We start from the raw sequence: 144,179 nt of genomic DNA on the forward strand, positions 1-144,179 counted from the left end.
GGTCTATGACGGTGTATAGTGTTGGCCAGAACACCTTTTAAGTGTGACACCACATGAAAATTGTACATGTGTGTACCAGAACAGACACGATTATTAATGTTTCAACTGAGCTTTGAAATATGTGGAAACCCTTATACTTGCAGCAAGGCTTAGATAAAAACTCCGATTTATCCATATTTCAATAGAAACATGTCGAAAATAAAAAAAGCCAAAAATAGCTAAAAGGGTCATGAAAAAAGCCAGAAAAAAAGCTAAAAGCTAAATGCATTTTTTTCCGCTAAACGTCTTCAAAAAAAGCCAAATCTAGCGGGAAAAAAGCTAAATTGGCAACGCTGGCAAATACTGAAATAAACTTTTAAAATAAAATAATACATTTCTTTCGAAGAAAACTTTTTTTCATACTAGCCTTAACAACTTAATCAAAATATATATTATTTTAATTTGGTAGATTTTTGGTAAAATTTTCTTCAAATTTTGGTATATTATTTTTAGCACGAGTGGCAACAGTGCTTGTGGACCGCCATGTAAAAATAGTGAATGTTGAAAGCTTCCACTGACCAAAAAGTTTAAGACTGTAGACAATTGTAATGCCCACCTTGCATATACAAGGTCGTGGGTTCGTTTCCTGCTTCGACCGAACACCAAAATGTTTTCAGCGGTAATGCTGGTGACATTTCTGATTGTTTCAAAGCTTCCCTAAATGGTTTCACTGCAAGGAGGTCTCTTATCATTGGGCTTAACATGGAATCCGGCAGCACTCAGTAATAAGAGGGAAGTTCACCACTGTGGTATCACAATGGACTTAATAGTCTAAGTGAGCCTGATATATCGGGCTGCCACTTAACCTAACCTAATATCGATGGAATTGACCTTGACATTGAACGCTTACTTCGTCAGTCGAAACCGTTTGCAAGGCATGTACTTTCTCCAAATTAGACGACTTCCTTTACTCCTATCCTATCCTTTCTTTGTCCCCGTATTATTTTATATTTATCTCATTCTCCAATTCGGAAGAAGATGAATTTAAAAAAGAGGTATGAGTCCAATCCATGTACGCAATCCATGATGGATGGTGCATAAGATTCGATCTGGCCGTTACTTGTTTTCGTGTCTTTGGTTACAACTATTATACAATTTCACGAAAATTTGTGTTTCTAAATTTTGATAATAAAAATTAAGACTTGTGCAGTGTACTTTTTTTTATTCATTCCTTTTCTGAAAACAAAGAGAACAATTGAAAATCGATATTACTTTGTTCTAAAGTACAATGGGGTAATATATATATGATATATGTATGCGTGTTGTAGAATAAAAATAAAGTTAATTTAAAACAAACAAAAAAAAGTTATAATAATAAAAATAATTCTTTAGAGAATATTACCTATGAAATAATAATATATAGATCATTTTTAAAGAAATTGCCTTAGGAGAGTGCGTGTTAAATAGAAAAACACGCACATACATGCTAAATATATGTAGCAACAAATTTTCATAAATATTGGTTGGGAAAATGAACAACCAAACGAAAAAAAAAACTTCGAATACAACTAATGATAATTGGGTATCGATACAGAAATTAGAATATTTTCTGTTTGTTTTCCCCTCGTGCATAAATGTTAAAGAACACAATAACATTTTTTCTTTATTCTTTTATGTTATTTAAATAAACTTTAAGTTTATAATATTTTCCTTTTCCAAAATCTTTTGTTCCATTCACTTATTAAAAAAAATAGTCCTTAATTGTACATTATTTAAATATTATTGTTTTCTGTTTTTGTTGTTGTTGTAGTTGCTGCTGCTGGTGTCACTTTTGTGTTGTTTGCTGTTGCTATTGTTGTGTTTGTTGTTGTAGTCGTGTCATATTGTAGTATCGCAGTATTAACTAATTGTTAAAATCTGGAACGCACAAAAACAGCACTGGAATCGTGTTCACTGTAGCCGAGACGTTTGGTGTGTTTGAACACTTCATTTGTTATTGATGTTACCGGCATCGATTGATCTAAATTCTCGGCCATACTTAGAGCTAAACGCAAATCCTTTTGCATGTGACTGAGCGGCTGCTGGGGATTGAAGTCGCCTTTGGCCATTTCTAAAAAAAAAAAGAATAAAAAAAAAACACAAGCACATTAAAATAATTAATTTTATAGTAATCACATTATCGTCTATGGCCGTAATTTGAAATCTAGCTTGTCAGGTTATAGTGGTAACCCTGTACCTTCAGGCTCGTTTAAAATTGGATACCACATTATCTGTAAATTTTGTAGGGATCACAAATTAGTAATGATAGGATGGAAAACAGATGGCATAGTTTGGGACATGTCATAACATCATTCCATAGCTTTCTTTTTCAGTAGATGTAATTAGCCCTGAGTTTAAACCGCATAGTTTTTTTGGCTCTCAATATGACACGTTTCGTGCCCAGAAGCCATTTCACACCATTTGAAAGTATTGAGAATGATTCAAAAGCAAGGAACTTGGGTATCGCATACGAGTTGAAGGCGATTTCCCATTTGCGAACAGCTGCTCCAAAGGCTAGCTTTTTGCATCGCAACATTACTGAAAAATATCACATTGTCACCCTGGTCATGGCTATATATGGCAAAGCCAAATATCCTGGGAAATAAGCTTATGTTTTGTATTTGGTGGGACCAGCGGGATGTGGTGTACTATGAGCTGCTGCAACAGAGTGGAATGATCACAAGAGCTTCGTATCGCACTCAATTGGCGCGTTTGAGACGAGTATTGTGTGATAAATGGCCGCAATATTGGGAAAGGCGCGACAAGACGATTTTGCAGCATTAAAGCACTCGGTCACATGTAATAAAACCCGTAAAAACCTATTTGGAAACATTTAAACCGGAAGTCCTACTCCACTCGGCATATAGGTCACACATTATTTCTTCTGATTCAAGTGTTCCCAGTATTGGGAATTTTTCCCCAAATTGGGGATATTTTCTCAGGGATGCGGACGTAATTTTTAAGTTGGGGACTTTTTCTACATTATTAAAAAACTAGCACAGCGAATGGTCTAAATTTAAAAAAAAATGCTCCTCTTTATTCCACGGCATATAGTAGGGTACAAATGGAGCATTTGAGCTAGAAGCGGATACAGGACTTTATATTGGGGGTCCAAGCACTAATTTATAATTTTACTCAAATTGACTAAGACATTTTTCTACAAAGGTGAAATCAGCACTCATCAGTGTTCCTCAAGTATATGGACAATATATGATATATGGGCCACTTTCATGTTCATAAAGACGGGTCACTTTATGTTGATCTACCATCCAATTGTATTACTTGCGTATTTGGAAATACATTTTCGTTCACAAATACATGGTGATAGAATTTCCATTTTTATTTCACGAGCATTTGGAAGACGATCACCGCTCTCCTGGTTTTGTGTTTCGAAATCTTGATTTTATTGCAGGTGGTAAAGTTTTATATTTTTATACTATTATTAATTTTTTTCATTTTTTTTTTAAATTACTATTATTAGTTTTCTATAGCAGATCTTTTTTTTATTAAAAATTTGTCAAAATTGTATTGGAGATTTTTTGTGAGGAATTTTAATTGGGAGTTTTTGGGTAGGAAAGTGTCCCAATTTAGGAAAAAAAAACAGAACAAGTATATACGGCCGTAAGTTCGGCCAGGCCGAAGCTTATGTACCCTCCATCATGGATTGCGTAGAAACTTCTTCTATACACTGCCATCCAGAATCGAATTACTTAAGTTGCGGTAACGCTTGCCGATGGCAAGGTATCTTAAACCTCCTAACACCATCTTCTAAATTGTATGTAAGTCCATACGTGGTATATATTAAATCAAAAAAGATCGATCCAATACGTATATAATTCAGTTTGACAAAGTAGACATAAAATTTTGACAAAATTTTCTACATAAATAAAATTTTAACAAAATTTTCTATAGAAATAAAATTTTCACAAAATTTTCTATAGAAATAAACTTTTGACAAAATTTTCTATAGAAATAAAATCTTGGTAGATTATTTTTGGCTCGAGTGGCAACCATGATTATGAACCGAATAAAATTTGAACAAAATTTTCTATAGAAATAAAATTTTGACAATGATGAAAATTTTATTATGAACCGAATAAAATTTTAACAAAATTTTCTCTAGAAATAAAATTTCGGTAGACTATTTTTGGCTCTAGTGGCAACCATGCTAATGAACCGATATGGACCAATTTTTGTGTGATTGGACCAATTTTGGTATTGTTGTTAGCGACCATATACTAACACCACGTTCCTAATTTGAACCGGATCGGATGAATTTTGCTCCTCCAAGAGGCTCCGGAGGTCAAATCTGGAGAACGTTTTATATGGGAGCTATATATAATTATCTGTGTATCTGTTCATATGGGGGCTTTATATAATTATGAACCGATGTGGACCAATTTTTGCATGGTTGTTAGAGACCATATACCAATATCATGTACCAAATTTCAGGCGGATCGGATGAAATTTGCTTCTCTTTGAGGCTCCGGAACCCAAATCTGGGAATCGGTTTATATGGGCGCCATATATAATTATGGACCGATGTGGACCAATTTTTGCACGGTTATTAGAAACCATATACCAACACCATGTACCAAATTTCAGCCGGATCGGATGCAATTGGCTTCTCTCTGAGGCTTCGCAAGCCAAATCTGGAGATCGGTTTATATGGGGTCCATATATAATTATGGACCGATGTGGACCAATTTTTGCATGGTTGTTAGAGACCATATACCAACATCATGTACCGAATTTCAGCCGGATCGGATAAAATTTGCTTCTCTTTGAGGCTCCGCAAGCCAAATCTGGGGATCGGTTTATATGGGGGCTATACATAATTATGGACCGATGTGGACCAATTTTTGCATGATTGTTAGAGACCATATACCAACACCATGTACCAAATTTCAGCCGGATCGGATGAAATATGCTTCTCTTTTAGGCTCCGCAAGCCAAATCTGGGGATCGGTTTATATGGGAGCTATATATAATTATGGACCGATGTGGACCAATTTTTGCATGGTTGTTAGAGACCATATACCAACACCATGTACCAAATTTCAGCCGGATCGGATGAAATATGCTTCTGTTAGAGGCTCCACAAGCCAAATCTGAGGGTCCCTTTATATGGGGGCTATACGTAAAAGTGGACCGATATGGCCCGACCTACATCGATAACAACTACTTGTGCCAAGTTTCAAGTCGATAGCTTGTTTCGTTCGGAAGTTAGCGTGATTTCAACAGACGGACGGACGGACATGCTTAGATCGACTCAGAATTTCACCACGACCCAGAATATATATACTTTATGGGGTCTTAGAGCAATATTTCGATGTGTTACAAACGGAATGACAAAGTTAATATACCCGCATCCTATGATGGAGGGTATAAAAATACTGGTAATACTGATTATTTGTTCCGATCGATGACGCATGATTTGGCTGATCAATGTTTTCTCTCTTATAAGGAAGCCAAAAATTGGGTCGATTTGCAGCCACTACTTTTTCTCATGTTTAATTGCCAGAAAAAGTAGAGGCAAGCGATGGACAATACTTCGATTGATTAGTCTGATACAATAAATTTTAACACATCCTACATGTTTAATTTGCGCTCCCAATATTTCCGGTTTTTACCGCAGAACTATCAACCCAGATTGTTTTGTCAGCCTTAACCGCGTAGGTTAGGTTAGGTGGCAGCCCGATGTATCAGGCTCACTTAGACTATTCAGTCCATTGTGATACCACATTGGTGAACTTCTCTCTTATCACTATCCTCCTGTACCTCCTTTTTATAGCCGAGTCCGAACGGCGTTCCACATTGCAGTGAAACCACTTAGAGAAGCTTTGAAACCCTCAGAAATGTCACCAGCATTACTGAGGTGGGATAATCCACCGCTGAATAACTTTTTGGTGTTCGGTCGAAGCAGGAATCGAACCCACGACCTTGTGTATGCAAGGCGGGCATGCTAACCATTGCACCACGGTGGCTCCCTTAACCGCGTAGAAATGTATACTTTAAATAGATACATTTGCAATGCAATGGTCAACATGCCCATACAAAGAGTAATCGTTCTATTCCAGTTTCGACCGAACACCAAAAAGGTGTTCAGAGGTGGGTTGTCCCCTTTCAGTTGTTCTGCAGAAACTTTTGAATGTTTGAAAGCTTCTTTAAGATCTTTCACAGTAATGTGAAACGCCGTTCCGTCTCGGCTATAAAAATTAGGTCCTTTGTCATTGAGATAAGTATAGAATTGGGCATCACACATTGGTCACCGCCTGTGGTACCACAATGGACTGGGCAGTTAAAAATAACGTGCTGCCACTGTACCTAATCTAACCTACTTTTGTTTTATACCAAAGTGTATTTCCTAGTTAACATTCACTATTCCAAACTTACCTCTCCCTTTTGCTAATAATAAATCGGATTTCATTGACGTCAATTGGAAAATATCTAAAATATCCTTTAATGAAATTGAAAAACGGTCAGCTGTAATAGAAATAAAAATATATATAAGAATATTATTTATATATAAAATTAAAATCGAAAGTATTAAGTTTTACTTACCCAATGCTAGGGCCTCCGATAAGCCAACCAAACTTACGCCAAGTATGGTCTGTAGTATCAAATTTACTTTGCACGCATTGCCAACATCTGCTAAAGTATTGATACGGGTAGTAAAACAATAAAAACATAAAAGCAGGAAAGGAATAAAAAAATACAAAAAGAAAAAAAGCAAATTAAGCAAGAAAGAAAAATATTAAGCCAATAAAACAACAAAAGCATTAAAAACATATATGGGTATAATACAAAATTATATTAAAATGGAATCATATACAATTAGTAGTGGGAAGACGAGTGCAAAGAACCAGGAAAAGGGTAAGCAAAATACAATAAGAAAGAAAAAATATGCAACACGTTAAAATTTATTTATAATAAATATTGTGCATTGAAACTAAAACTATAACAATGGCTAGGGGGGAGAGATGGTGGATGTTTAATTCCTTATCAAATTATTTGCGATTGAATGACAGATATAGATTAACAAATTCCCATAGCATTATTATGCATGAAGACAGCAGAAGTTTTAATTATTTTTCAAAGTAATCGAAAATATTGTTATGTTTTAAAATATGATTTAAAGACAGCGGAAATTGTCACAATCCTGAAAACTTTGTGTTAAACATAGATTCGGGCAGCACTCAGTGGTATCACAATGGACTGAATAGCCTAACTTAGCCTAAAATGTAGGGCTGCAATTTTCAATTTTTAGACTTTTGATTAATGAGTCTTTTTTTGACTTTTTCTAAACTTGGAAAAGTCAATTTTTCCTACTTTTGAAAACGCGACTTAATTTGTAAAAGTCAATTTTTCTACTTTTAATTACAGAAAGTCGACTTTTGAAGTCGCGACTTCTTACTTTGCTGAATTTTAAGATTAAGATTAGATTACTTTTTAATTAAAATATAGACTTTTCGCTTAAAGTTTTGGTCACCATAAAGTCGATTAGTTGATGCGACTAGATTAAAAAAAAAAAATAAATAAAATAACAATCAGTCGATAGTTTTGGACAAAAAGTCGATAATCAAAGGTCGATATTCGTCTTTTAAAAATTTGTTATAAATGTATAATATTAGAATGTTTAAAATTGGTTTTTATCAACAATTTACCAAATTTGTTCGAGTTGGAATATTGCAAAAAGTTGAATACGATTTTTAGGGCAAACAATTGAAAGTCAAATTTTGATTGTTATATTTCTCAATTCGACGAATAGTGGTGCTTCGAAGAAGCCGAACATTGTCCCATAGAACGTAAATGCGATGGTTATCGTTTTCTGGGGTTTTCAAAGAGTGGTCAACATCGACTAACTGGAAAAAGGAAAATTATCACAGAGCTGTAAAAAACGGATTTTTTAACGCCCTCGTCTAGGTCTAACGCATGACTTATTTTTATTTCCAAACTTCAGTTTTTTTTTTATGAATCGTATTCTTTTTTCCTTCTCTCTCTCCCGAACCTTTGATTTTTCGTAATTTTTTTTTATATAACATTACTGTAACAAACTTACCTCCTAAGAAAAATGTGTTTTTGGCAATTGTTTTAAAGCAGGATTGACACTCATCGAAAACAGTGCGGTCACCACCAGCCAATATAATAAGCATACCATCTTCTGCTTCTTGGCGGGTGCCATGAATTTGTACTTCCAAATAACGACCATTGCTTTGCGTTATACCTTCGGCAATATCTTGTGAAGTCTCGGGATCTATGGTCGACATTTCAACATAGGCCTTATTACAAAGATCTCCTCGTAGAACACCACAGTTTCCAAATACCAGCTGTATTAAAACAAAAAACAAAATAGCATTTAATTTAAATTTGTTTTTCCTCAAAAGAAATATTGAACATACATCTTTTGAAGCTTTCGGATCTGAAACACAACAGAATATTATGTCAGCCGCATTCACAACATCTTCAGGTGTATCCTTGACATCGGCTCCAGCCTCTCTGAATGGTTCACATTTGGACATTGTACGATTCCATACCACAACTTTATGTCCCGTGCATATCAAACCTTTAACAATTGTCGATCCCATAATTCCCAAACCCAGAAAACCAAATGTCAGATCCGAAGGTACAATATCTCGATCAGCCAATGTTTGAGAACGTGTACTCATATCGATGGTTTGCGTTTCTGGTACTCTGACATGGGGTCGTTCTAGTAAGGCTATCGAATTGTGATTTCGGCGTGGCGGACTCACATGACCACCAATGTGGGCCAAGGCTTCTGTGAAAATTTTACGTCTGGGGGAAGCATGCTCTTCAATGTAGTCATTGTTGATATGTGGCGGTGTGTTATTGTTACGTCTACGCTTTGTGGTTGCCGGTGTTTGGGAGGCTCGACGTTTCGTTGACGATTTCGATATGGTCGATTTGGCTTTGGTACTAGACGTTGAAGAGGCCTTCGCTTTTGGGATTCTTTTAATGGGTGTTTTAGTTACTGTAACTACACCACCAATTGTACCATCGATATCTGAATGAACATCACCATTGTTGTCCAGATTATTTGCGTTTGTGTCAATGGTATTCTCATCTTCAGTATTAAAACCATCGCGTATTTTATCAAAATCAGCCTCTGTTGGCTGACTGCGAATGCCAGTACTTTTGCTAACGATTGCATCAATTTCTGTGGGATCATCTATATGCTTTTTAATATCATCAATAGCTTGTCGAAAGGCTGCTGGTTTGTTCAATTGGGATAATTTGTCTTTCCATGGTCCCTCAAAGGGTTTTAAATTACTACTTTCAATCCAGGCACTTTAAATAAGATAAAATTAAACAATACATAAATAATACTGTGGTCCATGTACCGTAAAAACTACTTACAAATTACGTGATCCAAAAAAGAACACACATTTTGAATTTGTTTTGTGAGCATTTGCCAATAGTTCGATTGGCGGTTCTACGATCTGTAATTAAGAAAATTTTTAATTTTTTAATTAGAATTGTGAAAATGAGCATTTACAAAATAAAAAAAAAAAATAATTTGAAATATATCTAAATTATGGATCACGGAAGGGAAATCCCTGGTTTTACACCCATATGTACTGGTTGCATTAACTTTGATTTAAATAATCCATATAAGCCTTTCTTTCTATCGGGATCCCGGGAAATTTGAACAAATTCCCGATTTCTGGAAAAAGTCCGGGAAAAGATAATCCTAACCAATTTCGCGGTTGCGCCCCAAATATGATACTTGTGCGATAAAGAAATACTGAACAGCTGAAGAAATATTTGAAATTGACATTCTTTTGTACGTTTATGGTATTCTGGGTTCTTTGCCAATCGAACAGCGCCAGAATTGTCAATATAGAGTAACGTAGATTAACTTAAACCAATCAGTAAATTTTTACCTTCGGCGGCTTGACAGCCGACATAAATTTGTCAATTCGGCGGGCAATTATAAAATCATTTTGAAGTTATGCGAATGGTAATGTTGTACAACCAATCTTATAATCAAATTTACATTTTATTTATTTACATTTCATTCATTCAAAGATAAAGTTTTGAACAATTTTTATAAAAACTTTGATTGGTTGAGGGTGGAAGGTTCACAATTTTGGCAAAAAAAAAAAATATATATATAACATTTGTTATTACATTTTTCGAATTTCGATCAATATTTTCAATATTGACGGCTAAATTTGAGTCTAGATGAGTTGACATATTCGGCGTTAGCGTCGACTGGTAAAGAATAATCGGCGGCGGCGAGACTCTGCGGCTTCATTCTGAGATTCCAATCCTCGATTCACTTTAATGTGCCATAGCGATAGGCGAACAGTTGTTTATTTGTATTTTTTATGGGAAGCCCAAAATCCTCGACGGAATGCCGTGACGGCAAGCATGTGTGTGAATATTAATTCGAATTTTGCAGCAAAAACTTGGCCGAGACACAAACCAGCAATTTAAATATTTTTCAAATTCGAATTTAGAAATTGGATTTTTAGTATTTAGCTTATTATCCAAAAACTAAGCCGCGTGAGGTATAGAGACCACGGTTGCCACAGTTGGTAAAATTCTTACAAAAATGTAGATTTTTTACTGTTTGGTAGATTGACAAAATTTTCTATAGAAATAAAATTTTAACAAAATTTTCTATAGAAATAAAACTTTGACAAAATTATCTATAGAAATAAAATTTTGTCAAAATTTTCTATAGAAATAAAATTTTAACAAAATTTTCTATAGAAATAAAACTTTGACAAAATTATCTATAGTAATACCATTTTGACAAAATTTTCTATAGAAATAAAATTTTGACAAAATTTTCTATAGAAATAAAATTTTGTCAAAATTTTCTATAGAAATAAAATTTTAACAAAATTTTCTATAGAAATAAAACTTTGACAAAATTATCTATAGTAATACCATTTTGACAAAATTTTCTATAGAAATAAAATTTTGACAAAATTTTCTATAGAAATAAAATTTTGTCAAAATTTTCTATAGAAATAAAATTTTAACAAAATTTTCTATAGAAAAAAAAATTTTGACAAAATCTTCTATAGAAATAAAATTTTAACAAAATATTCTATAGAAATAAAATTTTAACAAAATTTTCTATAGAAAAAAAAATTTGACAAAATATTCTATAGAAATAAAATTTTAACAAAATTTTCTATAGAAAAAAAATTTTGACAAAATATTCTATAGAAATAGAATTTTTTATTTTTTTTAATTTGGTAGATTTGTGGTAAAATTTCTTTAAATTTTGGTAGATTATTTTTGGCATTAGTGGCAACATAATACCAAAGTTTTTCATTAGAAAAGAATTTGTGAAAAGCTCAAATTTGAAAACACTAATTTTTACAACGGGGCCCACTGGGCCAAAATTTCGCCGAATTTGGAAAATATTTATGGTGCTAGTTTTTATCTCGCACTCTTGACGATTGTCTAGTTCCGGCGACAAATCAGAGTGACATGAATCAGATTCTAAATGACTTACAAAGCAAATTCGAATAAATTTATATACAGTGTGACGAATTGTATCTATTTTTATTTGATTAACTGAGAAAATATAAAAAAGATACAATAAGAACAATCCAAATATAGATATATAGTATATATCATCCATTCACCATTATTATGACACATTTTTCAGTTAGAATAAAATAAATTAAATTACTAATACCAGTAAAGCCTTGTTACTAAGGCATTGTTAATTAATAGAAACTGTATTTATTACATATTTATAATCTTATTAATAAGCATATAATTTTTTTGGTAAATAAAAAGATTCTTAGCTTCACTTGTATTGTTTGTTATATTTTTCTTCTAGTTTTTTCGGTTCATAGCTAACCTTCTTTGCCATCACTTTAACTATGATCACTATTATAATGGCAAATATTGCAGCGCATGTCAGGAAGAGGGCTAAAAGTTTCAGGACATGAATTAGACGCTCTTCGCAATGGAGTTTAGATTGGAAATTAAACAGAGATTTAGTGTAGCCAACGACGCAACCACACTCACCACCATTTGTCATACAGTAGGAATGTTCAGGACACGAAGCATCACATATATTTTTTTGACAAATATGAGATGTTGTATTCATGAAAAAACCATTGAAACATTCACATAATTCGGGACGAACACATGTTCCATTTGTACACCCAAATGTACATATGGGTTCACATGTTAGATTTTTATCAGCATCATCATTAAGAGCTTGATATCCCCTATTGCAAACACATTGATTCGGTCCAACACATTTACTATTGCCTGGGCAGGTATTCAAACACTCGGGCTCACAGGTTTTTCTATCACGACTGTATTTATAACCATTGTCGCATTCGCAAGTTTCTGGCCGTATGCATTTACCAAATCCACAACTTATAGTGCACACGGGTTCACAAATTTTGCTTGGATTCATTTGATATCCTTTATTGCAAACGCAATTATTGGGTGCTTGGCACTCACCATTGTCACAATTAGGTTCACAAATTGGATTACAATTGGTACCATTGAAAAGGTAGTTCTCACAACAAATCTTCTTCATTATGGTGATGTTCATTATCTATAACAAACAACGTAAGATGGGATGAACCTCATGTGTTTTAAAATTGAAATTGGAATTTACCTTGCCACCATCCTCAATATATGAACGTGATCCAAGTTTAGAACACCATTGTGCCATAGATAATTTTGATGCAACATTAAAAAATGTCATTAGAAAAAACATTGTTCTAATATTTATTTTTTCCATGATGAGTTATCTTCCCTCGCCTTGTACATCAACGATTGCCGAACAAATAAAATCGGTTTAGGCATTATTATATAAAAAAGCAACTATAAATGAATTATTAGATTTAAATAAAAACCACAATTTGCATTTTGTGGATTTGTTTGCGAAATTAGACGACAACATAGGGTTCTAATTTAGCTGAAATACACAGTGAGTTATTGGCATTTGTAAACACAGAAAACAATATTACCAAAAAATTTCCAATTAAAATTTATTTGTATTTTGAATAGTATTCAATTAAAAATATAATTGATTAAGTTACAAAAATTGATAGTATCAATTAATTTTTAATTGGATCAATTTGACAATGACTTTTGTGATTGATACTATAATTTCTGTGATTGAAGATATTTCAATTAAAAATTAATTGCATCAATTAATTTCCTGATTGAATCCAAAAAATATTTTTTTCTGTTTACAAATAAAAAGTACCACATTGTCAAAGTTGGTTTCAAAATAAAAATGAGCAAGAAAGTAATGTAACACTAGGGCAACACTTCATCATAGAAACGACCCAGCAAAAAAATTTGGAAGTTCTTCCAAAGGCACAACTTTAAAAGCGCTTCCAGAAGATGTACTCCCAATGATGTTCTTTATTTTAACTATACAGGAAGTTTTTTTCATTCAAATTTTTATAACATGATTTTTTCATATTTTTAATGGGTAATTTTAATTTTGTTTTAATTCAAATTTGTTGAAAAGAGTTTAAGAATTCATAAAATGGTACATAAATTATTTAAATCTTGTCGAAAAAATGCTAAATCCAATCTAAAAATATTGTGAATTTTTGAGAATATTTGACGTCAAACGTTTCAGACAGCCGTAGAATCCATTAAAAATTATAAAAAATTGTAAAAATGATTTACAGAATTTTTTAATTCACATCCAAAACATTGAATTCGGATCACACCAAAAAAAGTAATGCAAATTCAGTGCACCGGCTGTTGAAATTGAGGACTTCCGTCCTATGATCGCTTCTGCGTCACTTGCACCACTTGCGGATCCAAAAAAAAATGTTCATTACTTTTTTGGCGACGCTATTTTTTGGTGGGGGGAAATAGCCCTTAGATAAATTTGGATGTCTCTAAAATTAAAAGGGACAGATATGCCTCATCCCTGTGCGGTTAAAATCACCTGCACAAAAAATTTGTTTTTTCTGATTTAATCATGTAATTAATTAAATTATCCAATTAATATTTTTTCATGAAATGTCTTCAATCACTAAAATTATAGTATTAATCACAGTTTTAATTGGGCACAAAAAATACTTTTTTAAAAAATTAGTTGATTTTGTTTGCAAAATTCAATTATTTTTTTAAATTGATTTAATCAAATAAAATAGTTGATGTTGATTCCAAAACTCAATTTTTTAATTGATTTAATCAAAAATTTAATTGATGTTGATTCTAAATCTCAATTAATTTTAAATTAAAAATGTAACTATTTTCTATCACTTTCTTAACTGAATTAGTGTTGTTAGTTTGATTAAAAAAATCGATTGTTTCAATTAAATTTTTAATTAACAAATTAGTAATTAGAAGTACTCCCAAGAATATCCTCCTAAAGGTTCTCTTTGTTTTAACTACACACATTTTTTTCTGATTCAATCACGAAATTAATTGGCCCATTTAATTTTTTAATTGAAATGTCTTCAATAACAGAAATGATAGTATCAATTAAAAAATTAATTGAAACTCAATTAAAAAATTAATTGATACTATTAATTTGTGTGATTGATTTTTTTTTTTAAATTGTTGAATCAATTAAATTTTTAACTGAATATTTTAAAAAACTCAATAAAGATTTTAATTGGAAAAATTTTCGTGAATTTTTTTCTGTGTACTCAGGAAGTTCTTTTGATTCAATTTTTTTATAACTCGCTTTTTTCATATTTGTAATGGGTAATTTTAACTTTTGTTGTTTCATATAACAGAGTATGGATTAATAAAATGGTACAAATTTTTAATTTCTTCGAAAAAATCCTAAATTTAAAAAAACAATGCGATTTTTTTTGGCGAGGTTTTTTATTTTATAAAAATTTTTTAATTCAATTTCGTTTGGCTCCCCGATAAAAGGGGTACACAAGATATACTGTTATATAGCATTTTTGAAAACTTTGCTAATTTTACATGTCTCATTCGCAACTGGGTTGGCGTGGTCCATAATGTCCATCCAAGTTTTTGTTGCATCAGCAAATTACTAAGTAGTTTTGACAATTTTTAATTAGTATGGAATATGGCTCTAATAAGCCAAAAAGTGAATTTATAAAATTCTTTCTAACTAGCTATGTAACCACTAACCACTTATGTAAGACTTAAGTAGTGGTTTTTCTTCGCTGTCAGTTTCTGCATAAATTTGTGGGGAAGTTAATTATGAGCGTGTACAGATCGTCACGTTTACCACCAACGAGTGTAGGACATAGTAATTTTGGCATAACTCGGAAGACTAAGTCACTTAAAAAATGATGGACATTTTTTAAACTTTTAAATAAAAATTTATTTCAAACAATAAATTTTTTAATCAAACTAAAAACACAAAGTCAGATAAGAAAGTAATTGAAAATAGTCACGTTTTTAATTCAAGAAATTAAATGAGTATTGCAATCAAAACCAATTAAATTTTTAATTGAATTAATTAAAAAATTAATTGAAATTCTCAAATCATATCGATTAATTTTTTAATCAAATATTTTTTTATGACAAATTAAAAATGTGATTTATACTATCATTTTCGTGATTGAAGACATTTCAATTAAAAAATTAATTGGATCAATTAATTTCGTGATGGAATCAGAAAAAAAAATTTGTTGTGTGTAATAAAAACTCTGCCTGATTAAACAATTAATTGATTTTTTCCGGCACCTTTTTATTTTTTTTAATTAAGTTTTTAATTGGTTCAATAAAAAATTTTATTTATTTTGGCCGAAAATGTCAATTAAGTTTTTAATTGAGAATATTAACTATTTATTATGTATTCCATTACATAATATAATGTTCTAGTAATTTTATAAGAGTTTATACTTTCTCATGAATTTTCCGGTTAGATTTTTCTTTTGATTTGAGTTGTTTCGATTGAAACTTTCAATTATTTTTTAATTTGAAATATATATTTTTTATTTAGTTAAAATTTTACTTGGAATAATTAATATTTTAATTAAAAATGTAAAAAATTTCAATCATTTCCTTTTTATAGATTTTAATTAAAAAGTTAATTGTATCAAATAATTTTTTAATTGATTACGTTTTCAACTTTGATTAAAAATATTTTGGTGATGTTTTTTTCTGATTAACCCTCTAATGCCTCATTTTTTCTGACAGCTGATAAAATAAATAAGGCTTAGAGCACAAAAGTAAGAAAATGAACAAGCAAAAAAAAAAAAAAAAAAAAAACAATACGTTAAAATCCCGTATATTCTGCAACACACAAAAAAATTTCACGAAAATTTTTCCAATTAAAATTTTAATTGAGTTTTAAAAAATATTCAATTAAAAATTTAATTGATTCAACAAATTTTTTAATTGAAACAAAAATCAATCACAAAAATAATAGTATCAATTAATTTTTTAATTGGATCAATTAACTTTTTAATTGACCTTCAATTAATTTTTTAATTGATACTATCATTGCTGTGATTGAAGACATTTCAATTAAAAATTAATTGGATCAATTAATTTCGTGATTGAATCAGAAAAAAAAATTTTTGTGTGAAGGTCTCTGGTAGAGTTTTAACAAAGTTTTGTTTTTATTTTACCCATTTTTGTTTTCGTTAGGTGTGTTTTACTAAAAGCTTTCCCTTGTAAGGAAGACCGCTTTAAAGCGGGTTTGGCCGTTAGAGGAGTTTAGCACTCCACCGACAAGTGTGCCCTGCAAACAATTGTTCAGTGCAGCATGACGTCTTTTTTCGGAACAAATATCGAGTTTGCATCGAAAAATATACAAAAACTCCTTTGTTTTCCATTAAATATCAAAACTGAAGTTTGAGTACTAAATAGTCAGTATGTTCTAAAAGCATATTATAAGACTTGGCTTTTATTATTATGATACTTGGATTTTTATTATTGTTCTTATGCCTTTGTTCAATAATATACTCGTATGCTAATATTGAAGCAAAAACCTCCAAACTTATTTAATTACAAACTTAGGAAAAATCCTCTTCGGTCTGGTTTGTACCATTCAACAATCGCATCAAGGCTTGCTTTAATTTTTATGTGTGATTTGAGCTTGATATCTTTAGGTGCTGGTCGAAACTAAGTTGTTCCAAAGGAGCAACGTAGTTCTGGCATGAAGAAATTTCCCACCTCTTTTATCACAACGATCAAAGTCTAAACCCGAGAATATTTTGATTTCCTTTGCACTAGAAATAGATCCCCCATTTAAAGTGGGGTAAAGGCTCCGATTCGCCCGTAAAAATAGTATTAACCTACTACTCAAATCAATCATAACAGTTCACAATTATCTTCCGCAATTATTAATATTGATAAGTCTCATTTAATGTGACCTTGTATGGGCTTATATTTATTAATATGATTTAAATATATATTACGTTTCTATTTAAGTATAAAAAAAGTAAAAAAACAACTATTGTTATAAACTAAAATGCATTGTCTTGACCAAATGAATTAATAATAAATTTGGCATTATTTTAATTACTCAAAAACTTATAGTACTATAAAAACAATATACGCCTCCGTCTTCTCTCGGCTAATGTTATCAAATATATCACAACCATCATAGAACCCAGCACACATAAAAATATCACAATAACTTTAGCGGTATAATCAAGCAAAGGTTCACATCCCGAATCTCGGATAATGGATTTTGTCAAACCTTCGGGACATAGACATTCTCCAGTTGGAGTACAATAACCATGGGGACATGGATTTTTGCATTGATTTGGTTGACACGATAATGTTATCATATCCATTGAGAAACCTTTCCAACAAATACAAACATCTGGTGAGGTACAGTTGCCATTAAGACATCCATTGTGGCAGGCAGGTTGACATCTCAAAGAGATGGGATTAAATTCAAAACCATGATCACATTCGTTTTTGTATTGTCCATGTTTATGTAGTCTATTCCAGTGGATGCGTCTTCTACCACCCGAAGCTATAGCACTAGCATAGCTAGACATTTTCATATGGCGAGATTTACATTGATTATTTGTTATATTATCCAAATGAAATCCCTTATTACATTCACATAGATTGGGTAGAATACAATGGCTATTTGCAGGACATTTCTCCGTACACACAGGGTCACATAAGAGTGTTATATTATTCAATTCGTATCCTTGATGACATTGACAATACGAATCAGGTGTCAAACATTCTCCATAACCACACATAGAATTACATGAAACTTGAGGTTCTAGATAGGTTTCATTCATAAGGCCAGGAGAAAAACATTTTTTGAATTTACTACATGTTCTGTAGCAAAAACGTTTACACATGGGTTGAGTAGAATCTTCGGAACATTTGCTTTTACAAAGTGGTTTACAGTCCCCTGATTTATGATCTTGTATAAAGCCAGTCTTGCATTCACTTCTATTGGAAAATACACATATTTTATTTTTCAGGATGTATCCGGGACAGCAATATCTTTCTGGGCTTAAGGTGTTCTAAACAAAGGCACATAGTTAATACCAATCACATGAAAATATATTGGACAATGTTATTACCTTTAGAGCAATTTCGCTAGTAGATGAATTCGAATAATCACCTTTGCCGATACACCATTTACTTGCAACATTTTTCATAGATAAGACGACTAATAACAGCATCACCGGAAGTCTCAGTATATATTGATTAGATTTCATTATGCGTTAGTTACCAATTGAACTTGTAAATATAAACTGAACATTTTGGATCCATTCTAAATAGAATGTTTAATGTGACCACATACACAATATACAATGATGTGATTATGCGACGGCGAAGATTGTATATTAACCGACATGTAATTTTATTTTATTTATGAACATAGAAGACGCGAATTCGTTAGATGACGACTACGAGAAGTCAACGCTTTTTTCCAATTCAATATTCGAAAGAAATGTTTTTTGTTTTCTAAAGACGTTAAATATGTTCATGAGAATTACTCGTGAGTATGAGAAATAACAAAAACAAACAAGAACTGGTTTTGACCAATTATTTTATTCTTTTGCTTTCTTCTTTGTACAGTTCTATTCGAAAATGAATTCTACACCATTGTCAAAAGCCAGCCGCAGATATAAAAAACGTAATTTCAAATATTAGAATGGGTCGTTGCTGTAATAACTCCCCCGCCTCACAAACACATATACAGATGTCACCACAACGATCTATTTAATAAATCAATAGACGTCCACTTAATGACAAATTAACATCAATTTCATCAAAATCATGTGTAGTACTCCATTATGAGAACCATTATCTCTATACATATATATATATAGCCAACGTATGTATTATTTTACTAATCTACTTATCGCCGTCCAGAGAGTTATTTACTTTTTCACACCTTTTCACCGAAAGAGCAAGAGAGCGAGTTAAGATAAAAGCAAAGCAAGAGATGTCATTTTTTGTTTTTTGAAAAAACAAGAGATGCCGTTTTTTGAAAAAACAATAAATGCTTATCATAGCTAAGGTGAACAAAAAATAACCGATATTAGCAAGGGAGCTTTATTTGGTTTTTGTTATAATTTATACGTTGTAGCATATTTTTTTTTGTTTGTTCATACAACAAATAAAAACGTGTTTTATGGTGTTTTCGTTTTGTTTTCATTGTTGTTTATAGCAGTAAATAGGGATTTGCAATATAGATATTAAAATTCGATCTAAAGCTTAGTATACCCAGCAAAGAGTGAATTGATCGATTGCCATAAAATGAAAATGTAAACACAAAACATCGTTTGATTTTCGTTTCCATTCGAAGACATTTCTGTATATATTAAAAAAAATTCATTGCGTCAGCATAAGTAGTAAAAGTATGCCACTATAAAATATCTCGTGTAAGTGTGATTCAATTCAGAGTATCCATATTAAAGTATTCTGTTTTTAGGCAGCATTTTGTGTACACCAAACATTAAGTTTCAATATTTATGTGAACATTATGTGCTAGACCTCGACTTATTTTGACTTTTATTAACCATTATTATGTCCTTAAACATTCTATCCTTAATACTAGAGATGATCTACTCTAAAAACTAAACAGTAAATAAACATACTTTCAAATGAGTGTTAAAAGCATACAAAATTAAAGCGTAAATTGTCGCTATAGTTAGACTATGAACGAGTGAATCACAATATATAAATGTAAAAGTTACGTTAAAAATGCCCCAAAAAGATGGACTAGCTAAAAAAGGGCTATGCTAGACCTCGACCGAACACAATCGTCTTCGACATTCTGCCAAATATTGATAATCGAATTGGTCTTTGGAGTCATGAGAGGCCGATCAAAATTGTTTAGTAACTTTACTTTGTTCCAAAATTTCGGCTATTTTTAAGAGAAGTTTAATTCTAAATATGTTATTTGGTGCGCAGCAAATTAGTAATACCATAGACCAAGAAATGTATTGGCGTCTCACGTCCATATGCCATAGTTTGAGATATACGCATCAAACCGAAACTACCCAGTCAGAAAAAAACCATCGGAAAAGCCTTGTAAAAGCATTGCAATCGGTTGATACACGGTGGGAAAAGCGTTGTTACAACCCCAAAATGATAACATCATTCTACGGTGTATCGATTGTATTTCACAACCAATAAAAAATTAAACACAACAAAAAACATTGAATATTTATTGTTATATTTATTCAAGTAAGGAAAGTCTAAAGTCGGGCGGGGCCGACTATATTATACCCTGCACCTCTTTGTAGGTCTAAATTTTCGATACCATATCACATCCGTCAAATGTATTGGGTGCTATATATAAAGGTTTGTCCCAAATACATACATTTAAATATCACTCGATTTGGACAGAATTTGATAGACTTTTACAAAATCTATAGACTCAAAATTTAAGTTGGCTAATGCACTAAGGTGGAATACAATTTTAGTAAAACAATATGGGAAACATTTAAATCTCAAGCAATTTTAAGGAAACTTCGCAAAACTTTATTTATGATTTATCGCTCGATATATATGTATTAGAAGTTTAGGAAAATTAGAGTAATTTTTACAACTCTTCGACTAAGCAGTAGCGACTTAACAAGAAAAATGTTGGTATTTGGACCATTTTTGTCGAAATCAGAAAAACATATATATGGGAGCTATATCTAAATCTGAACCGATTTCAATCAAATTTGGCACACATGACTAATTGTACTCCTAGTGCAAAATTTCAACCAAATTGGGCCAAAAATCTGCCTTCTGGGGCCATATAAGTCCATATCGGGCGAAAAATATATATGGAAGCTAAAAGAAAGAAATAAGCTGTCGACTTGAAAATTGGCAGAAGGAGGAAGTATGGGACGAAAGGTTATTGTGTGTACTTTCAAGTGGTTTTAAGTTTAATTGCGGCAGCATCCGGCTTATAAATCAAAACCGTCAGTGTTTCTATAAAAAAAAAATGACTACAAAACGGTCGAAATTCCTTTGGTGTCATATTCCAAATTTTCGAGGAGTACAAATTAAGCCTGCGTGACATCAATAATTAAGAAAACATGTAATATTTTCGCTAGAGTCATACAAAAATGAAAGAAACACAAATGCGCCCCATTGGCTGTTTGCGGGAAATTCTTCACTAATAAATGTTATAATAAAGACTTGATCATGTAAAGGACTCGAGGAACCGATTTCCTCCAAAATCAATGGGGCTCTATCCTGACCCAATACTCATATGTTTGCAAAATTTAAAGTCAATTGGTCTAAAATTGCGACCTGGAAATTGAATACAAAACCACAGTCTAGTGCAGGGTATAAATATTAACGTGTCAGTGGGCGGATCTATCTTAAAATCTCTATGAGCTCTTCTGACGTTATGCACAACATGTGTTCCAAATTTTAAACCGATAAGTGCGTTTTTGTAGTTTTTGCCTCAAAATCGGGTCGTTGGCCCCATAGTGCGGTGGTTAAATGAACTAAAAAATAAAAGGAAAAAGACGTTATATACAAATGTTCGTGTGTCACAGAAAATACTTCCGAATTTCTTAAAATTTGTACATTATACCCCAAATGCGCCAAAAGAACATTCTTGCAATTTTAACTTCCAATATTTTCCTTCAAACAACGAAATTTAACATGTGGAAAAAAGAAATTATGTCTAAAAAAATTCTCGAATTAGTCGAAAAATATTTACTTATATTTGTGATATCGGCGTGATGTCAGCGTTTGATTTGATAATTTAGTTAAAACTTTCTACAATTGCCTACAATCCTGGTGGGTTAACTGTTTTTTTTTTTTTTTCAGTTTACACATTCAATTTATACGAAAAAGGAATACTATCCCATTCTAAATAAATTCATATCAACAATAATACCTCCATTACTCATTAAAAACCATTAAATATTGATGGAACATGCATTTAAAACGATAATTTTGGGGTAAATATATTTTTTTTGTTTAGCAAGCGTCGTTTCAACGTTAGCTTCCAACGCTGTTACAACGCTCAATATTTAAAACCATCAGGAATTTCTGACTGGATATATTCCTGTCACAAAACAGCATTTGGAAGCTTGTGATAAACTTCTCCAAATGCAACAAAGAAAAGGTTTTTTGCATAGCATTGTTATTGATGATGAAAAATGGAACTACTGCGACAATAAAAAACAAGTATATACGGCCTTAAGTTCGGCCAGGCCGAATCTTATGTACCCTCCACAATGGATTGCGCAGAAAGTTCTACTAAAGACTGTCATCCACAATCGAATTACTTAAAATGGCAATGTATCTTAAACTTCTTAACATCATCTTCTAAATTGTAAGTTAGTCCATACGGGGTATATATTAGACAAAAAGAAGGCCGATTAAATGCGTATATAGGGGAGTATATAAATAATTACGAACCGATATGAATTGTTGCGTGGTAATTAGAGAGCCAGAAGTGAAAAATGGGGGATCGATATATATGGGGGCTATATACAATTATGAACCGATATGGAACAATTTTTGTGTGATTTGATCGATATATTTTCTCGATATATACTCTCTGATAACAGTTCGTTTTATGATTATCTAACATTTTAACATCCGTGCAGTTAGGGCTATGAATATTTGTAAACATTTAAATTTTTTGTGTTTTAAATATATGGCTGGGTAGCCGCGTTATTTGTACATTGCTAAAGAAAATAATTGGATTAAAAACTACTTGTATACTATTTGTAATAATGTTTATTGGCCTTGAAGGCTTTATATAACAATAAATAAATAAATAAATAAACCAAGTTTGGCTCTACGAGAGGTTCCGCAAACAAAATCTGTGGATCCGTTTATATGGGCGCTACATATAATTATGGACCGATTTGGACCAATTTTTGCGTGGGTGTTATATCAACACCACGTACCAAATTTCAACCAGGGTATAAAAAAAACAGTATTGGATAATGAAATGGATTCATATATTACGGAGTCTACTATCATACGTAACGGTATTATATTTGTATATTGGATGAGTTCTCTTTTTCAACATTTAAAAGCTGCGGCAATAAAATGTTTAACTGCTGCACCGAAATGGAGAAAAAGTACAAAAAATCTTTTTTGCCATTATAATATCAAATTATTGAATTATGAATACTAAATAGTCAGTAAGAATATTATAAGTAGGGGCTTCTTTTTCCCGGAGTTTTTCCATTCCCGGGAAAGCGGGATTTTTTTTTCGAATTTCCCGGGATCCCGCTCAAAGGGAAACCAACTTTGATGTGGCATACATTTAGACAGCTGGACAACTGACAATATATAATGTTGATCTCTTATATGAGCCATAAATCATACTAAAATACAAAATATTTTGTAATACAAAAATGTTTTACAATGGTCTCTTTCGGTATAGTTTTTTTTTGGGTTTTTTGTCATTAAAAAACTGTTTGGAAATGAAACTTATTTCGAATTCACTCTTAGATTTCAGCTGTCATTTGCCCTATAAAAAGGGATTTAAAATCCACTTTCAATAGATTTCGCGCCTAATGTGAATGAGGTTAGGTTAGGTGGCAGGCTCACTTATACTATTCAGTCCATTGTGATACCACATTGGTGAACTTCTCTCTTATCACTGAGTGCTGCCCAATTCCATGTTAAGCTCAATGACAAGGGACCTCCTTTTTATAGCCGAGTCCGAACGGCGTTCCACATTGCAGTGAAACCACTTAGAAACCCTCAGAAATGTCACCAGCATTACTGAGGTGGGACAATCCACCACTGAAAAGATTTTTGGTGTTCGGTCGAAGCAGTAATCGAACCCACGACCTTGTGTATGCAAGGCGGGGATGCTAACCATTGCACCACGGTGGTTCCCATGTGAATGAGGTATAAATGTATATTTTAATAAAGGTTGGAAATTTCATATTTCATAAAAACCATCCTTGTAATAATTATGAAATTATGCAATTGCAAACGTATGCCACATAAGTTAAAATGTCCCTTTGTTTATAAAGGTTTACTCAGTCTATCAGAATGTCGGCTTACAGAAATATGAGAATCATAAATTGGGAAGCGCAATCTTCTTTTAAACAATTGGGAGCCCATTAACATCTGGGCAAGAACCCACGCCTATGTGTATATCCCACAAGGCAACTACTACTGCTTGGTACTCTGCGACTAAGGTGGGGTGCGTCCAGAGTTATCTAGTGGTAAGTCGGGTTCGTTTAACAGGGCAAGAAAAAAGATGACGCGTGTCGTGTGGCCCTTGGTTTCAAATTGGACATACGTCAGCTACGCTGCTATCAATCACTGATAAGTATGAATTGAGGCGGCTGCACTTTCCTGATCTTAATTGGGCTAAAACTACCCTAGTCTGCCGTGGGAGGTCTCTTTCCTTCGGTGCTATGGGCAGTGGACGGACTCCGAGAACAGGATTAACCTTGTAGCTTCTTACCGCTTCAGCTACAGTATCCTCATGAATCCTGTTCAAACCTGCCTGGTACTCTACTTGATCTAGAGGCTCTCTTTTGTAGCGCTGGAACTCGAGCTCTGGATGATGTATATCAACCCTTACGTTCCTGGGTGGTGGTTTGGATGATGCAGAGTTCCTCGATCTGGCCACAAGCTGAAGTACCAGAGCGTATAACGAATAAAAATGGATGAAATCACAATAAACTGTTACAACAACAACAACAACTGCTTGGTACCGTAATCATTCACATTACACTTCCAAAATCCACTTTAACTAGATTTTAACTGTCATGTTCCATATAAAACCCTATATTATATATAAAATATTGTAAAGAAAATTTCCCGACAATTCCCGGGAAAACCCCATAATTTATAAGACCTCCAACCATCCTTAATCAAATCGATTAAAAAATTAATTGAATTTTGCTAAAAAAAATATCTAATAATTTTTTAGTCAAGTATTTTTTATGCCCAATTAAAGCTGTGATTGATACTAACTATATAATTTTCATGATTGAAGACATTTCAATTTAAAAAATTATTAGATCAATTAATTTCGTGATTGAATCAGAAAGTTTTTTCTGGGTATTAGCAAATAAAAAATATATGAACAATTAATAAGAAAGGATTTATTGGGGGTTCAAGCTCTGCACTTTGCAATAAGGGTTTTGCAACGAATTAAAATTTATTATATTATTAATAAGACCGATTTTTTAAAAACAGTCATACGTACAAAATCATGAATTACTTAAACGTAAATTTAAAAGAAAAGTGTCACAAAAATAATTCACTTTTGAGATTTGTTACTGTTAAATTTCGCTGTATTTATTTTATTATTTTCGCTATATGTATAGATCATAAGTTGGGGATCCCAACCATTTGGAGAATACAATTAACAAAACAGTCTCGCATTGCCGTCCGAGAGTCAGTCCGGTTTCAAAAGGCTGGTAAAACAACAAATTGTCAACAACTCACAATGAAATCGTATAATAGATATTTTAATCCAACATTTACAATTAATTTTAAAATTGTTCTCGATGAATCGTACGACTTTCTACATTAACAACAACATCGGGTCATATCTCACTAAAGCCTGACTTTTTTTAGGTTATTAAGTGCCGTCTTGTGCGTATGCAAACAATCTAATAACTTGTAAGAATCGATCATTTTCCAAAGGTTTCGAGTTGATAAATACGATATTCGTTTCTTGTTTATAGAAAATTGTCAACATTGTGAATACTTAAACGATAACCTCATCATTATTTGTATTTTTATTTCTTAATCATGTAAGAGAAAACCACAAAATGTGTTCTAAAAACAAAAATAATTCAACGCAATGCTAGATACAATTTCTATTTGTCAGTTATACTCGCAAAATAAAGGGACGCACATATTGTCGGACCCCATATACTCGCAAAATAAAGGGACGCACATATTGTCGGACCCCATAGAAATGTATAATCATAATGTAAATATACAAATTTTAATTATTTTCCTAGCTACAACAAAAATCAAAGGATTGCAAAGTGACAATTTTTGTAAGGCTAATGTGGAAAAGATTAGTATGAAAAATGAAAAGGTAAACATTAATTCCATTCGAATTCAAAAGATTTTATTTTAGAATAGCGGTTAATCAAAATAATTATAATACATTTCATAAATATGTTTGTCTTCCCCATTACAGATGATTAAGTACAATGAAACAGTGTGGAAATGCTGTGATGGCTATGTAACCGTAAAGGATAAATGTAAACCATATTGCGCAAGTTGCAGCATTGAAGAATGCATTGGTCCCAATGTTTGTCAATGCAAAAAGGGATTTTTATGGAATACAACGTCACAAAATTGCGAATTTCAATGTGACTGCTCCAATGGATACTGCCCAAAAGCAGATCAGTGTGTCTGTTTGTCTGGGTATAAAAAGCCATGGGAAGCCGCTCATTTCTGCGAACCTTTTTGTGAGCCTGAATGTCCCCAATTTTCGACATGTGTAGAACCCAAAAATTGTGTTTGCTACAAAGGCTATGAAAAAAATTCATTAAATGGGGAATGTGAGTTGGAGTGCAATGAAGAAACTGAACGTCCTGATTTCGAAATTAACGAATGTGTAATGAAAAATTGCATATGTTCCAATGGTGGTTATTGCCTGGAAAATTACTCGAATTGTATTTGTTATCAGGGTTACCATCGTACAAAGGACCATCAATGTGTGCCACATTGCGAGCATCCATGTGAAAATGCAGACTGTACTGCTCCCAATCATTGCGATTGTTGGGATGGATACCATGTCACAAGCAATCCATATGTATGCGAATCAAATCATTTGTGCCAGCAGAAACCTTGTGAAAATGGTGAATGTTTGTTTACTGGCGAGTGCAAATGCAAAAGGGGTTTCACCAAATCATTTACTTTCAATGGCCAAATAGTTTGCGAGACTATGACCGTTTTCATAGGAAAAACTATGACGGTTATATTGGGTATACCAGTGATCTTAGCGGCAGTGGTTCTATTCATATTTTATATAGTTGCATTAAGAAATAAAAAGAATGAAAACGGTGAGAATGATTTTGGGTTCGAATGAATCGTGTTCCCTATACAAACGAATAAAATACATTTTTTTTCAGAGAAGTTAAATCAATTTGCTGTACTCCTATATGGTAAGACATAAATTATACAAAATTAAAGGAAAATATAATGAAAATAATAAATTGTTTGAAATTGTGGCGAATTTTTATAGTATGTTTTTGCATACTGTAAAATTTGCAAATTCGCATCATTATACCCATGGTTAGTGCACATAATTATTGAAGTGTTATAAAGAAAGTAAACAACTTATTCGCCCTTAAGGTGGGTATTATGTTCCGAGCCGCTAAAATTGTCATTTTTTCACGATTACTTTTCTTTAATAATCCATTTTAAGGAATACAAACTTTGTGAAAATTTGCTCTGGGCTATTCCCCAACGAGTTATAATAAAATTTGCAACAAATATGTATAATTTGATGTCTTTCTTTACTGATTTAGTTTTCACTTTAGCGGCTATACTCGAACTTAATACCCACCTTTATTCTTGAAGTCGCTTTTTTCGTCTGTCGCTTTTAAGTCGTCTCGTCATTCATTTGGTATTCCTGTAGTGTGGCGACGACGACGATTATTTTTTGTACCAATTACAATACTCCGTAATAAAAGGCCGATATCACTAGAAAACAATCAGCTGATGTGCAAAAAATTAATTTTAATTTTTTCGGTTTAAAATATTTTTATTGAATTTTACTTATTTGCGTTTAAAATGCTGTTTGTTTGTAAACCAATTTTGACTTGGAGAATTAAAATAAATGATAAATTTGACTCGGGAAACGATTTACATTATAAATATAAATTTGGTGCTAAATAAAATACATTGGTCTTGAAGGGTTTCTATTAAAAATAAATGGAATTGAAAATCAACACCTTCACATTAATTGTGCAGTTTTCTTTTCTACACACAAAAAAAATTTTTTTCTGATTCAATCACGAAATTAATTGATCCAATTAATTTTTTAATTGAAATGTCTTCAATCACGAAAATGATAGTATCAATCACAGTTTTAATTGGGCATAGAAAAAATTCTTGATTAAAAAATTAATTGATTTCATTGCCAAATTTCAATTAATTTTTTAATTGATTCAATTAAAAAATTAATTGATGTTGATTGCAAAACTCAATTAATTTATTAATTAAAAAAAGGTAACTATTTTCAATTACATTCTGAATTGGCTTAGAATTTTTATTTGGATTAACAATTGATTGTTTGAAAAAAATTTTAATTAAAAATTTAAAAAAAGTGTTCATCATCATCATAAACTGACTTAGTCTTCCGAATTTGATTAAAAGTTAATTGTATCAATTAACTTTTTAATTAAAAATTTTAAAATGTTCAATCATTGACTTAATTAATTTAATGTTTCTATCTTGATTAAAAAGTTAATTGTACCAATTAATTTATTAATTGAAAAAAATTTCAACTTCAATTAACTTTTTAATTGGAAATATTTTGGTGATATTTTTTTTCTGTGTATGATGTGATTACTATAACTACTATATATACAGATATTTGTCAATTTTTCTTGGTCAGCTCAGGACTCCTTGATATAGAACATGAGTTCCTCAAAGAGTGGAAGCTGGAATGAATACTTGTCAAAATTTGTCTCTAAAGGCCAAAGGCATTGAACTACAAACCGTTTGAGTCAGTTTAGCTCATCTAATGGCTGATCTCTAGTTCTTTTTATTATTTTAGTCACTTTAAATCTTACCAATTTCCATTTTTATTATTTTAATAAAGTCGAAAAAACTTCTTCAAAAATTAAACACTAAACTCGTCGCTGGTAAATATAAATTCGACAAAAAGCGACACCAGGAATACCGATTTTCGACGATAGCAGAATATATCGAACGGAACACCAATTAGAGGCGACAGGCGAAAAGCGACGGCGACTTTAGCAATAACGGAAGTTTTTTTTCGAATTAGGTATTTGGGCAAATTAAAAATAGCCTATGGCTACAGTCCTAAGGATTGAGACAGCCTTAGGTATAGTGTGACCAGCATACATTCAATATTGCATGATTCTAAACCGCCAACAAATTTGTGAGACTTGATTGGTCGCAAAAAAAAAAAAAAAAATGTTGCAAAAGTACGGTCACGGTGCTTTGCAAAACTTCTATGTCATTGTGACAGGTGCCAACAAAATCTTAGTTTGAAATTTTTGATGAAAATTTCATTTCTCTCCACGATTCCTATGGTCACGATGTCAAAGACGTATTTTGAAGCACCGTGATCGTATTTTTGGTGCATCTATTTTCACCAACCGAAAAGAGCCTCTTTGAGCGATATACAAATTGGCTGGGATCCAACGTGAAGAAGTTTTTTTTGACGATCAAATGTTCATGCAATGTTGAATGTTTTCATAAGGCCGTCTCAATTTCACGATAGGGCGCATGACGATCTTGCAATATCAGTTGGCGCACATTATCCATGATTTCCGGGACAACTTTGTTTGGACGACCTTCACGAAATTCGTCTTGAACTACGACCTTTTTTCAATTCACCATATCATCGATAAACACTGGTTCTTAACGGAGCTTCATCGCCCAAAAATTTTTTTTTTTTTAGTTCCACGTGAATGTGTGTTGGCACAATCAGATAACGCTCATATACCAACCCTCATACATTCAAAATGAAAAAGCGGAGGAGCTCCATGTTGCCATGTACTGTAAAATATGAATGCTTAAATTATAAGCTATTCTGTTGGTTATTAGTATTTTACAAATACTCAGTCCAAGACTTCTTTACAACTTCATTAATTGGGAATACGTACATACAAAATTGTATCATCGATTTATATTGCATCTCAACTAGAGGTGTATAACAAAAATTTTTGCGACTCTTGCAATTTTACTAAGATAGACCTTGCTCAAGTGAATGACTGTGAAACCGTCATGACAAAATTTTCGTTAAGTAACATGGTTTAAATATTAGGTATTCATCGTGCACAGCGAAATGCCAGAAAATCAACAGAGCTTGGTAATCAAAGACAATGTCTACAATCATAAAATTTGGATTAGTTTCGGTGTCGATATCATCGAAATTGGCAATTCTTGTCCCATATACAGTAAATTAGATTGTGAATTATTTTCTTTAAAGGCCAGTAATAAGTTCAGAAGAAAATCAAACATTTTCACCGTGATTTTCTATACTGTACTGTTGTAAAGAAAATAAATCTTATTGAGTTGATGCTTTGGGTCATTCCTCCATTAAATAACAGTTTTTGCAAATAAAAACTAAAGTTTTGGTGATTTTTTTGTGTGTAGACTTTTCCATAAATGTAGAATGAGTATAACATAAAATTTTTATACTCAGAAAATTTAATCTATTGTCGTTTTTCCTACGTGTGATAAATTTTGAAGTTCAGTGAATAGAATCTATTTTTCAACTTTGTATTTTCGATTTTTGGGAGAATAATTCCAGTGCTAGTAAGCTCATACAGACATTGTTTGACTTCATAATTCACAGAAAAAAATATCACCAAAATATTCCCAATTAAAAAGTTGATTGAAGTTGAAAATTTGTTCAATTAATAAATTAATTGATACAATGAACTTTTTAATTAAGATGGAAACATTAAGTTAATTAAGCCAATGATTGAAAAATTTAAAATTTTTAATTAAAAATCAATTGATACAATTAACTTTTTAATCAAACTCGGAAGACTACGTTAGCTAACGAACTTTTAAACTGCTTTAGGGACATATCTGTCACCTTGCCTATATTTTCAGATAAGAACTTAACTGCCGAAAATTTTTCAGTTAAAGTTAACCGAAAAGAAAATATTGGCAGTTTATTTTCTGTTAATTGCCGTAAGACAATTAAAAAAAGTGATGGATGATTTTTTAATTTTTAACTAGAAATTTATGATAATCTATTTTTTAATCAAACTAAAACAAAAGTCAGTTAAGAAAACAACCGATAATAGTTACGTTTTTAATGATAGAATTGAGTTTTGCAATCAACATCAATTAAGTTTTTAATTGAATCAATTAAAAAATTAATTGAAATTTGCTAATGAAATCAATTAATTGTTTAATCAAGTATTTTTTTAAAATGTCCAATTAAAACTGTGATTGATATTATAATTTTCGTGATTGAAGACATTTCAATTAAAAAATTAATTGGATAAATTAATTTCGTGATAGAATCAGAAAAAAAAAATGTTTTGTGTGTTGTAAAGGCTTATCAGAGGCAACATCCAAAGTCACCTCCTTGATGGAAAGAGAATCGTTCCACACTATCAGCAGCTTTCTTTGATGGAAGGGCAATCGTGTAATACACACAAAAATTTTTTTTTCTGATTCAATCACCAAATTAATTGATCCAATTAATTTTTTAATTGAAATGTCTTCAATCACGAAAATGATAGTATCAATCACAGTTTTAATTGGGCATAGAAAAAATTCTTGATTAAAAAATTAATTGATTTTTTAGCAAATTTCAATTAGTTTTTTAATTGATTCAATTAAAAATTTAATTGATGTTGATTGCAAAACTCAATTAATTTATTTTAAAAAAGGTAACTATTTTTAATTACTTTCTGAATTGGCTTAGAGTTTTATTTGGATTAACAAATGATTGTTTGAAATACATTTTTAATTAAAAAAAAATCAGCACTTTTTTAACTGAATTAGTCTTCCGAATTTGATTAAAAAGTTAATTGTATCAATTAATTTTTTTAATTAAAATTTTTAAAATTTTCAATCATTGACTTAATTAACTTAATGTTTCTATCATGATTAAAAAGTTAATTGTATCAATTAATTTATTAATTAAAAAAATGTTCAACTTCAATTAACTTTTTAATTGGAAATATTTTGGTGATATTTTTTTCTGTGTACTCATTGACAGAGGAGAAATTCACCAAAGTACAATAGATGTTCACTGTGAAACCAAACATAGTATGGACATTATGATTGGAAAATTCCTTCGGATAGTTTCATGGTTGTCTATATTCACAGAAGAATTATAACGGAGATGGCGTGCTAATGCAATTTAAAGTTCTTAATTTTTCAAGCGATGAAAAAGACGGCTAGATGCTACCCCATTAGTTCCGAAAATAACAATTAATAAATTATACAACTTTGCTACATGAAATATCCATAATTTAGTAATTTTATTACTTTCGAAAATATGTAGCTGTTTCTACGTCAATTTTCTTTTTTAAAGGGAAAGAAAAAAAATGGATTAATTTGTTTTAACTTAATTTTAAAGTCCTAAAATTATGATATTCCAATTCCCAATTATTTTCGTACTTGAATTAATATTAGCTTATACATTGCCAACAAGTGGAAAAGGCTTTGAAATTATATTTCGTAGACCACTTGGTGTGTTCTTTTCCATGTTTACTTTTTTATAGCTATCAGAAATACAATAGATATTGAATTGTACCACGAATTGTTGACAAAAATTACGCATCTATTTGGAAAACTACAATACGTACGTGCATACATCTATTTTTTGTCGCTATGTAATTTTTTCAGATCAAGATTAACGTTAATACTTTTATGAATTCTATATTAAACACTTGCACAATACTATAAAAGCTGAATCCTCGAGTAGATCTACAATTCTACATAAAAAAGTAGAGCGCAACTAAAACTACAAGTACTAATTTGACAATCCAGTCTCTATGTTCAATAGTTTTGAGGGTGAAAAACCAATAGTATTAAAAAAACAAAAACATTTTTTTTGTCAAAAACAATTCTTTCAACTATCTTCAGAACAACAGATTCAATTTCACATTTGTTCTTTCATTCCTAAATTGCCGTACAGAACATTGAACATCGTTGCGTACTCTCAAAAGTACAGTCAATAATAAATAAAGGCACACATAAAACACAACACAACTGAGGCAAACTCTGCTGGCAGACAAGCTAAACGTTACGTCCACTGCAACTGAGCTATCTGTTGTTATATGAATGCTGAATGTTGTAAGAATAAAAGAACAAATAAAACAACGAAAATCAACGCTGGCGTCTACATCAACGTCGAATAATCTCGGAAATTTTTAGAGAATATTAAGATTTTCGTTCTACTTACCATAGCAGGCCACGGTGCAAAACCTTTCATTTTAGCCCTAGAAATAAAAAAATTTTTTAGTTGGTCTTGAAAATTTAATTTAGTGGGTGGAAATGAGGAAAATGTCAGTAGCTGGCTGAGGGTCTAAAATGCGCGGGACTTTTTTACTCCGTCTAATATTGACAAACTCTTCAATGCGACAGAGACCATGGCGTCGTTGTTGAGGGCAATAAAAAAAGCAACAACACCAAACACTACTCATAATAAAGAAAACAAAATATAGAAATCGGGAAACATTTTTTTTGGCTCGAAACGCATATGAAACAAATGTTCCCATAAAATGTTTTGAATGTCTTGAAATTATTTTTTCGATTGTTTTTGGTAACTTTGAGGTTATGTTTAAGCGCCATTTTTCTTCTATCAGCAAATGGAAAAAAAATTTCACCATTCTATGTATGGGAGTATGCCCGTATATATTGCCATCGTTGAAATTTTCCTAATCTCCACTGTGGGTCTTTTCATAAAGCTTGTCTTACCATACTAAATCCTTAGGCTTGTAACACACAGTTTCTATAGCTTCAACTGCACCAACACTTCCACCTCCACCAGGTAGCGATTGTTTTTTCGTCTTCGACATAATGTTATCAATACGAAATTGGAATTTTATTTTGTTTGCCGCAATTTTTTGCTTTCGTTTTATTTTTCTTCCACTTATTCACACTGCTTCACTAATGGGCACCAAAAACAGGCAGCTAAACGGCACGGGTTCTTTTTTATAACGTTTAAGTATAATTGTTTGTATAAATTAGCGCTGAGACATGTAATGCTTTTCAAAGAATTCGAGGATTGTTAATTATGAATGAATTCTCCTCCAACGAAATGGAAATTCTTATTTTTCTTACGATTGACCGTTTTCTTTATTTTCTGCTTCTGCTGCTGTTGCCACCGTTCCAATAGCAATGAAGTTGGCTGCAGTTGATTGTGCTTTATGACGTTTTTTGGATAATACTGACCGGTGTTGCCACATTTCAGTTTAGAAAATATTTTTAAACATAATGGGGTATTAACACTCCGAGATATGGCTAGTACTAGGTTCTGGCTTATGCGCTTTATAGATTATCAGTTGAGTTGAGATGTTTTAGTTTGACGGTTGCCATGGAATCTCGAAATTCCCATATATGCAACGTATGTTCAAATAATTACGCAAAGGGAAACAAATTTTTAAGTTATTTTCACATGTCCATGTTCTTCAAAGCCTTTGTTTATTCTTTTTTTCTATGAAATTTATTTCAATATTTTGACATATATTGGAATTGGGTATGTTATTCGGGGTATATTCCAAATTAGGTGGGTTCACATTCTAAAATTGACGTGTTTTGGAGGAAAACTTGTGTTTTGAACTTGTTTTTCAGTATGGCGAAAACGACTCGTTTTGAAGTGCTTATAAAGGGAAAACATTTCAGACCCCAAAACATGCTTGGTGAGAACACCATATAAAGCGCTTTAAACGAACCAAACATTTTCCTATGAAAACTTCAAAAAATTGTGATGACAAAGGCCGTATGCGTCATTTAAAACAGTTCTGTGGCTTTAAGTTTTGTAAAAATCCGGTCTAATGTTCAGTTTTCACTGCGAAAATTGTTTTTTCGCGGTTATACTACGTTAACACTTGGTACGAAATCTTCTTAAAGGGATTTTGGCCGAAATCCATATAGAATTCAGTAGATTTTCGGCAGAGAAATATCAGCTGCATCGTAGAGGACTTCACAAAAATCTCATTCAAAATTTCTGCTACCCTGTCAGCATTTCTAAGTTCCATTTCATCATCATCGCTACCAGAGACTCGTAAGTGGCGCTACAACAATCGTCGTAATATATTTAAATAAAAACGAAAATGAAGTGCTTAGAATTGTGAAAGGTATATTGGTGAATAATTTCCGAATTTCTAAATGGAATAAAGTGATAGTTTTCCAGATATTTTTCCAGGCACGCTGCCTCCATCGAGAAAAAACACACTGGCTGATAAACGCTGAAACATGTAACTTGCTAATTGTGACTCGACATCATTCTTTTATTAATGCAAAAAGAATTTATAAATGTCTAATCAAATTAATAAACATCTAAACAATCGTGTTTTACTTCACCACAATGATTCATTTACAACTACACTCATAGAAAAAAGTCTGCTAAAAACAGCAGTCGATGTCTGATGTTATATTTTTGTACTTCAGGGCCAAGTGAACAACAATTTATAAAATTTTTAGGTTATAAATTTTTCCCCAAAGCATATTTCAGAACCAAAAGTAGTTTTTGGTATATTTTTGCACTGTAATATACCTACAAGCTCCTAAATACGATCAGCAAACATTTTGTTTGCTGTTATGCCTTAATTCGATAAATATTCAGATTTTTGGTCAAATACTATAGATATTCATAAAATATTGTTTTAATTATCTTAGGATAGCTCCTAAGTTGACATTTTTATTTGTTTTAGACAAAATAAAACATGTTTTAGTGTAATCGAGCTTAAAAAATAGCAGGAAATGTTTACTATTTCAGCAAACAGTGACTGTTGTCCCTTTTTCAGCAGACTTTTCTGCTGTCCCTACTAACAAATTTCTTTGGGTGTACCTTAATATTCACTTTTTCTGATAGTTTGAAGGGGTTCTTATTGGCGTCGTTCTAAATTTATCTGAAAATAGGCTGTCCATTACATCTCTTTTTTTTTATTTAGTAGGAATTTGCCACAATTGTTCGCCACTAATTGTTTACTGGGTTAAATCTGTTGACAAATTAAAGGCCGGAACACAATTGCGACGTTTAGACGTACTGCGTAAAAATTAGAAATAGATGTAATTGAACGTACGACGTAAATACGCCAATACGTTGTCGTCGTCAATTGTGGGCGAGATCATAGGTACATGTGCGTTTTATTTTTGACAGCGTATTTTTGAATTTATTCTGTTTATTTTTTAAGAAAATGTGATTCTTTTTGTTTTTTATTCCCTGCCAACATTTTTTGAATTTGGGGGCGTTTCTGAGAATCCCCACTACGTCGAAAACAGTCGTATACGATATCCAAAACTCCTCGGAAAAGCGCCGTCACTATTGAGAAGTTGTACCACGCAAAGTTACTACAAAAAAGTATCGCATGAGTGCAATTATTAGGAGCCCTTCTGAATACATTTAGAAGGACGCCAATAAGAGCCCCTTCAAACAATCAGACCAACTGCATTTTAAGATAGTTGTAAAATAATCATTGTGGTCAAGTAAAACACGATTGTTTATATGTTTATTAATTTTATGAAACATTTATAAATTCTCATAAATATAACATTTATACGACTATCACATCACATTTAACACATTTTTATGCATTAATAAGAGATTGATGTTGAGTTACAAGTTGTAAGTTAAATGTTGTAGCGTCTATCAGCCAATACTATTATTCCCAATGGAGGCAGCGTGTCCGGAAAAATATTTGAAAAACTATCACTTTATTCCATTTGGAAATTCAAAAATTGTTCACCATATACCTTTCACAATTTTAAGCGTAATATCTATGTTTTCAGAACTTTATTTTCGTTTTTATTTAAATAAAATATAACAAGCTGGTTGCGCTTGGCGTTTCACAAAAAATAAAATGGCTCTTCTAACAGTAGTGATGGCAAAATACTTTCATGTACATTTTGTACTTTTTGATATACTTCCCCCATCACAGTTCGCGATGGTTGTGGTGACATTTACGAGTCTGTGGTAGCGATGAGGATGAAATGGAACTTTGAAATGCTGGCAGGGTTGTTTTAATATATATTTATTTCGTTTTTTCTATCATTAGAAACTATTATTATTTTTATTTTAACGTCAATAAAATTATTAATTATTTAATAAAGAATTTTTTTTATTGTAAACTCTTTTTTAGTTAAAATGTTCTCTTTTTTTAAAGCTAAAGTTCTCTTTTGAAAATTATCCATATGGAAACTCAATCTAAAAAGGCACCTAATAATTGCACTCATGCGAAACTTTTTTGTAGTAACTTGGCGTGGTACAACTTCTCAATTGTAACGTCACTTTTCCGACGAGTTTTGGATATCGTATAGACTGTTTTCGACGTGGTGGGGATTCTCAGAAGCGCCGCCAAATTAAAAAATTTTGGCAGGGTTTGGTTCGTCACATTAAAATGCAAATAAAAAGAAATTAAGAGTTGTAAACATCTTGGAACATGCGGAAAAATATAATTTTTTATATATTGCTCAAAATTTAACATTCTTCAATTTAAAAAAAATATGTTTTTCATTTAAAAAATGCAAATAAAAAAAAAAAAGGTTGCAAAAAGCTATTTTAGTACTAAAACCACAGTTGGACAAGGCAGTGTATGGGGATTTTGTATGAGATTTTGTTGAAATCCTCTACGAGCCAGCTGATATTTATAGAAAAACATTGATAGCAAAGCTATCATAGACCAATTAAATATAGAGACATACTTTTGGCCTATGAAGTTATTTCTACTCACATCTGCAAAAGAGAACAGTGTTACATCTTAAGGTGAGTATTAAGTTCGAGTTTAGCCGCTAATTTTTACTAAAGTGAAAACTAAATCAGAAAAAAGTAATAAAATTATACATATTTGTTGCAGATTTCATTATAACTTGATGGGGAATATCCCATAGCAAATTTTCACAAAGTTTGTATTCCTTAAAATGGATTATTAAAGAAAAGTAATCGTGAAAAAATGACGATTTTAGCGGCTTAAGCTGAGTACTATGTTCAGTTTTCAAGCTGAAAACCAGCTTGTTTTCACGGTTACTTTTTTTAATTAACTAATTTAGAAATATAAAATTATTTGCAATCAATTCCTTGGATCATTTCCATCCATTATTTGGCAAGACTCGATCAAAATATAATCGTCTTCATAAATATATTTCTACTTTAATTTAGTGTTTTGGTGAAAAACCCGAACATAGTACTCACCTTAAACTTGAACTTAATACCCACCTTTAAGGTGGGTATTAAGTTCGAGTTTTTTCACTAAAGTGAAAACGAAATCACTAAAAAAGGCATACAATTATACATATTTGTTGCAGATTTTATTATAACTTGATGGGGAATAGCCCAAAGCAAGTTTTCATAAAGTTTGTATTTCTTAAAAAGTATTATTAAAGAAAAGTAATCGTGAAAAAATGGCGATTTTAGCGGCTAAACTCGTGTTCTGTTCTTTCACCAAAACACTAACAGCCAATTTCTCATATCCGAGACGAATGCTTTCGTTCGACTAAGAAGCCAAAAACATCTGAATTCATTAAGGAAAATCAGTAGTTTTTTGGATTCAGTCGAACAAAACTGTTCGTTTCGGATATGAGCAATAGGCTGTAGAAGTTCAAAATATGTAGGAAGACGATTATATTTTATTAAAACCTTTTCAAATCATGGATGGAAAAGTTTCAAAGTTTTGATGGCGTCACATTTTGTAGTACGAAAGTAATCGATTCAAAAAAGTAACTGTGGAAATAAGCTGTGCAGAAACCGAACATAGTACCCACTTCAAGGGCTGTGCGAAACCGAGAAATTTGTGTGATTACTTTATTAAAATAATTAATATTAAAGCGGACAATTTTACTCAATTGATGTGTACGTTCTTGTAAATATAGATTTTGTCAGGTTTGAACAGTAAAATTCTTGTTTTCATTTATAGTTTTATTTATTAAAAAAACAAGGTATATTAAAGAGGTAAAGTCATGCAATCAGGTGACTAATATCGACATTCATCTTGTCAAAGGCTTTGTTTACGTTTAGTAGGTTTGTTTACATTCTTTGTGTACATAAATATTACAATACAACAACACTACACATACAAAAAATGTCAAATTAAGTGACCTGCCATTTTAGTTTGACTTTCTAAATATCATGGGGTGTACACACGTTTGCTCGTGACTTTACCTTTAATTAATATGCCTTGATTAAAAAAGAGCAATCGTGAAAAAAATTCAATTCAAAAACCCAACATAATATCGGCCATAAAGCCCAGTACTAAGATCATGTTTGCCCACGAAAAATTCTTATAACTCACATACAAAGCGTACACGTGTAATAACTGGGAATTTGTGTTTATTTAATCAAATCTGTTTCTGTAATTTTTAATATCGTTTCTTTTTATGATAACTTTGTAATTTGAACAAATAATCAGCATGTTTCTCAATGTAATTCCATAAAAGATTCACATCCAATGTATTACAGTCGGGGCCACCATATACGTTCGGTAGATTATCATAGCCTATCATTGATCGAAGTTTGTCGAAATTTTTTCCATCGTGACGAAAAGCCTGAAAATAAAAAGAAATATGTATGTATTTTGCATTTTTAGTATTAATATTTCATTTCGATGTGGATGTGATGAAAGCGGCGATTGAAGCAGACCTATTTTTGTCGGCGATGGCTACCGCTCAGACGTGGCTTACACTAGGCACGAAATCCTCGCAAAAGAGAATTTTGGGAAATTCTTATAAATTTCAGATGATTTTCAATAGGTAAATATCAGTTGGATCGTAGAGAATTTCAATAAAATCTCTTTCAAAATCCTCTATACTGCCGTGTAAAACTGTAGTTTTATGCCTATAGGCCGGTATGCACCTCTAGCGAAATTTTCGGTAGCAAAAATTTATTTAAGTCTACAACAAAAAAACAGGGCTGTGTACACAAATTTTAAACCAGCTAATCGCTTTTAAAAATTGTTAATATATGTTCCAAATATTCCTCAAATAAATTGTTTATTATTTACAGACCTTTTAAAACTTTTACGCACACAATGATTGTAATAAATTAATTGTTTGCTGCCAAAAATATACTTTTGACAACCCTGTTATTTTCATTAGAGGTGCGTACCAGCTTACGAAATTGAACGCTACCGAAAATTTCGTTAGCATAAATAGCAATGCATTTCTTATGGGAATGAAATTTTTCGTTAGAGGTGCATACCGGCCTTATATTCATAATAATTTTCTGACACTTTAAGGCCGGTATGAACCTCTAGCGAAATTTTCGGTAGCAAAAATTTATTTAAGTCTACAACAAAAAAAACAGGGCTGTGTACACAAATTTTAAACCAGCTAATCGCTTTTAAAAATTGTTAATATATGTTCCAAATATTCCTCAAATAAATTGTTTATTATTTACAGACCTTTTAAAACTTTTACGCACACAATGATTGTAATAAATTAAATGTTTGCTGCCAAAATATGCTTTTGACAACCCTGTTATTTTCATTAGAGGTGCGTATCAGCTTACGAAATTGAACGCTACCGTTCGTTAGCATAAATAGCAATGCATTTCTTATGGGAATGAAATTTTTCGCTAGAGGTGCATACCGGCCTTTATCGAAGGAACTTGTACGGTTATAGTAGGTTTAAAGTTTACATTAAATTTTAGGAATATGGGGGTTAAAATAAATCAATGGCTCAATGTCACCGTGGTGCAATGGTTAGCATGCCCGCCTTGCATACACAAGGTCGTGGGTTCGATTCCTGCTTCGACCGAACACCAAAAGTTTTTCAGCGGTGGATTATCCTACCTCAGTAATGCTGGTGACATTTTTGAGGGTTACAAAGCTTCTCTAAGTGGTTTCACTGCAAAGTGGAACGTTCGGACTCGGCTATAAAAAGGAGGTCCCTTGTCATTGAGCTTAACATGGAATCGGGCAGCACTCAGTGATAAGAAAGAAGTTCACCAATGTGGTATCACAATGGACTGAATAGTCTAAGTGAGCCGATACATCGGGCTGCCACCTAACCTAACCTAACCTAATGGCTCAATGCCTGCTAAAAGTTTAATAGAATGAAAACATTTATAAAAAAGAACAATTGCTGTTACAAAGTGGTTCTAAATCCTATATCCTATAAGGTAATTATATCCTTTCCAACGCTTACATTAACTGTACGACATTAGAGAATCTTTCCTCATGACTGTCACCTACTTCGGCTAAACTCGAACTTAATACCCACGTTAAGGTAAATACTATGTTCACTTTTCGCGTTCAAATTTTCGTGGTTAGGGTGAGTACTAAGTTCGAGTTTAACCGCTAAAGTGAAAACTAAATCAGCAAAAATGGGGATAAAATTATACATATTTGTTGCAAATTTTATTATAACTTGATGGGGAATAGCCCAAAGCGAATTTTCACAAAGTTTGTATTCCTTAAAATGGATTATTAAAGAAAAGTAATCGTGAAAAAATGACGATTTTAGCGGCTAAACTCGAACTTAATATCCACTTTTACTTTATTAATAATATATAAAGCAGATAAATTAAATCAATTGATGCGCAGTTTCTTGTTCCTCTAGATTTCGGCAAGACTTTACAGGAATAAGTTTGTTTTTATTATACCCTAAACCACATAGTGGTCAGGGTATAATAAGTTTGATCGGCCAAAAAATGTGCCTACCAGAAATATTGATTTTAGATCCCATTAAATATATACCGATCGACTCAGAATCACCTCCTGAGTCGATCTAGCGCTTGGTGTCCGTCCGTTCGTCTGTCCATGTATTTGTTGTTCACAGGATTCCGGTCGCAATTATTAACCGATTTAGATGAAATTTGGTACAGGGTGTTTCTTGGGCACAAGGACGAGCGCTATTGAATTTGGCAGAAATCGGATCAAATTTAGATATATCGCCCGATTTCGACAAATGGAGTCACGTTGCGCTTTTTTACAAACCGATCGTCATCAAATTTTGCACATAGTAAACTTTTTCAACACCCTTTAAGTCTGCAAAATTTCATCGAAATCGGTTCAGATTTAGATATAGCTCCCATATATACGTATCGCCCGATTTTCCCAAATTTGGCCATAAAAACCTTATTTACTAAGCAATCTTACTCAAACTCTAATCTTTTATGGTACTGACAATATGTGCCAAAAATAATCGAAATCGGTTCAGATATAGATATAGTTCCCATATATATGTATCGTCCCGATTTTGCCAAATTTGGCCGTAAAACCCTTATTTATCAACTGAGAGTACTCAAAGCTGGCTAAATATAATCTTCTATACCTCTAACTGTATGTGCGCAATGTCATCGAAATCGGTTCAGATTTAGATATAGCTCCCATATACATATATGTATCGCTCGATTTGGTCAAATTTGGCCGTAAAACCCTTATTTATCAACCGATCGTATTCAAAGTTGGCTAAATGTAATCTTCTATAGCTCTAACTGTATGTGCGAAATTTCATCGAAATCAGTTTAGATTTAGATATAGCTCCCATATATATGTATCGCCCGATTTTGCCAAATTTGGCCGTAAAACCCTTATTTATCAACCGATCGTAACCTAGGTAATCTTCTATAGCACTAACTGCACGCTCACAAAAAATCGCTTCTGTAACATATACTCCCAAACATATTTTGCTTCAAGCATATACATTTTTGGCTATTGCCCAAACATTTATATGTTTGATCTCTTCCAATATATAATATATTTGAAAGCATATTGGTCTAAACAATATATGTTTGGGTAGTCAATTTCCAAACATTTTGTATTTTTGCATACAAATTCAATAATGTTGTCTTCCAAAAACCAATATGTTTTTATGTGAACATATAATATGTTTGGAAGCATTTTGCACCCAAAAATATTATATGCTTAAAAAAATTCTCCCAAACAATATTGTGCTCAAAATTTTATTAATTTATTTATATATTTACAATCATAATGAATTATGAAAATAAACAGGTAATATAGGTGCTAACAACATAGGTTTTCGACCTGAATGCTCAAAATTTTGTTTCTGCCCAATTGTATATTCCCCCACATCTTTCTCACTTCCACGAGATTTTTTAGTTCTTAGCACCTTTTTCTGTAATACAAACATTGTAGAAGAAATTATTCAATTGTATGATTTTTTTTATTTTAATTTTACCTTTTGCCGGACGGGGATTCGAACAGCGGACCACACAGTTTGTAAGGATCAAAGAAGTAGCTGATCAATTGCCAAAGGAAAAATAAAATTTTAATTTTGTAATAACATGCAACAACCACCAACTTAATTCAATATCGCTCCCTGTTAAATAGCGCTCCAAGCTACTAAACACATATATGTTTATAGGCTATTTCTAAATTAATATATGTTTGCATCCAAGCATATTATATTTACAAACATTTTATGTCCCAAACATAATATGTTCTAACATATTAACATATATGTCCCAAACATGTTATGCTAGTTTATGAACATTATATGCTTGCACTCAAAAATATTGTGTTTAAAAATTTGTGTTCCAAACATATAATGTTTATAGCCAAACATATGAAAAACAGTCTTTTTCATCCGTGTGTAAGTGCAAAATTTCATCGAAATCGGTTTAAATTTAGATATAGCTCCCATATATATGTATCGCCCGATTTTTAAAAATTTGCCCCTAATAACCTTATCTTGACCATAGGGGCCTCATTTATTAACTGATCGTACTCAAATTTTACACAAAGTGACCTTCTGTGGTATCAATCATACCTGCAACATATTATACAAATTGGTTCAGATTTATACACCCTCACAAAAATCGCTTCTGTAACATATACTCCCAAACATATTTTGCTTCAAGCATATACATTTTTGGGTATTGCCCAAACATTTATATGTTTGATCTCTTCCAATATATAATATGTTTGAAAGCACATTGGTCTAAACAATATATGTTTGGGTAGTCTAAGTTCCAAACATTTTGTATTTTTGCATCCAAATTCAATAATGTTGTCTTCCAAAAAACAATATGTTATTATGTGAACATATAATATGTTTGGAAGCACTTTGCACCCAAAAATATTATATGCTTAAAAAAATTCTCCCAAACAATATTGTGCTCAAAATTTTATTTATTTATTTATATATTTACAACCATAATCAATTACGAAAATAAACAGGTAATATAGGTGCTAACAACATAGGTTTTCGACCTGAATGCTCAAAATTTTGTTTCTGCCTAATTGTATATTCCCCTACATCTTTCTCACTTCCACGAGATTTTTTAGTTCTTAGCACCTTTTTCTGTAATACAAACATTGTAGAAGAAATTATTAATTTTTTTTTATTTTAATTTTACCTTTTGCCGGACGGGGATTCGAACAGCGGACCACACAGTTTGTAAGGATCAAAGAAGTAGCTGATCAATTGCCCAAGGAAAAATAAAATGTTAATTTTGTAATAACAAGCAACAACCACCAACTTAATTCAATATCGCTCCCTGTTAAATAGCGCTCCAAGCTACTAAACACATATATGTTTATAGGCTATTTCTAAATTAATATATGTTTGCATCCAAGCATATTATATTTACAAACATTTTATGTCCCAAACATAATATGTTCTAACATATTAACATATATGTCCCAAACATGTTATGCTAGTTTATGAACATTATATGCTTGCACTCAAAAATATTGTGTTTAAAAATTTGTGTTCCAAACATATAATGTTTATAGCCAAACATATGAAAAACGGTCTTTTTCATCCGTGTATATAGGTCCCATATATATGCATCGCTCGATTTTGTCATATTTGGCCATAATACTCTTATTTATTAACCTATGTTATTCAAATTTGGATGTACTAGCTGATCATATTTAGACTTACATGTAGCTCTTACATAAATCTATTGCCCTATTTGCAGAAATTTGGATTTATTACCCACAACTAATTGACCGATTTCCTCTTTTTTAATAATGGACTCAATACTAACTCTTTTGGTGCAAAATAAATTATAGCTCCTAATGCGGGTATGATATAGTCGGCCCCGCCCGATTTTCTACATTACTCACTTGTTTTCTCATGCGGCTTGTAAATAACAATAGTTTGGGATAAGATGACGAACATTAAATAAATTCAGTGAATATAGCGAAGTATAGGTAAGTATAATATTTTATAGCGTTATTTATGTTTTCTAATTCGATCATCCTTTAATTAAATGCGCAACTGACATACAAAAACCTTCTAAATACAACAACAGACGACTTGAGGGATGCAGTGCCTGAATTGCGACATGGAGCTGAATTGGGAGAAAAATTTGCATGGAGAAATGATTAGGTTTTTGTATGTATGTTATGTATTAAATGAAGTACGTAACAAAGACATTTTACGTGTGTTTTATTAAACTAAATATTATTAAACCAATACCATTTAGGTATTATTTGGTAATACCGCACTGATTATAAAGGGTGATTTGTTAAGAGCTTGATAACTTTTTTTTTTTAAAAAAAACGCATAAAATTTGCAAAATCTCATCGGTTCTTTATTTGAAACGTTAGATTGGTCCATGACATTTACTTTTTGAAGATAATTTCATTTAAATGTTGACCGCGGCTGCGTCTTAGGTGGTCCATTCGGAAAGTCCAATTTTGGGCAACTTTTTCGAGCATTTCGGCCGGAATAGCCCGAATTTCTTCGGAAATGTTGTCTTCCAAAGCTGGAATAGTTGCTGGCTTATTTCTGTAGACTTTAGACTTGACGTAGCCCCACAAAAAATAGTCTAAAGGCGTCAAATCGCATGATCTTGGTGGCCAACTTACCGGTCCATTTCTTGAGATGAATTGTTCTCCGAAGTTTTCCCTCAAAATGGCCATAGAATCGCGAGCTGTGTGGCATGTAGCGCCATCTTGTTGAAACCACATGTCAACCAAGTTCAGTTCTTCCATTTTTGGCAACAAAAAGTTTGTTAGCATCGAACGATAGCGATCGCCATTCACCGTAACGTTGCGTCCAACAGCATCTTTGAAAAAATACGATCCAATGATTCCACCAGCGTACAAACCACACCAAACAGTGCATTTTTCGGGATGCATGGGCAGTTCTTGAACGGCTTCTGGTTGCTCTTCACTCCAAATGCGGCAATTTTGCTTATTTACGTAGCCATTCAACCAGAAATGAGCCTCATCGCTGAACAAAATTTGTCGATAAAAAAGCGGATTTTCTGCCAACTTTTCTAGGGCCCATTCACTGAAAATTCGACGTTGTGGCAGATCGTAAGTCTATTCATGATGAAATGTCAAAGCATACTGAGCATCTTTCTCTTTGACACCATGTCTGAAATCCCACGTGATCTGTCAAATACTAATGCATGAAAATCCTAACTTCAAAAGAATCACCCTTTACATCAATACCGCTTAGGTTTTATTTTCAATACCACATTGGTACTTTCATAATACCGAATGGTACTTTCATGCTTTGTGTACCGCCTGTACCATTCGGTATTGATATTGTACACGCTCACATAAAATCGCTTCTGTAACATATACTCCCAAACATATTTTGCTTCAAGCATATACATTTTTGGGTATTGCCCAAACATTTATATGTTTGATCTCTTCCAATATATAATATGTTTGAAAGCATATTGGTCTAAACAATATATGTTTGGGTAGTCTAAGTTCCAAACATTTTGTATTTTTGCATCCAAATTCAATAATGTTGTCTTCCAAAAAACAATATGTTATTATGTGAACATATAATATGTTTGGAAGCATTTTGCACCCAAAAATATTATATGCTTAAAAAAAATTCTCCCAAACAATATTGTGCTCAAAATTTTATTTATTTATTTATATATTTACAATCATAATGAATTATGAAAATAAACAGGTAATATAGGTGCTAACAACATAGGTTTTCGACCTGAATGCTCAAAATTTTGTTTCTGCCCAATTGTATATTCCCCTACATCTTTCTCACTTCCACGAGATTTTTTAGTTCTTAGCACCTTTTTCTGTAATACAAACATTGTAGAAGAAATTATTCAATTTTATGATTTTTTTTATTTTAATTTTACCTTTTGCCGGACGGGGATTCGAACAGCGGACCACACAGTTTGTAAGGATCAAAGAAGTAGCTGATCAATTGCCCAAGGAAAAATAAAATGTTAATTTTGTAATAACAAGCAACAACCACCAACTTAATTCAATATCGCTCCCTGTTAAATAGCGCTCCAAGCTACTAAACACATATATGTTTATAGGCTATTTCTAAATTAATATATGTTTGCATCCAAGCATATTATATTTACAAACATTTTATGTCCCAAACATAATATGTTCTAACATATTAACATATATGTCCCAAACATGTTATGCTAGTTTATGAACATTATATGCTTGCACTCAAAAATATTGTGTTTAAAAATTTGTGTTCCAAACATATAATGTTTATAGTCAAACATATGAAAAACAGTCTTTTTCATCCATGTACCATACGGGGTTGGCTAACTATCAATAACGTACGGTATCGATTTGAGCCCGCATGGTAATAATTTTTCTATGGGTGTATGTTCTTTTGTTAATAAAATTGAATTAAACTGATTTGGCTTAATTTATAACAATTTTTCGATCCCGAATGACAGCCCTAGTTTTAGTTAATGTGGTATCACAATGGACTGAATAGTCGAAGTGAGCCGGACTCAAATCGGGCTGCCACTTTAACTTAACCTAACCTAAGGTACTAAGTTCGTGTTTCGCTAGTAGAAGAAAACAATAAAGTTATACCTCATATACCAAAATCCACTTTAAGTAGATTTCAACTGTCATTTGCCTTACAAAAAAAGAGATTTGAAATCTACTTTTACTAGATTTTGAGCCTAATGTGTATGGGCTATTATTTGAAAATAATATTATTCTTATAAATTCTTCAAAATAACATAAATAGTAAAGAAAAGTAATTGTGAAAATTGTAGATTTTTACCTGTAAAACACTATCATAATACCGGCTTTTATTGCTAAAAATTCCGTACTTTGTTAAGAACGACTTGTGCGCTTGAAATAGACTTACATTTTCTTTGAAATCTTTTAGTAGAAGAGGTAGTAGAAATGTAGAAAGGATGCTAATGAAGGTGCCGCCAACTATAAAATGGATGTATCGTTTCGAAAATGGCAAAACTTTTTCCTTTCGATGTACCAGACGTGTGATACGAGGTGATATGTATGCTAAAAAATTTCTGCTGAATCTATAATAGGAGATGGAACAGTGTTATTCATTGATTTCATTCCAAAAATATTTGTATATTTAATTTACCCGGTCATGTCAACAATAATTGTTATACCATTATCCTGAGTCTGGGGAAGGAGTAGCAATGAATCGAAAATTATATCATCCATTTCAACACTATCGATGAGATAATTGGGATATTTTTCAAAAGCATCAACTAGCTTGATAATCAAAATTGGTCTTCCTTCTTTATCGGGCTTGGGCATAATGAATCTTGCACAAACTTCTAGGAATTCATCATGAAAATGATCTATAGGGTGATGAGCTACCCATTCGGGATTTTCTGCCTTGAAATCGTAATAATGATGTAATGCTACATATGCTCGTTCAACATGCCAGTTTTTACTTGAAAGAAACTTCGAAAGGAAGGCATCGTCTTTGCCCACGTTCAAATTGGGTGAGTCTGAAAAGTATATAACAAATTTGTAATTAAAATAAGCAATTCATAAAAATCATCGATTTTCATAAGATTAAATAATTTCTAGGCTTATTAAAGATAAGTTACTTCAATTTAACAAAAGTGTTTTCTATTTCCCTGCCAACATTTTTTGAATTTGGGGGCGCTTCTTAGAATCCCCACTACGTCGAAAACAGTCGTATACGATATCCAAAACTCCTCGGAAAAGCGCCGTCACTATTGAGAAGTTGTACCACGCCAAGTTACTACAAAAAAGTATCGCATTAGTGCAATTATTAGGTGTCCTTCTGCATACTTTTAGAAGGACGCCAATAAGAACCCCTTCAAACAATCAGAGAAAGTGCATTTTAAGATAGTTGTAAAAGAATCATTGTGGTCAAGTAAAACACGATTGTTTAGATGTGTATTAATTTTATTAAACATTTATAAATTCTCATAAATATAACATTTATACGACTATCACATCACATTTAACATATTTTTATGCATTAATAAAAGATTGATGTTGAGTTACAAGTTGCAAGTTACATGTTGTAGCGTCTATCAGCCAGTGCTTCTATTCCCAATGGAGGCAGCGTGTCTGGAAAAATATTTGAAAAACTATCACTTTATTCCATTTGGAAAGTCAAAAATTGTTCACCAATATACCTTTCATAATTTTAAGCGAAATAACTATGTTTTCAGCACTTCATTATCGTTTTTATTTAAATAAATTATAAGAAGCTAGTTGTGCTTGGTGTTTCACAAAATATAAAATGGCTCTTGTAACAATAGTGATGGCAAAATACTTTCATGCGAATAGTGATGGCAAAATACTATCACAGTTGGCGATTGTTGCAGTGTCACTTACGAGTCTGTGGTAGCGATGAGGATGAAATGGAACTTTGAAATGCTGGCAGGGTTAAAGGTGAGTACTAAGTAAAAGTAAAAATGTATAAAATTATACACACAATTTTTTCTTCAGATTCAATCACAAAATTAATTGATCCAATTAATTGTTTAATTGAAATGTCATCAATCACGAAAATGATAGTATCAATCACAGTTTTAATTGAGCATCAAAAAATACTTGATCAAAAAATTAATTGATTTCATTAGCAAATTTCAATTAATTTATTTAATTAAATTTTTAATTGATGTTCATTCCAAATTCAATTAATTTTTTAACTAAAATTGGGAATATTTTGGTGATATTTTTTTCTGTGTACCTCTTTGAGGCAAATTTTAATATAACTTGATGGGGAATAGCCCAAAAAACGCTTCATAAAGTTTATATTCTTTAAAATAGATTATTAAAGAAAAGTAATTGTGAATTATTGGCGATTTTAGTACCCATTTTTAGAGGTTAAACTCGAATTTAGTACCCACTTCGAAAGTGAATACAATGTTCATTTTTGGGACCGAAAATCGGGGTTCTGCGGTTACTTTTTGAATGTGTTTTCTTTTAGTACCGGATGCAACATTTGTATGCGCTATCCAGAATATTGTTGAACTGGTGTTCTATCCAGATAATCTCACCAGTGCAAATCGAGTCGGTGTTGCCAGATTGCATTTTGATAAATTGTCGTTTGCTCGATTCACTATAGTTCTTTCGTATGAAAAGGCGATTTACAAATCTCGAAAAAGCGAAAGTTCGAACATAGTGTGTAGTCAAAGGGAATTGTCAAGAATTCAAGAATTTTCTTTGGGTTTCTGTATTTACCCTGTGTTGTATAAATCATGAAGATATAATGTGCGATATTATGAAGCACCCTTTTATTAAATCCTATGTGATTAGTGAAGAACAACACCAGGGAATAGATACAACTAGGGTCCACATTTCTTCCACATGTTTATAATCCACATTGGGTTTAGAAATAGGGGTTCAAAATGGACATAACCAATGGGTTCCAAATACTATAATTGTAGTTGGTAAACAAAATTCAATGTATATTTATGAGCATACTTTCGGGCTGGTGTGTAAATGTATGATAAATATGTTATAAACTTGGCATTACTATTTGCCACATATGCAAAGACAATTTAGACAAACATTTTAGATTATTATACCCACCACCATAGAATATTGATGGGGGTATATACACAGTCTTACACAAGTTTACATACCCCTGAGTTTTTAACCTACTAACCAAACATCTTTCTTGTTGTTTTTTATAAACCACACTAAAAAAATATTGTTAAAAATTAACAAATACTATGTTTTCAAATTATTTTACAAAAATTAAAGCATCTATATGCATAGTTTATAATATTTTATTATTTCAATAAAATACTAATTCTTTAATCGTATGTAAACTTGTGTGAGACTGTGTAAGTTTCTCGTACCGTTTGTAACACATCGATTTCCGAATATATAAAGTATATATATTCTTGATCAGGTAGAAATTCTAAGACGATATACCAATGTCCGTCTGTCTGTCTGGCTGTCTGTCTGTTGTAATCACGCTACAGTCTTCAATAATGAAGCAATCGTGCTGAAATTTTGCACAAACTCGTCTTTTGTATGCAGGCAGGTTAAGATCGAAGATGGGCTATATCGGCCCAGGTTTTGATATAGCCCCCATATAAACCGACCTTCCGATTTGGGGTATTGGGCTCATAGAAATCGTAGTTTTTATCCAATTTTCCTGAAATTGAAAATCTAGAGGTAGCACCATAAAGAGGTGTGCTAAAAATGGTGAGTATCGGCTCACTTTTTGGTATAGCCCCCATAGAGACCGATCTCCCGATTTTACTTCTTGGGCTTCTAGAAACCGCAGTTTCTATCCAATTTACCTGAAATTTGAAATGTAGAGATATTTTAAAACCATAAAGAGGTGTGTCAAAAATGGATAGTATCGGACCATGTTTTGGTATAGCCCCCATATAGACCGATCTCCCGATTTTATTTCTTGGGCTTATAGAAACCGTAGTTTTCATCCAATTTGCCTGAAATTGAAAATCAAGAGGTATTTTCGGACCATAAAGACGTGTGCCAAAAATTGTGAGTATCGGTCCATGTTTTGGTATAGCCCCCATATAAACCGATCTCCCGATTTTACTTCTTGGGCTTCTAGAAACCGCAGTTCCTATCCAATTTACCTGAAATTGGAAATCTAGAGGTATTTAAAAACCATAAAGAGGTGTGTCAAAAATGGTGAGTATCGGTCCATGTTTTGGTATGGTCCCCATATAAACCGAGTTCCCGATTTGGGGCCTTGTGCTTATAGAAACCGTAGTTTTTATCAAATTACCGTAGTTGTTGGAGGTTGTTTAGGACTATAAATAGGTGTGCAAGAAATGAATTTATTGTTTGGGATTCTAGAAACCGTAGTTTTTATCCAATTTCCATGAAATTTGAGATCTAGAATTATTTTAGGACCATAAAGAGGTCTGAAAACGGTGAGTATCGGTCCATGTTTTAGTATAGCCCCCATAATAACGATTTCCCGATTTAACTTCTTGGGTTTCTACAAACCGTAGTTTTTATCCGATTTGCTGAAATTGCAAATATTCTGGTATTTTAGGCTCACATAAACGTGTATCGGATTAAGTTTTTATCAGTCCATTTGGTAAGGCCTCCATATAGACTGATTTAACTTCTTGAGGGTATAGAAGGCGCACTGATCATGAAAATTGATTAAAACTCAATGTAAAATTTTCAGATTTTACTTCTCGGGTGAAAATCTACAGATTTAAGATTTCAAATCAAGACGTTGTTTTATAATTTTCTTGCACATTTACAAGAGATGCTAATAATTCCTCGAAAACTCAAACAAAAATGGTTCTTATAAGTCCAGAATCTGATATAGTCTTCATAGATAAAATCTTTTAAATGTACTGGTTGAACTGCTCTGCTTGCTCTGTCATCAAACCCCCCTGAAATTTCAAAGGAAACTCTACTATTTGATTCATGGTGGTGGGTATTTAAGATTCGGCCCGGCCGAACTTACTGCTGTATATACTTGTTTAGTTTAGATGATTTCGGGCCGGTTTCTGTATGTCTTGTTATTATTTCTCGTGTCGATAAAACAGCTGATCCCATACAAAAATTTTACTAACAGGTGGTCTATCGTCCGATTAAGTATTAACAGGTTGGCTGATAAGACCCCGGTCTGCCACATAGATGGCGTCGCTAGTATTAAATGCATATTATTTTTATATAGTACCAACCATCAAATGATTCGTGTCAAAATTTGACGTCTGTAAGTCAATTAGTTTGTGAGATAGAGCGTCTTTTGTGAAGCAACTTTTGTTATTGTGAAAAAAATAATTGATTGGTATGTAAAATTCAAGCGTGGTGAAATGAGCACGGAGGACAGTGAACGCAGTGAACGCCCGAAAGAGGTGGTTACCGACGAAATGCACAAAATGATTTTGAATGACCGTAAAATGAAGTTGATCGAGATAGCAGAGGCCTTAAAGATATCAAAGGAACGTGTTGGTCATATCATTTATCAATATTTGGATATGCGGAAGCTCTGTACAAAATGGGTGCCGTGCGAGCTCTCATTTGATCAAAAACAACAACGTGTTGATGGTTCTGAGCGGTGTTTGCAGCTGTTAACTCGTAATACACCCGAGTTTTTCCGTCGCTATGTGACAATGGATGAAACATGGCTCCATCACTACACTCCTGAGTCCAATCGACAGTCGGCTGAGTGGACAGCGACCGGTGAACCGTCTCCGAAGCGTGGAAAGACTCAAAAGTCCGCTGGCAACGTAATGGCCTCTGTTTTTTGGGATGCGCATGGAATAATTTTTATCGATTATCTTGAGAAGGGAAAAACCATCAACAGTGACTATTATATGGCGTTATTGGAGCGTTTGAAGGTCGAAATCGCGGTAAAACGGCCCCATATGAAGAAGAAAAAAGTGTTACTCCACCAAGACAACGCACCGTGCCACAAGTCATTGAGAACGATGGCAAAAATTCATGAATTGGGCTTCGAATTGCTTCCCCACCCAGATATTCTCCAGATCTGGCCCCCAGCGACTTTTTCTTGTTCTCAGACCTCAAAAGGATGCTCGCAGGGAAAAAATTTGGCTGCAATGAAGAGGTGATCGCCGAAACTGAGGCAAAACCGAAGGTGTATTACCAAAATGGTATCTAAAAATTGGAAGGTCGTTATAATCGTTGTATCGCTTTGAAGGGAACTATGTTGAATAATAAAAACTAATTTTGACAAAAAAAAAATGTGTTTTTCTTTGTTAGATCGGAGACTTATCAGCCAACCTGTTAATCGCAGGATGAGAAACTGGCTATTAGTTTTTAAAAAATATCTCACCAAGAAATGTGGAAGTTCTTCCTAAGTATATACTTTTAATGTACACTTAAAAAAATATTTATGTGGTATTAAAGATTACGCAACCTAAATTTTAGGACACGCAATTTACACAATATTAAGGACAAATTTCTTTAATTTTATAAATAAAAATTTTAATTAAAAGAAAGTTTATAATCTTTGCTTCAGAATTTTTTTCATTACATTTTGAGCATTTGCGTTCCTCCTCTAAAGTTGTATGTTTTTCAACTAAGGATAATTTTCCTTAAAGTAAACAAAAAATATTTTTATATTTAAAATAACTGAAATATTGAATCTTTAGATTTAAGATAAAAACGCGCCAAATACACAGAAAAAAGTAAACTGTTTTATAGCAAGAATGAACTATGTCGTGCAAAAATTGAACAAAAATTATACTCCATAATTTGAATTTTCCACAAAAAGTTGTTAAAACCAGGAAAATTTAATGTCCTGGTGTTCTTTTTAAATACAACTCACGAAACTACACCTTCTCATAGAAAACAAGTATATACAGCAGTAATTTCAGCCGGGCCGAATCTTAAATACCCTCCACCATTAATCAAATATAATAGTTTATTTAATAGTTTCATCCAGTACGCTTCCCGAAGATAAATTTAACCTTTGTGTATGTGCATAAGCGTAGTAAGGTCTCTGGGGGGAGGGCTTAGCCCCCTCTAGAAAAAATTAGCCCCCCTAGAATGTGAAAACCTATATATGATTTTCCATTATATATTGTTACTGTAGTATAGATAGGGGGGTTATTGCCCCCCTGGTTAAAAATGTCTAGATATGGCAATGTGTATGTGATAACACCGGAAGCGATACCAGCTTGATGATACCAGCTACAATAAAAAAAGGTTGGTAGAGAGGTTATCCCTACGATATTTTTCGATTATTTATTGTAGGTGGAGTCTTCTATGATGCATAAAATGCATACATAGATATTTGTTTGTAAATATAGAGTTTTCTTTAATTTTTAATAAAATACAGATAATGCTTAAATTTTTGATAAGTATTCTAGAGGCCCTGATATTTGTCACAGGCGTGGTACCTATAAGTATGCTTATACGTACCAAGCAACAATATATTGTTTTGTTAGTTGAATGGTCTGTACAAACTGGATTTTTGAAGGAAAAACAACACGATTTTTTAGTGGCGTTCGTTTTGTTCGCAGTATTATGTGTATAGTGGTTGCATCAAACTTGGTCCAAATTGAGGCACATCTTGCCAAATTCCAGGAGCCGATGGGTCTGTATTTATGAAATATATATGTATAGAAATATAAAAACTTAGATCGACCACGATTTCTATGAAGTTCAAATAACTTTTTTTGCACTTGTAGTTTCACTATAGTGGATATATCCACGGAAGACATAAAATTATGTACTACCAAGCAACGAAACCAAAATGACAAATTCTTCTAAATAATAGTATTTTCTGAAAGCATGTTAGTGTTATTAATGGTTCCAAATAAAAAAATCGCAATATCTTTACGCTGCACATTAAACTGATCGAAACCCACTAATGTAATTATGTTAGTACACTGAAAAAAATATTGACCTAATATGGAAGATTATGCAACTCAAATTTTAGAACTCGAAATTTACGCAATGCTAAGGACAAAATCCTTTAAAATAATGACATTTTAATTAAGAGAAAGTTTATAATCCTTGCTTCAAAGATTTTTTTCATTAAATTTAGGACACAAATCATGAAATTTTGCGTCCCTCTGTTGAAGTTGTAGATCTTTGAAGTAAGGCAAATGCTCCTTAAAATAAAGAAAAACATTTTTAATTTAAAGAAATCGTCTTTAACTCAACTGACATATTGAATTTTTAAATTTAAGATAAAAAAGCTTTAAATATAGTCTAAGACTTATTTTAAGGATTTGTATCTTTGATTTAAAGTTTTTTTTAGCATTAAGAAAACAGTTTTTACTTTGAAGTATTTGACGTAATTTGGATTTTGAAAGTGAAATTTGTTTGTACATGAATACCTTTATTAATAAAAAATTCGGTGAATGAGATCTGTAGCCAATTTAAATTTTATCGATCCTAGATTTAAAGCCAGGGAGGTCCGTAAAAAATGCCTTTATTTTAAAGAAGCCGCATCTTTGGCTCGGAATCAATACCAAAATCCTTAAAGAAACGTCAACATCTTTGGATCCAAATAAATTTTTTTGAGTGTAGTAGGTCCCATTGGACCTCATCATGCAGAATAGCCCTAACCTTTTTAAAATACCTATAAAAACCAATTTAATGATTCGATCACATAAAAATTTAAAGTTTTCAACTTAGAACACTTTAATAACATACCATAAACAATCATGCTGCAAATCATATAAAAGATAAAGTTATGTATGAATAAAAATCAAAAAGGTCCAGCGGGGCCTCATCACGCATAGAAGGGTTAAAGATTCTACCTATGAAGACTACACTGAAAAAATATTGTCATAAGTTCAAAGATTGCATGTCTTTAAAATACGAATGCAAATTTTGCTTAGCATAGAAGACGCATTTCTCTAATATAAAGTTTTTTTCCTTGTCCAAAAGTCGATAAACTTTTCAATGAAGTCGTATTGTCCTTATAATTAAGTGATTTGACTTAAAAATGTGTATCATAACATGAAAGAAAAAATTTTTGGGCAAAGGTCAACTTGACTTTAATAATTTAGAACAAGTACATAGGGCCGTAAGTTCGGCCAGGCCGAAGCTTATGTACCCTCCACCATGGATTGCGTAGAAACTTCTTCTAAACACTGCCATCCACAACCGAATTACTTGAGTTGCGGTAACGCTTGTCGATGACAATGTATCTTACAACCTCCTAACACCGTCTTCTAAATTGTAAGTAAGTCCATACGTGGTATATATTAAATCAAACAAGTATATACGGCCGTAAGTTCGGCCAGGCCGAAGCTTATGTACCCTCCATCATGGATTGCGTAGAAACTTCTTCTAAACACTGCCATCCAGAATCGAATTACTTAAGTTGCGGTAACGCTTGCCGATGGCATGGTATCTTAAAACCTCCTAACACCATCTTCTAAATTGTATGTAAGTCCATACGTGGTATATATTAAATCAAAAAAAAAAAAAATCGATCCAATACGTATATAATTCAGTTTGACAAAGTAGACATACAATTTTGACAAAATTTTCTACAGAAATAAAATTTTAGCAACATTTTCTATAGAAATAAAATTTTCACAAAATTTTCTATAGAAATGAAAATTTTGACAAAATTTTCTATAGAAAGAAAATTTTGACAAAAATTTCTACAGAAATAAAATTTTAACAAAATTTTCTATAGAAATAAACTTTTGACAAAATTTTCTATAGAAATAAAATCTTGGTAGATTATTTTTGGCTCGAGTGGCAACCATGATTATGAACCGAATAAAATCTGAACAAAATTTTCTATAGAAATAAAATTTTGACAAAATTTTCTATAGAAATAAAATTTTGACAATGATGAAAATTTTATTATGAACCGAATAAAATTTTAACAAAATTTTCTCTAGAAATAACATTTTGACAAAATTTTCTATAGAAATAAAATTTTTGGCTCTAGTGGCAACCATGATTATGAACCGAATAAAATTTGAACAACATTTTCTATAGAAATAAAATTTTGACAAAATTTTCTATAGAAATGAAATTTTGACAATGATGAAAATTTTATTATGAACCGAATAAAATTTTAACAAAATTTTCTATAGAAATAAAATTTTGGTAGATTATTTTTGGCTCTAGTGGCAACCATGATTATGAACCGATATGGACCAATTTTTGTGTGATTGGACCAATTTTGGTATGGTGGTTAGCGACCATATACTAACACCACGTTCCTAATTTGAACCGGATCGGATGCAATTTGCTTCTCTTTGAGGCTTCGCAAGCCAAATCTGGAGATCGGTTTATATGGGGTCTATATATAATTATGGACCGATGTGGACCAATTTTTGCATGATTGTTAGAGACCATATACCAACACTATGTACAAAATTTCAGCCGGATCGTATGAAATTTGCTTCTCTTTGAGGCTCCGCAAGCCAAATCTGGGGATCGGTTTATATGGGGGCTATATATAATTATGGACCGATGTGGACCAATTTATGCATGATTGTTAGAGACCATATACCAACACTATGTACAAAATTTCAGCCGGATCGTATGAAATTTGCTTCTCTTTTAGGCTCCACAAGCCAAATCTGGGGATCGGTTTATATGGGGGCTATACATAATTATGGACCGATGTAAACCAATTTTTGCACGGTTGTTAGAGACCATATACCAACATTATGTACCAAATTTCTGCCGGATCGGATGAAATTTGCTTCTCTTTGAGGCTCCGCAAGCCAAATCTGGGGATCGGTTTATATGGGGGCTATATATAATTATGGACCTATGTGGACCAATTTTTGCATGATTGTTAGAGACCATATACCAACACTATGTACAAAATTTCAGCCGGATCGGATGAAATATGCTTCTCTTAGAGGCTCCACAAGCCAAATCTGGGGATCGGTTTATATGGGGGCTATATATAATTATGGACCGATGTAAACCAATTTTTGCATGGTTGTTAGAGACCATATACTAACACCGTGTACCAAATTTCAGCCGGATCGGATGACATTTGCTTCTCTTTTAGGCTCCGCAAGCCACATCTGGGGATCGGTTTATATGGGGGCTATATATAATTATAGACCGATGTGGACCAATTTTTGCATGGTTGTTAGAGACCATATACCAACACCATATACCAAATTTCAGCCGGATCGGATGATATATGCTTTTGTTAGAGGCTCCACAAGCCAAATCTGAGGGTCCCTTTATATGGGGGCTATACGTAAAAGTGGACCGATATGGCCCATTTTCAATACCATCCGACCTACATCGATAACAACTACTTGTGCCAAGTTTCAAGTCGATAGCTTGTTTCGTTCAGAAGTTAGCGTGATTTCAACAGACGGACGGACGGACGGATGGACGGACGGACGGACGGACGGACGGACGGACGGACGGACGGACATGCTTAGATCGACTCAGAATTTCACCACGACCCAGAATATATATACTTTATGGGGTCTTAGAGCAATATTTCGATGTGTTACAAACGGAATGACAAAGTTAATATACCCCCATCCTATGATGGAGGGTATAAAAAGACCGATTAAATACGTATATACACTTCAATTTGATAAAATTTTCTATAGAAACAAAATTTTCACAAAATTTACTATAGAAATAAAATTTTGACAAAATTTTCTATAGAAATGAAATTTTAACAAAATTTTCTATAGAAATAAAATTTTAACAAAATTTCTATAGAAATAACATTTTGACAAAATTTTCTATAGAAATAAAATTTTGGTAGATTATTTTTGGCTCGAGTGGCAAATATGATTATGAACCGATATGGACCAATTTTTGTGTGATTGAAGATCGTCTATATATAACTATAGACCAATTTTTTCCAAATTTGAACCGAACCGGATGAATTTTGCTACTCCAAGAGGCTCCGGAGGTCAAATATGGAGAAAGGTTTATATGGGGGCTATATATAATTATGCACCGATATGGACCAATTCTGACACGGTTGTTAGCGACCATATACTAACACCATGTTCCAAATTTCGGATCGGATGAAATTTGCTTCTCTATCGAGGCTCCGCAAGCCAAATCTGGGGATCGGTTTATATGGGGGCTATATATAATTGTGAACCGATGTGGACCAATTTTTGCATGGTTGTTAGAGACAATATAACAATACCATGTACCAAATTTCAGCCGGATCGAATGAAATTTGCTTCTCTTTGAGGCTCCGCAAGCCAAATCTGGGGATCGGTTTATATGGGGGCTATATATAATTATGGACCTATGTGGACCAATTTTTGTATGGTTGTTAGAGACCATATACCAACTGCATGTACCAAGATCGGATGAAATAGCCAGATCGGATGAAATATGCTTCTCTTAGAGGCTCCGCAAGCCAAATCTGAGGGTCTGTTTATATGGGCGCTATACGTAAAAGTGGACCGATGTTGACCAATTTTTGCATGGTTATTAGATACCATATACCAACTCCATGTACCAAATTTCAGCCGGATCGGATGAAATATGCTTCTCTTAGAGGCTCCGCAAGCCAAATCTGAGGGTCCGTTTATATGGGGGCTATACGTAAAAGTGGACCGATATGGCCCATTTTCAATACCATCCGACCTACATCAATAACAACTACTTGTGCCAAGTTTCAAGTCGATAGCTTGTTTCGTTCGGAAGTTAGCGTGATTTCAACAGACGGACGGCGGACGTGGCTAGATCGACTCAGAATTTCACCACGACCCAGAATATATATTCTTTATGGGGTCTTAGAGCAATATTTCGATGTGTTACAAACGGAATGACAAAGTCAATATATGAAAAAAATTGGGGGATCTAATCAGATATGATTAGATCCCAAAGTTGGCCGCGTTAGATATAAGCAGATCTACCCATATATGATGAGATAGAATTAGATATAAATGTATATAATTCCATATATGACCAGATCTAATTATATCTAAGACATTTGTTCTGGACCAATATTGATATTTGATCATATATATTTCCATAGTAATTAGATATGTTTAGATCTTACCATTTTTCGGCTCTACTCATATCTAATTTTATCAAATTAGATCTCTCAATTTTTACTCAGAAAAAATTTTAATATTTTTTTAAAGTTTTTTCTTAATTTTCAAATGGAACCCGTAATTTTGAAATAGAAGCACATCTGAAGAATTAATGCGACATCAATGCCGCGCATACTTAACAATATAGCACCATCTCCGGATATAAAACAATTCGATGGTCTTACAAATTACTGTTTTCATACCCTCCATCGTATGATATATTAACCTTGTAATTTCGTTTATTAATTGGCTCTATGCGATTAAATCCAATAAATAGCTTACAACAAAAGCCGAAGTTATTTATTCAGATGAAGTATTAACAAAAATATTGCATACCCTCTACCAAACGCCTTAAATCATGAATTTTTTCCAATTTTTCGGGTGGAAAAATTAAAGCTGATTTTAACATCATTTTTAATATTTATATTTTTATAAATAAATAACATCAATTTGAGGAATTTTTTAAGAAACTTTCATTATTTACTCTGCCGCGAGAATTTTCCGAAAAATATTGATTTTTGGTTCACTCCGATTCGATTACTTTCTTGTTGTAATATTAATTTACACTGTGACAATAGGTGATTTTTGTTGAGGTCTGTTCAAATCTCTTGATATTGTGAAAAATAGTTATATGGTCATTATATTGCAAATGAAAGAGTTCACATTAGAATTTTAATTATTAAATTAAGCTATTGACGTTGTCATGCATAAATGATTATCCATTACAATTGCAATACCACAGAGGTTGGAAAATTAGTCACTAGGTTTGGGGGAGCACACCTCTTTTACATATATGAGCTTAAAATAGTATACACTGAAAACAAGTTTATACGGCCGCAAATAAATATCCATCATCATGGATCTTATATTATAATTTCTTTGAGAGATTCTCGTTGTAACTTGTCGTTAACAATATGTCAGATTCAGGATCTATATACCATTCTATATATCATATAAAATGGACCAGGAAAATCGGCTTCGGTATTTGGCCAAAAATCGATAATCGGCCACGAATCGGTCCCCGGCGTCAAAAGGCCTATTAATCGAAGCCGAAACTTTTTGAATAATTTATTTTATATATTGTCTCAATGTTGAATTTGTCTCAGTTAAAACACCCAGTACAAATAAAACGTAAACAAGTACACAGTCTCACACAAGTTTACATACGGTTAAAAAATGTATATTTTCTTTAACTAATAAAATTTTAAAAAATATACATATATATCCTTTAGTTTTAGTAAATTAATTTGAAAAACAAATTATTTGTTAATTTTCAAGAAGATTTTTTTGGTGTGGGTTATAAACAACAACAAGAAACAGGTTTAGTTAAGAGGTGAAAAACTCAGGGGTATGTAAACTTGTGTGAGACTGTGTATATACAGCAGTAAGTTCGGCCGGGCCGAATCTTAAATACCCACCACCATGAACCAAATATTAGGGTTTCCTTTGAAATTTCAGGAGGGTTTGAGGACTTGAGGACACTTCCCGAAGATAAATTTAAAGATTTCACCTATGAGGACAATATCAGATTCTGGATTTATAAGAACCATTTTTGTTTGAGTTTTAGAGGAATCATTAACATCTCTTGTAAGTGTTCAAGAAAATTATAAAATAACGTTTTGATTTGAAATCTTAAATCTGTAGATTTTCACCCGAGAAGTATAATCTGGAAATTTTACATTGAGTTTCAAGCAATTTTCATGATCAGTGCGCCCTCAAGAAGTGAAGTCGGTCCATATGGAGGCATTACCAAATGGACCAATAAAAACTTAATCCGATACACATTTATGTGAGCCTAAAATACCAGAATATTTACAATTTCAAGCAAATCGGATAAAAACTACGGTTTCTAGAAACCCAAGGAGTTAAATCGGGAGATCGTTCTTATGGGGGCTATACCAAAACATGGACCGATATTCACCATTTGTGGCACACCTCTTTATGGACCTAAAATACCTATAAATTTCCAATTTCAGGCAAATTATATAAACTACGGATTCTATAAACGCAAGATGTAAAATCGGGAGATCGTTCTATATGGGGGCTATACCAAAACATGGAACGATACGGACCATTTTCGGCACACCTTTTGATGGTCCTCAAGTACCTCTAGATTTTCAATTTCAGGCAAATTGGATAAAAACTGCTGTTTCTATAAGCCCAAAACCCCAAATCGTGAGGTAGGATTATATGGGGACCATACCAAAACAAAAGACGAGTTTGTGCAAAATTTCAGCACGATTGCTTCATTATTGAAGACTGTAGCGTGATTACAACAGACAGACAGCCAGCCAGACAGGCAGACCGACATCGTTATATCGTCTTAGAATTTCTCCCTGATCAAGAATATATATACTTATATACTTATAGTCGGAAATCGATATTTCGATGTGTTACAAACGGAATGACAAACTTATTATACCCCCGTCACCATTCTATGGTGGTGGGTATACAAATTATAAAAATTCTTTATTTGCCATAATAATAATAATAATAATAATATTGATATTGCACTGAAAAAAAGCATACCGGTTCCAAAGATTTTGTCTTTACTTTAAAAATTTTGGTATTGATTCCGAGCCAAAGAAGCGGAGAGTACAAGTAAGGATACTTTTAAGACACAATTCTCTTTTAAAATCGGGTTTTGTGTACTTGCTTCTAGGAAACAAATTTTAATTTTTCGCTTTTTCAGCTTTTTTTCTTCATATGCTATCAAAGTCCTTTAAAAACAAGTTAACGGCGACTTTATTTTCCAAATTAAGACTCTACTTCTAGTAGAAATTATGCTGTTTTAAGTAAAAACGTCTTTAAAATAAAGTGTTGAAAAACATGTCCTATATTTGAACGATATTTTGCTTTGTAGTCAAGATTCAAAAAGACAACAAATTTAAAGACAATTTCATTAAATTTAAAGATTTTTTCTAAATTATTAAAGTCAAGTTGACCTTAGCCCAAACATTTTTTCTTTCATGTTATGATATCCATTTTTAAATCAAATCACTTAATTATAAGGACAATACGACTTCATTGAAAAGTTTATCGACCTTCGGTCAAGGAAAAAACTTTATACTAGAGAAATGCGTCTTCTATGCTAAGCAAAATTTGCATTCGTATTTTAAAGACATGAAATCTTTGACCTCACGACAATATTTTTTTCAGTGCGGTGTCTCCATTCCAAAGTACGCTAAGTGAATTTTACAGGAAACAACTTCAAAGTTTTTTTTTACTTCTCAAAAACCGTTTAAGATATAAATTCACTTTTTTCGCTCTTGAAATGATGTTTACTGTCCGAATTGAAAATAGTGTTAATAGAACGTGGGTAAAAATGACTTAGACCACTTTAGATTTTTGTCCTTTTTGGATTGGAAATTTTTAAAACTTTAGTGACAGGCTACGTACAATCCCAGCAAAAAATGGAGCACTATTTCAGCAGGATTGTAAGGGAGCGAGGCAGTACCAACTGCTTACAAAACAACCGAATCAGCGCTGATTTTTGTGGGCGATGTCCCGATTTATAGCAGTTTCAACATAGCGCTGATGTATTTGCTCATTTTAATAGAAATATTGCCCAGAAGTGATATATAATCTTGTGTATAGCATTGTTGGTTTAACAGCACTACCTTTCATGTGTCTATACTGCATGAATCGGCAATAACGTAAACGAGTAAACTAGTTTATGATTCGTTTACATCAGCGCTATGTAGAAGCTGCTCTAAATCGGGACATCGCCCACAAAAATCAGCACTGATTCGGTTGTTTTTTAAGCAGTTGGTACTACCTCTCTCCCCTACAATCCTGCTGAAATAGCATAGTGCTCCATTTTCTTGCTGGGTAGCTTCCATATAGAACTTTAAATTTCCAAATTCAGACTCGACTTTAGGTGGAAATTGTGCTTGGTTTCAAGTAAAAGACGCCATTAAAACAAAGTGTTGAAAAATATCTCCTATTTTTGCACGCTGTTTTGCTTTGTAGTGAAGATATAAAAAGTCAACAAACATAAAGACGCGATGCTTTTAGATTTAAAGAATTTTCTCACAATTCATATTAGATACAAATTTGCAAATCGTATTACTTAAATATAAGGACAAAGTAAATTCAGTAAAAAGTTTAACGACTTTTGGAAAAGGAAAAAATCTTTATATTAGATAAATTCATCTTCTATGCACGGATGAAAAAGACTGTTTTTCATATGTTTGGCTATAAACATTATATGTTTGGAACACAAATTTTTAAACACAATATTTTTGAGTGCAAGCATATAATGTTCATAAACTAGCATAACATGTTTGGGACATATATGTTAATATGTTAGAACATATTATGTTTGGGACATAAAATGTTTGTAAATATAATATGCTTGGAAGCAAACATATATTAATTTAGAAATAGCCTATAAACATATATGTGTTTAGTAGCTTGGAGCGCTATTTAATAGGGAGCGATATTGAATTAAGTTGGTGGTTGTTGCTTGTTATTACAAAATTAACATTTTATTTTTCCTTGGGCAATTGATCAGCTACTTCTTTGATCCTTACAAACTGTGTGGTCCGCTGTTCGAATTCCCGTCCGGCAAAAGGTAAAATTAAAATAAAAAAAATCATACAATTGAATAATTTCTTCTACAATGTTTGTATTACAGAAAAAGGTGCTAAGAACTAAAAAATCTCGTGGAAGTGAGAAAGATGTGGGGGAATATACAATTGGGCAGAAACAAAATTTTGAGCATTCAGGTCGAAAACCTATGTTGTTAGCACCTATATTACCTGTTTATTTTCATAAATAAATAAAATTTTGAGCACAATATTGTTTGGGAGAATTTTTTTAAGCATATAATATTTTTGGGTGCAAAATGCTTCCAAACATATTATATGTTCACATAATAACATATTGTTTTTTGGAAGACAACATTATTGAATTTGGATGCAAAAATACAAAATGTTTGGAACTTAGACTACCCAAACATATATTGTTTAGACCAATATGCTTTCAAACATATTATATATTGGAAGAGATCAAACATATAAATGTTTGGGCAATACCCAAAAATGTATATGCTTGAAGCAAAATATGTTTGGGAGTATATGTTACAGAAGCGATTTTTTGTGAGCGTGTGCTAAGCAAAATTCGCATACTTATTTTAAGGACATGAAATCTTTGGCCTCACGATTTTTTTGGTGTATGTTGGTTGGTAGAAGAATAATGTTGTAAACACAATGATGTATTGTCCTTACGAATAAAATACAAAGTTCTTTTATTTGTGCAAATGCCGATGAACCTATCAATGTCAAACTGCTTCTTACACGCTAAGAACAAAAACGTTGTACCGAAAACGTTTTTCTTTTGTTAGAGTTTTTTAAACTTTTATCACCAAAAAATTCGTTTGTTACAATTTTTTTTTTCAATAAAAGAAATTATTTTTGAACCAACCATTTCGTTTATATCAAGCACTGTTCTTTTCTGACTTTAAGGCTTTAATAAGACATATTTTACAGTTCATAGTAAAAATTTAATATAGTAGTTGTAATGTTGAACATCCTTTCGGAATCTTCCGAACCTATCTGGAATACGAGTATATGTAAAAAAAAAACTTTTTGGTTTTCGGTCGAAACAGGGATCGAACCCACGACCCTTGGCATCAAGGCCGTATTCAGGGGGGCGATGAGGGGGATCAAACCCCCCCCCGAAATGAATGAATATTTTTATATAAATAAATATATATTTTTAGCTGCATAGAAAAATCTTATCGAAGATGTTGAAGAAAAGCTGGAGGTTTTATTTTGAAAAACGCTTACCTATAAAACTTGCACAAATCATAGAATACTAGTTGAAAAGCCCGTCAAACGACGGTAAAAAAAAAACAATTTGTTTTTGTTCTCGCACCACAAATTTCATTTTTGGAAAATGTCTTTCTGCTTTTTATGTGTGTTTGTGGTTCTTTTTGTGAACATGACTCGCTTTGTTTGGCCATAGCAACAATAACGAAACAGCCAAACACACATGTGTAAATGAAATGGCGCAAAACCTGCGAAATGAACCTGCCTAATTCAGTGATGGAAGCACTTGGAGAGTGCAATAAAGTGATATTTCCAACCGTGCATATTCTTTTAAAAATTTTGGTCACTTTGCCAGTTACTCAGGGATGGAAAATACAATTTTTAAGAAAGTACAAAAAAGGTATTTTTTGGGCGGAAAGGTACTTTTTACTAAATTTCAAAAAAAATTTCACTGGAAGATTATTGTCAAGAAACTACATTTTAATAAAATTTTGCAAAAATTTTCTATAGAAATAAAATTTTGCAAAAAAAAAAATGTTGCAAAACTTTTTTAATAGAAATAAAATTTTTCAAAAATTTCCTATAGAAATAACATTTTTACAAAATTTTCAATTGAAATAAAATTTTGACAAAATTTTCTATAAAAATAAAATTTTGCAAAAATTCTATATAGAAATAAAAATCGATAATATTGAATCGCATTCTTTTTTCGACTAAAACATTCTTGAAGTTCAATAAAATACTGTTTTTGACTATGTCTTTTACAAAATCAAGATTTTCTTCCCACAGAACATAGTTTTGCCATATTTGTAAAAGACTATTAGCAAATAAGGTTGATAAAGACTTTCTCAAAATATTAAAATATTTTGTCAAAGCTATTGTACCATAACAAGAGGTACTAAATCATTCAAACCACAAGAGGTACTAAATCATTCAAAAATGTCTACACAAAAGGTACTAAATCCCACTAAGCATTGAAATTTTAGCTTTTGGATCGGATATCATTTGATAAAATACGAAAAAAAAGTTAAATCTTTTCATTACTTGTTCGTCGTTAAATTCAACGCTTCTTCGCAGATTTTGCACCACAGTGGAAACTCGTAAATAGGTTTTCAAATTCTGGGGGGTGGGGGTCTAAAATTTTTCTGCGGGATCTAAGTCCCCACCCCACAGTCGTTCCTACGCCTATGGCCTAGATCTTAAGCTAGATACACTAAAAAAAATTTATTTGGATCCAAAGATTTTGAACTTCCCCTAAGGATTTTGTTATTGATTCCGCGCCAAAGATGCTGCTTCTTTAAAATAAAGACTTTTTTAGTGACCTATCTGGCTTTAAATCTACGATCAATAACATTAAAATTAGGATAAATATTTTATTTATCAAATTTTCATTCTCTTCGAGGTATACATGTACAAACAGATGCCAATTTAAATAAAAATTATACCGGATACTTCGAAGTAAAACAATATGATTTTAATTAAAGGAAAAAAAAAAACTTTCAACCAAAGATTCAAAAGATAAGGACGATTACTTTAAATCAAAAATGTTTTTCTTTACTTTAAGGAAGTTTTGTCTTGGCTCAAATTTCCAAAATTTGTGTCCTACATATAACACTTTTTGTTAAAGTCATGATAGTAAACTTTATTTTAATTAAAATTTCATTACATTAAAGAAATTAGTCCTTAATATTGTGGAAATTTCGTTATTTTAAAATTTAGGTTGCGTGGTCTTTAATATCACGTACATATATTTTTCAGTTTAGCTCCGTAAAAACATGCCTTATTTTAAAGAAGCCTTATCTTTGGCTCGGAATTAAAAACAAAATCATTGAAGGAATATCCATCTTCATATCCAAGTCAACTTTTCTTAATCCAAAGATTCAATATTAATTTAAATCTTATTTTTTATTTTTTCTAAATCTACGGTACTGACCGGGTTGAAAAAGTATTGAAAAAAGTACTATAGTACTGCATTTTCCATCCCTGCAGTTACTACGTGCTCATCCGAACGTTCATTTTCAACAATGATGAGATTAAAGACGTATCTTAGAAATTCGACTAGCGAGAGTATACTCAATGGATTGGTATTAATGTCGGTTCATCGCCGAATAAATGTGCCGACTGAAGAAGTCATTGATTTATTTGCTGCCCAAAAAGCCCGTCGGCTCAATTTAATATTATAAAAATATTGTATACATACCTATGCATAAATAAAATTTTCTACACATGAGATTGTATGAATATTTTTTTTTTTAAGTTGAACCCCCCCCCGAATTAAAATCCTGGCTACGGCCTTGCTTGGCATGCAAGGCGGACGTAGCAACCACTGTGCCACGGTGCCCAACTAAATGTGTGTTTCTGTTAAATAAAGTTTGTTTAATCGGCTCGTGGGCGCCGCAAGCTATGCTATATAAATATAACGTCCCAGCAAAAAAAACGTCGCTAAAAAATTAGTGAAAATATTCTTCTTGGATCCGGGAGTGGTGCAGAATTGGCGCAGAAGCGATGAATTTAACACGGGCTTGTCATAAGACGGATGACTACCATTTCAACAGCCGGTGTGATGCGAATTCAGTGTTTTGGATATGAATAAAGAAATTTTATGATATTTTGACAAAAATAAACTAATTTTTAAATTTTTTTTATAAGTTTCAATGCATTCTTACGCTTGTGTGGAACGGCATTTTTTGCGACAAAATTTAAATAATTTTTACCTTTTTATTAACTCTTAATCTATTTTTAACCTATTTGAAACAAAAAATTTTAAATTTTCCATTAAAAATATGAAAAAAAGTGAGTTATACAAAATTGACTCAAATGAAGTTCCCGTGCAGTTAAAATAAAGAACATCTTTGGGATAACATTTTTGGAAGTGCGGTTAAAGCTGTGCCTTTAGAAGAACTTCAAAATTTTTTTTGCTTGGTTATATGGATAGTTGTCTATTGATGACATTAACAGCTACATAGCTCAGTGGATAGTGTGTTGGCTTACAAATTGTATGGTCCGCGGTTCGATTCTCTGTCCAGGCGAAAGTAAAAAATTTTAAAAATTTATAAAATCGAATAATTTCTTCTACATTGTTTGTATTACAGAAAAAGGTGCTAAGAACTAAAAAACCTCGTAGAAGTGATGTGAGGGAAATTGCAATTAGCCAGAAAACATTGTTTTTTTGAGATAGTCTTTATGAAATTGTTTTTACATCCTGGAAAACGTTTATCACAAAAAGTACACCCTCAAAAAAATCGCTTCTTTAACATATGTTCCAAACATATTTTGCAGGAAGCACAAATATTATTGGATACTGCCGAAACATTAATATGTTTGTTTTATGTGAACATATTATATGTTTGGAAGTATTTTGAGCCCAAAAATATTATATGCTTGGAAGAATTTTTCCCAAAGACGATTGTGCTCATCCCCTAACAAACTCGTAATTTTCACTTCTACGAAATTTTTTAGTTCTTGGCACCTTTTTCTGTAATACAAACAATGTTGAAGAAATTAGTCACTTTTATAAATTTTTTAAATTTTACCTTTCGCCTGCACGGAGAATCGAACCGAGGACCATAGAGTTTGTAAGCCAACACACTATCCATTGGGCTACGTAGCTGTTATAGTCACCAGTAGATAATTATCGTTATAAGTTACATTTATATAGCATAGTTTGCAGCGCCCACGAGCCCATGCAAACATAACATTATTTAAAAGAAACATACATTTGTTTGCCACGTGGAGCAGTGGTTAGCATGTCTGCCTTGCATGAAAAGGGTCGTGGGTTCAATCCCTGCTCCAACCGAACAATTTTTTTTTAATTCACACTTTTATATTTGTACTATATTAAGTCTTTATAATGAAACTTCGAAATGTGGGTTATTAAAGATTTATAGTCAGTAACAGTGCTTGATATAAACGAAATTGACTGATTTTTGGATAAAATATTATTTTTTTATTGCAAAAATAACAATTTTGTAACAAAAAACTGATTTTGGTATAAAACTTTAAAATTTGGAAGGAATTCAAAAACTCTCACAAAAGAAGAAAGTGGAGTCGAGTATAAACATACATAAATAATTTTATAATATAAACATAAATTTATTTAGGCGTGAACAGTTTTTTACTAGCATTTAACACCATCGCTCTAAAATGCCTTTTATTTTTATACCCACCACCATAGAATGGTGACGGGGTATAATAAGTTTGTCATTCCGTTTGTAACGCATCGAAATATCGATTTCCGACTATATAAAGTATATATATTCTTGATCAGGGAGAAATTCTAAGACGATATAAGCATGTCCGTCTGTCCGTCTGTCTGTCTGTCTGGCTGTCTGTTGTAATCACGCTACAGCATTCAATAATGGAGCTATCGTCCTGAAATTTGGCACAGAATCGTCTTTTTTCTGCGCGCAGGTCAAGTTCGAAGATGGGCTATATCGGGCAATGTTTTGGTATAGCCCCCATATAAACCGACCTCCCGATTTGGGGCCTTTCGCTTATAGAAACCGTAGTTTTCATCCAATTTGCGCGAAATTGAAAATCTAGAGATATTTTGGGACCTTGAAGAGGTGTGCCAAAAATGGTGAGTGTCGGTCCATGTTTTGGTATAGCCCCCATATAAACCGACCTCCCGATTTGGGGTCTTTCGCTTATAGAAACCGTAGTTTTCATCCAATTTGCGCGAAATTGAAAATCTAGAGGTATTTTGGGACCTTGAAGAGGTGTGCCAAAAATGGTGAGTGTCGGTCCATGGTTTGGTATAGCCCCCATATAAACCGACCTCCCGATTTGGGGTCTTTCGCTTATAGAAGTCGTAGTTTTCATCCAATTTGCGCGAAATTGAAAATCTAGAGGTATTTTGGAACCTTGAAGAGGTGTGCCAAAAATGGTGAGTGTCAGTGCATGTTTTGGTATAGCCCCCATATAGACCGATCTCACGACTTTACTTCTTGGGCTTATAGAATCCGTAGTTTTTATCCAATTTGCCTCAATTTCAAATTCTAGAGGTATTTTAGAACCATAAAGAGGTGTGCCAAAAATGGTGAGTAGCGGTCCATGTTTTGGTATAGTCCCCATATAAACCGATCTCCCGATTTTTCTTTTTGGGCTTATAGAATTCGTAGTTTTTATCCAATTTGCCTGAAACTGGAAATCTTTAGGTATTTTAGAACTGTGAAGAGGTGTGCCAAAAATGGTGAGTATCGGTCCATGTTTTGGTATAGCCCCCATATAGACCGAGCTTCTAGAATCCGTAGTTTTTACCCAATTTGCCTGAAAATGGAAATCCAGAGGTATTCTAGGACCATAAAGAGGTGTACCGAAAATGGTAATTATTCAACCATGGTTTAATATAACCCTCATATAGACCAATCTGACGATTTTTATTGTTGGGCTTTTATAATCCGTAGTTATTATCTAATTTGGCAGAAATTGGATCTAGTACCATAACCGAAGATATTATGTCTCGATCTTCCTATTAAACTCCTAGGGTTTCCAGAAATTGTAGTTTTTGTCCGATTTGCCACAAATTGAAAATATGCTGGCATTTAAGATCTACAGAAAACAGTACTTATAAAGTTGTGCCTTTGGAAGAACTTTAGCACTACAAATCATGGAACAAATATTGACTGGGCGTTTTTTAGTATCCATAATGAAAATATGAAATGTAAAACGTACGCAACAAATCATAGTTACCACGACGGCATCTTTATAGCAGAACATAATTAAAAACATTAAAATAATTTTCAATATTAGTTATACAATATAATATCTTGCATAAACATAAGAATATATTAAATAAATATAGAAATTTGTCAAAAAAAAAAACTAATTTGTATAACATCTCAGTGCATTTTCATGGTGGTGGGTATTTAAGGTTCGGCCGGGCCGAACATAACTCTGCTTTTACTTGTTTTAATAATTCATTTTAAAGAAAATAAATTTTTTAAATTGTTTTAGCTGCAAAACTCGAACTTAATGCCCGCTTTTATATTTGAAGGTGTCCCTCAACTCCTCGTCAACTACTTATTATTAAAGAGGAACTAAACTTTGTTTTTATACATTTTACTGTGTAATTTTTCACTATTTCCTCCTTATTTCATTTTACTCTCCCAACTCTAAAAAGAGTATAGTGCCCTTTCGTTATTTTTATGAAGACCCCTGATTTCTTTTAACGAACCAAGAAAAAAATTGTGCCCATAACGCCAAAATGATAAACAAAACACATGTCCACACATACATGAAATGCTGCTCTCAAGGCGAAAACATAAGCTGTCTATTCTCTTGGTTCCGAATGTCTATTCTCTTTATTCAAATTAAATAATATTTAGACTTAAGCATATCAAATTGTTGGCCTTATCATAAAACAGTTTTCCGAAACAACATACAAGCGGTTTCACAGAAATTGTACTCTTTTGATTCTTTGGCTGTGTTATCTTGATATCTTTCGTCAATTCTCCCGGTTTCCATCTCTATTTCTTTCTCTATACTCTCTCTGTCGCTTTCATAGCTGCCGCTACTACTTTAATCGAAGTATTTTGCTTCATTTTCACAAAATTTACTTCGTCACTCCTTCTTCCAAAAATCTGCTTCACTTTTTGTTCTGCTTCAAATTTTAAAATTTTTCCCCATATTACCTAATTGTTTTTTCCTATTCCTTTAATTACGATAAACATAGCGGTTTTAATCATTGAATCATTAACCGATGTGGACCAATTTTTGCATAGTTGTTAGAGACCATATACTTACACCATGTACCAAATTTCAGCCGGATCGGATGAAATTTGGTTCTCTTAGAGGCTCCGCAAGCCAAATTTGGGGGTCCGTTTATATGGGGGCTATACGTAAAAGTGGACCGATATGGCCCATTTGCAATACCATCCGACCTACATCAATAACAATCGGGGGATCAGTTTATATGGGGGCTATATATAATTATGGACCGATGTGGACCAATTTTTGCATGGTTGTTAGGGATCATATGCTGAAACCATGTACAAAATTTCAGCTGGATCGGATGAAATTTGCTTCTCTTAGAGTCCCCGCAAGCCAAATTTGGGGGTCCGTTTATATGGGGGCTATACGTAAAAGTGGACCGATATGGCCCATTTGCAATACCATCCGACCTACATCAATAACAACTACTTGTGCCAAGTTTCAAGTCGATAGCTTCTTTCGTTCGGAAGTTAGCGTGATTTCAACAGACGGACGGACATGCTCAGATCGACTCAGAATTTCACCACGACCCAGAATATATATACTTTATGGGGTCTTAGAGCAATATTTCGATGTGTTAGAAACGGAATGACAAATTTAATATACCCCCATCCTATGGTGGAGGGAATAATAAAATGAATTCTATTGTTTTGTTTTCAAAAATGTATGCTACTTCAATTTTATTCAATCTACTCCACTTTTTTCCAAAATCTACTCCACTCAATTTTTCACTAGCGGCAGCACTGGTCGCTTTGAATAAAATATCACAACTTATGTATGTTTAGTCGAAATTTATAAATTTATATATGTTTGCATTCACACATATGATTTTTATGAAACATTCATGCCCCAAACATGTATACACGGATGAAAAAGGCTGTTTTTCATATGTTTGGCTATAAACATTATATGTTTGGAACACAAATTTTTAAACACAATATTTTTGAGTGCAAGCATATAATGTTCATAAACTACCATAACATGTTTGGGACATATATGTTAATATGTTAGAACATATTATGTTTGGGACATAAAATGTTTTTAAATATAATATGCTTGGATGCAAACATATATTAATTTAGAAATAGCCTATAAACATATATGTGTTTAGTAGCTTGGAGCGCTATTTAACAGGGAGCGATATTGAATTAAGTTGGTGGTTGTTGCTTGTTATTACAAAATTAACATTTTATTTTTCCTTGGGCAATTGATCAGCTACTTCTTTGATCCTTACAAACTGTGTGGTCCGCTGTTCGAATCCCCGTCCGGCAAAAGGTAAAATTACAATACAAAAAAAAATCATACAATTGAATAATTTCTTCTACAATGTTTGTATTACAGAAAAAGGTGCTAAGAACTAAAAAATCTCGTGGAAGTGAGAAAGATGTGGAGGAATATACAATTGGGCAGAAACAAAATTTTGAGCATTCAGGTCGAAAACCTATGTTGTTAGCACCTATATTACCTGTTTATTATAATTATAATTCGTTATGATTGTAAATATATAAATAAATAAATAAAATTTTGAGCACAATATTGTTTGGGAGAATTTTTTTTAAGCATATAATATTTTTGGGTGCAAAATGCTTCCAAACATATTATATGTTCACATAATAACATATTGTTTTTTGGAAGATAACATTATTGAATTTGGATGCAAAAATACAAAATGTTTGGAACTTAGAGTACCCAAACATATATTGTTTAGACTAATATGCTTTCAAACATATTATATATTGGAAGAGATCAAACATATAAATGTTTGGGCAATGCCCAAAAATGTATATGCTTGAAGCAAAATATGTTTGGGAGTATATGTTACAGAAGCGATTTTTTGTGAGCGTGTAGGAAACATGGTCAAATCATTGCATCCAAGTAAATATTTTTTTGTTTTTAGTGTATACCAATGTCAAAGTAAAAGACATTTGGAACAGAGCAAAATTTTATCTAATCTAACATAACCTAAAAATGAAATGTATTAAACGTCCCATTTTATTGAATACATGAATATTTTCTAATTTCAGTTAATTGGTACTAACATAATTATACTGACCACTTGTTCGTTATCTAACGCTTGTGACAAAAAACTTAACAAAAATTCATTATTTCTCAAATGAAAACTAAATGTCAAAACATTTCAACTTTGTAAACGTTTCAAGATTATAGTCAAAGTTTCGATGAAAAACTCTATGAAGTATTGCGGATAAACTAGATAGTGATCTGAAAAAGGGGAAATCGTGAAGACTCATTAAATAACAACGACGTGACTTAATATTATATTGGAAAGAGTTGCTAACTGCTTAGCTATCATATTTTTTTGAGAAAAAATAAGCACTAGCGGAAGTATAACCAACAAGGATTTGTCATTTAATTGAATTTGCTAAGTTTTCGAAAGGGAAAAAAGAGAAACATTTTTGTAGTAAATTTCGTAACGACAAAATATTCTTAGTGGTTAATAGCGTGAAACAGTGGTTAAAATTAGTTAAACGTACATGAAAAGGGATTTCAATTAAAACACATATCAATTATTTTATACCCTCCACCATACACTGAAAAAAGTTTTTTTTTTTTTGTTAATTTGAGGTTTGCGTACTTGATTCTAGGAAACAAATATCATTTTATTCGTTTTTCAGGTTTTTTCTTCATGTGCTTTCAAAACGTGTTAACGACAACTATAATTTCCGAATTCAGACCCGACTTCAAGTATAAAACGTCTTTAAAATGAAGTATTGAAAAATATCTCATATTTTTGAACGCTTCATAGTCAAGACACAAAAAGTTAAACAACTTCTAAGACGATTTCATTAAATTTGAAGAGTTTTTCAAAATTCTTGTAAGCCAAAATGAACTCAGTCAAACAAAATTTGCTTTTATGTAAAGATATCCAGTTTTAAGTCGAATTACACTAAATATACAAATAAAACGAATTCATTAAAAAAATTTATCGACTATTGGATAAGGAAAAAATTTTATACCAGAAAAAAAGCGTTGTCTATGCTGAGCAAAATTCGTATTCGTTGTTTAAGGGCATGAAATCTTTGGCCTCTTGACAATATATTTTTCAGTGTAGAATGGGGGGTGTGCTAACAAACGGAATAACAGTTATTAAGCATTGACATATTGGTTTTGAACCCTATAAAGTATATATTCTGGGACGTGGTGAAATTTTAAGTTGATCTAGCGATGTCCGTCCGGCTGTCCGTCCGTCTGTTAAAATCACCCTAAATTCCGAACGAAACAAGCTATCAACATGAAAGTTGGCACAAGTAGTTGTTATTGATGTAGGTCGGATGGTGTTATAACTGGCCCATATCGGACCACTTTTAGGTATAGACCCCATATAAACCTATCCACAGATTTGTCTGCACCCTCACAAAAAATCGCTTCTGTAACATATACTCCCAAACATATTTTGCTTCAAGCATATACATTTTTGGGTATTGCCCAAACATTTATATGTTTGATCTCTACCAATATATAATATGTTTGAAAGCATATTGGTCTAAACAATATATGTTTGGGTAGTCTAAGTTCCAAACATTTTGTATTTTTGCATCCAAATTCAATAATGTTGTCTTCCAAAAAACAATATGTTATTATGTGACCATATAATATGTTTGGAAGCATTTTGCACCCAAAAATATTATATGCTTAAAAAAATTCTCCCAAACAATATTGTGCTCAAAATTTTATTTATTTATTTATGTATTTACAATCATAATGAATTATGAAAATAAACAGGTAATATAGGTGCTAACAACATAGGTTTTCGACCTGAATGCTCAAAATTTTGTTTCTGCCCAATTGTATATTCCCCGACATCTTTCTCACTTCCACGAGATTTTTTAGTTCTTAGCACCTTTTTCTGTAATACAAACATTGTAGAAGAAATTATTCAATTTTATGATTTTTTTTTATTTTAATTTTACCTTTTGCCGGACGGAGATTCGAACAGCGGACCACACAGTTTGTAAGGATCAAAGAAGTAGCTGATCAATTGCCCAAGGAAAAATAAAATGTTAATTTTGTAATAACAAGCAACAACCACCAACTTAATTCAATATCGCTCGCTGTTAAATAGCGCTCCAAGCTACTAAACACATATATGTTTATAGGCTATTTCTAAATTAATATATGTTTGCATTCAAGCATATTATATTTACAAACATTTTATGTCCCAAACATAATATGTTCTAACATATTAACATATATATCCCAAACATGTTATGCTAGTTTATGAACATTATATGCTTGCACTCAAAAATATTGTGTTTAAAAATTTGTGTTCCAAACATATAATGTTTATAGCCAAACATATGAAAAACAGTCTTTTTATATATATATATATATATATATATATATATATATATATATATATATATATATATATATATATATATATATATATATATATATATATATATATATATATATATATATATATATATATATATATATATATATATATATATATATATATATATATATATATACAGCATACTCTCTAGGTCTCTCTTTCTATCATATATATGTTTATAGACTATTTCTAAATTATATATGTTTGCGTCCAAACTTTGTTCTAACATATTAACATATAGGTCCCAAACATGTTGTGCTAGTTTATGAACATTATATGGTTGTACTTAAAAATAATGTGTTAAAAAATATGAGTTCCAAACATATAATTTTTACAACCGAACATATGAAAAACAGTCTTTTTCGTCCGTGTAGTTAAGTGATTTGACATAAAATTGTGTATCCTATCATGGAAGAAAATTTTGATTGACTGAGGTCAACTTAACTTTTATAACTCAGATAAATTTTTAAAGGACTTTGATAGCACACGAAGAAAAAAGCGGAGAAAACGAATAAATTAACTTTTTCCTAGTATCAAGTACACTCCAAAAAAGTTTATTTCCCAAAGATGTTCCCTTAAGGATTATGGTATTGATTCCCAGCCAAAGATTCGATTCTTTAAAATAAAGACATTCCTTAATTTTCTAAGTTAAATTTCATGATTTGAAAGAAATTTGTCCTTAATAGTTTGTAAATGACACATCCTAAAATTTAGGTTGCGCAATCTTTAATAGCACGTAAATATTTGTTCAGTGTATGCGAAACTCAAATTTAAAAGAGAATTGTGTCTTAAAGGTATCTTTACTTCAATTCTCCGCTTCTTTGGCTCGGAATTAATACCAAAATCATCAGTTTATATACTTTCTACTAATCATGCAAAAATTTGTCCATGGCGCACAGTGGTTCCAAATCGCTTTTTTGGAAATAATTCTAACTTTTGAACGGATAACGATATCAATATTTTTTTTTGATGAAAGCCAATTTCAAATAGGCAATTATGAACCGATTTCGTTGATTTTTTGCTGGATATAACTTGTAAAACCCTCTAAAAAAGTGTGTGTCCGAATTTGCGAGATATGGCCCCATTATGTATTTTTTTTTGCAAAATTTTAGGAAAGTGGGGTCAGTATTTTGAATATAGAAAGTCCCTTTTTGGGTGGATCCTTATTTCTACGTATCTTAGAAGAAATAGTTGTGTACCTATATGCTTTAGATTAAAAGTCGTATACTCCGCAATTTGGAATTTCAAAAAATACCGAATTTTGAACAATTTTTTTCTGGATTCTTTCTAGACTTCTCTTAAGTTTTTTTCGCTTGTTTCTTATTAAACACCAAATAGGGATACGTTGTAAGCTTTTGTCGCCCATTTTGGTCAAGTATACTACTTGAGTTTTTCTCATCACAATCAGCAATTTCTAAAAATGAAAAATTTTGTTTTAAAAAATTCTCATTTGGCAAAGCTACGATTGCTATGCCCCCACATTGGGGATTTTGGGAATTTTTGATACGAATTTTCGGAATGGTATTTTCAGCAATAATTCTTAAATTAATTTTCTCTGCAAAACTCAATAAAAATCATACGATATCATAATTACTTCAAAAGTTATAAAGGTTTCAATTCATACTTTTAATTCCTTTACCTTAAAAACTTTAAATTTTCGTAATGTTTTTTTTTTTCAATTACGAGTACATAAGAAAAAAGTTCTCTCAAAAACCTTTCTTATGCTGCCTGTTTTCATTATTTTCAGTCTTTTTGTTTCAAAATGCATTTGTCATCTATGATGCACATGTTTATACCCTCCACCATAGGATGGGGGTATATTAACTTTGTCATTCCGTTTGTAACACATCGAAATATTGCTCTAAGACCCCATAAAGTATATATATTCTGGGTCGTGGTGAAATTCTGAGTCGAATTTCACCACGACCCGTCCGTCCGTCTGTTGAAATCACGCCTGTTTTCATTGTTTTCAGTCTTTTTGTTTCAAAATGCATTTGTCATCTATGATGCACATGTTTATACCCTCCACCATAGGATGGGGGTATATTAACTTTGTCATTCCGTTTGTAACACATCGAAATATTGCTCTAAGACCCCATAAAGTATATATATTCTGGGTCGTGGTGAAATTCTGTGTCGATCTGAGCATGTCCGTCCGTCCGTCTGTTGAAATCACGCTAACTTCCAAACGAAACAAGCTATCAATTTGAAACTTGGCACAAGTAGTTGTTATTGATGTAGGTCGGATGGTATTGCAAATGCGCCATATCGGTCCACTTTTACGTATAGCCCCCATATAAACGGACCCCCAAATTTGGCTTGCGAGGCCTCTAAGAGAAGCAAATTTCATCCGATCCGGCTGAAATTTGGTACATGGTGTTCGTATATGGTCTCTAACATCCATGCATTCCATTGGTCCACATCGGTCCATAATTATATGTAGCCCCCATATAAACCGATCCCCCGATTTGGCTTTCGGAGTCTCTAAGAGAAATAAATTTCATTCGATCCGGCTTAAATTTGGTACATGGTCTCTAACAGCCATGCAAAAATCGGTCCACATCGGTCCATAATTATATATAGCCCCCATATAAACCGATCCCCAGATTTGGCTTGCGGAGCCTCTAAGAGAAGCAAATTTCATCCGATACGGCTGAAATTTGGTACATGGTGTTAGTATATGGTCTCTAACAACCATGCAAAACTTGGTCCACATCGGTCCATAATTATATATAGCCCCCATATAAACCGATTCGGTTGAAATTTGGTATGTGAATTTAGTACATGATATTTAACAACCACGCCAAAAGTGGTCCATATCAGTCCAGAATCATATATAGCCCCCATATAAACCGATCCTGAGATTTGGTTTTGGAGCCACTTGGAGGAGCAAATTTTATCCGAGTCAGTTGAAATGTGGTACATTGTGCTAGTATATGGCCGTTAACAACCATGCCTAACTAGGTCCATATCGGTCTATAGTTATAAATAGCCCTCAGATAAATAGATCCCCAATCACACAAAAATTGGTCTATATCAAGTTCATAATTGTATATAGCCCACATATAAGCGACCCCATATTTCAATTCTGGCTTTCTACGTACCGTGCAAAAGTCCATATCGATTCGTAATTATTTGTAGACTTACATATACATACCTTTTTTGTCTAATATATACCACGTATGGACTAACTCACAATTTAGAAAACGATGTTAAGAAGTTTTAAGATACCACAACCCAATTAATTCGATTGTGGATGACAGTCTTTCGTAGAAGTTTCTACGCAATCCATGGTGGAGGGTACATAAGATTCGGCCTGGCCGAACTTACGGCCGTATATACTTGTTTTAAGTTGTTAGTGGAATTTAAAGAATATTCAAATCAAAGATTAATAGTTTCGTTCAGAAAAATATTTTTTGGTTTCAATCCCGAAATTAATTAATCCAATTAATTTTTAATTCCAAGGAAATATTTCTATCAATAAGCCAATTAAAGAGTATTTGTTTTATATAAAAATTTTATTGATTCAATTAATTTTTAAGTAATAGCATCACCTTAAATAAGTTTCAAGAGTAAAATTTTATTTTTGCATGGGGAACATGAAACATGTTTGCGGCAAAAATGTTGTTTTCTGGTCATACATAAAATGCTTGCCAAAGTAAAATATTTAATCCCCGAGACAATAATATGGCATGGAAAAACCTGCTACATGTTAATCGTCCAAAAATAACATTTTGCTCTTGAAAAATTTTTGAGGTGATCATGGTCCTCAACCTTTTAAAGATATGTTTTACTTTTTATACCCTCCACCATAGGATGGGGGTATATTAACTTTGTCATTCCGTTTGTAACACATCGAGATATTGCTCTAAGACCACATAAAGTATATATATTCTGGGTCGTGGTGAAATTCTGGGTCGATCTGAGCATGTCCGTCGTTCCGTCTGTTGAAATCACGCTAACTTCCGAACGAAACAAGCTATCGACTTGAAACTTGGCACAAGTAGTTGTTATTGATGTAGGTAGGATGGTATTGCAAATGAGCCATATCGGTCCACTTTAACGTATTGCCCCCATATAAACCGATTACCAGATTTGGCATCCGGAGCCTCTAATAGAAGCAAATTTCATCCCATCCGGATGAAATTTGGTACATGGTGTTAGTACATGGTCTCTAACAACCATGCAAAAATTGGTAAATATCGCTCCATAATTATATATAGCCCCCACATAAACCGATCCTCAGATTTGGCTTCCGTAGCCTCTAAGAGAAGCAAATTTCATCCGATCCGGCTGAAAATTGGTACGTGGTATTAGTATATGGTCTATAACAACCATGCAAAAATTGGTCCATATCGGACCATAATTATATATAGCCCCATATCGATACCCAGATTTGACCTCCGGAGCCTCTTAGAGGCGCAAAATTCATCCGATCCGGTTGAAATTTCGTACGTGGTGTTAGTACATGGTCTCTAACAACCATGCAAAAATTGGTAAATATCGGTCCATAATTATATATAGCCCCCACAAGTCCGTAGCCAGGATTTTAGTTCGGGGGGGTTCATCTTTAAAAAAAAATATTCATATAATCTCATGTGTAGAAAATTTTATTTTTGCATAGGTATGTATACAATATTTTTATAATATTAAATTGAGCCGGCGGGCTTTTTACACGCACAGAAAAAACATGTTTGGACATGGTTGCCGCATCCATTTAATGCTTATTTAGAGTATGTAATGGTCGCGAAAACCATGTATTTTGTCTTTGTAAAAATAATTTTCGAGCGGAGAAAAATATATGTTGGCAATAAGCATTTAAATGGTTCTCAAATGCCGCAAACATGTTCTATTATTTAAATGATAGAATTTGAGACCATTATATGGTCAGGAAAATCATGTACCTGACCATTCAATTTTTTTACTTTTTTGCAGAGAAAAAAGTATTTTTATAGTTTACGTATAGACATGTCTACAACCATTACATGGCCATAAAGACCATGTACATTGTTTTCGTGACCATTTAATTTTTTAATTTTTTTGCAGCGACAAGAATTTTATAAAAACATTGAACAGGTACACAGTTTTTTCATTTTGCGCGTCAGTCGTGTATTGATTGTTTCTTGGAATGGACGGAAAATGCGGATTTACTTTGTTTTGTGTTAATTTATTTATTCAGAAGTGGCACGTGGTTTTATGTGAACACAAAAAAGGAAAGTGTAATTGAAAAATGTACCTGTTTTTTGTTCTGCATTTTGCTATATGGATCATTTATTTTTTTTGCAGTTACATGATGCCTGCGTTTGTACATTTGATGGGCACGATGTAAATATGGAATAATTACTTATTGTTGAAATTGAAATAAAATAGAGTGTGTAAAAATATATGATGTTTGCTTGAACGACATTATAAATACAAATAAACAATGAATTAGTTTATAAATAAATAAAAACAAATAAATAAAGTTAATTTTGTGTTTTCTTTTCTCAAGTGGCGTCCTTTTTTTGACGACGAAAAAAGTTTTTTCATAAAGATCAAAACATTTTAGGTTGTGACCATGTTCTTTTAACTGGAAGAAAAACATTTTGAATGAATACCAAAACATATTAAATCGTGACCATTGTCTTTTAATGGAAACAAAATTCTTTTTATCAATATAATAACATTTTAGATGAGGACAATTGTATTTTTCTTAGAACCATGTTCACTGAGCCAACATGGTTGCAGGTTAAAATGTTACATGGTCGCCGCAAAAATAGCTGCTATCATATTATTTTGCTCTTCGAATATGATTGTGACAATCATGTTTCTTCTCTGCGTGTAGGCAGCAAATAAGTCAATGACTTCTTCAGTCGGCACATTTATTCGGCGATGAACCGACATTAATGCCAATCCTTTGAATCTACTCTTGCTAGTTGAATTTCTAAGATACGTCTTTAATCTTTTCATAGTTGAAAATGAATGTTCGGATGAGCATGTAGTAACTGCAGGGATGGAAAATGCAGTACTATAGTACTTTTTTCAAAACTTTTTCACCCCGGTCAGTAACGTAGTACACCGCGAATGATTTAGTACCTTTTGTGTAGACATTTTTGAGTCGATATCAGATTTATGGTACAATAGCTTTGACAAAATATTTTAATATTTTGAGAAAGTCTTTATCAACCTTATTTGCTAATAGTCTTTTACAAATATGGCAAAACAGACATGTTCATGTGGGAAGAAAATCTCGATTTTGTAAAAGACATAGTCAAAAACAGGATTTTATTGAACTTCAAGTATGTTTTAGTCGAAAAAAGAATGCGATTCTATATTATCGATTTTTTGTTTCGGTAGAAAATGTTGGCAAAATTTTATTTCTATATAAAATTTTTGCAAAATTTTATTTTTATAGAAAATTTTGTCAAAATATTATTTCAATTGAAAATTTTGTAAAAATTTTATTTCTATAGGAAATTTTTGCAAAATTTTTATTTCTATAGAAAAAATTTTGCAAAATTTTTTTCTATAGAATTTTTTTGCAAAATTTTATTTCTATATAAAATTTTTGCAAAATTTTATTTTTATAGAAAATTTTGTCAAAATATTATTTCAATTGAAAATTTTGTAAAAATTTTATTTCTATAGGAAATTTTTGCAAAATTTTTATTTCTATAGAAAAAATTTTGCAAAATTTTTTTCTATAGAATTTTTTTGCAAAATTTTATTTCTATAGAAAATTTTGTCAAAATTTTATTTTCTTTAAAATTCAGTCTCTTGACAATAATCTTCCAGTGAAATTGTTGTTGAAATTTAGTAAAAAGTACCTTTCCGCTCAAAAAATACCTTTTTTGTACTCTCTTAAAAATTGTATTTTCCATCCCTGAGTAACTGGCAAAGTGACCAAAATTTTTAAAAGAATATGTACGTTTGGAAATATCTCTTTATTGCTTCCATCGCTGAATTAGGCAGGTTCTTTTCGCAGATTTTGCGCCATTTCATTTACACATGTGTGTTTGGCTGTTTCGTTGTTGTTGTTATGGCCAAACAAAGCGAGTCATGTTCACAAAAAGAACAACAAACACACATAAAAAATAGAAATGCATTTTCCAAAAAAAAAATTTGTGGTGCGAGAACAAAAACAATTTTTTCGACCGTCGCTTGACGGGCTTTTCAACTAGTATTCTATGATTTGTGCAAGTTTTATAGGTAAGCGTTTTTCAAAATAAAACCTCCAGCTTTTCTTCAACATCTTCGATAAGATTTTTCTATGCAGCTCAAAATATATATTTATTTATATAAAAATATTCATTCATTTCGGGGGGGGTTTGATCCCCCTCATCCCCCCCCCTGAATACGGCCTTGAGCCCCCATATAAACCGGTCACCAGATTTGTCCTCCGGAGCTTCTTGGAGGAAAAAATTTCATCCGATCCGGTTGAAATTTGGAACGTGATGTTAGTATGTGGTCTCTAACAAACACGCAAGAAGTGGTCCATATTGGTCCATAATTATATATAGACCCCATATAAATCGATCCCCAGATTTGACCACCGGAACCTCTTGGAGGATCAAAATTCATCCGATTCGGTTGAAATTTGGTACGTGGTGTTAGTATATGGTCTCTAACAACCATGCAAAAATTGGTCCATATCGGTCCATAATTATATATGTAAACCGTTTACCAGATTTGATCTCCGGAGCCTCTTGGAGGAGCAAAATTCATCCGATCCGGTTGAAATTTGGAACGTGGCGTTTGTATATGGCCGCTAATAACCATGCCAAAATTGGTCCATATCGTTCTATAGTTATATATAGCAGATCACACAAAAATTGGTCCATATCGATTCATAATCATGGTTGCCACTCTAGCCAAAATTTCAATCAAAATTTTATTTCTATAGAAAATTTTGTCAAAATTATATTTCTATAGAAAATTTTGTCAAAATTTTATTCCTAAAGAAAATTTTGCCAAATTTTATTTCTATAGAAAAATTTGCCAAAATTTTATTTCTATAGAAAATGTTGTCAAAATTTGGATTCTATAGAGAATGTTGTCAACATTTTAATTCTACAGAACATTTTGTCAAAATGTTATTTCCAAAATTTTATTTCTATAGAAAATTTTGTCAAACTTAATTATATACGTATTTAATCGGCCTTTTTTAGTTTAATTATATCCCGTATGGACTACCTTGCAATTTAGAAGACGGTGTTAGGAAGTTTTGAGATACCTTGCCATCGGCAAGTGTTACCGCAACCCAAGTAATTCGATTGTGGATGACACTGTTCAGTAGAAGTTTCTACGTAATCCATGGTGGAGGGTACATAAGCTTCGGCCTGGCCGAACTTACGGCCGTATATACTTGTTTAACTTTCAGTTTAAAAAATTAATATTGTTTTTTTTTCTTTTTCATTATTATTGTTTTGATTTCGGCTTAAAACCATACGTACCATAAGAGGAAATGTATGTTTGACAATTTTCAACCATTCAACCAATAAAAATTTTGAAAATTCACTTAACTCAATGTGAATTACACTTGCCATGTTATGTAACGGTGTTGTCATTATAATTCAATCTTTGGTCATTTAATACCTATAATGAATGCAAGCGGGAATTAAAGAAATGTAAAAAAATATATTTTTGTTGATTTTCGTTAACTATAAATAGCCACTTTGGCATAGAGCCATACGCGAGAGATATTTACAAAAATTTGATTGTAAAAGAAAGAACAAAAGCCAAAAAATATTCGAACGACTATTTTGCACTTAGCCCAGGAATGTTCAAATAAATTTAAATTAGCCTTAAGGTATTTTATGCTCATGCTAAAACAATACCTGCCAATTTCAGAAAAATGCAAATCCTGAGATTTTTAAATTTATCACCCATTTTTGGCCAAGTACCATTCGTACCATTTTTTGTCTTATTGTATAAAATATCACCAATGATTTGGCAAATTGAAGTATATTTTTGGCTATAGTGTGGAGAAGAGGAATACACAATTTGAGTATTACACGAATTTAATTCCATACAACGTCCTTCCTACTCCCCCCAATGCATACAGGTAAATCCAAAAATGAGACTATTAATTACGAGCTGTGAAATTTGCTAATGCTTTGATGGACATTTCACAAAATGGCATTAATTTATCTAATTAAAAATGTCTTATTCCACTGAGACAAAATATTTCACTACACACAGAAAATAGTTAAGCATATTCTGTCAATATCCCAACAAAAAAATTTGGAAGTTCTTCTACAGGCACCACTTTAAAAGCACTTCCAAAAATGTTCTCCCAAAGAAGTTCTTTATCTTAACTACTCGGGAAGTTTTTTAATTCAATTTTTTTATCTCGCTTTTTCCATATTTTTCAATTTACCTATTAATTATACCCTTCACCTCTAAGTGGTACAGGGCATAATAAGTTTGTGCATTTGAATGTAACGCCAAGAAGGAAAAGTCGGAGACCCACCGTTTAGTATAAGGATGGTCTTAGAATTGAATTCTGTCTGTTCATGTATTTTTGTGTGCATAGTACAAGTCGCAGTTTAAGTCCGATCGTCCTCTTTTTTCGGGGCAAAGATAATCGCTATTGATTTTGGAAAAAATCGGTTCATATTTAGATATAGCTGCCATATATTTTTCCAATTAATAAATTACAGGTCGAATACAATAAAAACAAGTATTTATCATGGATTTGGTCATAATTGGCGCGTTTATCAACCGCACAAAAAAAAACTTTTTTTTCTGATTCAATCACGAAATTAATTGATCCAATTAATTTTTTAATTGAAGTGTCTTCAATAACAGAAATGATAGTATCAATTAAAAAATTAATTGATAGATTAATTTTTGTGATTGATTTTTGTTTCAATTAAAAAAATTGTTGAATCAAAAAAAATTTTAATTGAATTTTTTTTAAAACTCAATTAAGACTTTAATTGGAAAAAATGTTCGTGAAATTTTTTTCTGTGACCGATCTTCTTTAAATTCCGTACACTTAAATATTTTATGAGTTTCGAAAAATTTGCAAAATATCACCCAAATCGGTTCAGATTTAGATACAGCTCCCATATATATCTTTCGACCGATATGTGCCCAAAAGTTGGAATTTTACCTTGATTTCCTCACAATTTTATACAAAGAGCACAATTGATGTTGTCGTCAATTGCGACAAATTTAGTTGAAATCGTTTCAGTTTTAAATATAGATCCCATATATATCTTTCTCCCGATTTAGACTCATATGACCATAGAGAAAAAAATTTAACACCGACTTACGTGAAATTTTGCACAAGAAATAGCGTTGACATTCTAGCAAGGTTGGTTGAAATCGGTTCTTTTACTAACGATTTACGTGAAATTTTGCACAGAGAGTAGAATTGACATTCTACGAATGCGTGCTTGATTGAAATTGGTTCATATTTATATATATGTCCCATATATATCTTTCGCCCGCTATAGACTCATATGTCCATAGAGGCCAAAGTTTTACTCCGATTTATGTGATACTATTTGGTTAAAATCGGTTCAGATTTAGATGTAGCTCCGATATATACCTTTCACCCGATATGGATTTAATTGGACCTAGAGGCCAGAATCTTTCCTTAAAATTTTGTACAAAAAGTACAATGCACTCAAAAAAAAAAAAATTATTTGGATCCAAAGATTTTAACCTTCCTTTAATGATTTTGGTATTGATTCCGAGCCAAAGATGCGGGTTCGTTAAAATAAGGAAATTTTTTTGCGACCTATCTGGCTTTAAATCTAGGATCCGTAAAATTAAAATTAGGATACAGATCTCATTTATCGAATTTTCATTCTATTTTTCCAGTATATTAATAAAGCTATTCACGTACATACAAACAAATGCCAGTTTAAAAATCCAAATTATAAAGGATACTTCAAAGTAAAAAATGTTTTCTTAATTCCAAAAAACTTTAAACCAAAGACGCTAAATCCTTAAAATAAGTCTTAGCATATATATGAAGCGTTTTTATCTTAAATTTAAAGTTTCAATATTTCAGTTAATTTAAGGACGATTTCTTTAAATCAAAAATATGTTTCTTTACTTTAAGGAAAATTTGCCTTAGTTTAAAGACATGCAACTTTAACGAAGGGACGCAAATTTTCAAAATGTGTGTCCTAAATTTAATGAAAAACATTTTTGAAGCAAAGATTATAAACTTTCTTTTAATTAAAATTCCATTATTTTAAAGAAATTTGTTCTTAACAGTGTGTAAATTGCGCATCCTAAAATTGAGGTTGCATAATCTTTAATATCATGTAAATATTTTTTCTGTGTGGATGGTCAAATATGCAAAATTTCGCTGAAATCGGTTCAGATTTAGCTTCCATATATATCTTTCGCCCGATTTAGATTCATATAAAAACCGGAAACCAAATTTTGATTTCGATTTACTTGATTTTTTTATTTTTGGCTTTATACCTCCCATATGGTTTACTTAATTTCGTTACGTTTCGTTAAATTTAAAGTCTAGAGATTTTGTAAAAGTTTAAAAATGTTTCTCCAAATCGGTTCTGATTTAAATATTTCTAACAAATTAGCTTTCTAAAACTAAATTTCGTGTTGTTGCATTACTATGTAACAAAACGAAATAAAAATAAGATTAAGGGACTTGTAAGTTATATGAAAAGATGATGTACAGTGGGAGAAAAGATGATTCAATTTGTAAGAGGAAATTTCCCAAATGTTTTCTCCATAAGGAGTTAGCATAAAGGGCCCAAAATTGAGTTATCTCTCCCAGCCAGATCTATACTAAAGGCTGCGGAAAGGTTCATTCGCCCGAACCGAAACATGTACAGTCCAGGCGTGTATAGATTGGTATCTGGCGTTTTCTTTTCAATGGCTCTATTAACCATGTTCCTTAATCTATATCTGTCCATAAAGCTCGAAAAATAATTGTATAATTAGATATAATGCATTTGGACGTCAATTGCCTGTTTCATTATCAGGCTAACATGAAATATAATAAGCAACGATGAGCCCGTCGTAAAACTAGGAAAAACACGACTAATGTACGCGTTAGAATTGTTGTTGTATCCTGGAAACCAGTTTCTGTTAATTGTCATATGTTGTAGTTGACTGTAGAAACAATAAGCATTGTTCGACTGTTCACCACTTAGGTGAATTCTAACAAATTAGCTTTCTAAAAATAAATTTCGTGTTGTTGCATTACTATGTAACAAAACGAAATAAAAATAAGATTAAGGGACTTGTAAGTTATATGAAAAGACGATGTACAGTGGGAGAAAAGGTGATTCAATTTGTAAGAGGAAATTTCCCAAATGTTTTCTCCATAAGGAGTTAGCATAAAGGGCCCAAAATTGAGTTATCTCTCCCAGCCAGATCTATACTAAAGGCTGTGGAAAGGTTCATTCGCCCGAACCGAAACATGTACAGTCCAGGCGTGTATAGATTGGTATCTGGCGTTTTCTTTTCAATGGCTCTAATAACCATGTTCGTTAATCTATATCTGTCCATAAAGCTCGAAAAATAATTGTATAATTAGATGGAATGTAAACGTTTATATAGCTCCCAACAAATTTGAAGGAGTTGAGATGGTATCATAAATTTTGTTCTACATAGTGGTGAAGGGTATAATATAGTCGGCCCCGTCAGAGTTTAGACTTTACTAACTTGTTTTTACTGTTTTTTATACCCTCCACCATAGGATGGGGGTACATTAACTTTGCCATTCCGTTTGTAACACATCGAAATATTAATCTAAGACCCCATAAAGTATATATATTCTGGGTCGTGGTGAAATTCTGAGTCGATCTGAGCATGTCCGTCCGTCCGTCTGTTGAAATCACGCTAATTTCCGAACGAAACAAGCTATCGACTTGACACTTGGCACAAGTAGTTGTTATTGATGTAGGTCGGATGCGATTGCAAATGGGCCATATCGGTCCACTTTTACGTATAGCCCCCACATAAACGGATCCCCAAATTTGGCTTGCGGGGACTCTAAGAGAATCAAATTTCATCCGATACAGCTGAAATTTGGTACATGGTGTCAGCATATGATCTCTAACAACCATGCAAAAATTGGTCCACATCGGTCCATAATTATATATAGCCCCCATATAAACCGATGGCTTGCGGAGCCTCTAAGAGAAGCAAATTTCATCCGATCCAGCTGAAATTTGGTAAATGGTGTAAGTATATGGTATCTAATAACTATGAAAAAATTGGTCCATATCGGTTAATAATTTTATATAGACATACCGGCTAAACCTAGAGCACATGCATGGATACCGGCAAACCCTCCTGATCCTGAGTCAATACTAGAGAGACTAAAAGAATGTAACCCAGATCTTCCAACCGCCGATTGGAAGGTTGGTCGTTTGGATGAGGTGGATGGACCAAGACGACATGCGGTGTTTATATTAAACATAGAGTCGCTGCCACATCTAGCCCAGACCCAAGGACGCGTAAGTTATGGCTTTCATGATATCCATATGAAGGTATACAAAAGCGATCAGCCAAAGGATACCGAAACGGACAAGCCTCCGGTAGACTCAGCAGTGAAAAAATCTCCTAGCGAAGCCGAAGGAGACATAAAACCTACAGACTATGGCGAAAATAAGGCCGCTTGTGCTGCCTTAAAAGTTCTCCTGATGAAAGGAGACATAGATATAGTTCTTATTCAAGAACCATACATATATAAGAACAAGATCTGTGAATTAAGCACTCCGGGTTTCAAACTTTTGCATAATACCGGTAACGATATAAATCGAGTATGTATAATTGCTAAAAACGAACTAAACTTGTTTCTGCTTCCTTCATTGAGCAATGCAGACACTGTCGTAGCCAGTCTAGAGATATCCACATGCAAATATTGGGTATCTTCGGTCTACATGGGACATGATAGGGATATGCCACCCTGTGCCGTTAAGACCTTAGTTGAGGAGTCACTAAAAACAAAGACAAAACTCATTATGGGATGCGATGCAAATGCACATCATAGTATTTGGGGAAGTAGTGATACTAATGCAAGGGGAGAGTCGCTAATAGAGTTTATTTTGCGTACTAACCTGGTAGTTTGCAATAAGGGAGATGCACCAACCTTCGTCACCAGGAACAGACAAGAGGTTTTGGACGTAACGTTGACCTCTCCGGAACTGAATGATAAGATATCTGAGTGGCAAGTTTTGAGGGAACATAGCTTCTCAGATCATCGCTACATCAGTTTCAGATTGGCTGTTCGTACTTCAAAGACCATATTTCCGCCAAATGTTAGGAAAGCTGATTGGAATAGGTATAGGGAATCGTTCAATTTGATGATACCGGAAGTGCCGGAGACAAATATGAGCACTGTGCAAGATATCGAACACGCAGTGGAGCGGATTACTAAGGCCTTCAACATTTCACTGAAAGCTGCATGCCCTAGAGGAAAGCCAAGGGGAAAAAATCGGCCGCCATGGTGGACTACGGAGTTAAGTAATATGAGGAAATCCTGCAGGAAGCTCTTTAACAAAGCAAAGTCCACAAGAGCTCCGGAGGATTGGGACACTTACAAGATGAATCTGAGAGAATATAAACGAGAACTGAGAAGGTCTCAACAAAACTCTTGGGATGATTACTGTAGCAGTATTGAGAATACGTCAGAGGCTTCCAGACTACGGAAGGTACTAGCATCCACTAACACCGCTCCAGGTTTCATTAAAACATCGGAGGGAAATTGGACAACGTCCAGTGAGGAGACGTTGGAGGTACTTTTGGACACACACTTCCCTGGAAATCGGACGGTTGAACCATGTTCCGGCGGTGTAACAGAGGCTCAGCGATCATTTCCTATCGAGGAAATTGTGTCGGAATCTAGAATAAAATGGGCTTTAAATAGCTTTGGACCATTCAAATCCCCCGGACCTGATGGAATTACTCCGGCGGAGTTACAGGCAGTGGCTGAAAGAATTATCCCCTGGTTGACGGTGATATATAAACAATGTGTAAACTTAGCATATATTCCAGAAAAGTGGAGGGAAACAAAAGTCGTCTTCATACCTGAAGCATGAAAAGCCTCTCACTCGAGTGCGAAGGATTTCCGACCAATCAGCTTATCCTCATTCCTACTTAAGACCCTGGAGAGGATGATAGACATGTATCTTAGAACTAGCGTGGATTCAGGTTTGCTCTCGAAACGACAGCATGCATACTCGAAGGGCAGGTCTACTGAGACCGCATTGCATGAACTGGTCAGCTTTATTGAAAGCTCACTATCTGTCAAAGAATACACAATCGTGGCGTTTCTAGACATCGAAGGGGCGTTCAATAATATCCATCCGAGCTCGATATTAAATGGACTGACAACTCTGAATGTTGATCCAGGTATACTTAGGCTGTTAGACGAACTTCTAATAAAGAGACGTATTTCAGCCACACTAGGGCAAGCAAACATACAAAGGTATGTGAACAGAGGCACTCCCCAAGGAGGAGTTCTATCACCTCTTCTTTGGAATGTTGCTATAAACAACCTTCTGGTTTCTCTAGAAAAAGAAAGGATAAAAGTGGTGGCATACGCAGATGATGTGGCGCTAGCAGTCAGGGGAAAATTCCCATCCACAATCAGAGATATTATACAGAGAGCTCTCCGGATGACTGAGAAATGGGCGAAAGATAATGGTCTTGGTGTAAATCCAGCAAAGACAGAAATAGTCATGTACTGCAAAGATCGCAAAACTCCCACGGTTAGGCCCATTTCCTTAGGGGGTACTGAAATTCCCTTTGGTGAGTGTGCAAAATACCTTGGCGTTATTTTGGACAGGAAGCTGAATTTTAGGCTTAATATTAAAGAGAGGGCGAGAAAAGCCACGGTAGCTTTGTACTCGTGCAAAAAGGCAATAGGGAAAAAGTGGGGACTAAGACCAAAAATTGTGCATTGGCTATACACGGCAGTGGTTAGACCTATAATGCTATATGGTGTTGTAGTCTGGTGGCCGTTACTTCAGAAACCGACTTGTTTAGATAAAGTTCAGCGTATGGCGAGCTTATGTATCTCAGGCGCATTTAGTAAGACAGGAACAGACTCCCTTAATGTCATGCTACATCTATTGCCTTTAGACATTTTGGCCAAACAGTCAGCTGCAACAACGGCTGTGCGGTTGCGCGAGCTATCGCTGTGGTCGGAAAAAATGTACGGTCATAGTTCGGTCCTCAAAGTAATGCCAGATGTGCCTAACGTAGTGGATTACACCCTGGCAAAACCACTTTTCGACAAAAAGTTTGAAACTCTAATTCCCAACAGTGAGGCGTGGTGTACACAGACCCCGGGGAATAAAAGATATATAGATTTCTATACTGATGGCTCCAAATTGAATGGATAAGTGGGGTTCGGAGTATATTCTAAAGATCTGGAAATTCGAATAGCGAAAAGATTACCTAATCAATGTAGTGTTTTTCAGGCTGAAATATTGTCAATAAGAGAGGTGGTGAATTGGCTGAGAAGTAATGTTCCAACAAATATTGTCATTAATATATACTCAGACAGTCAACCTGCAATAAAATCCTTGGACTCTGTGTTCCTTAACTCAAAAACGGCCATAGACTGCCGCAAATCTCTCAACGAGATGGCTGAGCAGTACAATATTCACCTAATATGGGTGCCTGGTCATAGGAACATACCGGGGAACTGTGAAGCAGATGTGTTAGCAAGGCTAGGAACTACCTTACATATTCCGGGGGAACTAGAATCTGTTGGTATGCCTCTGGCCACCTGCAAGCTCTTACTGCGTGAGAAGGCTGTTATGATGGCCAATATTCGATGGGAAAATTGCAAGGGTTGTAACGACACCAAGCAAATATGGCCCCATTTAAACTTAAACCGCACACTAGATATGCTAGTGTTCTCAAGGCGTCAGATAGCACTCCTAATATCTGCTATAACGGGTCGCTGCCAGATAGGCGAATTTGCAAAAACTATAGGTGCGAAGTATAATGACTATTGTATAAGCTGTCATGACGTGGAGGAAAAGGAATCAATTAAACACCTCTTGTGTGAGTGTCCTGCTTTTTGTGTAAGGCGTAAGCGAATTTTAGGAGCATATAGCTTTAGATTACTGGCTGACCTGGAAAACGTTAACTTAAGCAGTTTGTTAATGTTTTTGGAGCAATCTGGTTGGTTCCACAAAAGTAAATAATAGAGAAGGTTCAGTGGTTAAGACTAGAAGTGCCCATATGTAATAGGTACTTTTAGTTAAATGTGGTATCACAATGGACTGAATAGTCTAAGTGAGCCTGAAATTTAATCGGGCTGCCACTTTAACCTAACCTAACCTAACCTACATATAAACCGATCCCCCGATTTGGCTTGCGGAGCCTCTAAGAGAAGCAAATTTCATCCGATCCGGCTGAAATTTGTTATATGGTGTAAGTATATGGTCTTTAATGACCGATGGTCCACATCGGTCCAAAATTATATATAGCCCCCATATAAACCGATCAACAGATTTGACCTTCGGATCCTCTTGGAAGACCAAAATGCATCTGATTCAGTTGAAATTTGGTACGTGGTGTTAATATATGGCCTTAAACACCTACGCAAAAATTGGTCGAAATCGGTCCACCATTATATATAGCCCCCATATAAACCGATCCCCAGAGTTGACCTCCGGAGCCCCTTGGAAGAGCAAAATTCATCCGATTCGGTTGAAATTTGGTACGTGATGTTAGTATATGGTATCCAACAACCATGCAGGAATTGGTTCATATCAGTCCATAATTATATATAGCCCCCATATAAACCGATCCTCAGATTTGACCTCCGGTGCCTTTTGAAGAAGCAAAATTCACCCGATCTGGTTGAAATTTGGTACGTGATGGTAGTATATGATATTTAACATCCATGCCAATAGTGGTCCATATCAGTCCATAATCATATATAGCCCCATATAAACCGATCCCGAGATTTGGTTTTGGAGCCTCTTGGAGGAGCAAATTTCATCCGAGTCAGTTGAAATTTAGTAGATTGTGCTAGTATGTGGCCGTTAACAACCATGCCTAAATAGGTCCATATCGTCTATAGTTATATAAAGCCCTCAGATAAATCGATCCCCAATCACACAAAAATTGTTCCATATCAAGTTCATAATTGTATATAGTCCCCCATATTTCAATTCTGGCTCTCTACCACGTATGGACTAACAAATTAGAAAACGATATTAAGAAGTTTTAAGATACCACAATCCAAGTAATTCGATGACAGTCTTTAGTACAAGTTTCTATGCAATCCATGGTGGAGGGCCGTATATACTTGTTTTTGTTTCAAATAGTTTAAAAACAGAGTAAAACTTAATAAAATGGTACAGATTAACCAAATTTTGTAGAAAAAAGTGCTAAATAAAGGGTGATTCTTTTGAGGTTAGGATTTTCATGCATTAGTATTTGACAGATCACGTGGGATTTCAGACATGGTGTCAAAGAGAAAGATGCTCAGTATGCTTTGACATTTCATCATGAATAGACTTACTAACGAGCAACGCTTGCAAATCATTGAATTTTATTACCAAAATCAGTGTTCGGTTCAAAATGTGTTTCGCGCTTTACGTCCGATTTATGGTCTACATAATCGACCAAGTGAGCAAACAATTAATGCGATTGTGACCAAGTTTCGCACTCATTTTACTTTATTGGACATTAAACCAACCACACGAATGCGTACAGTGCGTACAGAAGAGAATATTGCGTCTGTTTCTGAGAGTGTTGCTGAAGACCGTGAAATGTCGATTCGTCGCCGTTCGCAGCAATTGGGTTTGTGTTATTCGACCACATGGAAGATTTTACGCAAAGATCTTGGTGTAAAACAGTATAAAATACAGCTCGTGCAAGAACTGAAGCCGAACGATCTGCCACAACGTCGAATTTTCAGTGAATGGGCCCTAGAAAAGTTGGCAGAAAATCCGCTTTTTTATCGACAAATTTTGTTCAGCGATGAGGCTCATTTCTGGTTGAATGGCTACGTAAATAAGCAAAATTGCCGCATTTGGAGTGAAGAGCAACCAGAAGCCGTTCAAGAACTGCCCATGCATCCCGAAAAATGCACTGTTTGGTGTGGTTTGTACGCTGGTGGAATCATTGGACCGTATTTTTTCAAAGATGCTGTTGGACGCAACGTTACGGTGAATGGCGATCGCTATCGTTCGATGCTAACAAACTTTTTGTTGCCAAAAATGGAAGAACTGAACTTGGTTGACATGTGGTTTCAACAAGATGGCGCTACATGCCACACAGCTCGCGATTCTATGGCCATTTTGAGGGAAAACTTCGGAGAACAATTCATCTCAAGAAATGGACCGGTAAGTTGGCCACCAAGATCATGCGATTTGACGCCTTTAGACTATTTTTTGTGGGGCTACGTCAAGTCTAAAGTCTACAGAAATAAGCCAGCAACTATTCCAGCTTTGGAAGACAACATTTCCGAAGAAATTCGGGCTATTCCGGCCGAAATGCTCGAAAAAGTTGCCCAAAATTGGACTTTCCGAATGGACCACCTAAGACGCAGCCGCGGTCAACATTTAAATGAAATTATCTTCAAAAAGTAAATGTCATGGACCAATCTAACGTTTCAAATAAAGAACCGATGAGATTTTGCAAATTTTATGCGTTTTTTTTTAAAAAAAAGTTATCAAGCTCTTAACAAATCACCCTTTATATTCTAGAAAAATTGCAAATTTTTGAAAATATTTGAGGTCTAACGTTTCAGACAATCAATAGGATGCTTTAAAAATCATAAAAAAATATAAACATTATTTTCTATTTTCAAAATATATCAAATTTTATCAATACACATCCAAAACACTGAATTCGGACCACACCTTAAGAAGTGATGCAAATTCAGTGCAAAAATGGAGGACATCTGTCCTACGACAAGCCCATGTTAAATTCATAGCTTCTGCGCCAATTTGGTACCACCTCCGGATCCAAAAAGAACATTTTCACTACTTTTTTGGCGACGCTTTTTTTTCTGGGATGGTAAGTTGTACACATAAAAGTTATACACAGACAAACTACATTTTTAACCTTCACCATGGTTTCTTAATTTGAAAGCTATAGCAAACTTGTATTGCTATTATGACCATATTGAATAATTTCACCACTATGAAATAAAGGCAATATTGAATTTATTTCGCATACCAACTTTTTAATAAAATCGTCAGAAAATAAATCGCTTCCACTTTCAAGTTTCATCTTTCGAATTTTGCAATCTATGGAAGTATATATCAAATAATCAAACATCAAGGTCAATACTGAGGATAAAGTTCAAATTGCAGTATGGAAGGAAAAAAAGAAAAAAAAAACTTTTCATCAATAACCAAAATGAAAAACTTATCAATATTTTATAAGATTTACCACAAGAATGAAACTTTTAACAACTGCCAATATGCGCGTATACATTCTCCCTTTTCCTTCTATCAATGTACAACAATTTAAGATGAATTAACACCACCCCCTATAGAAGTTTTCGGTCAATGGAAGCAATGGCATATAACCATGAGAACGAATAGATTGGATAAATTGATCATAACCTCGAACATGCGGATGCCAATGGCCATTCTCCACACCCCTGTAATGATCCTTGTATGTATGGATGTGTGTATGTTTTTTGCTCTAAGGGTAAGGAAGACGAGTTACACCGAAACAATTTCCAATTCGAATTTTTCACTAGAAAAGAAAGGACCCAAAAAACACAAAACTCTGCACCCTAGCCTTTACTCTATGTCAGCTAACGTATTATTAATCCAGAGACGATAACTAAAACAGAAAAAAGCTATCGACAAACTTCCTATCCCACTAAACCGAAGGGAAGAGTTTAACTTTTTTTCTCAGATTTGTGTTTGACTTCTAGTGGTATTTTCATGTATTCTCTGGTTTGTTATTGTTTTTGGCTTGGCGTCCCACTAATACTATTTCTCCCTCAAATTGTGGATTTTTGCGAGTGAAGTAGAAGGGAATAGTACAGCGTTGAATCTCAAAGAAACTAAGTAACTATCAGTAAAATCATAAAACAATTGCATTGCATCTATCTAATTACTGTGGAAATAGATGGTTCGATTCTCCGTCTGCACTGAAAAAAATATTGTCGTGAGGCCAAAGATTTCATGTCCTTAAATTCCGAATGCAAATTTTGCTTAACATAAAAGACGCATTTCTGTAATATAAAGTTTTTTTTTCTCTGTCCAAAAGTCTATAAACTTTTCAATGAAGTCGTATTGTCCTTATAATTAGGTGATTTGACTTAAAAATGGGTATCGTAACATGGAAGAAACATTTTTTGGGGTAAGGTCAACTTGACTTTATTCAGAATTCAGAAAATTTCTTTAAAATTAATGAAATTGTCTTTTTGCATCTTGACTACAAATCAAAAAAATTGTTCGAAATTAGGATATGTTTTTCAACACTTTATTTTAAAGACGGTTTTACTTGAAACATAGCATAATTTCTACTGGAAGTCGAGTCTGAATTTGGAAAATAAAGTTGTCGTTAACTCTTTTTTAATGAACTTTGATAGCATATGCAGGAAAAAAAGCTGAAAAAAACGAAAAATTTAAATTTGCTTCCTAAAAGTAAGAACACAAAACCTAAATTTGAAAGAGAATTGTGTCTTAAAAGCATTCTTACTTGTATTCTCCGCTTCTTTGGCTCGTTATCAATACCAAAATATTTAAATTAAAGACAAAAATCTTTGGAACCGGGCATGCTTTTTTCAGTGTGGTCAAAAGGTAAAATTGAAAAATAACACTAGTTTACACTCAAAATGTATATTTGATGAGAGGTGACCTTTCTTCTGTATTTTGATCTGCTGAATTCGAAAAAAAATTAAAAATTTTTATGGAACAGTCAAATGTACATGAAAAAATGTTATTTTGTAAACTAGTGTAATTTATGAAATCCGATATTTACTTCTATATTCTTTGTCTTTCAGAATAAAAAGTGAGGAGAGATAAAGAAATCAAGAGGAAGTGAGAGTGATACGCGGAATTGAATCATTGATTCAATTTGTAAGAGGAAAATTCCTAAATGTTTTCTCCATAAAGAGTTAGCATAAAGGGCCCAAAATTGAATTATCTCTCCCAAACAGATCTATACTAAAGGCTGTGGAAAGGTTCATTTGCCCGAACCGAAACATGTGCAGTCCAGGCGTGTATAGATTTGTATCTGGCGTTTTCTTTTCAATGGCTCTATTAACCACGTTCCTTAATCTATATCTGTCCATAAAGCTCGAAAAATAATTGTATAATTAGATATAATACATTTGGACGTCAATTGCCTGTTTCGGTATCAGGCTAACATGAAATATAATTAAAAAAATATTTGAATTAAAGCTAATTTTCCTTAAAATAAAGAAACTCATTTTTTATTTTAAAAAAATTAAATTAACTGATATATTCAAACTTTATAAAGGGTGATACGGTCAAAATTTGGTCAAGGGAAAACGCGTGTAAATCGGTGAAATCGTTTATTTAAAAAATCAAATTAAATTTCTTTTTCAAATTCAATTAGTATAAAATTCAGGAAAAATATTCAGTTAGGCTTTCGCTTTTCCAAATCCGAATTGCCGGGCCTCACGCTTGACACCTGCCATCAGATTTTGTACAGCCACCTTGTCCATCTTCTTCGCCGCAGAAAGCCAGTTTGCCTTGAACTGCTGCTCGTCCTTAGCAGTTTGTTTGGTTTTCTTTAGGTTCCGCTTGACAATAGCCCAGTATTTCTCAATTGGGCGGAGCTCTGGCGTGTTGGGAGGGTTCTTGTCCTTGGGAACCACCTGCACGTTGTTGGCGGCGTACCACTCCATGGCCTTTTTACCGTAATGGCAAGATGCCAAATCCGGCCAAAACAGTACGGAACAACCGTGTTTCTTCAGGAAAGGCAGCAGAGGTTTATTCAAACACTCTTTCACGTAAATTTCTTGGTTGACAGTCCCGGAAACTATGAAAATGCTGCTTTTCAAGCCACAGGTACAGATGGCTTGCCAATCCAGATATTTCTTTGCGAACTTTGACAGTTTTATGTGCTTGAAAATATCTGCTACCTTGCCCCTTCCTTTTGCCGTATAAAACTCCTGTCCCGGAAGCTGCTTGTAGTCGGTTTTGACGTAGGTTTCGTCGTCCATTACCACGCAGTCAAACTTCGTCAGCATCGCCGTGTACAGCCTCCGGGATCGCGCTTTGGCCGTCGTATTTTGTTTATCATCGCGATTTGGAGTCAATACCTTCTTGTAAGTCGATAGTCCTGCTCGTTTTTTGGCTCGATGCACGGTTGTAGACGATACACCCAGCTTATTTGCGGCATCTCGGAGAGAGAGGTTAGGGTTTCGCTTGAAACTACCGGCAACTCTCTTTGTCGTCTCAGCGGCTTCCGGTTTTCGATTTCCCCCCGATCCAGACTTCCTGGCTGTCGACAAACGTTCCCCGAACACTTTAATTACATTTGTAACGGTTGATTTGACAACTTTTAGCGATTTTGCCAGCTTGGCGTGCGAGTAGCTCGGATTTTCGCGACGCGCGAGCAAAATTATGATTCGCTGCTCTTCTTGCTTGGACGGCATTTTGACAACTGAAGAGTGAATTCCAAAATCAAAATAGGAGCAACATTCTACACACACACACCTTCAAAATGAGGGGTGTTCAGGTTTTTTAAATGCAAAATTGAAAGAAATACGTCAAGTTTATATTGACCAAATTTTGACCGTATTACCCTTTATAAACTTTCTTTTAATTAAAATATCATTATTTTAAAGAAATGTGTCCTTAATAGTGGGTAAATTGCGCACCCTAAAATTGAAGTTGCGTAATCTTTAATATCTCGTAAATATTTTTTTCCGCGTACCTTTATTAATAAACCGCGAAAAGAGAATGAAAATTTAATAAATGAGATCTGTATCCTAGTTTTAATTTTATTGTTCCTAGATTTAAAGCCAGATAGGTCGCTTTATTTTAAAGAAGCCGCATCTTTGGCTCGGAATCATTACCAAAATCCTTAAGGGAAGGTCAAAATCTTTGGATCCAAGTAAATCTTTTTTTGAGTGTGGGCTCGAAATGGAATCTGAACCAAAAAATATGAAATAATGAATATGTGAGAGTTTCTTTAGTCCAATCGTAACATATTGGTCAATAGTAGACATCGGTAGAGAGAAATTGCATCACGAAATGTTTGCAACTGTTCCATTGGAGTTATTGCGTTGGCATAAACGGGGCAATACTGGACCTGAGATTAATGAAGATACTGATTAACCCTTATACTACGTTGGGGTCATTTGATGACCCATGTCGTATTTTTCATCACCGCATTTCTTACTGTTCGAATATAATTAAAAATTTCTATCACTCAGTGCATGAATTGGTGACGTATGCTGAATTCATGCTGAGTAGCAAGAACTTTTAATTATAATCCAACAGTAAAAAATTCGTTGATGAAAAATACGACCTAATACCCAACGTAGTATGAGGGTTAAAAGGGATGATGTTATGGGTGCGTTAAGATGAAGATGCTGGGAGAATGGAGGGAAATACGAAACATGACGAACTAAAATACGAAACATAACGAATCATCAAAGGATAATTGGAGAAATGCTTTTAGATGCTAGAGCTATTCTATAGAAAATTTTGTTAAAATATTATGTCTATAGAAAATTTTGTGAACATTTTATTTCTGTAGAAAATTTATTTTATTTATTTATTATATTTAGTTTAATTTATTTCTATAGAAAATTTTGTCAAAATTTTATTTCTGACATTTCTGATCTTATCTGAGCATTTATACGGAAGGGAAATAAAAGTATTTAATTTGTTTTTATTGGTTGAGACTATTTTATAATCTACTTCTCTCCAATATTATCAAAATCTGATGGGAGAAGGTATTCACCGATTTGTAGATGTTGATAGGTTTGGTTGAAAGCAACATTCAGGTTGCCCTGCATCATGTCGCCCAGTATTCGGCTTGTTGTGCGCTCCAACTTTTTCTTTCCATCGTATTCGTCGCCCATCCGACCCATTCATCCAACTCGGCCCGTATTGTCTCTATTGGCTTTGCGTTATCTAAGTATACTTCCCTATGTGTCCTAGGTTTTATCTCAGTTCATACGCCTTTATGCCTCCGGCACACATATGATGCAGATTCTACTGTATTACGAGTATTCGTTGATTATGATTTTGCGTTCCAATACGGTTCGCAATCGAACGGTAATATCTGCTGTTGCTGTGGCAAAACCACTTAAAGAAGCTTTGAAATACTCAAAAATGTCACCAGTATTACTGAGAAAGGATAATCCACCGCTGATAAGCTTTTTGGTGCACAGAGAATACAGATTGGTTGGGACGATCGAATTTATTGCCAACCTCCTTTTGGCAGTGGCAGCTACTATCAGTTAGCAGTTGTGTCTCCCAACCCAGCAAAAAATACTTCAGCAGTAAGAGTTTAGTTGCGCTTTTTGGTATACAATAAAGTGGGAAGTGCATCCACACTGCATGAATCGGTGACAATAACGTAAACGAGTAATCAAACTAATTTATGATCATTCGTTTACCAATTCATACAGTATAGATACATGGAAGGTAGTGCTGTTTTCATTCACGCCAACAATGCTGTACTCAAGATTATATATCACTTCTGAGCAATATTTATATTAAAGTGACCAATTATATCAGCGCTATGTAGAAGCTGCTCCAAATCGGGACATCGCCCACAAAAATCAGCGCTGATTCGGTTGTTTTGTAAGCAGTTGGTACTGCCTCTCTCCCTTACAATCCTGCTGAAATAGTGATCCATTTTTTGCTGGGCAAATAATTCGGTCCTGCCATTCGAACGATGGCAAGAAGAACTTACATGACATGCAGTGTTGATTTTGTCAACCAATAAATTCTACTGTAAGTACCACCATTCGGTTGTATCGATCAACTCTCGGAGTACATATAACCGAATTACGAAAAAATTGGTCTCCCTATCTCAATAACGGTGCCCAGTTTGTATACCTACAAGTAGGTTATTTTTATTATATTTTGATAAATTGGCTCCCGTGAATGACATATAAATTTCGAAAAAGTGGGATGATATATTGTCCACCTTCTTTTGAAGTAGTGCCTCATACACAGAGAATACAGATTGGTTGGGACGATCGAATTTATTGCCAACCTCCTTTTGGTAGATGCAGTTACTATCACTTGGCAGTTGTATCTCCCAAATAATTCGGCCCTGCCAATCGAACGATGGCAAGGATGGCTTACATGACATAAAGAGTTGATTTTGTCAACCAATAAATTCTACTGTCACCTTCATCATTCGGTTGTGTTGATCAACCATCGAAGTACATATAACCGAATTGCGAAAAAATTGGTCCCGCTATCTCAATAACGGTACCCAGTTTGTATACGTACAAGTAGGTTATTTTTATTATATTTTGATAAATTGGCTCCCGTGAATGACATATAAATTTCGAAAAAGTGGGATGATATATTGTCCACCTTCTTTTGAAGTAGTGCCTCATAGAGAATACAGATTGGTTGTGATAACCGAATTTATTGCCAACCTCCATTTGGCAGTTGCAGCTACTATTAGTTGGCAGTTGTGTCACCCGAATGATTCGGTCGGCACAATTAATACCACATATGTTATTGGCATTAGCGTAGCTAGACAATTTTCCTAGGGCGGCTATAGCCCCCCTAGCTAAAAATGTATAGGTTCAATTAATGTTTTATTTCATAAAATTGAATAAAAAATTAGACATCAAAATAACTCGACAATTAATTTATAATAAAGCAACTAAAAGTAGTTCCACACTTTTCCCAGCAAAAAAATTGTGAGTTGTTGTAAGGCACAACTTTAAAAGTACTTCCAAAAATGTCCTCAATTATTTTAACTACACAGGAAGTTTTTTTTACTTCATTTTTTTTCATATTTTAATGTGTAATTTTTTGTTTTCTTTTTTTCAAATAGTTTAAAAAAAAAGTAAGAATAAATAAATTGGTACGAATTATTCAAATTTTGCCACAAAACTGCTAAATCCATTATAGAAAAATCGATAATTTTGGAAATTATTCGAGGAAAAACGTTTCAAACAAGCGTCAGAATGCATTAAAAATCATAAAAAAAATATAAAAACAAGTAAGGAAAGTCTAAAGTCGGGCGGGGCCGACTATATTATACCCTGCACCACTTTGTAGATCTAAATTTTCGATACCATATCACATCCGTCAAATGTGTTGGGTGCTATATATAAAGGTTTGTCCCAAATACATACATTTAAATATCACTCGATTTGGACAGAATTTAATAGACTTTTACACAATCTATAGACTCAAAATTTAAGTTGGCTAATGCACTAGGGTGGAATACAATTTTAGTAAAAAACCAAGAAAATGTTGGTATTTTGACCATTTTTGTCGAAATCAGAAAAACATATATATGGGAGCTATATCTAAATCTGAACCGATTTCAATCAAATTTAGCACACATGACTATATTACTAATTGTACTCCTAGTGCAAAATTTCAACCAAATTGGGCCATATATATAAGTCCATATCGGGCGAAAAATATATATGGAAGCTATATCTAAATCTGCACCGATTTCAATCAAATTTCGCACATATGACTATACTACCAATTGTACTCCTTGTGCAAAATTTCAAGCTAATCGGGATAAAACTCTGGCTTCTGGGTCCATATAAGTGCATATCGGGCGAAAGATACATATGGGAGCTATATCTAAATCTGAATCGATTCCAACCAAATTTTGCACGCATAGCTACAATGCTAAATCTACTTCCTGTGCAAAATTTCAAGCAAATTGGGTCAAAACTCTGGCTTTTAGGACCATATTAGTCCATATCGGGCGAAAGATATATATGGGAGCTATATCTAAATCTGAACCGATTTCAATTAAATTTTGCACACTTGACTATACTACCAATTGTACCCCTAGTGCAAAATTTCAACCAAATTCGGCTATAAATCTGGCTTCTGGGGCCATATAATTCCATATCGGGCGAAAGATATATATGGGAGCTATATCTAAATCTGAACCGATTTCAATCAAATTTCGCACACTTGACTATACGACTAAGTGTTATGTTTGTACAAAATTTCAAGCAAATCGGTATAAAACTCTGGCTGCTGGGTCCATATTAGTGCATATCGGGCGAAAGATATATATGGGAGCTATATCTAAATCTGAACCGATTTCTTCCAAAATCAATAGGGTTCTATTCTGACCCAAATTAGGAACATGTGCCAAATTTGAAGGCGATTGGACCTAAATTGCGGCCTAGACTTTGATCACAAAAATGTGTTCACAGACAGACGGACGGACGGACAGACGGACATGGTTATATCGACTCAGGGACCCACCCTGAGCATTATTGCCAAAGACACCATGTGTCTATCTCGTCTCCTTCTGGGTGTTACAAACATATGCACTAACTTATAATACCCTGTTCCACAGTGTGGCGCAGGGTATAATTATTTATTTGGGAAAATATCACAAAATTTTTTAATTCACATTCAAAACCTGAATTCGGATCTCACCTTAAGAAGTGATGCAAATTCATTGCAACGGCTGTTGAAACGGTGGACATTTGTCCTATGACAAGCTATTATTACATGCATTGCTTCTCCGCCAATTTAGCACCACTTCTAGACCCAAAAAGAACATTTTCACTACTTTTTGTCAACGCTTTTTCGCAGCATTATTAAGATATTAATTTATGAAAGAATAGTTTTAATATCAATTACTATTTTTTTAATTAAATTGACTAAACTAAATCAATCATAAGTTCAACCACAGCTTTATTTCATAAATATCTAACTTCAAACATTGCCATTGGCAACTGCTACCACAACCCAAGTAATTCGATTGTTCATGAAAGTCTTTAGCGGAACTTTGTGCGATTGTATATACTTGTTTATTTTTTATAAAAATTAAAAAAACTATTGACATTTATTGAAAAATGGAAAATCATAAATAGAGTTTCAAATTCTGGGGGGGCTAAAATTTTTCTGGGGGGGTCTAAGCCCCCTCCCCAGAGGCCTACCTACGCTTATGGTTATTGGTTGGGTCTGCCGACAATATTAGTTGTGACTATTTTCATCATTCGATTGGATTGCCCAACCAAAATAATACTCATGACCGAATTAAAAATCAATTACACAGTTAAATATTATATTTTATTTATTTACAAATACGTATAGTGGTACAAATAAATCTAAATACGCTAAATGTATGGCTAATCAGATATAATTAATAGATACAAATTTGTGTCTAGAATCTCTATTTATTGCACCAAAATTAATCCACACCCAGAGAAGGAAATATATATATTTTTGTTTTTTTTTCACGGTGAATATGTAACATGGTTGTCACAACCCTCTTATTTTCTGGGATATAATGTATCTGATTTCGACAGCTTGCGTGAAAATAACATTTTGCAGCAAACAAGTTCCATTTTCCCCATTCAAAAATTACAATTCTAGGAGACGGTCATATTTCTTCCTTGCATGCACAAAGGCCGTTTCAGCGAGTACCTTCTTTTAATCATAAAACAAACTAAATTTGCATGTTAGTAGATCCAAATCACGCATTGAATGATGACCTTTAATAACCATGCAAAATTGATCGATATCGGTTCATAATTCTATAGTTCTCATATAAACCGAGCTCCAGATTGGGTGTGCGGATCTTTTTGGAGGAGCAAATTGCATCAGATCCGTTTGACCAAATTTGACTTTTGCTGTCTCATGCAGGAACAAGAAATTTGGACCTCTAATTACCGTGCAAAAATTGGTTCATCTCTGTTCATTATTTTTTATAGACTCCTCCGATTAAGAACTGAATTGGCTTTTAATCTGCCTCCATATGGGCTAAGACAATGTGAAGATGTTTTACGATATCTTGCCATCGCCAAGTGTTACTACAACCCAAGTAATTATTCAGTAGAACATTCTACGCAATCCATGGAGAAGCATACATAGGATTCGGCCTGGACTAATTTACGGCCGTATATATTTGTGTTTTTATACCCTTCACCACTACAGTGGTACAGAGTATAATAAGTTTGTGTATTTGTATGTAACGCCAAGAAGGAAAAGTCTGAGACCCATCGTTTAGTATACCGATCGTCCTAGAATTAAATTCTGAGTCGATTTAGCGATGTCCGTCTGTCTGTCTGTATATGTAATTTTGTGTACAAAGTACAGCTCCCAGGTAAAGTCCGATCGTCCTCAAATTTGGCACAGAGTTTTACTTTGACTCAGAGACAATCGCTATTGATTTTGAAAAAAAAATCGGTTCAGATTTATATATAGATATTATATATATTTATCGCCGATCTGGTTATAATTTACGTATTTATCAACTATGTTCTTAAAATTTCGCACGGCTAAATGTTTTAGGGCTCTAGTAAAATATGCAAAATATCAGCCAAATCGGTTCAGACTTCGATATAGCTCCCATATATATCTTTCGTCCGATTTGGACTTATATGGCCTCAAAATCAGAGTTTTTGCATGACTTGCTTCAAATTTTGCACAAGGAGTACGTATAATAGTATCGGTAAGTGTGCCAAATTTGGTTGAAATCGGTTCAGATTTAGATATAGCTCCCATATATATATTTTGCCCGATTTACACTCATATGACCACGGGGGCCAAAGTTATACTTCAATTTACGTGAAATTTTGCAGATATAGCAGAATTATTATTCTAACTATGCATGTCAAATTTGGGCAAAATCGGTTCAGATTATATATAGCTCCCATATATATGTACACCAGAGTTGGGGAAATATGGTAGACTGTTTAATATTACAGACCCATTTTCAATGACTGGATAGTTTCCACAGAGAATATATTTAATATGATATTTAAGTGTGTCAAAAGTTTGATCTAATTTGGTTCAGATTTAAATAAAGCCTCAATATATTTCGCCATATCTTAGTCATCTAGGATGACACTGTAATGCCAGACTTTCCACAGAACGGTTGAGTTTTAAAAAAGGCTCCAAGTCGCTCGACTTGGCCAAATAATATATCACAACCCACATATCTTGGCGAGATCTAACCAATATCGCCCAATAAATCATAAATGCTCCTTTGTACAATTGCATTAAAATTTCTCTCGCTTCATATTTCCCATATTTTTTTACTAGCATTGTGTTTCATCCCAGGGCGTTAAAATTTTAATTCTAGAGATTTTGTAGAAGTACAAACAAAATTCTCCATTGTAAGTATTTGTATCTGGAAATGCAAACCTCTATACACACGGATGAAAAAGACTGTTTTTCATATGTTTGGCTATAAACATTATATGTTTGGAACATACATTTTTAAACACAATATTTTTGAGTGCAAGCATATAATGTTCATAAACTAGCATAACATGTTTGGGACATATATGTTAACATGTTAGAACATATTATGTTTGGGACATAAAATGTTTGTAAATATAATATGCTTGGATGCAAACATATATTAATTAAGAAATCGCCTATAAACATATATGTGTTTAGTAGCTTGGAGCGCTATTTAACAGGGAGCGATATTGAATTAAGTTGGTGGTTGTTGCTTGTTATTACAAAATTAACATTTTATTTTTCCTTGGGCAATTGATCAGCTACTTCTTTGATCCTTACAAACTGTGTGGTCCGCTGTTCGAATCCCCGTCCGGCAAAAGGTAAAATTAAAATAAAAAATCATAAAATTGAATAATTTCTTCTACAATGTTTGTATTACAGAAAAAGGTGCTAAGAACTAAAAAATCTCGTGGAAGTGAGAAAGATGTCGGGGAATATACAATTGGGCAGAAACAAAATTTTGAGCATTCAGGTCGAAAACCTATGTTGTTAGCACCTATATTGCCTGTTTATTTTCATAATTCATTATGATTGTAAATATATATATATATAAATATAATTTTGAGCACAATATTGTTTGGGAGAATTTTTTTTAAGCATATAATATTTTTGGGTGCAAAATGCTTCCAAACATATTATATGGTCACATAATAACATATTGTTTTTTGGAAGACAACATTATTGAATTTGGATGCAAAAATACAAAATGTTTGGAACTTAGACTACCCAAACATATATTGTTTAGACCAATATGCTTTCAAACATATTATATATTGGTAGAGATCAAACATATAAATGTTTGGGCAATACCCAAAAATGTATATGCTTGAAGCAAAATATGTTTGGGAGTATATGTTACAGAAGCGATTTTTTGTGAGGGTGCAGCTACCAACAAATTTGAAGTAGTTGAGATGGTAACACAAATGTTGGTCTACATAGTGGTGAAGGGTATAATATAGTCGGTCCCGCCCGACTTTATCCTTTACTTACTTTTTTTTTTAATTTACCCCCGTGGCAAACATTTTCGGGATACCTTGAACAATAAAATGGGGAATGATTTTAATGTTTATTAAAGTCGCGATGTGTATAGTTGAAGAGTTCTTCCACTTTCCTCTTTTCTTATCAAATCATATTTTTGTAAGAGTTGAGTTAGACGTGTTGCTATTAACAAGCGATATGTGATCTAGCTTTCGGCGTTGAACTCTACTTTTACCAACAGTTAGTCAACCATATACACAATATCCTAGCATTAAGTCCACCATTGAATGGCCAGTGGGATGCGAGATGGTGGTAGGTGGGTGTTAAATTGGAAAATTTACAAATTGCACTTGTTGTAAAACTAACATTTTTCAATTTTTCCACACTCGTCGGCGAAGTTGAAGAAAAAATCTCAAGGAAAAATCAAAATAAAAACAACAAAAAAATGGCAAAAGATATAGGGGGGAAAATCGTTATCGCATAGTCCCAACCAATATCTAGAAAGGATGATGTGGTGGCATGCGAAATATAAACACAAACATCTGCTTCCTATCCTCAATACCATTTGATTTTGGGTAGCTTTGTCGAGAGAGAAATGGTGTTGTTAGTTGACTTTTCGTTGCCACTCAGTCAATGCTTTCGAATTCTGGCAACAGCGGTAGCAACAGCCTTCGAAAGACGAACACATGAAGGAAATTTTTTTCCTGGTAGCAGCAGAAGCATTTATAGAAAAAATTCCAATTTGTCAAGGAATTTGTTCAATTTCAGTTTTACATTTTGGTTTATAGTGTTCTTTAAGTTGTGCGAGCACGCATACTCTGGAAGCAAACGTAGGTCCAGTGGTACATGGGCTGTGGCAATTAAAACAAAATCATTCAGTAAGCATTTAAAAAGGGCCTTTTTGTTGTTCCATTGCACGTTACGTGACAATGTCAGTGTTGCATCACGTTCAAAAAGTGGACCAAAAAACTGTAACGATACCAGAAATGATCCGAAAAGGGAAAGTCAGATTTGATCAAAATCCACACGGCGCTGGTAGAAAACTTACTCATGAGCTGAATATATCACGATAACGGATGCAATGTTGAGAAATGAGCTTTAACTAAAGCCATTGAAGTCCTAGAGATCATCGATGCACAAAATAGTTAGACTGGAAGCAGTCAAAGAGTTGGTTCTCTGGCTTATTACAAAAATTGGTTTCCAAATTGAGAGGTTTGTGAACAAAGAGGTCAGCTGAAAATTGAAACCTTCGATAGGCCACCACAACTCAAGTGCTCGATAGACTCGTATTCAGTCTCAAATATTTTATACAAAATTATGAACACTACATGTTTAGACTCAACAAATATTGTGTTCGTTAAGGAACAAATACATTTTTATTCCGAAAAATACGCAAAATACATCTTTTGTCCGTGGTTATATTCTATTGGTGCCTGTGTCAACAAGGCCTCTACGATTGTTTTCAAGGATTATTTATAAAAGTAAATATCAAAATCATTTAAAATGTTACGATGGTTGTATGAAAAGGAAATTGAAATGAATGCGACCGCGTATTCATTTATCTGTTGCCATTTGCTAACAATTCATTACATTAGTTTACAACATACATTTTTTCATGTACATTTGATGAGAGGTGACTTTTCTTATGTATTTTGATATGCTGAATTCGAAAATGAAAGTTAAACAAGTATATACGCCCGTAAGTTCGGCCAGGCCGAATCTTATGTACCCTCCACCATGGATTGCGTAGAAACTTCTATGAATGACTGTCATCCACAGTCGAATTAATTGCACGCACAGAAAAACCATGTTTGTACATGGTTGCCGCATCCATTTAATGCTTATCTAGAGCATGTAATTGCCGCGAAAAACATGTATTTTGTCTTTGTAAAAATAGTTTTCGAGCGGAGAAAAATGTATGGTGGCAATAAGCAATTGAATGGTTCTCAAATACCGCAAACATGTTCTATTATTTAAATGATAGATTTTGAGACCATTAAATGGTCGGGAAAATCATGTATCTGAGCATTCAATTTTTTTTTACTTTTTTACAGGGAAAAAAGTATTTTTATAGGTTAAGTATAGACATGTCTAGAACCATTACATGGCCATAAAGACCATTTACATTTTTTCGTGACCATTTAATTTTTTAACTTGTTTGCAGCGAAAAGAATTTTATAAAAACATTGAGCAGGTACACACGATTTTCATTTTTCGCGTCAGTCGTGTGTTGATTGTTTCTTGGAATGGACGGAGAATACGGATTTACTGTGTTTTGTGTTAATTTATTTATTCAGAAGTGGCACATGGTTTATGTGAACACAAAAAAGGAAAGTGTAATTGAAAAAATGTACCTGTTTTTTGTCCTGCATTTTGCTATATGGTATCATTTATTTTTATTTGCAGTTACATGATGTCTGCGTTTGTACATTTGATGGGCACGATGTAAATATGGAATAATTACTTATTGTTGAAATTGAAATAAAATAGAGTGTGTAAAAATATATGATGTTTGCTTGAACGGCATTATAAATACAAATAAACAATGAATTGGTTTATAAATAAATAAAAACAAACAAATAATGTTATTTTGTGTTTTCTTTTCTCAAGTGGCGTCCTTTTTTCGACGATGAAAAAAGTTTTTTCATAAAGATCAAAACATTTTAGGTTGTGACCATGTTCTTTTAACTAGGAGAAAATTATTTTTAATGAATACCATAACATTTTAAATCGTGACCATTGTCTTTTCATTCAAACAAAATTCTTTTTATTATCAATATAATAACATTTTAGATGAGGACAATTACATTTTTCTTAGAACCATGTTCACTGAGCCAACATGGTTGCAGGTTAAAATGTTACATGGTCGCCGCAAAAATAGCTCCTATCATATTATTTTGCTCTTCGAATATGATTGTGACAATCATGTTTCTTCTCTGCGTGTGGGTCGTGGTATCTTAAAACTTCTTAACATCGTTTTCTAAATTGTGAGTTAGGTTAGGTTAGGTTATGTGGCAGCCCGATGTATCAGGCTCACTTAGACTATTCAGTCCATTGTGATACCACAGTGGTGAACTTCTCTCTTATCACTGAGTGCTGCCCGATTCCATGTTAAGCTCAATGACAAGGGACCTCCTTTTTATAGCCGAGTCCGAACGGCGTTTCATATTCCAGTGAAACCACTTAGAGAAGCTTTGAAACCCTCAGAAATGTCACCAGCATTACTGAGGTGGGATAATCCACCGCTGAAAAACTTTTTGGTGTTCGGTCGTAGCAGGAATCGAACCCACGACCTTGTGTATGCAAGGCGGGCATGCTAACCATTGCACCACGGTGAGTTAGTCCATACATGGTATATATTAGACAAAAAAGTATGTAAAGGGTGATTTGTTAAGAGCTTGATAATTTTTTTTTAAAAAAAAAAGCATAAAATTTGCAAAATCTCATCGGTTCTTTATTTGAAACGTTAGATTGGTCCATGACATTTACTTTTTGAAGATAATTTCATTTAAATGTTGACCGCGGCTGCGTCTTAGGTGGTCCATTCGGAAAGTCCAATTTTGGGCAACTTTTTCGAGCATTTCGGCCGGAATAGCCCGAATTTCTTCGGAAATGTTGTCTTCCAAAGCTGGAATAGTTGCTGGCTTATTTCTGTAGACTTTAGACTTGACGTAGCCCCACAAAAAATAGTCTAAAGGCGTCAAATCGCATGATCTTGGTGGCCAACTTACCGGTCCATTTCTTGAGATGAATTGTTCTCCGAAGTTTTCCCTCAAAATGGCCATAGAATCGCGAGCTGTGTGGCATGTAGCGCCATCTTGTTGAAACCACATGTCAACCAAGTTCAGTTCTTCCATTTTTGGCAACAAAAAGTTTGTTAGCATCGAACGATAGCGATCGCCATTCACCGTAACGTTGCGTCCAACAGCATCTTTGAAAAAATACGGTCCAATGATTCCACCAGCGTACAAACCACACCAAACAGTGCATTTTTCGGGATGCATGGGCAGTTCTTGAACGGCTTCTGGTTGCTCTTCACTCCAAATGCGGCAATTTTGCTTATTTACGTAGCCATTCAACCAGAAATGAGCCTCATCGCTGAACAAAATTTGTCGATAAAAAAGCGGATTTTCTGCCAACTTTTCTAGGGCCCATTCACTGAAAATTCGACGTTGTGGCTCGTTAGTAAGTCTATTCATGATGAAATGTCAAAGCATACTGAGCATCTTTCTCTTTGACACCATGTCTGAAATCCCACGTGATCTGTCAAATACTAATGCATGAAAATCCTAACCTCAAAAGAATCACCCTTTATATTTAAGTCTACAAATAATTACAAATCGATATGGACTTTTGCACGGTACGTAGAGAGCCAGAATTGAATATGGGGGTCGCTTATATGTCGGCTATATACAATTATGAACTTGATATGGACCAATTTTTGTGTGATTGGGGATCTATTTATCTGAGGGCTATATATAACTATGGACCTCGTTAGGCATGGATGTTAACGGCCATATACTAGCACAATGTACCAAATTTCAACTGACTCGGATGAAATTTGGTCCTCCAAGTGGCTCCAAAACCAAATCTCGGGATCGGTTTATTTGGGGGCTATATATGATTATGGACTGATATGGACCACTTTTGGCATGGTTGTTAAATATCATATACTAACATCACGAACCAAATTTCAACTGAATCGGTTGAATTTTGTTCTTCCACGAGGCTCCGGAGGTCAAATCTGGGTATCGGTTTATATGGGGGCTATATATAATTGTGGACGGATGTGGACCAATTTTTGCATGGTTGTTAGTGATCATCGGATCGGATGAAATTTGCTTCTCTTAGAGGCTCCGCAAGCCAAATCTGAGGATCGGTTTATATGGGGGCTATATATAATTATCGACCGATGTGGACCAATTTTTGCATGGTTGTTAGAGACCATATTCCAACACCATGTACCAAATGTCAGCCGGATCGGATGAAATTTGCTTCTCTTAGAGGCTCGGCAAAGCAAATCGGAGGATCGGTTTATATGGGGCCTATATATAATTATGGATCGATGTGGACCAATTTTTGCATGGTTGTTAGAGATCGTATACTAACACCATGTACAAAATTTCAGCCGGATCGGGGGTCGTTTATATGGGGGCTATACGTAAAAGTGGACCGATTTGGCCCATTTGCAATACCATACATCAATAACGGAGAAGAAGTTCACCAATGTGGTATCGCAATGGACTGAATAGTCTAAGTGAGCCTGATACATCGGGCTGCCACCTAACCTAACCTAACCTACATCAATAGCAATAGCTTGTTTCGTTCGGAAGTTAGCGTGATTTCAACAGACGGACGGACGGACGCACGGACATGCTCAGATCGACTCAGAATTTCACCACGACCCAGAATATATACACTTTATGGGGTCTTAGAGCAATATTTCGATGTGCTACAAACGGAATGACAAAGTTAATATACCCCCATCCTATGGTGGAGGGTATAAAAATCATTATGTTACAGTTTTTGAGATATCCTGTTATTTTTAGTTTTTCGGTATGTTTTTCATTAAACAAATCATATCTCGAGCTAGAAATGTCCGATAATATCGTTGTTGGTACTTGAATGCAATGTCTTGGGATGACGAACTTGTATAATTGGATCTGTGGTTTAAAATATGTCGATTAAAATGGGGAAAATTAAAAAATCGTGTATTACAATGACTCTTTGCCGCCAGAAAAGTATAAACCATTGAAAAAAATTGTTTCTCTTCATCTTCGTAAAGATGATACTTTAACGTAAGAAATAAGACCAACTAGAAGAAATTCGACCGAAAAATGACAAAGTTATAAGCAATTGAGTGAATAAATCCGATGCCAAATCATACAAATATGATCACTCAATTGCTTATAACTTTGTCATCTTTCGGTCGATTTTCTTCTACAAGTGAGTAAAGTCGAAACAAGTGAGTAAAGTAGAAAGTCGGGTGGGTAGAAAGTCGACCTTAAGCCACCTATTAAACCTTATTTAACAATAATATTATGACACATTGTATTTAGTTTAAGCTTAAGTACTAAATGTAAAACATAAAATTGGAGATCAATGCAAGGTTTCTAAAGGAAACTACAAAATGTTTACTTCTAATTTTGTTAACGTCAGCCGAAGACTCGACATCATCCAAAGTATGGTAAAATAAACGCCAATTTAAAATTGAACTTTGTCTCGCTTTTATTTTTGTCCCCTCTATAGGTAATAATTTCCTATATTGGTCAGTAGGATTTGTAGTAGACTTCTATTCACTGATTATTATGACTTTTCGTTTTTTATTTTGTTAAAAGAAAGTACCTTGCCACTTTCTGCTAGGTTTTAATTTTTCCCTTCATTACAGAAAGTCCCCCACACCTGTACTGAATTCTTAAACATAAGCATTTGTGGGGTACCATTGATATACGTTTGGGAGATAAACCGTATTTCCATATATAAGAACATTAAAGGATAGATGTTTATGGGAGCTTTAACTCATTCTGAACAGAAACGCCTGGTATTAGAAGTTATACTTGAGTTTACACCAGAGAATGAAGCCGCCGAGTCGCGTCGCCTATTTCAGTCGCCGCCGACCATTTTTTGCCAGTCGAAGCCGCCGCCGAATATGTCGACTCACCTCGACTCAAATTTAGCCACGAAATTTCATAAAATATTTGAGAATGTTTGAAATTCTCGACTCAATTTCAAATGAAAGCAGTGATTACTAAAATTATATACGGAGAAAAGCTCGTCCGGGTTTTTATACCCTCCACCATAGGATGGGGGGTATATTAACTTTGTCATTCCGTTAGTAACACATCGAAATATTGATCTAAGACCCCATGAAGTATATATATTCTGGGTCGTGGTGAAATTCTGAGTCGATCTGAGCATGTCCGTCCGTCCGTCCTTCCGTCTGTTGAAATCACGCTAACTTCCAAACGAAACAGGCTATCGACTTGAAACTTGGCACAAGTAGTTGTTATTGATGTAGGTCGGATGGTATCGCAAATGGGCCTTATCGGACCACTTTTACGTATAGCCCTCATATAAACCGACGCTTAGGTTTCGCTTGCGGAGCCTCTTGGAGGAGCAAAATTCATCCGATCCGGTTGAAATTTGGTACATAGTATTAGTATATAGTCTCTCACAACCATGCAAAAATTGGTCCAAATCGGTCCATAATTATATATAGCCCTCTTATAAACCGATCCCCAGATTTGGCTTGCGGAGCCTCTAAGAGAAGCAAGTTTCATCCCATCCGGCTGAAATTTGGTTCATGGTGTTAGTATATGGTCTCTAACAACCATGCAAACTTTGGTTCACATCGGTCCATAATTATATATAGCCCTCAATAAACCGATCCCCAGATTTGACCTCCGGAGCCTCATGGATGAGCAAAATTCTTCCGATTCGGTTGAAATTTGTTACGTGGTGTTAGTATATGGTCTCTGACAACCATGCAGGAATTGGTCCATATCGGCCCGATTCGGTTGAAATTTGGTACATGGTGGTAATATATGGTCTTAATTTTATATAACTTCCATTTAAACCGATCCCCAGATTTGACCTTCGGAGCTATTGGAGGAGCAAAATTCATCCGATCCGGTTGAAATTTGGTACGTGGTGAAATTTGGTACATTGCGGTAGTACATGGCCGCTAGCAACCATGCCAAAATTGGTCCTTATCGGTCTATAGTTATATATAGCCGTTCCCCAAAAATAATCTACCAACATTTTATTTCTATAGAAAATTTTGTCAAAACTTTATTACTATAGAAAATTTTGTCAAAATTTTATTATTATACAAAATTTTGTCACTCTACAGAAGCGCAACTTGGTAAGCGAAGGAGGAATCACGAGCTTACCCTAGTGCAACGAACTTGCGCTAATTTCAGCACTTCCATATTTTAACAAACTTTTGTCGGGCGTTCAATAAAAAAATTATTAAGTGCTTCGCCCGCTGTAAACGAAGAACTTACTTACACCTTTAGAAGAAGTATCGCTGAATTCCGCACTTACAATTTTGTGCAGAATAGTAGCGCCTACAGTATGAACACTGATATTTAAGTGCTTCCAATTTTATAATTATTTTTTGCTGGGCAATTACAAGTTGTCAAAGCAGTACCTCTTGGGTTGCTATTGAAGTTGGCATCCAAATCACCATCTTGTGGATAGGCAACCACCACCCTAGAATGTAAGAGTTGATTTTCACCTTCTAGGGCGCGATACCCAGCGTTACAAAAGAGAGCCTTTAGATCAGGCAGCATACTAGACAGGTCTGAACAGGATACTGTAGCTGAAGCGGTGAGTAGCTACAAGATTAGTCCTGTTCTCTGAGTTCGACCATCGTCCATAGCCCCAGAGGAGAGAGAACTCCCACGGCAGACCAGGGTAGTTTTAGCCGAACCAAAATCAGGAAAGTGCAGCCATCTCAAACTAATTTCTTCCAAAACCAATAGGGTTCTATTCTGACCCAAAATACATACTTTTACCAAATTTTCGCACAAATGTGTTCACAGACAGACAGATGGACGGGCAGACGTATCGACTCAGGGATCCACCCTGAGCATTATCTCGTCTCCATCTGGGTGTTGCAAACTTATGTACTAACTTATAATACCCATAGTGTGGTGCAGGTTATAGAAACATTTAATCTGAATAGCTGATGATGGATCTGTGTAACAATGGAATTTTCCAACTTATTATAATAGCCTCGTAATACTTGGATGGGACAGTGTCCCGTAGAAAACAAAAAAAAATGTAAAATCAAATTGGTGGAAGGGTACCAAAATATGGTTGCAACAAAATAAATCTTCAAATACACCCATAGGATGATGAGTGAATTTTGTCTCCATTTTGTTTTCATAATATTGTTGTAAATTTGTATTATATTGGCGCATATTTGTTAAGTTATATGTCTGCCTCGAATGTGTCAAGTCCTCACTCCAATATCCCAAAAATTAATTCTACCCTACTCTAATGCGCATAGGGATGGCATGTTCTTCATGAAATCGGGATGTATAACATTCCAACTACAAATTTGCTGACATTTCGTGTCCTTTTGAAAGTGACTAGAATGGGCAAAAAAAAAAAGATGGTTTCTTTGGCGGTTGCCTTTGCTCACAATACTTGCAATTTTTTTCATTTTATTTTTAGCTTTAGTAGAGTGATATACAAAAGGAATGAAAGTCCACATGCCATGTGTGGGTATGAGGCAATGCTCCATTCCAGTTTCTTTTCATTATTATTTTTTTTCTTCACAAGTACTATTAATCATTGTGACACAATTAACAATTGTGTATGCTGGAGTGGGAGGGAGTTTTGGGTATCAAAAGGACAAAGCATCTCCCTAGACTTTTGGAAAACCATTTGAAGGAAAAAAAGCTATAAGCACAACACATAAGGACATTCATGTGCGTAAATAACAATGAGTATTATTGCAAAATATATGTACGTATACTTGTTTTTGTGTCCCATATACCTATTTTTGCAATATCATGTGAGTGTGGAGTAATCTTGAAGAAAATTAGTTACATTTTTCCAAGAGCTATACTCTATGTGAACTTAGTCCTGGTGATCATATTTGAATGTTGTGTTATACAACAGCAATTTTAGCAACACATTCAGATTACAAAAGTCCCTTTTGTTTGGTAATGCATTAGAAGAATATCAAAATTTTACTTCTGTCATGAGATTTTCATTCATTCGAAATGAATGAAATTTAATTTCGTACGACACAAATTGCTATGAAAATGTATGTTAAGCAACATTGAGACATATTTTAGTCAGTGTTCGAAATGGCTCCGAAGCTCCGGCTCAGCACTTTTTTATACCCCAAAACCACATAGTGGTCAGGGTATAATAACTTTGATCTGCCCAAAAATGTGCCTACCCGAAATATTGATTTTAGACCCCATAAAATATATACCGATCGACCCAGAATCACCTCCTGAGTCGATCCAGCGATTGGTGTCCGTCCGTCCGTCCATGTATTTGTTGTTCGCAGGATTCCGGTCGCAATTATTAACCTATTTTGATGAAATTTGGTAAGTGGCGGTTTTTTGGTACAGAGACGAATTCTATTGAATTTGAAAAAAAATCGGATCAAATTTAGATATAGCTCCCATATATACGTATCGTCCGATTTCGATAAATGGGGGTCAGATTGCGTTTATTTACTAACCGATAGGCGTCAAATTTGCCACAAAGTAATCCAATTTACCACCCTTCAAGTGTGCCGAATGCTATAGCTATAGCTCCCATATATATGTATCGCCCGATTTTCACAAATTTGGCCATAAACCCCTTATATATCAACCGATCCTACCCAAACTTGGCTTACTCTAATCTTCTAAAAGACTTACACTATGTGCAAAATATCATCCAAATCGGTTCAGATTTAGATATAGCTCCCATATATATGTAGCGACCGATTTTGAAAAATTTGCCCCTTATAACCTTATGTTTGACTATTAAACGATCTTACTCCGATTTACCACAAGGTAATCTCCTGTAATATCAACAAAACTGCAATATGTAATCCAAATCGGTTCAGATTGAGATATAGCTCCCATATATGTATCGCCAGTTTTTCAAAAACTTGCCCCTTATAACTTTATTTCTGAACATAAGAGGCTTATTTAATACCCGATCTTACACACAAAAAATTTTTTTTTCTGATTCAATCACGAAATTAATTGATCCAATTAATTTTTAATTGAAATGTCTTCAATCACAGAAATGATAGTATCAATTAAAAAATTAATTGAAGGTCAATTAAAAAGTTAATTGATCCAATTAAAAAATTAATTGATACTATTATTTTTATGATTGATTTTTGTTTCAATTAAAAAATTTATTGAATCAATTAAATTTTTAATTGAATATTTTTTAAAACTCTATTAAAATTTTAATTGGAAAAAATTTTCGTGAAATTTTTTTGTGTGTACTCTAATTTAGCACAAAGTGACCTTCTGTGGTATCAACCAAATCTGGAAATTATCATCCAGATCGGTTCACATTTAGATATAACTCCCATATATATGTATCGATCAATTTTCCCAAATTTGGCCATAATACTCTTACACAGAAAAAAATATCACCAAAATATTTCCAACTAAAAAGTTAATTGAAGTTGAAATTTTTTTCAATTAATAAATTAATTGGTACAATTAACTTTTTAATCAAGATAAAAACATAAAGTTAATTTAGTCAATGATTGAAAATTTTAAAATTTTTAATTAAAAAGTTAATTGATACAATTAAGTTCGGAAGACTAACGGCCATTTTCATGTAGCTCCGTTAGGCTTTAACTGCCAGTTAGCAGAAAGTAAATTGCAAAAATCATCTCTCCGGTTAACTTTAACTGAAAAATTTTCGTCAGTTAAGTTCCTAACTGGCCTATGGAATATAAAGGGAAGATGACAGCTTCGCCTATAATACGGTTTAAAAGTTGGTTAGTTAACGGAACACCAACGGAGCTTTATGAAAATGGGGGTAAGTCTGTTAAAAAAGTGATGAATATTTTTTTAAATTTTTAATTAAATTTTTTTTTTCAAACAATCAATTGTTAATCCAAATAAAAATTCTAAGCCAATTCAGAATGTAATTGAAAATAGTTACCTTTTTGAATAACTAAATTAATTGAGTTTTGCAATCAACATCAATTAAATTTTTAATTGAATCAATTAAAAAATTAATTGAAATTTGGAAATAAAATCAATTAATTGTTTAATCAAGAATTTTTTCTATGCCCAATTAAAACTGTGATTGATACTATCATTTTCGTGATTGAAGACATTTCAATTAAAAAATTAATTAATTTCGTGATTGAATCAAAAAAAAAATTTTTTGTGTGTATTTATTAACCAATGTTGCTCAACTTTCAAATGTACATGTATTAGCCGATCGATGGACTCAATATTAGTGGCAAACTAACTTTGTAGGTTCAGAATCAACTATAGCTCCTAAAATCAGACATTTCTGTTCAGATTGTGATAAAACTCCCATTCCCCATTCTTAAATATGGAAATGCGGTTTTCCCCAAATCTATACCATTAATAACCCACAAACAATGTTTACTAATTCAGTAGGGGTGGTTTAGGGTATGATATAGTCGACCCCGCTCGACTTTCTACTTTACTCGCTTGTTTTAAAAAAAATCAGTTTCTTAGCTCTTGCTCCCGGAGCCCTATGAATAAAGTGCCAAAACGCATGAGAAGCCCTGAAAAATAGGCTCTTTTCGAGCTAATTTAAACGAAAAACTTTTGCTCACACAGCTCTTTCATATCTGTCACAGAAAATATGTACTAATATGTGACATAAATTGAAATTGGCGATGCCATATGTATATTTTTTTAAGTTGAAATACAAATGAAATGAATGGAGATGGGCAACTACGTTGTGAGTTCTGATTTGATGTAGCCCTCTAAAGTTTTAATGATTTCATTGATCGATTAATTTTTTTGCAAACAGTTTCAACAGTCTCTTCATTGGTTTGAAAGTATGTTCACGGCGAATAATTCCATTATTGTACAGTAATTGCTGATTTTCAAAAATTTCTTTGCAGGAAAAATTTCTGTTAATTTCCGTTATTTTAAAACTTTTGTAAATGTTATATGTAAGTCTCAATGCCACATATTTTGACAACATCGAGAGTCAGTTGTTAATGAAATGCCACACATTTTTCATTGTTTTTCAAACCTTTTTCTTTTAATTGGTCTTAGATGGTTGTACACTGGACTGATTACCGTCTTCCGGGACGCTCTACATTTATGCTCATATACACAATAATTTATTGATAGATTATCGAAAGAAAATATATGGTATAGTACATTTAACGTTTACGTTAATTTCCATGAATACACGCACAGAAAAAAACATGTTTGGACATGGTTGCCGCATCCATTTAATGCTTATCTAGAGCATGTAATTTGTCTTTGTAAAAATAATTTTCCAGCAGAGAAAAATGTATGCAGGCAAAAGAATTTTATAAAAACATTGAGCAGGTACACACGAATTTTTGCGCGTCAGTCGTGTGGTGCACCACACACAGAAAACAAATTTGTTGTGCCAACCAATTTTTTTGCCAACCGATTTATTTGGTCCCATCTACCATCAGAATATAACCGACAATATTTGTTAGAGCAACTAATTCTTGTCTGGCACAACAATACATAAATTGTTTGGATAACTAAAATTTGAGCACACTAACACTCTAATTGGTAACCCCAACCAATAAAATTTCATTAGTTTGTTAAAACAACTAATTATTTTTTCGGACAACCTTATGAAATTAAGAAACCTTCCTTTGAATTAAGTTTAATTTATATTTAATTTTATTACATATTAATATTTTTTGTATTGATTATTGAGCTAATAAAAATTCGTCATCTGTACAATATTTTTGAACTGGGAAAGAAACTTCACAAAATAGCTAGTTGCGATGTTTGCAAACCAATCTGCATAATTTTCAGGCGCAAGGAGGTCCTCGGCCTAAAAGAAATCTTCTAAACTTGTTATCTCCGATTTCATAAATCTTATTGGTGGACAGTTCTCAAAATATTTTTGCGTTAATATCCAATTTGGCATGATCGCGGTCTGATGGCAAAATTTGTCTAAAAGTACACGCCTTGCATGACTACATATACCATTCGGTTTGAGTCGCAGAAGTAAAGCCAATGTATCCGAAACACCTACAGAGCTTAGAACTGAATGGAAATGTTTCATTTGCGGTACTTATAATTACCGGATCGATTTTCAGCGTGACTCTGAACTCAGGCATGGATCATGAAATGTTGTCGTTACATCGGAAGTCATCACATTTGTTGGGATATCCCTAGAGGGAAAAAAGTAAAGAGTGAGGAGTATTAATTTAATTTGATGTTTAAATTACTTACCACTTAAGAATACAATTTTCCTACCCAATTTAAAAATATACAAAAAATCTCTCAGACTTGGCCACTATGAAAACGCGCACCTATTAAACGTGGACGGTTTTCTAACTCGACACCTGCCAAATGTGGACAAAAGTTAGACGACCGTTTGTGTCTTCCATTCACTGTATATATATATAACTCACAGCAATCCTTTATGGACATAATGTTCTCTAAATTTGAATAAACGTCATCAAAATATTGAATTGAAATTTAAAGAATTTAAAGTTGATAATTAATTAGGCAAAACACAATATATTTGTTGTTATATATGTATATGTAGTCCATAGCAACCAATTCCCTTTATAACTATCAAATCTGTTAACACAACCAACTTAGTTGTTAAACAGACCTTCAGTTGGGCATGGAAGCATATTGGCAAAAGAAGTCAGTTAGCACAACGGGGTGCAATAAATTGAAATGGTTGCTTACTTCAATATATAAATAACGACCAATACTTGGTCGTGTGTACCAACTTTCGGTCACACCGCTATTATATTGGTTATATAAACTATCTAACAAAAGAAATAACTAACAATTATTCCCCACAATTAAAAATTGTGAGTCTCCACTATCAAATAGTTGTCGTAATCGAATTCCAACCAATCATTTCTCTGGGTGCATGATTTGTGGTACACACAGAGAATAGAATGGGTGGAAATCAGTTGTAATAATTTAATTTCCATATTTGGAACAATAAGTCGTTTGTGTCTACCTACTCTCTCTATTTTCAACTATATTTTCATCTACTCAACCATTAGACAACTGTTATAACAGATTTTCCTTCATGTTTAACGATAAATAGTTGTAGCAACCAAATGTATCCATTTTGAAATTGTTTGCATGAAATTGGTTGGTACAACCTTCCTTAATAGAATTTTATGGCTGTAATTTAGTAATTATAATTTACATATGGTTGCTACAGCCGAATGTAAATTGAATATTTTCAAATGTCAATATTAAAATTTCTTAAGTCGAGAAAAGACATATGTTTATAAATAGAAAAATATAACGACGAATTTTCTGCCAAGCCTTATTTTTTCGGCGTTTACTATGGATCTCCGTAAAAAAGTATTACTGATAATCCCAGGAATTTGCTTATATTATGCCAAATGGACTAATTTAATGTAATACACAAAATTTCATGGATCCGGCAAAAGTGAACTTCAGTATCTAATTTTATGAGGACCTAATAAAAATCCGCCCTAATGAACGTATAGAAGAACTTCCAAGGAGTTAACATTGGAAGCAAATTGGGTAAGTTTAATTTGTTTTTATGTATTTGTCTATTTTAATGCAATACACCAGTTTTGGTCAGAGTATAAATACTTTTATTCTCAATAAAATCTGGCTACACGAAGTATCGTTTCTGACATGTTGAGATAGATTCTCTAGCGATCTAGTTCTTCGTACCATTTATTTCTTTGGGAAGATCCTGCTAATCATGAATGGAAACTTTGGTTCCCATTTATGTATATCACACAGATTTCAGATTACGATTAATTTACTTATGTCCCAGCAAAAAATACTTCAGCAGTAAGAGTTTAGTTGCGCTTTTTGGCATAGAATAAAGTAGGCAGTGCATCCACACTGCATGAATCGGTGGCAATAACGTAAACGAGTAATCAAAGTAGTTTATGATCATTCGTTTACGTTATTACAACCAATTCATGCAGTATAGATGCATGAAAGGTAGTGCTATTTTCCTTCACGCCATCAATGCTATACTCAATATTTTATATCACTTCTGACCAATATTTCTATTAAAATGAGCAATTATATCAACGCTATGTAGAAGCTGCTCTAAATCGGGACATCGCCCACAAAAATCAGCGCTGATTCAGTTGTTTTGTAAGCAGTTGGTACTGCCTCTCTCCCTTACAATCCTGCTGAAATAGTGCTCCATTTTTTTGCTGGGGTGGCATAATAATGGTCTAATATTTCACCATTTTAATCCAGTTTAAAGTTGTTCTTCAATGTATATATACTATGTTTTTTTTTATTTTAGAAAAATTATCTGCGCAGATGTTGATGACTTCTATCTATGCTGGGTGGTATATATGGTACAATTTATCAATAACAATTTTAATTTAGATTTTAACAGATGTAAAATATTATATAATAGTATAATATGTGTTTATATTTATTTATGTTCTAAAATAAATATTTTTAAACTAAGTGTAATATTTTAATAAAATAAAATATAATATTAACTGGGACAAAATTTGTTTTTAATTTGGTAACGAGCACTATTAAGGTCGGGCAGCACAATCGAATGATGAAGGTAGCAACAACGTCGGCAGACCCAACCAACACCATATGAAATATTGGTTGTGTCGACCGAATCAATCGGGTGGCACAACTGCCAACTGGTAGTTGCTACAACTGCCAAAAGGAGGTTGGCAATAAATTCGATTGTCACAACCAATCTGTATTCTCTGTGTATATTAACTTTGTCATTCCGTTTGTAACACATCGAAATATTGCTCTAAGACCCCATAAAGTATATATTCTGGGTCGTGTTGAAATTCTGAGTCGATCTAAGCATGTCTGTCCGTTCGTCTGTCTGTTGAAATCACGCTAACTTCACAGGGAATACAGATTGGTTGTGACAACCGAATTTATTGCCAACCTCCTTTTGGCAGTTGCAGCTACTATCAGTTGACAGTTGTGTCACCCGAATGATTCGGTCAACACAACTAATACCACATATGGTGCTGGTTGGGTGTGCCGACGATATTGGTTGTGACTACCTTTATCATTCGGTTGTGTTGCCCAACCTAAATAATACTCATGACCGAATTAAAAATATATTTAAAAATCAATTACTTCACCGTTAATATTATATTTTATTTTATTTTATTTTATTTACATATAGTTATAGTGGTACAAATAATTCTAAACACGCTAAATGTATGTAATTAGTAGATAACAATTTTTGTCTAGAATCTCTATTTATTGCATCAAAATGTATCCACACCCAGATTCTTAGAGCAAAAACATTTTTTTGACGGTGAACTTGTAACATGGTTGCTGCAACCCTATTATTTGCTCGGTCATTATGTACCTGATTTCAGCAGCATCAAAGATATTTTGTAATTTTTTATGGATATCAGTAATTGAACATTCGTGGTGTGAATACATTGATAAAATCAAACACATCCAACTGCATTCGTCTCTGAAATGTAGCTTCTTAAACGGCAGAACTAAATCACTGGTTGCTCCGAGCTGATTGCTCTGCACAAAGCTGTGCCCAGAGTACATAATGTTACATACCTTAAAAATAGGCCACTATTATATGGATATAAACAAATAAAATTAGAAAGTTCTGGGGTACATGTATCCATGTTGGAGTTAATAAAACTAATTCCAGAACATATCCACACATGTATCATATCTTCGATTGCCTGATTCAAAACGGGAGGCGCCATGAACAGTTAAAATCCACAGTTCATATTGTCATCCTATATACTATGTATATGCTTTTTGTTGTGAAGTCTACATCTACGATGTAGCATAAAATTCCGCTGTTTTTAGTTTTAATTTGAAACAAATAAAAATGTCTTTTTTGAATAATAAATAATTTGTTCAAATAGAAATGACATTTGAGAAATTCATCAAAAGGCATTCGGCTGAGACTACCATATATCAGTAAGGACTACTAAATGAGAGTTACGAAATTTATTTAAGGTAGGTCATATCAATCGAATTCAAATAAAATTTTTCAAAAGAGACACATTTAGTTGCTACAATAATTTTTTTTCAATTACAACTGGGAATCTATTGAAATTATAGCCAAATGGTATTAAGGACAAAAAAATGCTTGTGATCCAAGTAAATAGATTGTCAGAACTGATATATAACTCTGAATGTAGAATTTTCGTTAGTACAACGTTACGTTAGTAAAATTCATCCGATCCGGATGAAATTTGGTTCATGGTGTTAGTATATGGTCTGTAACAACCATGCAAACTTTGGTAAATATTGGTCCATAATTATATATAGCCCTTATATAAACCGATCTTCAGATTTGACCTCCGGAACCTCATGGATGAGCAAAATTCATCCGATTCGGTTGAAATTTGGTACGTGGTGTTAGTATATTGTCTCTGACAACCATGCAGGAATTGGTCCACATCGGTCCATAATTATATGTATCCCCCATATAAACCGATCCCTAGATTTGACCTCCGGAGCCTTTTGGAAGAGCAAAATTCACCCGATCCGGTTAAAATTGGTACGTGGTGTTAGTATACGGTCTCTAACAACCATGCAAAAATTGGTCCATACCGGTCTTAATTATATATAACCCCCATTTAAACCGATCCCCAGATTTGACCTCCGGAGCTATTGGAGGAGTAAAATTCATCCGACCCGGTTGAAATTTGGTACGTGGTAAAATTTGGTACATTGCGCTAGTATATAGCCGCTAACAACCATGCCAAAATTGGTCCCTATCGGTCTATAGTTATATAGCCGATCCCCAAAAATAATCTACCAAAATTTTATTTCTATAGAAAATTTTGTCAAAATTTTATTACAATAGAAAATTTTGTCAAAATTTTATTACTGTAGAAAATTTTGTCAAGATTTTATTTTTATTGTTGTTTTTGATCTCAGCTTAAAGCCATGCATTGACTAAACTACAAGTGTAGCTTAACCCACAGAGGAAAAGTATGCTTGTCAAATTTATTTGGGCAAAGCCCTATAGACTGCAAGATGGTTGGATGTACAGCTGTTTCGGAATTACCACATTCCTCATCAGCATCCTCTACTTGCAGCAAACCTATCAACCAATTATCAGAATAAATTTGGGTAATTCACTCAACCCAAAGTGAAATATACTTGAACCTTCCGAAAAAGGGTTTAATAGTCAGCTACTGCCTAAACAAATTTGCAAGCTTATCTCTTTTCCTTTGCCAAACTCAAATCATCGATTTGTATTTAGTTGGCTGGGTTTGTTTTTGAGCGTGCTTCCTCTATCTTCATTCGTTTTGTTTGTTATTGTTGGCTTCTCTTCAATCTTTATTGTTGTTTTTGATCTCAGCTTAAAGCAATGCATTGACTAAACTAAAAGTGTAGCTTAACCAACAGAGGAAAAGTATGCTTTCAAATTTATTTGGGCAAAGCCCTATAGACTGCAAGATGGTTGGTTTTATTTTTATAGAAAATTTTGTCAAAATTTTATTTCTATGAAAAATTTTGTCAAAATTTTATTATTATTGAAAATTTTGTCAAAATTTTATTACTATAGAAAATTTTGTCAAAACTTTATTACTATAGAAAATTTTGTCAAAATTTTTTACTATACAAAATTTTGTCAAGATTTTATTTCTATAGAAAATTTTGTCAAAACTTTATTTGTATAGAAAATTTTGTCGAATTTTATTGCTATAGAAAATTTTGTCAAAATTTTATTTCTATAGAAAATTTTGTCAAAAATGTATTTCTATAGAAATAATTTTCTATGCAATCCATGATGGAGGGTACATAAGATTCGGCCTGGCCGTAAATACTTGTTGTTCTTCATTTTACTATATGGTATAATTTATTTTTATTTGCAGTTACATGATGTCTGCGTTTGTACATTGTTGCAATTGATCCAAAATAGAGTGTGTAAAAATATGTGATGCTTGCTTGCACGACATTATAAATACAAATAAACAATTAATTAGTTTATACATAAATAAAAACAAATAAATAAAGTAAATTTTGAGTTTTTTTCTCAAGTGGCGTCCTTCGAAAAAAGTTTGACGAAAAAATTTTTTTTTCACAAATATCAACGCATTTTGGTTGTGACCATGTTCTTTTAACTGGAAGAAAACCATTTTTGACGAATACCATAACATTTTAGATCTTGACCATTGTCCATTCAAACAAAATTCTTTTTATCTATATAATAACATGAGGACAATTACATTTTTCTTAGAACCATGTTCACTGAGCCAACATGGTTGCAGGTGAAAATGTTACATGGTCGCCGCAAAAATAGCTCCTCTCATATTATTTTGCTCTTCGAATATGATTGTGGCAATCATGTTTCTTCTCTGGGTGTATGGGGGTTATTCTGAATTTTGTTAAACTTTTTGACATACTTTCATATTTTTTTTGTTATCCCCACATTTGCATATTTCCAATTGTTTCCCAAGAAAAATGTTTAAAATTTACAATATGACATCTCAGTTATGTATACAAAATTCAAAACAACTCTCATTTTATAGAACAGTTCTATGAGTTTTTGAAAGGGGCTGCTAATTTAATTGGCACTTGTGAGTGGAGCTGTCATGTCGACCCGCTCTTTTTAAAAAGTGCCGAGCGAAAATGTAATCGATCAATGAAATAATTAAAACTTTCAAATCTAAAACGGCATCTTTTACAAATTCATCAAATAAAATACGATGAGAATTGAAACAAGTATTTACGGCCGTAAGTTCGGCCAGGCCGAATCTTATGTACCCTCCACCATGGATTGCATAGAAACTTTTACTAAAGACTGTCATCCACAATCGAACTACTTGGGTTGCGGTAACACTTGCCGATGGCAAGGTATCTTAAAAAATCCTTAACACCGTCTTCTAAATTGTAAGTTAGTCCATACGGGGGATATATTAAACAAAAAACAAAAAAGGAAAGTCTAAAGTCGGGCGGGGCGATTATATTATACCCTGCACCACTTTGTAGATCTAAATTTTAGATACCATATAAAAGTTTTTCCTAAATACCGAAATCAGAAAAACATATATATGGGAACTATATTTAAATCTGAACCGATTTCAACCAAATTTGGCACGCATAGTTACAATGCTAATTCTACTCCCTGTGCAAAATTTCAACTAAATCGGAGTTAAAAATTGGCGTCTGTGGTCATATGAGTGTAAATCGGGCTGAATGTAATCGGGCTATATATGGGATCTATATCTAAATCTGAACCGATTTCAACCAAATTTCGCACGCATACACCGAAAGAATTTTCTTCGTAAAAAGAACGAAAAATTTCGTTAAAAGTACGAAATTTGTCATTGTTTTGCAACCAAAGAAACTTTTCATTAAAACTACGAAATATTTCGTACTTTTTACGAAGAAGAGTTCTTCCAAAATTTTCGTAGTTTGTAAGAAAAAAATTAGTACTTTTTATGAAGAATCTTCGTACTTTTTATGAAAAATCTTCGTACTTTTTATGAAACAATTTCGTTCTTTTTATGAAAATGTTTCGTACTTTATATGAAAAACTTTCGTAGTTTTTATGAAAAATGTTCGTACTTTTTATGAAAAACTTTCGTACTTTTTTCAAAAATGTTCGAACTTTTAGAAAAAAAAATTACAGTCGGAAGTGCATTTGGTTGTAGTTACAAGTGTGAAAAATGACATCACTACTTTACATCTTAAGTTTTTTAATAATTTTTAGTTTTATTGCTTCACTTTTATTCATAGCGCTCTATCACCCAAATGAGAAGTAGCATAGACTTGCATAAAAAATAGAATAAAGGAATACACTCAAGCTCATTATAAAAGACAATTTTATGTCGCGAACGGAAATTTTAAAACTACAATGAAACTTCTTCGTTATTTCAAAGAAAATGTTTCGTACTTTTTATGAAGAAATTTTAACGCAGAATGTTTCGTAAAATATTCGTAAAAACTTCTTCACAAAATTCATGAAATATGAAGAAAGTTTCGTTAAAAGTACGAACTTTTTACGAAGAAAAGTTAATGTAGAATATTTCGTAGAAGTTTCGTATATTCGTAAAATGATCTTCGTAAAATTTACGAAAATGAATGAAATTTTCGTTATTTTAATGAAGAATACACGAAGAATAGTTAATGAAGAATTCTTCGTAAAATTAACGAAGAGAATTCTTTCGGTGTAGCTATAATGCTAATTCTACCCCCGTGCAAAATTTCAATTAAATCGTAGTAAAAGATTGGCCACTGTGGCCATATGAGTGTAAATCGGGCGAACGATATATATGGGATCTATATCTAAATCTGAACCGATTTCAATAAAATTTGGCACACTTGACTATAGTACTAATGGTTGTTCTTGTGCAAAATTTTAAGCAATTTTTTGGCTTCTGGGGCCATATAAGTCCATATCGGGCGAAATATACATATATATGGGAGCTATATCTAAATTTGAACCGATTTCTTCAATAGGGTTCTATTCTGAGCCAAAACACATACTTGTGCCAAATTTGATGTCGATTGGACTAAAACTGCGACCTAGACTTTGATTACAAAAATATTTTCACGGACAGACGGATATGGCTGTATCGACTCAGGAGTCCACCCTGAGCATTTTTGCCAAAGACACCATGTGTCTATCTCGTCTCCTTCTGGGTGTTGCAAACATATGCACTAACTTATAATACCCTGTTCCACAGGGTATAAAAATCCCCTCTTCCCCTCTTCCTTCATTCCTGTAAATTTCTTTATTAATACCCATTATCCATTTTTATACCCACCACCATAGAATGGTGACGTGGGTATAATAAGTTTGTCATTCCGTTTGTAACACATCGAAATATCGACACAGTCTTACAAAAGTTTACATACGGTTAAAAAAATTATATTTTCTTTAGATATATAATAAAAAATGCATATATATGTTTTATTTTTTGTAAACTAATTTGGAATACAAAGTATTTCTTACATTTCTTTATGAGTTTTTTGGTGTTGTTTATAAACAACAACAAAAAAACATGAAACATGTGACTTTGCAAGGTTACATAAGTTTACATACGCTGTCCAAAGAATGATGTACCTTTATAAGTACTGATGCAAATTTCACAATTTTTGACTCAAATCATTAGTACAACTTGTTATCTTAAAGAAGGTGGTAATACGTGCAAAATAAAGATCATAAGTTATCAATTGCGGTTATAAAATGGACAAAGGTAAAGAAATTTCGGAGCCAATTAGAAAACTTGTGGTTAAATTGCGGAATGATGGCAAATCTCTCAATGAAATCGGAACGATATTAAATTTAGCGAAGTCTACAGTTCAAACCATAATAAACGGTTTCAAAGCAAATGGAAATTTTGAAACTAAAGCACGTTCCGGCCGTCCCCGTATTCTCGACGACCGGTCGGAACGGGCTGTAATTCGCTCCATCCAAGAAAAGCCAAAACAAAGTGCAGTGGATTTAAATCGAAAATTGAAGTGCTATCTGGGAATAACTGTTTCTGACCAAACTGTGCGAAGAAGCATAAAACAAAAAGGGTACAATAACAGAGTTGCCAGAAAAAAAAAACTACTTTGACCAGTGAATTCAAAAACGTTTAGAATACGCTCGTAAATATGAAAATGCTCACATTAATGATCCTCAATTTTGGGAGAAGGTAATATTCACTGATGAATGTAAATTTATGGTTTTTTGAGGTAATGGCCGAGCAAAAGTTTGGCGAAAGCCAAATACCGAATTTTCACAGAAAAATGTTAATTCCACGGTGAAACATGAAGGTGGATCAATCATGGTCTGGGGATGCATGGCCGCATACGGGGTTGGGAAATTAAGATTCATTGATGGTACTATGAATAAGACCATGTATATAGATATTTTGAAAGATAGCTACCTACCCAGTGTTGAAATTTTGGATCTAGGAGAACATTCTATATTTCTTCAGGATAACGATCCGAAGCATACTTCGAAAATTGTAAAGGAGTGGCTTCTCAACGATATAAAAAATCACCTGATTTAAATCTTATTGAGTATTTGTGGGACATTTTGAAACGAGACCTGAGTAACCGTCTAATAACATCAATTCAAGCATTGAAGGAGGCGTTAGAGGATGAGTGGAATAGTATCACACCTGAAATAACCAAAAAGTTGGCTTTATTTATGCCATCTCGACTGTCTGCTGTAATAAAAGCAAATGGGGGTCACACAAGATATTAATTAAGAGTGATTCAATGATATTTTTAACCGTATGTAAACTTATGTAAATTAACAAAATAGACAAACAATTAATTTTCCTTATGTTTTAATATGAATTTATATGTATATATGTTAGTTTTTCTTTTCTTTTTCAATAAAAATCTATATTAAAAGGAAATAAATATCTGCCTAGTAATTTATAAAAATTATTTAGTTAAAAACGTAAAAAAAATCCGGGGTATGTAAACTTTTGTAAGACTGTGTATTTATCCTTGATCAGGGTGAAATTCTAAGACGATATAAAAATGTCCGTCTGTCTGGCTGTCTGTCTGTTGTAATCACGCTACAGTCTTCAATAATAAAGCAATCGCGCTGAAAGTTTGCACAAACTCGTCTTTTGTTTGCAGGCAGGTCAAGTTTTGTTATAGTCCCCATATAAACCGACCTTCCGATTTGGGGTCTTGGGCTTATAGAAACCGTAGTTTTTATAATTTCCAGTTTGCCTGAAATTGGAAATCTAGCGGTATTTTAGGACCATAAAGAGTTGTGCCAAAAATGGTAAGTATCCTACACACAAAAACGTGTATAGGATTTAGTTTTTATCGATCCATTTGGTAAGGCCTCCATATAGCTGACTTCACTTCTTGAGGGTATAGAAGGGGCACTGATCATGCAAATTTCTTGATTTTACTTCTCATAATCATTTAAATAATGGGGGGAAATTTACAGATTTCAAATCAAGGCGATATTTCATCATTTTCTTGCACACTTACGAGTACATGAGATGTTAATGATTCCTCTAAAACTCAAACAAAAATAGTTATTATAAATCTGGAATCTGATGTATGTAAAATCTTTTAGTTTATCTTCGGGAAGTGTACTGGTCGAACTGCTCTGCTTGGGAGAATATCTGTCATCAAACCCCCTTGAAATTTTAAAGGAAACTATAATATTTAAATTGGTGGTGTATTTAATGGTGATTTCGATTGGGAAAAAGGTCGAAATTGAATTGAAAATATGAAGGACACTGCCATAGTTTTTGGATCCTGTATCCCGCACAATATTATGAAACTATCATTGGGGGGAAAATGCAATGAGGGAAAAAGTAGGGTAACACCAAGGCAACATATTTTTTGAGAATCGAAAACGCCTATAAGATTCGGCCCGGCCGAACTTACTGCTGTATATATGTACTTGTTTCTTAAACAAATTACACTCCGGAGTTTCAATCCTTTCTTCTTATAATGGTAATTTCCAATTACAAAAGGTTATTTGTCACAATACCTTACGAATATTAAACAATGCTCATTGAAATTATTTTATGGCTTCCAATTAATATTAAATGATTTTTGTGACCATGTTCATAATTTTTTTCTATTAAACGCCTACTCTAGGAAGTCATAAACTTTTCTAAAATATTTTTAAATAATGGAGGTCTAATTAATATTAAAATACGTCATTCAAAAACAACAACAAAAAATGGACAGTGTTTTGGGAATCTTTTTGTTTCATGTCTTGTTTGGGGTGTTTGTGACCGTTCTCGTGTTTCATGAAAATGACAAATTAACAACTTTTTAATTAAACTAATAAAACAACAATGTATAAAACGTCATGTAAGACGAGACAAAAAAGGCGATGGCGAACCCAAATGATGTTCAACCGTTCTAACTTGATTAACACTTTTTGTTTCATTAGTTGCCGGAAGATTGGTTGGGAACAAACAATAAACTTTTAACCATTGTAATTGTGGGTTGTTTGTATTCCAATGAAAGGCCAATATTTTTTTCCCCATTTTTGCTTTTTTTTGTAGTTGGGGACCAAGGGACTTATGTTCGTCAGATAAGCACAATACTTGAAAGCCGTCTAGGGTTTCTGGTGATGGTGTACAAGGAACAATGAATAAAATAACAACATTTGGTAGGAATGACAAATAAAAATAGAAAAAGAGTTCTAATGAAAAATATTAAGCAATTTATTAAAAAACATCAACTCATAACAATGGGTCAGAAACAGTCAAATGGTCTAATGGCACCACAACATTTGTCAAAGCTAGGACCAATCTACTCTACTCCCAGCCAATTCGTAAATTGTTCTCATGCAAAGAAAAATGAAGTCATAATAGCCAGTTGTTGTGGGTCATAGATACTATAGGAATTTTGTCCATAATTGCGGAAAATCCAAAAGGGTTATTTATATTCCAATGAACATGTAGGAGTATATATGCCGGAACACTTGTATGCCATGTGTTTTATTGGTCCATTCCCGCTTGAGAAAGGGGAGGAGTGAAATTTGGGTCTTTTGTCCTTTCAATCATTCCCAAATGCTCCCCTATAAAAAATGATGTAATTTACAATATTCCCCGCAAAAATCACAGAAAGCTAATAGAGATGCAAAAGGGTTAAGGAATTATTAACAGTACTATAATATTGAATAAAACCATGGGGCGATTTCTTAGATTAAGAGGTTGATATTTAAATTCTACAAAAACCATAAATGCCAGTACATGTTTTCACAATAGACTTTTATTTTCTATTGATGTGATGTTGTAGTAACATCATTCGACGAATTTGTGGAAATTTTTAATCAAGTCCAAGGAATATGAATTGAAATTGTTTCCACAAATGTGACCTCTATAAAATGTCATTTTTTTTTGAGCGGGGGTTTCATTCTTCTATAACAATTTGACCTTTTGATGCAAAGTTTAGTGGGGAAAATTATTTTGACCACATATTATTGAGAAGGCTGTGCGACATTTGTTTTATAAATATATAAATAAAGTCATACGGAAAGGTCGCATATTTTTCCAATGTTATTGCAGAAGATCGATCAATTTTAATTTGATTTTGAAACACAACTTAAAAGAAATGAGCAAAGCTAAAGTCGGGGGATCCAGCTTTATAGAAATATATTTGAAGCTATATATAAACAATTTCAAACAAGTAAGTAAAATCGGCCCGACTATATTATACCCTCCACCACCGTGTAGACTAACATATTTGGTACCATCTCAAGTCCATCAAATTTATAGGGAGCTATATAAAGTCTAAATTGGAACATACACGTATTTAAATTTGAACCAATTTGCACAAAATTTTTTATACTTCCACAAATTCTTTACAATTAAAATTTAACGCCTTGGGAAGAAACACAATGTTAGTAAAAACAAGTAAGTAAAGTCTAAAGTCGGGCGGGACCGACTATATTATACCCTTAATCACTATGTAGGCCAAAATTTGTGTTACCATCTCAACTACTTCACATTTGCTGGAACCTATATAAAGGAGACAATTTTTTACTTCTACAAAATCTCTAGAATTAAAATTTAAATCGGCTAACGCTATCCAGTTAATTGGAGTAAACTTCCATTGAAAAGGAGTCTAAAATGTGTAACAGTCTACCATATTTCCCCAACTCTGGTGTACGTATATATGGGAGCTATATATAATCTGAACCGATTTTGACTAAATTTCACATGTACAGTTAGAATAATAATTCTGCTATCTATGCGAAATTTCACGTAAATGGGAGTATGACTTTGGGCCCCCTGTTCATATGAGTGCAAATCGGACATAAGATATATGGAAGCCATATCTAAGTCTGAACCGATTTCAACCAAATTTGGCACAATTACCGATACTACTAAACGTACTCCTTGTGCGAAATTTGAAGAAAATCACGGCAAAACCCTGGATTTTGAGGCCATATAAGTTCAAATCGGACGAAAGATATATATGGGAGCTATATCCAAACCTGAATCGATTTTGACCATATTTGGCACATACAATAGTATCGTTAAATGTACCGCTTGTGCAAATTTTGAAGAAAGTCAGGGCAAAACTCAGGCTTTTGAGACCATATAAGTCCAAATCGGGCGAAAGATATATATGTGAGCTATATCTAAATCAGAACCGATTTTAACACAATTTGACACACTTAACGATACTAATAAACGTATCCCTTGTGCAAAATTTGAAGCAAATCACGGCAAAACTCTGGCTTTTGTGGCCATATAAGTTAAATCGGATGAAAGATATATATGGGAGCTATGTCTAAATGTGAACCGATTTCAATCAAATTTACCAAGCATTGGTAGAATGTCAATTCTACCCTCTGTGCAAAATTTCACGAAGATCGGTAGTAAACTTTGGCCTCTACGGTCATATGAGTCTAAATCGGACGAAAGATATATATGGGAGCTATATCTAAATCTGAACCGATTTGGTTGATATTTTGCAAGATTTTCGAGATTCATAAAATATTTGGATGTACGCAGGGATCCGGAGCGGAGCGTGGAGCGGAGCGGAGCAAGCCCTTTTTTTGCCGGAGCGGGAGCGGTATTTCTAAAACCCGGAGCGGAGCGGTTTCCAAATGAAAAACCGCTCCGCTCCGAATAAAATATTACTTGAATGAAATGTGTAACTTTGAAATTACACTGTGTAGGTAATTTCAAATTTAGCTAGTACTTAGCGTAGTGTGAGTAAACGTTTAAAATGTACGATATGTATTTTTATACGTACGTACATTGGGGAAAACACAACGTGTTTTTTAGTAATTGTTTTCAAAAACGGCAAATGTCAAAATATATATCTAGTATGTGTTGTAAAAGTAACAACAGTACTTTCGATCAATTTCATCCCGTATTACTACAAAGATGTTTGCAATGAACGTCAAATAAATGCAATTAAACGATCTTATTTATATTTAATTTTTTAGTTTTCTACACTGAAAAAAATATTGTCGTGAAGTCAAAGATTCCATGTCCTTAGAATAAGAATGCAAATTTTGCTTAACATGGAAGACGCATTTCTCTAAAATAAAGTTTTTTTCTTGTCCAAAAGGCAATAAACTTTTGAATGAAGTTGTAATGTCCTTATAATTAAGTGATTTTACTTAAAAATGTGTATCATAACATGAAAGATAAAATTTTTGAGGTAAGGTCAACGTGACTTTAATAATTAAGAAAAATTCTTTAAAATTAATGAAATTGTCTTTAAATTTGTTTCCTTTTTGCATCTTGCCTACAAAGCAAAAAATCGTTAAAAAATAAGACATGTTTTTCAACACTTTATTTTAAAGACGCTTTTTACTTGAAACGTAGCATAATTTCTACTTGAAGTCGAGTCTTAATATGGAAAAAAATAACTCGTTAACTCGTTTTTAAAGGATTTTGATAACAACTGGCGAAAAAAATCTAAAAAAATGAAAAATTAACATTTGCTTCCTAGAAGCAAGTACATAACCCCCAAATTTAAAAGAGAATTACGTCTTTAAAGTATCCTTACTTGTATTCTCCGCTTCTTTGGCTCGGAATTAATACCCAAACTGTTAAAGTAAAGACAAAATCTTTGGAACCGGGCATGCTTTTTTCCATTCACATTTGCTTTACTATTGTACTATATCCTAGCATTCTCTTATATCTGATATTAGTTCTCGAAAATTTAATTAAAATTATGGATATTTTCAATTTTGGTTGAAAAATGTGCGCATATACATTTATTATACAATAAAGGGGAAAAAAGCGAAATTAGGTAACACTAGATCTGAGTAAGAATATTCGTAGGTATACCACGGACTGATGTCGATGGAGGTTGTTGCAAACATAAACATACACACACACATTACAAATATAACAAAACCTCTTCTCTACGTCTGTTGCAAAACAAAAAAAACTTTCGGAGAGTAGTTACTTCTACTCTGTGTATAGACTTTCAATTCCAATCAGCGTTGCCGTTTTGGTCCGATCGGACCAAAAGTGGTCCAAAAGATTTCTAATTTTTAAATTTGGTCCGATGGTCAGACCAAACAGAATTTGGTCCATTTTGGTCCATTTTCATAAATTTGGTTTCTATCACATATTAAATAGTAGATGGTGCACCGCAAAGAATATTGTCGGGAGGCCAAATATTTCACATGCTTAAAATACGAATATGAATTTTGCTTAGAATAGAAGACGTATTTCTCTGAAAAAAAGTTTTTCCTTGTCTAAAAGTCTCTAAATTTTTCAATGAAGTCTGTTTGTCCTTATAGCTCAGTGATTCGACATAAAAATGTGTATCCTAACATGAATGCAAATTTCGTTTTAATGAAGTCAAAATGGATTTAATATTTCTGAAAAAATCTTCAAAATAAATAAAATATTTCAACACATTGTTTTAAAGTCATTATACCCTAAACCACATAGTGGTTAGGGTATAATAAGTTTGATCTGCCAAAAAATGTGCCTACAAGAAATATTGATTTTAGACCCCATAAAATATATACCGATCGACTCAGAATCACCTCCTGAGTCGATCTAGCGCTTGGCGTCCGTCCGTCCATCCGTCCGTCTGTCCATGTATTTGTTGTTCACAGGATTTCGGTCGCAATTATTAACCGATTTTGATGAAATTTGGTACAGGGAGTTTTTTTGGGCACAAGGACGAACGTTATTGAATTTGGAAGAAATCGAATCAAATTTAGATATAGCTCCCATATATATGTATTGCCCGATTTCGACAAATGGGTTCACGTTGCACTTTTTTTACTAACCGATCGTCGTCAAATTTAGCACAAAATAATCTTCTGTATCACCCTTTAAGTCTGAAAATTTCATCGAAATCGGTTCAGATTTACATATAGGTCCCATATATATGTATCGCCCGATTTTGTCAAATTATGTCATAAAACCCTTATTTATCAACCGATCTTACTCAAAGTTGGCGAAATGTAATCTTCTATAGCACTAACTATATGTGCAAAAAATCATCGAAATCGGTTCAGATTTAGCTATAGCTCCCATATATGTACCGCCCGATTTTTCTAAATAAAATAAAACTCAATTGAGCAAATAATACAATGTTTGTACTATAATTTTCTCGAAGAGGAGCGGAGCGATTTTTTTTTTCTCGGAGCGGAGCGGTTTTTTTTTCTCCGGAGCGGGAGCGGAGCGGAGCGAAAAAAATGGACCGCTCCGGATCCCTGGATGTACGGTATTTCAAGAAAATCGGTTGATAAACACGCTAACTATGACCAAATCGGTGATAAATATATATGACAGCTATATCTAAATCTGAACCGATTTTTTCCAAAATCAATAGCGATTGTCTCTGTCCCAAGAAACGGCCCTATGCCAAATTTGAGGACGATCGGACTTAAATTGCGAGCTGTACTTTGTGCACAAAATTACATATACAGACAGACGGACGGACAGACAGACGGACATCGCTAAATCGACTCAGAATTTAATTCTAAGCCGATCGGTATACTAAAAGATGGATCCATGACAATTATTTCTTGGCGTTACATACAAATGCACAAACTTATTATACCCTCTACCACAGTAGTGGTGAAGGGTATAAATATGGGAATGATTTGACCTAAAGTTATTGGTATGCAATTTGCCAAAAGTGCTTTTATGATTTTTTGAGCGAAAAATATGTATTAGGACATTTTTAAAATTTTTGCTACTTGGAGATGGTCCGAGTAGCATTTTTTTGAGTTTTCTACTGTCAAAAAGTTGTAAACGTCCATACGTAAAAAACGTAGTTAATGTCAAAAACACCTATACGATCTTTAGATTTGATTTCAAAAATCTTTTTTTTTTATTCATTAAGTCATGGAAACGTCATATTGAAGTATTTTAGAATTTTTTATAAAAATATTTTGAAATTTATACTCAAATGCAATTTTCACAATTTGCAGGCATAAACGTTTGAATGCAACACGTTTTCAAGTTGCTGAAAATGTGAACAAGTTGCAAAAATTTGATTTAGGTACAACATGTGGGCATGCAAACTACCAACCACGCAGATTTAAATTTATTAATAATTCCGGATTTAATACAACTATATGAAATCCGACTGACAGCAGAACGCCTATTTTTACTATTTTTTATAAGGAAAAGGCATCCTCAAATCAAGTAAAAAATAAATTCTTCTAAAAAACGTATACTGTACAAAAAAATATTTATATTACACACAACCCAGCAAAAACTGGGTAAGCACTAGTGATTTTTCAGTAATGCCGGTAATCAAAAAGTTACTAATTGCAGTATTACACTGAAAAAAATATTGCCGTGAGGCCAAAGATTTCATGTCCTTAAAATTCGAATACAAATTTTGCTTAGCTTAGAAGACGCATTTCACTAATATAAAGTTTTTTTCCTTTTCAATGAAGTCGTATTGTCCTTATACTTAAGTGATTTGACTTAAAAATATGTATCATAACATGAAAGAAAAATTTTAGGGCTAAGGTCAAATTGACTTTAATAATTCATAAATATTCTTTAAAATTAATGAAATTGTCTTTAAATTTGTTGTCTTTTTGCATCTTGACTACAAAGCAAAAAATCGTTCAATGAGTTTCAACACTTTATTTTAAAGTCGTTTTTTACTTGAAACATAGCATAATTTCTACTGGAAGTCGAGTCTGAATTTGGAAAATAAAGTTGTCGTTAACCCGTTTTTAAAGGACTTTGATAGCATGTGAAGAAAACAAGCTTAAAAAACGAAAAATTAAAATTTGCTTCCAAGAAGCAAGAACACAAAACCCAAAGAAGGGTGTCTTAAAAGTATCCTTACTTGTATTCTCCGCTTCTTTGGCTCGGAATCAATACCAAAATTGTTAAAGTGAAGACAAAATCTTTGGAACCGGGCATGCCTTTTTTTTCAGTGTACCTGGGATTTAAAAATAATAACTTAGCTGTGTAGGCAAAAAGTGATTCTTTCTATTAATACCGGTAATCAAAATCATATCTTGAGGTCCGGGTTCGGCTCTACAGTGGGCACCGTTAACAGTAGCGATAAGTAATGCCAAATTACATTTCAGAAAAAATTGCCAATAAAATATACCTTTGTTTTCTAAAGTTGTATAGTACATAATTTATATTACAAAATAACATCATTGCATAGATCCATGTCGTGGAGCGTGGTATAGTGTGTTGGATTACAAAACAACAGGGGTGAGTTTGCTGGTATGCTTGCGAAGAAGTACTTATTTTTCGAGTGCTGGTATGCTCTCATCCAATGTCATGCCCGTGTAAAAGTATTACTACTGATATATGTACGAGGAAGTTGTTACCAATTTGGCGCAGGCATATTGTACTCATATCTGGTAATAGGAGTTTTTGCTGGGAATTTTACGAAGGTTAGAACTTTCTTTTAATGAAAAGGCATTTTTTATACCCTTCACCACTACTGTGGTACATGGTATAATAAGTTTGTGCATTTGTATGTAACTCCAAGAAGAAAAGGTCTGAGACCCATCGTTTAGTATACCGATCGTCTTAGAATTAAATTCTGTGCCGATTTAGCGATGTCCGTCTGTCTGTCTGTATATGTAATTTTGTGTGCAAAGTACAGCTCGCAGTTTAACTTCGATCGTCCTCAAATTTTGCACAGAGTTTTACATCGGCTCAAAGACAATCGCTATTGATTTTGATTTAGATACAGCTGAAATCACCGATCTGGTCATAATTGACGTATTTATCAACGTATTTTCTCAAAATTTCGGGCAGCCAAATATTTTGGGGCTTTCGTAAGATATGCAAAATATCAGCCAAATCGATTCAGATTTAGATATAGCTCCCATACATATTTTTTGAACTTATATGGCCTCAAAAGCCAGAGTTTTGCCCTGCTTTGCTTCAAATTTTGCACAAGTAGTACGTTTAATAGTATCATTAAGTTTACCGAGTTTCGTTAAAATCGGTTCAGATTTAGATATATCTCCCATATATATTTTTTGTCTGATTTTCACTTATATGGCCAAAAAAAGCCAGAGTTTTGTCCTGATTTGCTTCAAATTTTGCATAAGGAGTACGTTTAATAGTATCGTTAAGTGTGCCAAATTTGGTTCACTTAACGATCGGTTCAGATTTACATATAGCTCCCATATATATCTTTCGCCGATTTACACCCATAAAGGGTGATACGGTCAAAATTTGGTCAATATAAACTTGACGTATTTCTTTCAATTTAGCATTTAAAAAACCTGAACACCCCTCATTTTGAAGGTGTGTATGTGTAGAATGTTGCTCCTATTTTGATTTTGGAATTCACTCTTCAGTTGTCAAAATGCCGTCCAAGCAAGAAGAGCAGCGTATCAAATTTTCCTCGCGCATCGCGAAAATCCGAGCTACTCGCACGCAAAGCTGGCAAAATCGCTAAAAGTTGCCAAATCAACCGTTACGAATGTAATTAAAGTGTTTGGGGAATGTTTGTCGACAGCCAGGAAGTCTGGATCGGGGGGAAATCGAAAACCGGAAGCCGCTGAGACGACAAAGAGAGTTGCCGGTAGTTTCAAGCGAAACCCTAACCTCTCTCTCCGAGATGCCGCAAATAAGCTGGGTGTATCGTCTACAA

The 144,179-nt window shown here is 33.4% G+C and overlaps 5 protein-coding genes and 1 long non-coding RNA gene across 7 annotated transcripts; 2 read left to right on the top strand and 4 right to left on the bottom strand.

Moving 5' to 3' along the window:
* Positions 1 to 1,181: 1,181 nt before the first annotated feature.
* On the bottom strand, positions 1,182 to 34,411 carry Ndf (Nucleosome-destabilizing factor). 2 transcript variants are annotated; one of them, XM_075294163.1, is made up of 8 exons: positions 33,979 to 34,411; positions 33,464 to 33,500; positions 9,397 to 9,479; positions 8,421 to 9,327; positions 8,081 to 8,348; positions 6,583 to 6,669; positions 6,415 to 6,504; positions 1,182 to 2,089 (listed from the first exon to the last, which is right to left on the bottom strand). In XM_075294163.1, exons 1-8 carry the CDS (start codon positions 34,077 to 34,079, stop codon positions 1,890 to 1,892), a joined length of 1,773 nt encoding a protein of 590 aa, XP_075150278.1. In that variant the 5' UTR covers positions 34,080 to 34,411; the 3' UTR covers positions 1,182 to 1,889. The 2 variants fall into 2 exon arrangements, with proteins under 2 accessions (XP_075150278.1, XP_075150276.1); XM_075294161.1 differs by having other exon boundaries at positions 6,583 to 6,672.
* Positions 11,699 to 12,841, bottom strand: LOC142227544 (uncharacterized). Its single transcript, XM_075298066.1, has 2 exons — positions 12,647 to 12,841; positions 11,699 to 12,583 (listed from the first exon to the last, which is right to left on the bottom strand). Exons 1-2 carry the CDS (start codon positions 12,770 to 12,772, stop codon positions 11,816 to 11,818), a joined length of 894 nt encoding a protein of 297 aa, XP_075154181.1. The 5' UTR covers positions 12,773 to 12,841; the 3' UTR covers positions 11,699 to 11,815.
* Positions 17,299 to 18,629, bottom strand: LOC142224381 (uncharacterized). Its single transcript, XM_075294160.1, has 2 exons — positions 18,492 to 18,629; positions 17,299 to 18,431 (listed from the first exon to the last, which is right to left on the bottom strand). Exons 1-2 carry the CDS (start codon positions 18,627 to 18,629, stop codon positions 17,478 to 17,480), a joined length of 1,092 nt encoding a protein of 363 aa, XP_075150275.1. The 3' UTR covers positions 17,299 to 17,477.
* Positions 18,801 to 20,025, top strand: LOC142224382 (uncharacterized). Its single transcript, XR_012719136.1, has 2 exons — positions 18,801 to 18,913; positions 18,994 to 20,025. It is a non-coding gene; the product is annotated as an uncharacterized LOC142224382 (long non-coding RNA).
* LOC142227545 (uncharacterized) lies at positions 26,203 to 27,672 on the top strand. Its single transcript, XM_075298067.1, has 3 exons — positions 26,203 to 26,416; positions 26,522 to 27,392; positions 27,462 to 27,672. Exons 1-3 carry the CDS (start codon positions 26,291 to 26,293, stop codon positions 27,503 to 27,505), a joined length of 1,041 nt encoding a protein of 346 aa, XP_075154182.1. The 5' UTR covers positions 26,203 to 26,290; the 3' UTR covers positions 27,506 to 27,672.
* A 5,119-nt stretch (positions 34,412 to 39,530) lies between the features above and the next one.
* LOC142224384 (alpha-tocopherol transfer protein) lies at positions 39,531 to 61,445 on the bottom strand. Its single transcript, XM_075294164.1, has 4 exons — positions 61,184 to 61,445; positions 48,493 to 48,868; positions 48,250 to 48,424; positions 39,531 to 39,762 (listed from the first exon to the last, which is right to left on the bottom strand). Exons 1-4 carry the CDS (start codon positions 61,257 to 61,259, stop codon positions 39,577 to 39,579), a joined length of 813 nt encoding a protein of 270 aa, XP_075150279.1. The 5' UTR covers positions 61,260 to 61,445; the 3' UTR covers positions 39,531 to 39,576.
* Positions 61,446 to 144,179: the final 82,734 nt, after the last annotated feature.

This window comes from Haematobia irritans, chromosome 2, assembly GCF_050003625.1.
Source record: "Haematobia irritans isolate KBUSLIRL chromosome 2, ASM5000362v1, whole genome shotgun sequence".
Taxonomy (NCBI): domain Eukaryota; kingdom Metazoa; phylum Arthropoda; class Insecta; order Diptera; family Muscidae; genus Haematobia; species Haematobia irritans.

What these genes read in the sequence shown, in the direction of transcription:
- LOC142224384 (XM_075294164.1), bottom strand. Translation starts at nt 61,259, where the DNA reads ATGATGTTAAAATCAGCTTTAATTTTTCCACCCGAAAAATTGGAAAAA. An exon ending in TTTAAGGCGTTTGGTAGAGG is followed by an intron (nt 48,869 to 61,183) that starts GTATGCAATATT and finishes TATACTTTTCAG; the next exon opens with ACTCACCCAATTTGAACGTG. An exon ending in TAAAAGATTTCAAAGAAAAT is followed by an intron (nt 39,763 to 48,249) that starts GTAAGTCTATTT and finishes TTTTATTTTCAG; the next exon opens with GCTTTTCGTCACGATGGAAA.
- LOC142227544 (XM_075298066.1), bottom strand. Translation starts at nt 12,772, where the DNA reads ATGGAAAAAATAAATATTAGAACAATGTTTTTTCTAATGACATTTTTT. An exon ending in ATATTGAGGATGGTGGCAAG is followed by an intron (nt 12,584 to 12,646) that starts GTAAATTCCAAT and finishes TGTTTGTTATAG; the next exon opens with ATAATGAACATCACCATAAT.
- Ndf (XM_075294161.1), bottom strand. Translation starts at nt 34,079, where the DNA reads ATGTCGAAGACGAAAAAACAATCGCTACCTGGTGGAGGTGGAAGTGTT. An exon ending in TTTTTTGGATCACGTAATTT is followed by an intron (nt 9,328 to 9,396) that starts GTAAGTAGTTTT and finishes TCTTATTTAAAG; the next exon opens with TGCCTGGATTGAAAGTAGTA. An exon ending in AAACACATTTTTCTTAGGAG is followed by an intron (nt 6,673 to 8,080) that starts GTAAGTTTGTTA and finishes TCAATACTTTAG; the next exon opens with CAGATGTTGGCAATGCGTGC.
- LOC142227545 (XM_075298067.1), top strand. Translation starts at nt 26,291, where the DNA reads ATGTATAATCATAATGTAAATATACAAATTTTAATTATTTTCCTAGCT. An exon ending in TTAGTATGAAAAATGAAAAG is followed by an intron (nt 26,417 to 26,521) that starts GTAAACATTAAT and finishes TCCCCATTACAG; the next exon opens with ATGATTAAGTACAATGAAAC. An exon ending in AAATAAAAAGAATGAAAACG is followed by an intron (nt 27,393 to 27,461) that starts GTGAGAATGATT and finishes ATTTTTTTTCAG; the next exon opens with AGAAGTTAAATCAATTTGCT.
- LOC142224381 (XM_075294160.1), bottom strand. Translation starts at nt 18,629, where the DNA reads ATGAAATCTAATCAATATATACTGAGACTTCCGGTGATGCTGTTATTA. An exon ending in CTAGCGAAATTGCTCTAAAG is followed by an intron (nt 18,432 to 18,491) that starts GTAATAACATTG and finishes GCCTTTGTTTAG; the next exon opens with AACACCTTAAGCCCAGAAAG.